At 36.8% G+C, this 144,179-nt stretch overlaps 4 protein-coding genes, 1 long non-coding RNA gene and 1 pseudogene across 5 annotated transcripts; all 6 read left to right on the forward strand.

The window, feature by feature from the left end:
* The first annotated feature begins 3,935 nt into the window (after positions 1-3,935).
* On the forward strand, positions 3,936-68,651 carry LOC147504267 (uncharacterized). Its single transcript, XM_086605121.1, has 5 exons — positions 3,936-4,014; positions 4,212-4,426; positions 67,915-68,014; positions 68,098-68,273; positions 68,359-68,651. The coding sequence occupies exons 1-5, from the start codon at positions 3,936-3,938 to the stop codon at positions 68,635-68,637; spliced, it is 849 nt and encodes a 282-aa protein (XP_086461247.1). The 3' UTR covers positions 68,638-68,651.
* On the forward strand, positions 43,960-44,053 carry LOC147504268 (small nucleolar RNA R71; annotated as a pseudogene).
* A 4,364-nt stretch (positions 68,652-73,015) lies between the features above and the next one.
* On the forward strand, positions 73,016-79,807 carry LOC147504269 (uncharacterized; the record flags this gene model as incomplete). The annotated part of the gene is made up of 8 exons (XM_086605122.1): positions 73,016-73,063; positions 78,075-78,111; positions 78,209-78,296; positions 78,402-78,865; positions 78,955-79,158; positions 79,237-79,329; positions 79,422-79,529; positions 79,643-79,807. Coding segments are annotated over exons 2-8 (1,155 nt in total), but the record flags the coding sequence as incomplete, so codon positions are not given.
* LOC147504270 (uncharacterized) lies at positions 73,758-75,540 on the forward strand. Its single transcript, XM_086603700.1, has 2 exons — positions 73,758-73,872; positions 73,968-75,540. Exons 1-2 carry the CDS (start codon positions 73,844-73,846, stop codon positions 75,538-75,540), a joined length of 1,602 nt encoding a protein of 533 aa, XP_086459826.1. The 5' UTR covers positions 73,758-73,843.
* Positions 76,448-77,471, forward strand: LOC147504271 (uncharacterized). Its single transcript, XM_086603701.1, has 3 exons — positions 76,448-76,629; positions 76,711-76,816; positions 76,911-77,471. Exons 1-3 carry the CDS (start codon positions 76,448-76,450, stop codon positions 77,469-77,471), a joined length of 849 nt encoding a protein of 282 aa, XP_086459827.1.
* Positions 79,808-79,809: 2 nt separating the features above from the next.
* LOC147504272 (uncharacterized) lies at positions 79,810-80,465 on the forward strand. Its single transcript, XR_015220373.1, has 3 exons — positions 79,810-79,890; positions 79,983-80,324; positions 80,414-80,465. It is a non-coding gene; the product is annotated as an uncharacterized LOC147504272 (long non-coding RNA).
* Positions 80,466-144,179: the final 63,714 nt, after the last annotated feature.

The raw sequence follows: 144,179 nt of genomic DNA on the forward strand, positions 1-144,179 counted from the left end.
AATCGATGAGAGTAATGAAATGAAATTATGCTAAGACGATGATTTAACTAATTTAGATGTTATGATTTAAACTACAACAATTCAATACTACGATGCGAATATGGGTTGGAATTAAGGGGATTTGATTTCACTTTGAATTCAACTTAATAAACTAGCATATATTTGTTGTAATCCTAATCTTTATGTTTTCACATAAAGATTGGGTCTTTCTAATTCATAATTATTCATGGCAATCTCTACCAACTAATAATTAGCATCTGAGGCAAATTAAACTCATTCTCATAGCGAATTAACTACCTTCTAAAGTGGAATAGATTAATACAACTATTTCTACGCTAACACAATCAAGTTTTCATCGAAGCTCCCTCAAACACCTCTAATAGAGGTTTTATTTTCGATTCATCAAACTATCATAAATAAATGAATAAGAAGAAGACATCATGAAGAAATATAAAATTACTTTATTTAATCTAATGAAAAAGAGTAATGATTCAAAACTGTATTAAAAACTAAGGTACTGACTAATTAATTAAGTCTAATCTAAATTTATGGATAACTAACTATATATTTAAGAGTGATGCCTTAGTCCTCTTTATATAGAAGAGGTCTAGGTCTACAAATTCGTGAATGGGATTTGGAGCCATGTTTTGGGCCATGAAATCAAGCCCAAAACTTGATTACTTCGGTCAAAAAAGGGTTTCTCTGCTAGAAATTACTGCAACAGCCTTTTCGTCCACTTTTTCTCCTTTGATTAGGTCAAGACTTGAACCATTAAAAGCTATTTCCGATCCGATTGTTTTGACATATGGTAGGCCCAATTATGAGGTCTGAGTTTAAAGATACAACTTTCGGAAGTTCTGCTGACTTTTATGCGCTATTTCTGCCCACGTTGACATTGACTTTTCAGCTTTGACCGAGCTTTAAAAAGGTTTTTTCTCCTTGAATCTTGGAATTTTATCATAGAACTTCTTAGCAACCAACATTTTCTCCTTTATCTCGCATAAGAGACACATTTCTACACATAATTGACTCCAATGCCTGAAATACATAAAAGCACGTAAGCAACACTAATTCTTATTTATTAATCACAGAATTGGTCTAAAAGTAATATTGTTAAGGGGTTAAGACTATAGTTTTGGGCTCTTATCAGTTATTCCCCAACATTACTCATCTCACTCATTCACGTTTTCAAGTTCATCAGAAAGACAAGTTTTCTTTCGGCTTTTCATCATATTCAGTTTACTGTTGATTAGTGTTTCTTGAGTCCAATTCTTAAGAGAACTTTGGTTGTTTATGAGTGGAATTTGCATTAGTTGTTCATCAGTGAATCTTGGTTTGTTTGTTCCTTAGCTTCATTTGTTCATTGATAGGAATTTAACCGACCTAAATAAATAGGCTAATTAAATCCTACTTTACTTATACTAATACTCGCAAGCTCACGAGGTCTATCATAATAGGTGCGTAAGAACGAGGTCGATCCCACATGGATTGTTGTTTAGGGACAATTGAATACTAAAATATTACTTATCCTAATTCGACAATTTTGTTTTATAGAAATTTGGAATTACTATTAACTAAAGTTAATTAATTTAACTACGTTTACGAAATGAATCAATTAAACAATTGGGATTTTCTAAGTGGAGAGAATTCTAGGACTATCGAATCCACCTTATATCTCTGTAGACACTATCGACTTAACCTATGGTATTCCAGTTATATATTTCTAAGTAGCAATCGATGATATTATCGTTAAAATTCTTTTTGTACTTTCTTCGCAAAAAAATCTTCTTACTCATCTAAAGATTAAACCCAAATCATTATTTGTCTTCTTACGACACAAACAATCAAATGATTTAATACTAACAGTTATATCAAGCTTGATTAATAACCACCTATTCAAACTACCGAAAATGCATCACAGAAACGGTGAAAGAAATAATTGTAATATTAATCACGAGTTCAAAGAAGAATTAAATCATTAATAACAATTCAGGAATACCAAATATCAAATCTCTAACATCCACATCGATCTGAGGTTTCATCTATGCCCTAGAAATAGTTTAGTTACACATGGAAAATAAAGCAGCAGAAGCAGAAGAAAATAAAGCCATTAACAAAACCGATATCAATTGTCGCGAGCCTGGCTTCGGTGTTCTGTTCTCTGTTCTCGATCCCGATTCTCATGAGCACTTTTTCTCTCCGTTTCTCTCCTTTTTCTAGAGGTTTTGTAGCCGTGTTTTATTAGAATTGGAATATTCTAATTCGGTGCAGGTGTGTTGGTCTTTTGTTTCTCTTTTTATTTCTCTTTTGTTTCTATTCGTGAGTGAAGGAGAATAGAAGGTGGTGATCCCCTGCTTTAGGATGGACAGTGAATGGTATATAATAATTCGGTACTGTTTAGAAGTCTAATTGGAAGGAAATAAAGCGCATTGGGTTACTGTTTCGGTCATGAGAAAGAAATGGGAAGGAAATCTAAAGTGATGATGTGGTGGTTAAAGGACTATAATGGGATGAGGTTTAAATGTTTGGTTCAGTGGGCTTTGGTGTATATGGCCTGGTCTATAGCTCATGGGATTTTATAGTTCGATACACTAATTCCTTCAAACTGACTTTAGCCCGCATGGTTCGAACTCAAAAATTCCAAACCACCAGTAACAACACAAGCTCCAAAGCTAGTAAGACCCATAGCCATACCCCAATATGAACAACATATATATTTTTCACCTCCACTGAACTAGACCAACGTACACACATTGATATCTTAGAATCTCGACAATTTTGACACTTTTAATCAAGTTAATTCCGATCCTGCAAAATCACTAAAAACACACTAACTAAATCAAACAAATTAATTAAACGAACTAACTAATATAAAATTGGGCATAAATACTATAATATTTATGCGCTTATCATTCATCAATATGACTTCGTCAGTGGAACAAGTTTTACCTCCATCTATCTTCAACACCATCGTCAACTCCGATATCAAATCTATTTTAATCCAAAATATTACAAATTTCGTTCATGTCAAACTCAGCAAAGATAATTACATGGTTTGGAAACAGTTATTCTTACCCGTACTCTATAGTCACAATCTAATGAGATTTGTTGATGGAAGTAATCTTTGTCCATCTAAATATTTGGGAAACTCCTTTAGTATGAATCCGGCATATATTGAGTGGATGAAAATTGATCAAATGCTACTCATTTGGATCAATGCTACAATCTCTAAAGCTGTGTTACCGTATATTGTTGGTCTTTCGACTGCAAAGGATTTATGGTGTACTCTAGAACAAAGGTTTTCTACTATCACTATTGCGCATGCTCATCAGTTGAAAGACAAGTTACAAGCACTAAAGAAAGGAAATAAGTCTATGTCTGAATATTTGCAAGAAGCCAAACAAATTTTCAATTATTTAGCTATTGGTGGAACTCTAGTATCTGACAGTGATATGGTGTATTACATATTGAGAGGTCTTTCAAGTGAGTATAAGGCATTCACTACATCAATCAGAGTGAGCAGGTCTAATCATATCACAGCTGATGAGTTAAATAGGTTATTTTTAACTGAAGAAATAACAGTGGAAGAAATAGATAAAGCCATGGCAGCTGAACCTACTACTCATAAATTCTCATCAGTCAAATCATAAAGCTCAAACTGGAAGAATCCAAATCTTTACCCTGGATAGAGTAGTGGAACTACACATTCAAATGGAAATACTCAATTTAATGGTTCCAACAGAGGCAGAGGTAGAGCATCCTTCAGGGGAGGTTTTAATCAACAACAAGGATTCAATTTGAATCAACATGATTTTAACTCTTCCACAATACCTGTGTGTCAAATCTGTGGGAAGTTTTGTCATATTGCCATAGATTGCTATAATAGGATGAATTACACCTACATTGGTAGGATTCCACTTTTTAAACCTTTTACAATGGTTGCTGGTACCTCCAATGATTCAGACTATGCTGCATTTTCTTCTACAAAGGATTCTAATGCTAAAGATAGTCACTGTATAGCTGACTCAGGAGCTACGAATCACATCACTGCAGAAACTACAAAATATGACTACTTATTCTCCATATCATGGTGCTGATAGAGTGCAAGTTGGCAATGGGGAAGGTTTGCCTATTCTAAACACTGGTTCTTACTTCTTCATTTAATACACATGATTCAAACTTTACTCTTAAAGATGTACTTCATGTCCCAGATATTTCAACTAACTTATTATCAATTAATAAGATTGCTATTGATAATAACTGCTCCATTGAATTTACTCCATATAAATTTCTTGTGAAGGATCTTAATTCTGGGAAGATCCTTTTCCAAGGTCCAACTAAAGTTGGCCTTTACCCTATCAGTCTTAGCTCCTATTCAAAGACCAATATTCAACCTACTGCTTTTTTAAGTGCTAAAGCTGATGCGGTATGTTGGCATGAGAGACTTGGTCATCCTACTCAACAGACTCTTTCTAAAGTACATTCTATCAACAAGCTAATCTTACAAGGTTCTGCCAATCTCCACAGCTTTTGTCAAGCATATCAACTGGAAAAAAGTCACAAGTTACCTTTTATTTCATCTTCATCTAGATCAAATGTACCATCACAATTACTTCATTTAGACCTATAGGGTCCAACTCCTTTTGCATCTGTCACTGGTTGTAAACATTGTCACCAAATTCGGCGTTTTTTTTTAAAAAAAAAACGAGTTTAAAACCAGAGATATTGGCAAGGCGTCTTGTTCCAGTTTAAAACCCGAGTTTTAAAAAAAAACGCGTTTTAAACTTAAAAACCGTTTAAAACCCTAGATTTTGAAAATCTCCCGTTTAAAACCTTTTTTTTTTTTTTTTTTTTTTTTTAATAATAATCTAAAAGAAAACGCGAGAAGAAAAATAGGTTTTGGATTTTACCTTTTTGAAGAGTGGGCTAACGATTGACTTATTGAGATAGTTCTATTTTGCTTTGGACTATTAATAATTGAAAATTTTAAAGTTATTAACTTATTTGTAATACTTGATTATGCCATTAAGATTGGTAATTAGTAGTATCTTATTTAGAGTCGTGTTTTCGTACCGAATCTAAAACTTCTAGTATTTGGATGAGTAATTATAATTTGATATTTTTATGTATTTGAATTTTCTTTCATTTGTATTATTATTATTTTTATTTTATTTGCCTATTTTTTTTTTCACTCTTATAAAAAATCAAACTCCTTATCTATTATATTCTTTATCATCGTTTTTTACCGTTTCTTTTTCGTATTATACGTTTTAAACCCGTTTTACCGTTTTAAACCCGTTTTTTATGCCCTACGTTTTTTTTTTTTTTTTTTTTTAATGTTTTTTTCCCGATACGTTCCGTTTAAAACACGAACTAAGTTTTTATCAAGTACACCGTTTTAAACCCGTACCGTACTTGGTGACAATGGTTGTAAATACTATGTTAGTATTGTGGATGATTGGTTTAGGTACTAGTGGATTTATCCCTTGGTCAATAAATCTGATTTTGCAAAACTGTTTGTTGATTTTAAATTGTTTGTTGAGAAGCAATTGTCTTATTTTATTAGAGTTGTTAGAACAGATGGTGGTGGAGAGTTTACCAGTAAGATTTTTGAAAATTTTCTAAAAGAAAATGGTATTGGCCATTATTTTTCATAGACTCTTGAACAGTTCTACTCTTGAACAAGACGGAGTTATAGAAAGAAATCATAGACACATTGTTGAAGTAGGTGGAACTCTATTTGCCCATTCTCAAGTTCCTTTTCAATTTTGGGTTGAAGCCTTTAACACAACAATTTATGTAATAAATAGACTCCCTTCTATAAAGCTACATAACAAATCACCTTTTCAACTCATTTTTCATGGAATTCCACAATATTCATTCCTTAAAGTCATTGGTTGCACCTGTTACCCTTGGCTCAAGCTATATAACATTAATAAGCTCCAATAAAAAACCACTCCATGTGTCTTTATGGGTTATAGTCTTCAGTACAAAGGGTATAGGTGTATGGATATTGTTACAAACATGTTATATATATCCAGACATGTGGTGTTTAATGAAAGAGAATTTATGTTCATAAAACAAAATGTCAGAACTCATAGACCTTCAAACTCCAGCTACACTCCTATACCATTAAATCCTCCTTTCTTCTTAAATAAATCATTTAATCACTTTTCTTATCCCTCTACATCATTTCAACCACTTAGTTAATCTCATTTTAATCCAATTCAGTCTACCCCTTCTAATCAAATGTCATAACACCAACCTCAAACATTTGAGCCATTCTCAGTTAGTTAGTATAGAACCATCATGATAAGAACCCAACACTATAGTTTAAACCCCCTAACAATAATACTTTTAGACCAATTATGCGAGTAATAAATAAGAGTTAATGCTGATTATGTATTTTTATGTATTTCAGGCATTGGAGTCAATTATGTGAAAAAATGTGTCACTTTGGTGAGATACAGGAGCAACGGTTGGTTGCTAAGAAGTTCTGTGATTAAAGGCCAAGATTCAAAGAGAAAAAGCCTTTTTAAAGCCCAGTCAAAGCTGAAAAGTCAAAGTCAACGTGGGCAGAAACAGTTAACAAAAATCAGCAGAACTTCCGAAGGCCGTATCTTTGGACTCATACATCAGAATTGAGCCTACCTTATGTCAAAACGACCGGCTCGGAACGAGCTTTCTAATGGTCCAAGTATTGACCCAATCGGAGGAGCAAAAGTAGATGAAAAGGCTATTGAAGTCAAATCCAGCTGAAAAGGCCTATGTGGACTAAAGAAATTGGGTTTTGGGCTCAATTTTCCGGCCCAAAACATGGCTCCTCAGCCCATGCACGAAAAAGTAGATCTTGTCTCCTCCATTTTAAGACAAAAGACTTAGCTCTTAAGCATCTAGTTTTTTTTTTAACAATTATCCTATAACTTGTTTTTAAATCTAGTTTTACATTCAATTAATTAGTTTTAGAACAAAGTAAATTATTATTTAGAATCAGATTTAGTTTTATAATAAAGTATTAGTTTTTCATTTCAATTTAGTTTATTGATTCAATTCTTATTTAGATTTAGTTGTCTTAAATTCATAATTAGTTTGTTTTAATTTGATAATTAGTATTCATAATCTTAGTTTTAAATTAGTTTTAAATTCAATTTAATCCATTTTGAATCTTAGACTATTGTTAAATTAGATTATAAAGTTTAATCATTTATTCAATAATGAGTCGTTATATTTGTTCTTGTTTAAGAAATGATAGTATAATGATTCAAGGCTAAAACCTCCATTAGAGGGGTTTGAATAAGCCTTGATGAAAACTTGATTGTTGTTAGCGTAGAATAGTTCGTAATATTCTATTCCATTCTTGAAAGTAATTAGTTCACCATGAGAATGAGTTTGATTACTTCACATGCTAGTTGTTAGCTGGTAGAGATTACCATGAACAATTAAGGATTAGAAACACCCAATTGTTATGCAGAAGCATTACAATTAGGATTAAGACAATTCCTCACTAGTTGATTAAGTCAAATTAAGGTAGAATCAAATCCCCCTAATTCATTATCATATAGTCAATTTAGTATTTCCGTAGTTGATTAGTTGAATTACCATCGCAGCATAATTACATAATTCGTACTCTCATTGACTTTGATAGAACTGATAATCTTAGTTAATGTGAATTCTAAAGAACTAGGAGTTGAACGAATTCTCTACTTCAAATATATTGCAATAGCATCGAGAGTAGAAAACTTTGATAATTAAGCTTAAATCAATTTTAGTTTTACTTGCGTTTGAGTTTCGTTACTTATTCGTAGATAAAACTATCATTTTACCATTTATAAAATGGTGCCACTACCATCTTAGTTCTGTTTAGAATTGTTTACATTAGTATTGTTAGTCTTTCCAAAGTCCCATTAAACCCACCCACTTTTGTTTGATTCTAATTGTGATTGTTTGGTTCAGAAACTAAAAAAATTTCACAAGAATAGCCTAAGCGCGACCCGCGCCCATACAAGGCAAATTTTGAGCACCGCCTGCGCTGAAGCGCCTGGAACTCGAAATAGACCTGAGCGCGACCCGCCTACCAAGGCCATTTCTGAGCGCGACCCACGCCCTCTTCTTGCACGGCCCAATTTTCACCGGTTAGTACAAACTTCCATTACTTCAAGTTATTTTGTGTTTCTAACTTGTTACACACACTAAGCTCGCGTATACAAGACGTTATTCATAAGCGAAGCAAGGAGGCATTCAGGTACTTCTTTTTTGCACTCCTCGCATCTCCTGTTAGAGGTTTATACTAGCATATCAAAATTGTTTTGAGTGTTATCATGTTTAGTTAAGATTTGTCTTAGCCTTGCATGAGATTAAGGTCAGGTAAAAGAAAAATGTCTAATGTAATCAAGCATCAACGTCAACAAACACGCCTATCTAGTATACAACTCGCTACACCTGTAGCTAGTATATCACACACTACACCTGATATCATGGCTGAAGAAAGAGAGTTCCCTCTCTCTGACTTTTACAAAGCCTTGAACGATAGCCCAAAATCTTGTATCGTTCTTCCAGACCTAGTAGGGGATTTCCAAATCCCCCCAAATATATTTAATTTGTTACCCGTTTTTCATGGGTTAGACCATGAAAAACCTCATCAGCACATGCGTAGGATTGAAGAAGTCCTTACCACATTCCATCATCCTATGGTTGGTGCTGAACAAATTAAACTAAGGGTGTTTCCTGTCACCCTAGCCAACAAGGCAGCATCTTGGTTAACTGCCCAAGCGCCTAATTCTGTGAACTCATGGGCCAAACTTGTTCAACTATTTATGGAACATTTTTACCCACCACTGGAGACAGATGAAATGCTTTCCAAGATTCATTTTTTTCGATAGAATCCTCATGAATCCTTTTCAGAGGCTTGGAATCATTTCATTGACCATCTTAAAGACTATCCACATCATAACCTTGCAAAAGACATCTTAGTTCGTGCCTTTCTCAAAGGACTGTTACACCACCATAAAGAGGTCCTTGACATAACGAATGGGGGTAGTTTCCTCAGTAAAGGAGCCTCAAAGGTTTATAAATTTATAGAAGATCAAACAAACCATAGTAATAATAATTGGGGGGGGGGGGGGGTAGTGACGATATCTCCCGCTCCGCTAGTTCTTCTTCAACAGTTAAGGCCACTGGTATGTTTGAGATTAAACCCTATCCTGAGCTTAAAACTTTAATCGAATCTCTAACTAAAAAGGTATAAGCTATTTCTATTCAATAAAAGCCTATTCCCATCATGAATGTCAACTCTAATCCATGTAATTTCTGTTTGAGTCCTGAGCATCCCGACTCCTATTGTCCTCTCGCTTATGAACAACAAACAACACAACAAGATAATGTTTGCTCAATTAATAGCTATCCTATTCTTAATGCCCCTTAGAGACAACATCCCAACTTCAGTTGGAGAAATAATCAACAAATTACACCTCCAGGGTATAATAATCAAAATGAAAGGCCAGCAAACAATTACAACCAAGCTCCACCATGACAAGGACAAAAACAAGGACAAGGACAAGGTCAGGGGAATTATAATAATTATAACAATAATAATTATAATGCTAATAGCGGTACCATTCCAGATAATCATAACTATCACAACCCACCTGTTAATAATCAACGTGACATAGTTCCTGTCACACAACCTGTAACAAACACTCCTCGACAACCAGATCATTTTGGCACCTTTATGCAATCCCAACAACAAATTTTACAAGCCATCCAACTTTCTTTACAACAGTTAGTACAAGAGAAAGTACAATAAAAAAGGTGTGTTTCTAGGTGATAAAACGCTAAATGTACTTTTATTGGTTTTCCTTACTTAAGTTTGAAGTCCACAGTCCGAAGTCCGAAGACCAAAGTCCAAAGTCCAAAGTCCATATAGTCGTTCGTTTAGTCAAGTTACCTTACTCACGTGGGTTTGGTAAGATAGATCGAGCAAGGGATCGTCCAAACCTTAGGGCTCGGCAAGGTTCACAACTGGAATTACAACTTTTAGTGAGTAGGATTTTAGGTTTTTTAGTTGGTTTATTTAATTTAACGGAAATGTAAATAATGTAAATTACTAACGGTGATTTCGATGTAAATAAACAAAGATAGAGAAACAGGGAGAGAGTTAATCATACTCATGCAAGAATCATTTTTTAACAGTTTATATTACCACATCACTACAGCTCTAAGTTGTCTCGAGTTCATAGACAAACCCGAGACGACGTGGAGTATTGATCCCTAGCAAAATGCCCACATCTCTAAGCCGCATCGCACTAGTATAAGAAGTTGAACTAATATTTCATCTCTGGAATATCATTTCAGCTCCTGGTTCAATTCTACATCAGCTGGACAAATTAGAGAGCTGTCTGCCACTAGAGAGTCACGCGTGAGACATTTTGGGTCTCTCGCGAGACTGTTCTGGAGCATCAGCACTCCAAATTTGTACAGTCTCAGTAATTTTGGGACCGGATGTCTAATCTACACCTAATTCCTAAGCAGTGATTCTAGAATATTAAAGAGTCAATCCGGATTCTCACATGAGTAGCATAACCCTCCCCCTGAAGGGGGGGGATTAGCTCATGGTCATTGAAGGAATAATTAAACTTGTTGTATACATTAAATAAATAAAATGCAGGACAAGAATTAAACATGAGAAGAAATGACTTTTATTAAGAAGAAAATGACTTGCAATATTTAAGCTGCTGGAATAAAAAGGACAGAATGTAAGTGCTGGAATGAAAACTAACTAATGCATAAGCTAAAGCATAATTGCTGAAGGAGAATATCTGAAGACCCCCCTTACATATATATAGGCTGATCTCTCGTGAAGCCTTTAATTTGGTTTCGTCCGTTTCTCAATTGAGAGATTCAAAACTTTGAAATACAAAGTTTTGTTTGCATGTGAATTCATTTTATCCAAAGTTTTGTTTACGAAACAAAATTTTCATTTAATGTTTTGTCATTTTGTGTTTTGCTTTTGTCCCTTTGCTTAATTCAATTCAAACATTGAATTGATACGTGTCTTTTCCTTCTGCAAGGTGGCATAAAATTGTGACCATCACTTGCCACCTGCTTATGATGACTCGTCATGCCTTTGGGCCCGTAGAGTGGGTCCACTTAGTGTGTCCAGTGGCGGCGCTGATATTTGCATTTTTACAACTTTCTGTCTTTACGTAGAGTTGGTCGCCCTGGTTGCTCTAGCAATTCACTAGCCAACGTCGGCATCTAGATTTATTAGATGTGAGCTTCGGAAGTTTGCTGCTTCTTTATATGTGGACCCGTTCTGCACTAGTTTTGTTCTTTTGGAAACTTCGGCTCTAGTCATGCTTTGTTGGGCTTCACTGGGGTTGAGTGGGAAACTTCAAATATTCTAGTATTCCCATACTTCGATGTATGTTTTATCATTATATTCATGTTAACTGCGGGAACCTATAAAAGTACGAAATTATAATTATTACATGATTATTAAACACATAATTGATCAAAATGTTATGTCTCTCGGGGTTTAATATTACAGTTTTGGGTGCTTATCACACCACCCCCAAACAACACTTTGCTTGTCCTCAAGCAAAGAAGAAACATTAAAATGATAAGTGGTCAAAAATGTGTTGTCCTAAGCTAAATCTCATTTCCTAGAGTGCGGTTGCATTGACTGTATGCAACAAGGCCTTTAACCACTAGGACTTCTCTAGTGGACGAGTTATAGCCTCGTGAGAGTTTTCCAGAGAAGACACTCACAAATTTCATTTATACAACAACGACTCAGTAACAAAGGCCTGTTTCCTTAATCAATCTCAGGTATCTAGACATCTCACTAGCGGGGAAAACAAGGATTTAATTCTTTCGAAATTCAAGTTAATATACATACAATAATCAAAAAATCTACGTATGGGCATGCATGCAGTGATCTTATAATGAAATGTACGAGTAGGGCCGTTTCTGGATCCTTTGGATAACGTCCTTAAGTAGGTTCTCACAGGTATATGTCGAAACACAATTTCTCTTTTAGTTTTCCACTCAAGGTTTTCTATCTCTAGTGTCCAGTGGGCACACGTTTCCTTACATACTCAATGAAAATCAGAGGAGTCGAGGTCGAGTAGTCACAACTACTACTTATTATCACAATATCCTACTCCTAATTAAGCTAGAGGTCTTTACTAGGTGTTATGGGGCTTAGGAGGTAGTGTAGAAGAAAATGAAATAGAAAATTCAAAAAAATTGATAAGTATGAGAGAATAAGGTCTTCGAGATATTTATACTAGAGAAATCCTTTTTCTTTCCTGCTTCTAACATTGGTTTCCATACTTGGCTTTTTCAAGCTTTGGTATTCCCTTTTGATTTGATTTTGAGGGGGATTCTAACTTTGATATTTTTTTTTATTTTTGGAAACATATTTCTATTTTTCTTTTTCTTTTCTTCTAAAATAGGTAACTGATTTTGGTTTGTGACAAGGTTTTTCTCTTCATTTTTTCTGCACTTCATCCTATTTCTCATACTCATCATCTAGGTAGGCTTATTTATTTATGGTCAATAGATGGGTAATTAATTTTTGGTGAAATAGAAAGGGTTAATGAAAGGTTCAGTGGGGTGACTAGCGGTAAATTTTTTTTTACAGGTGTGAACTTTTGGCTATATCGATCCAAGAAGGCCTAAATTCTCGCCTAGGATTTGGGTAGTGATCAAGTAAGTAGACGTGTGAACTTCTCTATTCGGAAAAACTACTCATCTGTGTCATTACTCACATATCACACATTTTGAGGCTTTCTGGTTAGATTCTTACAGGATATGAAAACTAAGTTGTCTAACCGTGGGTCCTAGAAACTTATTGTTGTGTATATTTAATGATAGTCAGTGCATGAATGCTCATGAAAAGATGTAAAAACTATTGCATACGTAGTAAATTAAATTTCTAAGAACAAGTCGTAATTCTGATGCTAGAGTGAGATTTCTAAATATTTTTCCTCACAGAAAAGGAAATGAGAATTTGTCACTAAATACGTTTATTTAGACATAAAGTAAACTATATACAACTATGCATGCTTAATTTTTGCTAAAGGTTCTCACCACCCCCAAACAGTCAGACACTGTGTCCTCAAAGTGTTAAGAGGAAGAGTATACCTAAGAGGCTTTGAGAAAAAAATATAGCTGACATCTTCCACAGAAATTTATTGTAACACACTATATATTATACATCATAAAAGTGAAAGCACACTGTTAGGTTATTTATTTATCTCACATCAAAACATAAAACAAATATGTACATGCATCAAGTCACATTGCCCCAACCAAGAACTGGGGGATAGTCCATCCTTGCTTCGTCCCTGTAGAAATGTCATTCCTTTGCATCACGCCAATCTATCATAGGTTTCCAGACTTCGCTCCACTTCCTCTTCTTTGCAGTGTCCAGATGAGCTATCATTTTATCATCATTAGGGAAAGAACGCACTTTCTTTAGATACCTTGTAGGGCGTCACCATGTTCGAAATTGCAAGGAATGAATGATCTTGTTGGTTGGACACATAGAGTCAACCTTAACCCAGTCATGAAAGGTGGCCGCAAACTGTGGAAAGTACGTCCTCACTATCCTGCATGCTGTAACTGGCAAGGTGATATAGTGCTGCCGAATAGACCGAGCCCTCTTTAGGTTCTCAATTACTAGGTCTGTGATGTCAAAGGCGGTATGTTGCTAGGCTAGTGCATGGAATGTCTTATAAGCTAACTTTAATGCAGTGGAAAAATGTCAATCCCCCATGATGTTTAGAAGAATAAATAACATGGAAGTTCTAACATTCATGGTCAAACTGGCAAGTGGAATAGTAAAGTCTGGCCATCGGCCAACTACGGCACGTTCATTGACTTGGGCAAGGCCATCGCCATAACGGGCGGCAGATTTTTCCCAAGAATAGTCGTTAAAGTTGTTTTCTACCATGTATTGGATGGGGATGTCTGGCTGAAAAGGAGGAAGGTCTAGAGCCATAGCAATTGTTGGCTCGTAAAAAGAGTGTCGGGTGTTACCAATATGGATTGTAAATCCGTTCAAAGGGAAACCCTATACAGCAGATAGATCTTCCATATGATTGTAAAAATAAGTTGCCAAACCTGGGGAGTATATCTGCTCCGGGTGTAGAATAAGGGAGTTCCAACCGACTCGAGTGATGTAGTCCCTGAAAAGATGTCCATATGCAGGAGAATTCAGCAACGAATGGAAAGATTGTTCTGGAATCATCTTTGGAGCTTCCATTGTAGAAGATGTGTGAAGAAAGATGCGACCTGTTTAGACAAGATTAAACAAATATTAAAATATGATGAGAATAATTAAGTAAAAACAAATTACCATAGGGAAATTGCACTATATTTAAAAAAGAAAATGACAAAGAACATAAAATTACAAAATTTAAATTGTGTCATGGGCCCAAGTAACGGCGAGGATCCTTTTGTGAAAGGAATCCATCTATAAGATCTTCGATGTCGTCAATTCTAGCAACAACTCGTTGCTTAATTTCACTCTGTATCTTGTAAATCTCGACGTGGTTCTCCATTATGAGAGTGTGATTTGCCGAGAACAGGTTGTGACTGTGCAAGAATTGTGCTTGTTCCTCTTCCTGTATTGTCCGCAGGTCGTGAAATTCAAGGAGACTGGTGATGATAATGTTTTGACGTTTGTATAATGTCATCAGTCCTTGTTGAATTAAACAAAGGCCTTCCATAGGATTAAATACATTGCTTAATGCATTTTCAGTGAAGATGTTGTCAACGGAACAAGCTTCTTCGGTTTTTGTACTGACATGGTTCTTTGCAACGTCGGGATTCCAGAAACCGTTCCTGCAAACTGAGTGAATGGTAAGAATGTTAGCTGTTCTAAGAGGTGTATTACGAGAAGTACTAGAAAAACCCCAACGTATCATGATAAGTGTCACAATGGTAGGCAAAGGAGTTGCCTTTTTCCTGGCACGTGCGATAGCGTTCCAGATAAATTTAATAATGCAAAAATCATTGCAGTTAGTCTGCTAGACCCATAGTAGATGGAGGAGGTGTTTTGTTATTTCGGAAGTCTTTGACGTGCCGAGCACATTATGAGCCAGCCATTAGATCACAGATAATTGGTTCTTTTGCAAGGATCGCTGATAAACACCACGGTTTTTCTGGTTGTATTCACCGTGAAGGATAGTTGCAAACATCAGATGCCTGATATTGTCGAATGGTGAATCCTGAAGGTGTATTCCTAGGTTTGTAATGGGAATTTGAAGTACCTTGGAGATAATTTTCATAGTCAATTCACGCTCGCATCCGTTTGAACGGACAAAGAATTGCCCGTTTTAGAAATAACCATGTTTATAGAACAACGGAAACGGAAAAAAAAAAAAATGGATGTCAAAAATGGATGAAAAAGACCGTTTTGGAAATTTTCCATAAAATTTTGCTCGGGCACGAAAATTCAAGTGAGGGCCATTAAAGATAGAGTGGTAAAAAAAAATTTAATGGAAAAAGGGAAGTTGGTATTTAGGGTGTCTATCCTTGTTATAAATAGGCACCAATCCGAAGATGTAGAAAATATGGATCGAGGTGTCATAGGGTAGTTAGACCACATGTATTTTCTAAAATATGGCACAAAAGATGTATTGTGGATGAGAAGAATAGGGCATGTGACTACAAGGAGTGCCCATTTTTTTTTCGAAAAGAAATAGCGTAAGTAGAAGGCAAAGGAAGATGTAAATATATTATTACAATAAGATGTAAGAACGTTCAGAGGATTGGAAACACATCATAATGATACGTGAAATAAAATACAAACCTAAATATTAGATAGAACTATATGCCACATTAACAACATTACTATAATAAAACAACCGAGTATGAAGACTTGAGTAGCATATTCAATCTGCTGCTGCTCAAACTTTTCTAGTGCATCCATGAATCTTGAAACTTGGAGCGAACAAAAAATGATTTTTAGAATAAGAAGTGGAGAGGGGAGAAGGTGAAAGGAGTGAAATGTGAAGAATGTGTTGCACTTATTTATAGAATAAAATTGAGCTGTTTTCTGACCGTTTTTAGATGCGATTTCATGACCGTTTTCTGATAAGAGCCCAAAACTGTAGTTTTAACCCTGTAACAGTCATACTTTTAGACCAATTATGTGAGTAATAATTAAGAGTTAACACTGATTACGTGTTTTTATGCATTTCAGGTTTCAAAGTCCATTATGTGCAGAAATGTGCCACTTTAGCGAGATAAAAGAGCAAAGATCAGTTACTAAGGAGTTTTGTGATTAAAGGCCTAGATTCAAGAAGACAAAGCCTTCCTAAAGCCCGGTCAAAAGCTGAAAAGTCGACGCGGGCTGAAACAAAAGACACAAGTCGAGAGAACTTAGAAAGCCGTATCTTTGGACTCAGACTTCGGAATTGGGCCTACCATATGTCAAAACGACCGGCTCGGAAAGAGCTTTCCAAAAGTCTAAGCCTTGACCCAATCAGAGGAGCAAAAGTGGACAAAATGTCTGTTGAATCTAACTGTAGCTGAAGAGGCCTTTTTAGACTGAAAGAATTGGGTTTTGGGCCTGATTCTCTGGCCCAAAACATGGTTCCATGCCCATGCCCGATTTTTGGATCTGGACATATAAAAACCAAAGCTTAGCTCTTTGTTAATGGTAGCTAGTTAGACCTAAAACAATATAGATAATTCTAGATCTAGTTTAATTAATTAAATTAAGTTTTAGTTCCATTTTCAATTCTTGTTTTAGATTAAGTCTTTGAATCATTGTTCTTGATTGATTAGATAAATAAAATAGTTATTTTATCAATTTCGAATTGTGTTATTTCAATCTATTAGATCTAGTTTTAATTATTGTTGGTTACCATTTCTTAGTTGTTAATTAGAATTTAATTATCGTTTCGTTTAGATTAGTAAATTTCGAATCTTGATAATATGTTTAGTTTAGATTCATATGGGAATAATTGCGGAATGATTCCAGGCTAAAACCTCCATTAGAGGGGTTGATGAAGCCTTGATGAAAACTTAGTGGTATAGTGTAGAAGCATTGTAGAATCTATTCCAATCTAGAAGGTCGTGATTCGCCATGAGAATGGGTGGACGACCTCACATGCTAGTTAGTACTCGGTAGAAATGCCATGAACACTAGGGATTAGAACTCGAATTTCTTGCCGTAAGAACGTAAGAATCGAGATACAAGAATCTATGCTAGAATATTAAGTTGGATTCGAGGTGGATTCAATTCCCCTCTAATCCTTTATCTAGATTCAAAACAATCATATTTCCATAGCATTCATAGTTAGATTCAACATAATCAATTTCATATATGTATCGTAGTATAACACACCTTCGTAAAGCTCTCATTAGACTTAAAAACGACTAATTAGATTAGAAAACAATTCCATGCTAGAGCACTAGGAGTGGAACGAACTTCCTACTCCACTATATCTCATAGGATTGAGAGTAGAGAAATCTTTGATAAGTCTAAGGATCATAAATAGTTTTAGTTTACTTACGTTTTGAGTTTCATCGTTCATTTCGTAGGTAAGCTATTCAATTTCATCATTATCAAATGGCGCCGCTGCCATCTTAGTTGCACTTTAGCATTGTTTTCATAATAGAATTAGTCATTTTTAAGTCCCATTAAACCCACCCACCCTTGTTTGATTCATACTGTGGTTATCCGTTTTGTTAAAAAATTCGACAAAATTACACCGAAGCGCCGACCCTGCCAATAAGGAGCGCACTGCTACTCTATAGGTCGGAACACGAAGCGACCGCCTCGGACCGAAAAGCGACCCCTAAGTTATTGGACCACGAAGCGACCGCCCTCATACCGAAGCGACCCACGCTTAAGTCATGGAACAAGGAGCGATCCGCTTCTATCGCGAAAGCACACTGCGCCTAAGCCAAAAATCCCGGATTTCAACAGGTTTGTTTCAAACTTCGATTTTGAAGTTTTTCAGTGTTCTAACTTGTTATTTACACTGAACACGCGTAAACAAGACGTTATTCATAAGCGAAGCAAGGATGCTATCAGGTATTCCTTTCTTCCATACCTCGCATCTCCAGTTAGAGGTTCATACTAATATATCAAGATTGATTGGATTGTTGTCGTGTTTAGACTTAGACTTGCATGAGATTAAGGTCTGGTCGGAGAAAAACACCGAACGTAATTAACCGTCAACGTCAACAAACAAATCTATCGAGTATACCAATCACTACACCTCTAAGTAATATTCCACCAACCACACCTGACACAATGGCTGAAGAAAGAGAGACTCCTCTCTCCGACTTTTACAAAGCCTTGAGCGATAGCCCTAAATCTTGCATCGTTCTAGCGGACCAGGTGGGATGGGGATTTTGAAAACATATTTAATTTGTTACCCGTTTTCCATGGTTTAGGCCATGAAAAACCTTACCAACACATGCGTAGGATTGAACAAGTCCTTACAACATTCCATCATCCTACGGTTGGTGCGGAACAAATTAAACTGAGGGTATTTCCTTTCACCTTAGCCGGTAAGGCAGTGTCTTGGTTAACTGCCCAAGCGCCTAACTCTGTGGACTCGTGGGCTAAACATGTTCAGCTATTTATGGAACATTTTTACCCACCCCTAAATACGGATGAGATGCTTTCCAAGTTTCATTTTCTGAGGCTTGGAATCGTTTCACCGATCTGCTTATAGAGTGTCCACACCATAATCTAGCAAAAGACACGTTAGTTCGTGCCTTTTTCAAAGGACTTCAACATCACCATAAAGAAGTCCTTGACATAATGAATGGGGGTAGTTTCCTAAGTAAAGGAGCCTCGGAGGCTTACAAATTTTTAGAAGAACAAACTAAACGCAATAACAATTGGGGAGTGATGATATCCCCGCCTCGCTAGTTCTTCTTCAACAGTTTAAGCCGCCGGTATGTTTGAATGATGAAACCCGATCCGAACTTAAAAATTTAATCGAATCTCTAACTAAAAAGGTAGAGGCTATTTCTATTCAACAAAAGCCTATCCCCGTCATGAATGTAAACTCCAACCCATGTAATTTCTGTTTGAGTCCTGAGCACCCTGACTCCTATTGTCCTCTCGCCTATGAACAACAACAATTAGAGCAAGATAATGTTTGCTCTATTAATAACTATCCTATTCCTAATGCCCCATGGAGACAACATCCCAACTTTAGTTGGCTTAAACAATCAACAAGTTACACCTCCGGGGTTTAATAACCAAAATGTTAGGCAAGCAAACAACTATAATCAAGCTCCACCTAGGCAAGGGCGGGGACAAGGTCAAGGAAATTATAATAATTATAAAAATCAAAGCTTAACCACGACAAGGTGTAGCACAAGGTCGAGAATAATTATAATAGTTATAATACCAATAGAGGTATCGTTCCGGTTAACAATAGTAACTATCACAACCTACCCATTAATAATCAACGTGAGATAATTCCAGTCGCACCACCTGTGACTACTACACCTACACAACCGGATCGTATCGACGCCTTTATACAGGTTACCCAACAACTTTTCCAATCAATGACTCAATCAAACCAACAGATCTTACAATCCATAAATCAGGGCATACAACAGTTAGCCCAAGAGAAAGCCCAACCAAAAGGCGTGTTTCCAAGACAAGCCATACCCAACCCTAAAACAACAAACACAGCCTTTGAGGTAAACGGTAATACTAGTACGGAAACGACAATAGTAGGTGACCTAAATGCCATCACCACTCTCCGCTCTGGAAGAGTGGTTGATAACAAAGTAACTATGCCTATAGTTACCCCATCAAGATTACCCTACACCGGATATCGAACTAGATACCGAAGTAGAAATGAAGACCCTACCACCGTAGAGGTACCAGTTAAACAACAAACTAAAGAAACAGAAAGCCAAGGTAACACATCAAGTCGAGCCATACGCTAAATATAGAGCAAAACCACCATTCCCTCGGTTAGCCATGCTAACCGGGGATACAAACTTTGAGGAGATTACTTAACGTTTTCAAGAATCTAACGATAAACCTTCCTTTTCTCGAAGCTATTAAAAGCTCCCTAACCACGCTTAAGTTTCTTAAAGAGTTGTGCACTACTAGGCGTAAGACCAACATACCTAAAGACGCCTTTTTAACTGAACAATTCCCAACTTTATCCTAAAAATAATGGAATCGTTAAGTACAAGGACCCTGGTCGTCCTACTGTAAAATGCACCTTAGGAGATTCCCACACGGCGCACCACTTTATTAGACACGGGGGCAAGTGTTAACTTACTCCCGTATTATTTGTATAAACAAATAGGGTACAGGAAATGCAACCTACAAAAATAACGTTGCAATTAGCGATGTGTCAATTAAGTATCCTAAGGGTGTAGTGGAAAACGCGCTTGTTAAGGTTCATGATTTTTACTATCCTACTGATTTTGTTATCCTCGATACAGAAGTCGCCAACGACTGCAGACCGATCATCTTAGGCTTTTCTTCTTAGCAACTGCCAACGCACTTATAACTTGCCGCGATGGTAAGATGTCCTTATCTTTTGGCCATCTTACAGTTGAGGTAAATGTTTTTAAAATGATGAAACAATTACCAGATTCGTCTATAGATGGGGAGGTTAGCATGATCGAGAACTTAGCTCAAGATTATTTTAACAACACGTTTCCTGAAAACAATATATACAAATTCGTTTCTTTTGGAACTTCAGATTTTGTAAATGACTCCTACTTAGAGGAAGTCAACACCATTCTTGAGTCCACACCAATTGTAGACACTTCGGTTGCTCCACATATTGAGTATGAAGACTTGCTACCTAAGCAAGTATTCATTATGCAAAATGAGGACCCCGACGAAACATCTATTAATTTTCCTTCCACCCCAGTGCTTAAACCCCTTCCACTAGAGTTAAAATATATTCAACTTGATCCGGATGGTAGTCATCCGGTAATTATATCTTCTCTGTTATCTAAGAATGAAGAGACAAGTTTAATCCGGGTGATTAAGGAACATTGGTCTGTGATTGGTTGGTCCCTAGCTGACATTAAGGGAATTGACCCTAATGTTTGCACTCATCGTATCCATTTGGAGGATAACGCGAAGACTTCTCGCGAACCTCAGCGTCACTTGAACCCTTCCATGAAAGAGGTGGTTAGGGAAGAAGTCTTACAATTACTCGATGCGGGTATCATATACCCAATCTCTGATAGCGAATGGGTAAGCCCCATTCATGTAGTTCCTAAGAAATCGGGAGTTACCATGGTACGTAATGGGAAGGGTGACTATATTGTCACACAAGGTCCTATGAAATGGAGGATCTGTATTGATTACAGACGGTTAAATGCTATGACACGAAAGGATCACTTTCCCTTACCTTTTATAGATCAAATGCTCGAACGCCTAGCTGGTCATGCTTTTTATTGTTTTCTGGATGGCTACTCATGCTATTTTTAGATTATTATTGATATTGATGACCAAGAAAAGACTACCTGCACATGTCCCTTTGGAACGTATGCCTATAAACGAATGCCTTTGGGCCTTTGTAATGCTTCTAGAACCTTCCAGCGGTGTATGCTTCATATATTTAGTGACATGGTAGAGCGCTTTATGGAAGTTTTCATAGATGATCTTTCTATCTATGGAGACTCCTTCACAGACTGTTTGTCTAACCTGTCTAAGGTTTTGACACGGTGTGAAGAAAAGAGCCTAGTTTTAAACTGGGAAAAGTGTCATTTCATGGTGCAAAAGGGCATAGTACTAGGTCACATTGTATCTAGTGATGGCATCAAAGTAGATAAGGCCAAACTAGATAAGATAGTGACTCTACCTAAACCACGGACTGTCCATGATATTAGAGCCTTTCTAGGCCATGCAGATTTTTATAGGCGATTTATTAAAGACTTCTCGAAAATAGCTAGGCCTTTAACTAATCTGCTTTTGAAAGATGTAATCTTTGATTTTAATTTTAACTGTAAGCAGGCTTTTGAAACTTTAAAAGCCGCCCTAACCTCTGCACCCATTATACAGCCTCCCGATTGGTCTAAACCTTTCGAACTCATGTGTGATACTAGTGACTATGCAGTTGGTGCAGTCTTGGGACAAAAACTAGATAATAAGTCCACTGTTATTTATTATGCTAGTAAAACATTAAACGATGCTCAACGGAATTATTCAACTACCGAAAAAGAATTCTTAGCCGTCATTTATGCTTTAGATAAGTTTTGTCCTTATTTGGTTGGTTCTAAAACCTTAGTTTTTACTGCACCATGCAGCCCCTTAAGTACCTTCTTGCGAAGAAGGATGCTAAGCAGAGATTAATCCGATGGATCCTTCTCCCGCAAGAGTTCACATTAGAAATAAAGGACAAAAAGAGGGTCGAAAACGAAGTTGCCGACCACCTATCTAGACTCACAAACGACGATTAGATCGATTCGAGTCCATACGGACTCTTTTCCCCGATGAGCATCCAGATGCCATTTTTCAGCACCATGGTATGCTAACATTGTAAATTATTTAGCGGCTGATGTTATGCCTTATAATTGGTCAAGAAATGAACGTAAGAAGTTTTTGGCCGAGTTAAGTTATACCTTTGGGATGTGCCCTATCTTTTTAAGTATTGTGCGGATCAGTTATTGCGTCGTTGTATTCCCGGTGGGAATACAATGAAGTTCTATCGTTTCGCCATGGCAGAGAGAGTGTGGTGGCCATTTTAGTGGGATGAAAACAGCCGCTAAAGTTCTTCAATGTGGATTTTATTGGCCTACCATTTTTAAGGATGCCCAAGTGCATTGCAAGGCGTGTATTCGATTTGCCAACAACTTGGCTTAATCCACGGCGTAATATGATGCAATTAAATCCAATCTTGATAGTAGAAATTTTGACGCGTTTGGGGCATTGATTTCATGGGTCCTTTCCCGGTTTCCCACGGTTTCATTTATATTCTAGTTGCCGTGGACTACGTGTCTAAATGGATAGAGGCCCTAGCTTGCCATAGCAATGACCATAAGACCATTGTATTTTTTATTAAAGAATATATTTTCTATCGTTTTGGCATTCCGAAAGCCATCATTAGTGATGGTGGAACACATTTTTGCAACAGAGTTGTTGCATCCCTAGTGAAAAAGTATGGAGTTACACACAAAGTAGCAACTCCTTATCATCCACAAACTAGCGGACAAGTAGAAGTTTCTAATAGGGAAATCAAAAAGATTTTAGAAACAACTGTAAACCCTGATAGGAAAGACTAGTCAAAACGTCTATCGGATGCCTTATGGGCGTATAGAACTGCTTTCAAAACTCCTATAGGTTATGTCTCCCTTTAGACTTGTATTTGGGAAACCATGTCATTTGCCCGTTGAATTAGAGCACCGCGGCTATGTGGGCTATAAAAGCCTTAACTTCAATATTGATGAGGCAGGTGTCAAACGCAAGTTGCAATTGAATGAGCTTGAAGAAATCCGTAGCGATTCGTACGATCTCGCGAAGGATTATAAAGCTAACATGAAACATGTTCATGATAAGCATATCTTGCGCAAAGAGTTTGTGGTCGGTCAAAAGGTCTTGCTTTACAACTCCCATCTACATATTTTCCCAGGAAAACTAAAACCCATTGGTCCGCCCCTCAGTTCGTTATCAAGTCACCCCTTACGGGCAATCACCTTGGTACATCCAAATGACAACAGTACCTTTCAAGTTAATGGTCAACGTTTAAAACATTTTACTTAACTTCGTCCCCTATGTAGAGGAAGTCCTTTTACGGGACCGCTGTCTATGAGGACTGACCTTATCATTTGGTGTACTTCCTTTCACTCCCATATAGTGGTAAGTGCACCATTCAGGTAACCGGGCCCTCCCTATGGAGTGTGTGGCTGTAAGTACCGGATCCTAAGTCCACGGTTAACATAATTCACGTTTTCCACTTTTGCATGTTTTCTCGGTTTTTGAGTCATGTTCCTCTATGGGGTGAATTATGTATTTATTGTTTTTCGTGTTTCTTATAATAAACTAATAAAATAAAATAAAATAAAAAAAAAAAAAATTCTAAAATCATAGAAATAGCAATCCAACAAGTCTTGGGAATCTGACTTTAAACGACCCACATTTTAAACAAATTTTGTGTTTAAAAATTTGTCTGGGGGTGGGCAGTCGATCTTTCCATCGGGATTGCTCGAACTTTCCATTGGTGTTGCTTAGGCCCAATACTTGTAGTTCAATTGGGTTGACGTAATCTAAACCTAGAATTCCTTCGTTCGCATAACTTACGTCACACACGCACTTCGAGGCATTCTTTCACCCTCTTATACGTCACCCATGGTTAGAATTGAGTGTTTTATGGATCATTGGATTGGAAATTCTCTACTAATCATTTCCATAACTCATTCGCCAAAATCGGGCGAGCAACGAAGCGGCAAATTGAATTTGAAATTGCGCGAAAAATCGGAAAATTTCGGAATTCAAATTGGGCTTGGGCCCAAACCGCACGCACGACTGTGCGTCTCCTTACTTCCCAAACCGCACGCATAGTGTTTCCCTTTCAATCTCACTGGTTACAAGTTAAATCAAACTTTGAAAACCAAAATAAAAAAAAAATAGAGAGAGAGAAAGAAACCTAACTACACCCACACCAAGATAATCAAAGCCAACTTAAATCTTCTCTAAACCATTACCACCACCACCCCAACTCGAAAAAACCGCCACCAGTTCAAGTAACCACCGCCACCACCGTGTTTTTAGTAGTTTTTCTTCACACTCGCCTCCCCCACAGTCTACAAAACCATTACTTGTCTAAGAAACTTCAATGGCGCTACGACGTAGAATTTTTTTGAACCGAGCACGTTTGCTTGCGAGCCCGGTTTAGCCATTTTACGACGCGGAGATGATTAAGAGGCATTGGAATGGACTATGTTACTCGACTGAGGAGTTCTATCACTATGATTTGGTAGAACAGTTTTATAAAAAGCGAGAATTGGAAGGGGATATGATTTTCATAAAGTTAGGAGGAACGAGGAGGGAAGTAACGAGACGGTTGTTGGCGAACTATTAGGAATTACGCTTTGAAAGCAACACGGTAGCGACAATTCAGGAATCGATTATCTTTGGAGTTCCTGCTTTGATGAAAGGATCTTGTCTGGAGGGTGAATATAATCCGACATCTCATTCGTCCCCGCTAGTCACTCGAGAACCAATCAATTGGTCAGAGCTCGGTGGATTGGTAGGAACGTCCTCGGGAAAGACAAAGTCAGTGACATCGGCCTGCAATGTCTGCACGTTCTCTGGATTTTGCAAACAAATAAATATAACTTCTGCATCCTTGATTTAATGTTTAATGTGATTCGAGGAGTGGGGAAGAGCTTGGCGCCTCTTCCCGTATTGATCACTAAGATCATGCTCTCCTTTAGAGCTGTCGCAAGATCTGCTCCTATTAAGATTAAATTGCATTCTAATGCAAGTTTCTATACGGATTGCATCCAAGAGACTTGGCCGTTGTCTGGAGAAAAAATGGTTGAGTCAGAGGATGAAAGGGAAGATATGACATGTCTGGATGAAGATGCATTAGATAATTCTAATTCTAATTTAGAACGCATGCAAGTGTTGCAAACTGCCTTGCGGTGTGTTTATGGTATTTGTGGAAATATCCGAGATAGACAGATTGTAGTTCAAAAGAAGAAAGGGAACCTTCAGAGGAGATTTGAAATGCTCGAAGGGGTTCTGGACGATATCTTGTCTAACATGGAGACTATCCACCAGCATCAACAAACCCAGTATGCAGTACTCGATACTGAGATGGAAGCCCAGCGCTTGTTCCGAATAGAGATGCTATGACGCATGCCACCCGTGGAGGACTCTGTTTCAGCCGAGTCCAACAGGCATGAGCGTCGTCGCCAAAGGACAGATGGTTCAAGACAATCTCCATCCCAGGGCCCATCATCATCACAGAACTAGGTGTTCACCATCAGTTGTGTTCGCTGTTATTTCATAATTTTGTTTTTTTAGTTGGATTTTAATTCAGTAGTTAAATTTAAATAGTAATGTGTTTATTTAATGTTGTTTAGATTTAAATTTTATTTTTAATATAATTGGTTATTTTCGAGTACTGCTTGTTTTATCATTAATCCCACCTTCCCGACTTGTTTGGGGGTGGAAATATTTATACCGAGCATAAGTCGTTATATGATCATCTGCTGTAAAGTTGTATTGGAGGAAAGGTTGATAATTTGGCCGATACCGGCATATCTATGATTTGTGTGGTGGTAGCATGAAATCTAGGAGAGTTTAGAAGTTACTATTCTAAATCAAGTATGAAAGATACCAGGATTTATAGAAAATCATGGAAATGGTTTGTTTCCGTTTTCGGGTTTGGAATTTTTCTATTTCCGGAAATTGCCTTCAAACAATTGGGGAACTTCCCGATTCGTTTTGGTAGCTCAGAACCTATTTAAACTCCTTTCTTTCTACACTAACAAACCACACTACACCCCACCATCATCCCGCACCTTCCACTCCAACTTTTTCTTTCTTTTTGCTCTAAACCCGGTTTCAAAGATTTTACGAGCGCTCGCGAGAGCCTACTACATTTTCACAAAATTTTGTCAGAGTGCGACCCGCGCCCTCCTTGAGCGCGACTCGCGCCCAAAACACTGTAAAAGCATTAACACACGAGCGACCGCTCTATGTGAGCACCGCGCCGCCGCCGCTAACGCGGGAAATTCCAATTTTCAGAGGGTCAGTCTAGGATTTTTTGGAACTGTTCAAAGAGTAGTTAAGATGACATCTCCTATAGTCATCATACGAACAATCTTTTCGAAGATGTGTTGGGCACCGAGACCTATGGACATTGGTTCCGACCACGGGATCCCCGCAGATTAGGATGGCGCCATCTATCGGGTAAGTGATGACGATTCATATTCACCACAGCTTACTGCTTATTTCTACGACTATGTTAAATTCTATTGTAATCAGGATGGAGAACAAGAATTCTCTGTTGTAGTCGAAGACAGGGCACATCAATTCGATAAAAATGTGGTCGCTTTAGTTTCAGGATTACCAATACCTGATCCTGTTCACACATGGGCATATATGACCGATAATGCATATCTTTATGATTATACATATTTCCATGAGTATTATGGGGGAAGGGTATTTCGAGTAATGGACCAGGGGCGATATAGCATTGCCCTTGGTAGCCTTTCCCTAAACGTAGGCACCACCATGTTATTCATCCTGATGAATATTTTGGGGGAATGGCAGTTCATTTATGCAAACAGTACTGCTGGTGACATTTTCCTCGCTTTAGCTGAGGGACGTCGCCGATATGATATTCCCCGAGTATTAGTCGCTAGTCTTAAGAGAGCCCAAACCATGAGGCGTAAGTATCTTCTTATGCCTGTGTTAGTAAGCCGCATCATGCATAGTTGTTTACCTATATTCTGTGCACAATTCACAGATTGGAAAAGGGTTGAAGTCATGAGACCCACCAATCGGGTGGTTCGCTCGTTGCGAATAATGACTTGGCCGGGATGGCAGGTGCAGCCTCATTTGGTTGCCCCGTACATCCCATCGGACATGATAACACTTAACAGGTTAGCATTAGTAGATGATAACCTGGCGGCAAGCTTGGCAAATTACAATGGATGGCGGGGATCGCGAAGGAACCTCGCCTCACTAACGAGGAAGAGTGATGCTTAAAGCGGGGAGATAAGGTAAGTTTTAGTTTTGTTAGTGTCTGCTTATGTCCCAAGCAATTTAATTCGGTTAACCCCATAATGGGTGGAACTCTTATATAGTTGCGTCAATTTTTATTTCCTATATTAGTATGTTCTAACTTTGTTTTGCAGATGTTCCTGAATTTCACACGTTTCAATGGTATTTTTCCTACCCTCTTTATTTACAATACTTTGAGGACAAAGCATGATTCTTGTTTGGGGGGGGGGGGCACATAGAAACACGTGTAATTAAGGCATTTGTTAGGATATAGATATGTATAATATGCATTTGTTTTCTAGTTAAAGTTTCAAAAATTTCCAAAAAATATAAATAAATAAGTTTATGCTATACACTTAGGAATATTGGTATTGTTTTCTTTCTCTATGCTCTTAACAATCTAGAAGTCTCACGTAGCTTTTGCATCAGAATAATTGTTAGAAACTTAGGTTAATATGTAGGTAATAATCTTTGCAGTTATCTATAAATATATTACATGAGTATCTATGATTGTTAGCAGTAAGTTTCTGAAATCTAGGCTAGAGTACTTATTCTACAAATCCTGTGAGAATATAGCCTAAAGCCTTATATGAGCGAAACATTTGAGAAATGACACAAGGGAGAAGTAAAATCCGGATAGAGAAATCACACGCCCACTTGCTTGATCACTATGCCATATCCTAAAGCGAGAATTTAGGCCCTCTTTGGATCGATATAGCCGTAAATTCAAATCTATGAATTATTTTCCGCTAGTCGCCCCTCTGAGCCTTTCTTTAGCCTTTCATAACCCACAAATCCTTACCCTGTTACAAAACAAAACAAAATAAAAAATTCAACTTACCCAATATAGAATAAGTCTGAGAATAGAATGAGTGAAGAAAGAAGAAGAGAAAAACCTGTGTAAACAGAAATTAGTAGTTGCTTCAGAAAAAGAAAAGAAGTTTCCATCCAAGGAAAAGAAAAAAAAAATAGAAATAAATCAAAACTCCAAAAAATAGAATAAAAGGGAGTCAAAAGCCAAAGAAAAGAAAAAGAAAAATATGGCTAAGGATGGAAACAAAGTATAGAAGAAAAAGAAAATAACAAGGTTTTCTCTAAGTTACATAATATGAAGACTCTATTATCTCAGACTTGTCATTTTGAATATCCATTTCCTTCCTTCTTAAACCATCTCCTAATCCCCGCAACACCTAATAAAGAACTCTAGCTCAATTAGGATTAGGTTAGTGTGATAGTAAGTGGCAGATGTGTTTGATCGACTCCGGCTTCCTTGTTTGTCATTTAGATTGTAAGGTAAAGTGTGCCCACTGCACAATGGAGTAGCGAAACTTGAGCGGAAAAATCAGAGTGGTTTTTGTCTTGACATTTATGTGAGGACCTATTTAAGGACGCTATTCCGAGTTTCAAAAACGAACCTATTAGGCATTTCATAGTATTACTCGTAGTATTTATATTTGTATCATAGATGATTGATTATTATGCATGTATTAACTTAGGGTTTTGACTTAGTTATTCTTATTCAATTGCTAGTGAGATGTATAGATAGTTGGGACATAAATGAGGAAACAATAGTTTTATTTCTTAGTCATTGTAGTATAGTTGAAGTTTGTGAGTACCTTCACTGGAAAACTCTCACGAGGCTATAACTCGTCCACTAGGGAATTCCTAGTGGTTTAAGGCCTTGTTGCATATGGTCAATGCAATCCCACTCAGTGAAACGAGAATAGATAGAACTCCATTTTTGGTCACTTATTCTAAATTCTCATCTTTGCTTGAGGACAAGCAAAATGCTGTTTGGGGGTGGTTTGATAAGAGCCCAAAACTGTAGTTTTAACCCCCAGAATCATACTTTTAGACCAATTATGTGAGTAATAATTAAGAGTTAACACTGATTACGTGTTTTTATGCATTTCAGGTTTCAAAGTCCATTATGTGCAGAAATGTACCACTTTAGCGAGATAAAAGAGCAAAGGTCGGTTACTAAGGAGTTCGTGATTAAAGGCCTAGATTCAATAAGACAAAGCCTTCCTAAAGCCCGGTCAAAAGCTGAAAAGTCGACGCGGGCTGAAACAACACACAAGTCAGCAGAACTTCCAAAAGCCGTATCTTTAAACTCAGACCTCGGAATTGGACCTACCTTATGTCAAAACGACCGGCTCGGAAAGAGCTTTCCAATGGTCTAAGCCTTGGCCCAATCAGAGGAGCAAAAGTGGACGAAAAGTCTGTTGAAGCCAAGCTGAAGAGGCCTTTTTGGACTAAAAGAATTGGGTTTTGGGCCTGATTCTCTAGCCCAAAACATGGCTCCAAGCCCATGCACGATTTTTGGATCTGGACATATAAAAACCAAAGCTTAGCTCTTTGTTAATGGTAGCTAGTTAGACCTAAAACAATATAGATAATTCTAGATCTAGTTTAATTAATTAAATCAAGTTTTAGTTCCATTTTCAATTCTTGTTTTAGATTAAGTCTTTGAATCATTGTTCTTGATTGATTAGATAAATAAAATAGTTATTTTATCAATTTCGAATTGTGTTATTTCAATCTATTAGATCTAGTTTTAATTATTGTTGGTTACCATTTCTTAGTTGTTAATTAGAATTTAATTATCGTTTATTTTAGATTAGTAAATTTCGAATCTTGATAATATGTTTAGTTTAGATTCATATGGGAATGATTGCGGAATGATTCAAGGCTAAAACCTCCATTAGAGGGGTTGATGAAGCCTTGATGAAAACTTAGTGGTATAGTGTAGAAGCATTATAGAATCTATTCCAATCTAGAAGGTCGTGATTCGCCATGAGAATGGGTGGACGGCCTCACATGCTAGTTAGTACTCGGTAGAAATGCCATGAACACTAGGGATTAGAACTCGAATTTCTTGTCGAAAGAACGTAAGAATCGAGATACAAGAATCTATGCTAGGCTATTAAGTTGGATTCGAGGTGGATTCAATTCCCCTCTAATCTTTTATCTAGATTCAAAACAATCATATTTCCATAGCATTCGTAGTTAGATTCAACATAATCAATTTTATATAGGTATCGTAGTATAACACACCTTCGTAAAGCTCTCATTAGACTTAAAAACGACTAATTAGATTAGAAAACAATTCCATGCTAGAGCACTAGGAGTGGAACGAACTTCCTACTCCACTATATCTCATAGGATTGAGAGTAGAGAAATCTTTGATAAGTCTAAGGATCATAAATAGTTTTAGTTTACTTACGTTTTAAGTTTCATCGTTCATTTCGTAGGTAAGCTATTCAATTTCATCATTATCATTTTCTGACTGTTTTTTGTGCATTTTCATGACCGTTTTTTGACCATTTTTTGACCGTTTAGTAAAACGTTAGTTTACGGTAAAATTTGCCTGTTAAGTGTGGCGTCTAAAATATATAAAATATATAGGTATATATGTATATATGTATATATATTATTATTACTAATATAATTATATATGTTTCTATCTATATAATACAATAGCTAATATACTATTTGACAAGGCAGAAATTTTGGAGAATATAAGAATTAACAGACGTCCCAGGTTCGAAAATAAAATACAACCACGAAAATAAAATATCCGACATAATTAATATACAAGAACGGTGAAAATAAACTATCTACTGAGAATCCTCGGGGGCTGCAGGAGAATCCTCAGGGGCTGCAGAAGAAGAACCAGGAGTCCTGCGATGTCGTGCAGGACAAGCTCCTGTGGAGGCTAATTGCTCCTGGATATCTCCCAGAGTATCCATCACCTGGGCCTGAACATTTCGCTGGAACTTGTTCTGGCGAGTAGTCATTTGGTCCTGAAATGCATTCATGGAAGCTCACATTTCCTGCTGAAATTAAGCCCCATCTTTGTCGTCAAGACCCGTGGAAAGTGGTCATATCCGTCCTTAACTCGCCCAAGGCATGTTTCATCGATACCTGGCGAGTGTACATGTCTCTCATGCCACTGTTCATAGTACGTAAGGCATCCATAGGGTGACTCATCTTACTCATAGCAGTCTCATCAAAGTAAGGTGGGTGAGATGGGCCTACGTTAGCGTGCTCAACAGCCATTGGTCTTTGTGGGTTCTAAGGGGTCGCAAGATGCATTTCTTGAAGACAAGCATATTCTCATATAGTGGTATAGGGAGTAGCGGGGTGGCGGACAGAAAACCCAAATTAATCATAACTTGCGTAACAAGAATGGCAAGAGGGGCTGACCTAAGAGTGACATGCGTAATAATATCAAAAAGAAAGGTAACTATGCAGAAGTTACCCTTTCGCTCCTGGAGGATCCAGAGAAGGTGGGGGAAGGTCTTGTTGATGTCCGAGGGCTTCGAGGTGCCACTGACATTCAGTCCCAGCATTGAGTCACAGCCAGCTGGTTCCGTCGCACCGAGCGCTGATACGAGCATTTCCCATCTATGTTGTACTCTCCCTCGATTAGCATGTTGAGCATTAGGTCGTAAGTCCATGGGTACGTGGACTACTGCTGAGTCAGCACGTGGTCGACCAGAGGAATGCCTGGGATCCCGGAGATCAAAACGGGTGTGACTTCGTGGCGCACACCCTCGACGGTAACCCAAAAATGGTCGCCATTAAAGCTCCCATTGTCGTAAAATTTCATCACCAAATCCTTAGAATAAATCCCGCCATTAGCATGTAACAAGTACTCCCATTCTCTAGAGTGAATTTCATTATCAAAGAATGGAGCAAACATCCCATTTTCGAATAAATTTCCAAAAAATTTCTCCACACAAATCGCCTGTTTCTAGCCATTACTGCTCTTAGGGAGAGGCTAGCTATTGATTTATGATGAGGGGGAGAAATGGGACTTGCTGACAGAAGGGAATTAGAATTGGAGTTGTAAGAGTCGTGCTCGAGACCTCGATATAATCGTGGGCCTGTCTCGTGCGAGACTGAATCGAGAGGGGGCAAGATCTAGATATTGGGGAAGACGAAGTGTGTGATGGTGACGCGTGTGGTCGGGATTGAATGGCCCGAGATTTCGAGATTTGGTTGGGCCAAAAAATTTTCCCAAGCCCAAATCAAGCTTAAAGCCCGATTTAAGCCTTAAAAATCTAAACACTCACCCACGACTCGTTTGGACTCCGAATTGCATGAACGAGATATCAAAATGATCGGCTCGAAAAATGCTATCTAATTATATGAGCCATTCTCAAAGGTCACAAGAGTTTTGAAAAGAAAGGATGGTGTTTTATTTATAAACAAATGATTTATTTATATACAAGGGAGATTACGTGAAACACACTGGATGTCCAAAAGAGTCAACATCTAAATTCATAGGCAAATGTCATGTCATCTCTGGAGTGAACCTAATCCAGCCAGACTGTGGCTTTACCTTTATGTATTATGGGGTTAAGGGCAGGACGGTACCATCTTGGACCATGCGCGCTACGGTCTAATAATATTGCCCTTATTACATAAGGCTATCCTCAAACCGCCCCAAAAAGAAATCAAAGTAACCAATTCTAGGGGTTGGTCTGGTGGAATCCATTGCCCATTTGTGTTCCAAGTATGCAACATCCGAGGTTGAACACAAATCTCTATAGGTACAACTTAAAGCACGGGGAATTTGTTTATAAAGGGCAACAATATATACATATCTACAAGGTGACTCTTTTAACGTCAGATCCTCAAGACGAATCGAGTCTTTTATTGACAGATTCTCAAGATGAATCGAGTATTTTATTGTCAGATTCTCAAGACGTTTGTGAGTCTTTTATCGTCAGATTCTCAAGACGATTCCCAACCCGTGGGAGAAACGGCGCGGCGGTGAAGATTATCCTGCGCAACTGGGTTCAAACAAAAGTATACCTTAAACTGGCTAGTATCAGATAGGAAATCAAGACCTGGACAAAAGGGTGTTTGGGAATGTATACACCATCCCATCTTTCGCGCATGTCGTTTACGAGCAAAAGTACTATGACCATTCCCTATTCGTGATGAGTGAGACTTACACCAAATGATTAGCTAAAGTTTGCGAGGCAAAGAATAGAAAAAGGAAGAGAAGGAAGGAAGTGAAATTTTAGGTACCCATCATTTACCAACATGCACGTTTGCTCGTGTTGCAGAAGACATTTATACTCAGTTCTGAAATAGAGTTTCCGTGGACTAAGGTTTCGGCACTTGAAACCACACACTTCAAAGAACTTTTGAGATCATAAAATAGAAGATGGCCCGGCTACCAAAATGGCGTACCCTCTATACAAACAATATTGAGTACAGAAAACGAAACATCTAGTCTATGTAGACCGGATCCTGAAGAAGAGTATGTTCAACATCTGGGGAGTGATAAAACATAAAATGAAATAGTTTACCTATGAAATGAACGATGAACTCAAAATGTAAGTAAACTAAAACTATCTTATGATCCTATATGTTTATCAAAGATTCTACTCTCAATCCTATGAGATATAGTGGAGTAGGAAGTTCTTTCCACTCCTAGTCCTTCCACATGTTCATGTTCTCTACGTATAAGTACTCTTAACTCTTAAGTCTAATGAGAGATTTACGAAGTGGCAACTAGACTACGATGCAACTACCCACAAGATGCAACTAGTGGATTATCAAAATAACTATGGGAATGCTACGTTGATTCTATGATAAGGAGTTAGAGGGGGATTGATTCCACCTTAACTCGACTTAATCCTACTAACGACAAATTGTCGTAATCCGAATTGAACTGCTTCGCAGAACAATATGGTTATTCCTAATCCCTAATTACACATGGCATTCCTACCAATTCATAACTAGCATATGAACGATTAAACCTACTCTCATGGTGAACTAATCGCTTCTAGAGTGGAAAGGAAATTGCGACGACTCTACGATAATCAGAATCAAGCTTTCATCAAGGCTTCTCAACCCCCTCTAATGGAGGTTTAGCCGAGAATCATTACGCAATCATTTCCGATTAAATTAGAACTAAACATAATATAAAGAATTGAAATTTACTAATCTAAATTAAACAATAATTAAATTCTAATTAATAACTAAGAATTGAATAACAAGTAATAAATGAAATCAGATCTAACACAAATGTAAATGACAAGAATCGAAATTAACAAACCAGCTATTTTATTAATCAATCTAATTAAGAATAATGATTCTAGAGTTTAATCTAAAACAAGAATTAGATTGGAAACTAAAATTAACATAAATAATTAAATCTAGATCTAGAAGCTATTCTAATGGCTACTTTCTATTCTAAGCTACTTTTATTTTCTAACCTCTTATCTACCATTAACTATCTACCATTAACAAAGAGCTGAAGCTTTGGTTTTTATACATTCAGATCCAAAAATCGTGCATGGGCTTGGAGCCATGTTTTGGGCCAGAGAATCAGGCCCAAAACCCAATTCTTTCAGTCCAAAAAGGCCTCTTCAGCTGCAGTTGGCTTCAACAGACTTTTCTTCTGGTTCTGTTCCTCTGATTGGATCAAGGCTTAGACCATTGGAAAGCTCTTTCCGAGACGGTCGTTTTGACATAAGGTAGGCCCCATTCCGAGGTCTGAGTCCAAAGATATGGCCTTTGGAAGTTCTGCTGACTTTGTGTGTTGTTTCTGCCCGTGTCGACTTTTCAGCATTTGACCGGGCTTTAGAAAGGCTTTGTCTTCTTGAATCTTGGCCTTTAATCACAGAACTCCTTAGTAACCGACCTTTGCTCCTTTATCTCGCTAGAGTGGCACATTTATGCACATAATGGACTTTGAAACCTGAAATGCATAAAAACACGTAATCGGTGTTAACTCTTAATTATTACTCACATAATTGGTCTAATAGTATGACTCTTACAGGGTTAAAACTATAGTTTTGGGCTCTTATCAAACCACCCCCAAACAGCATTTTGCTTGTCCTCAAGCAAAGATGAGAAATTAGAATAAGTGACCAAAAATGGAGTTCTATCTACTCGCTTTATTTGAGTGCGATTGCATTGACCATATGCAACAAGGCCTTAAACCACTAGGAATTCCCTAGTGGACGAGTTATAGCCTCGTGAGAGTTTTCCAGTGAAGGTACTCACAAACTTCACCTATACTACAACGACTAAGAAATAAAGCTATTGTTTCCTTATTCATGCTCTAAATTAACTATACCTCTCACTAGCAATGTATATAGAGTAATCAAGTCGAAACCTAAGCTAATATATGCATAATAATCAATCATCTACAATAAACATATATACAATGAATAATACTATGAAATGCCTAGCAGGTTCATTTCTGAAACTCGGAATAGCGTCCTTAAATAGGTTCTCACAATAATAGTCAAGATACAACACTCTGATTTTTCCACTCAAGTTCCACATCTACTCCGATGTGGGCACACTTTACTTTTACAATCTCAATGACAACAAGGAAGCCGGAGTCGATCAAACACATCTGCCACTTACTATCACACTAACCTATTCCTAATTTAGCTAGAGGTCTTTATTAGGTGTTGCGGGGATTAGGAGATGGTTTAAGAAGGAAAGAAATGGATATTCAAAAATGACAAGTCTGAGATAATAGAGTTTTCATATTATGTAACTTAGAGAAAACCTTGTTATTTTCTTTTGCTTCTATACTTTGTTTCCATCCTTAGCCATATTTTTTTCTTTTTCTTTGGCTTTTGACTCCTTTTATTCTATTTTTTTTTTTGAGTTTTTATTTTATTTCTATTTTTATTTTTTTTTTTTCTTAGGATGGAAATTCTTTTTCTTTATTTTCTCAAGCAATTAACTAACTTTTGTTTACACAGGTTTTTCTCTTCTTCTTTCTTCCTCATTCTATTCTCAGACTTATTCTAGATTGGGTAGGTTGAATTTTTTATTTTTTTTTTTTTTTTGTAACAGGGTAAAGGATTTGTGGTTTATGAAAGGCTAAAGAAAGGCTCAGAGGGTCGACTAGCGGAAAATAATTCACAGGTTTGAATTTCTGGCTATATCGATCCAAAGAGGGCCTAAATTCTCGCTTAGGATATGGTTTTAGTGATCAAACAAGTGGGGACGGTGATTTTCTATCCGGATTTTATTTTCTCTCCTTGTGTCATTTCTCAAATGTTTTGCTCATATAAGGCTTTAGGCTATATTCTCACAGGATTTGTAGAATAAGTATTCTAGCCTAGATTTCAGAAACTTACTGCTAACAATCATAGATACTCATGTAATATATTTATAGATAGATGCAAAGATTATTACATATATATTAACCTAAGTTTCTAACAATTATTCTGATGCAAAAGCTACGTGAGACTTCTAGATTGTTAAGAGCATAGAGAAGGAAAACAATACCAATATTCCTAAGTGTATAGCATGAACTTATTTATTTATATTTTTGAATTTTTGAAATTTTAACTAGAAAACAAATGCATATTATACATATCTATATCCTAACAGATGCCTTAATTACACGTGTTTCTATGCCCCCAAACAAGAAGCATGCTTTGTCCTCAAAGTATTGTAAATAACGAGGGTAGGAAAAATACCATTGAAACGTGTGAAATTCAGGAACATCTGCAAAATAAAGTTAGAACATACTAACATTGGAAATAAAAACTGACGCAACTCTATACGAGTTCTACCCATTATGGGGTTAACAAGAATGAAATTGCTTGGGACATAAGCAGACACTAACTAGAATGAAAACTTACCTTATCTCCCGCATTACTCATCATCTTCCTCATCCTCTTCTTCTATAAAGAAGTGAGGTTCCTTTGCGTCCTGCCATGCCATGATAATTTGCCAGGCTTCCCACCATTTATCATCTATTATTGCTAACCTATTAAGAGCCACTTGGTCTGACGGGGTGTAGGGTGCAACCTGATGAGGTTGTATCCTCCACCCGTGCCAAGTCATTGCACGGAAAGATCGAATAATACTATTGGTGGGTTATGCGATTAATCGCACCGTAATCCAATCCGTGAAACGTGTACAAAAAACAGGAAAGAAACATAGCATAATACGGGAAACTAGAACAGGCATAAGAAGGAACTTATGCCTCATGCTATGGGATCGAGCTAAACTAGACATCAAGGTTCGGGGAAGGTCATGACACATACGTCCCGTTGCTAAAGCAAGGAAGACGCTACAAGTGGCATCATTCACAGAAGAAAAACGCCATTCCCCTCAAATGTTTAGCATGATCCAAAATATAACAGTTCCTATGTCCCCTTGGTCCTCGATACGGAAAATGCTTACCCCATAGAACTCATGCAAAAACTCATAAGTGTAGACATACATATTATCTACCCAATAGCACCATGGGTCTTGTATTTCAGCGGGCATAGCAAGTCCAAGAACAAATGCTAGCAAGAACCTGGTAATTTCCATTGGTTCATTATCAATGTTGATGGAGAACACTTGTTCTCCATCTGGTCTTTCAAAGAAAATGCAGTTATCGTAAAAATAAGATGCTAGTGTTGGAGAATAAAGTGCATCGTCTTACCATAAGCGGCTCCCCTGCATTAACGATGTGATCGCCTCACAAAACCAAGCACCATAAGTAGTGCTTTGGAACAAATCCTCGAAAGACTGTTCGGTATCAATGTTGGAGATGTCATCTCAAAATTACGCCTGGAATAGCCGCGAATGAACCGAAACTACCCGCAGAAAAACTGGAATTTTTCTGGTCCACGGAAGTCGGCGCCGATCAAGGCTCACGAAGAGTTGGAATTCCAGTGTTTGAGTGCGGGTCGCTACCACCTTGGGCGCAAGTGTGCTCGACAAAAAACTAAAAATTGCAGAGCTTGAAAAGCGCCTCTGTAGGGCGCGAAGTGCTTCGGAGTTCTTGAAACTTCGAAAATGAGGCGAAAACGTGGGAATCGTGGGAGTGAAAGGTGAGTGATGGAGGTTAGGTGTAGTGTGAGTTGTGAGTGTAGAATGTATGAAGTTTATATAGGTTTTAAGTTGCTAAAACGAATCGGAAAGTTGCCAAAAAGTTTTTACGGCAATTTCCGGAAATACCAAGATTTCCAAACTCGAAACGGAAACAACTCATTTTCTTGATTCTAAAACAAACCTAGTATCTTTTAGGTTGAATTTATGATAGAATCTACCTATTTAATCGAGATTTCATCCTACAATGATACTTATTCATAGATATGCCTAAACGGCTATATTTTCACCTTGACTCCGCAATAAATTCTAAGACGAGGGTCATATAAAAATCATGCTGGAATAGATAAAACCACCCCCAAACAATTTGGGAAGGTGGGACCAATATTAAACAACCACGCATAATGAAAATAACCGCATTATATTAAAATTTTCATTCGAAGTACATTTCACTACAAAATTCAAATTACGGAAATAAAACTTACATGAAAATAAGTGACAATAATGAAACTACAAATAAAAATAGAACATCAAACGATACTATCCCTAATCACTCCTGTACTGGTAGCGGAGGGCACACGGTCAGGAGATAGCTCCTGAGCTCCCGATGAGCCAGCACCATTCGTCCTTCGGCGACGACGCTCGTGCCTCGATGGTGTGTCCTCAGAAGGAGAATCCCCGTGAGGTGGGAATTGTGTAAGCATGTCGGTCCGGAACTGGCGCTGAGCTTCTAGCTCGGCCCTCATCTGTTCCCATCTCTCATCCTCTCTCTGGGTACGGATCTCGAAGTTATGATGGATAGTTGCCTGTCGAAGTCGGAGGTCTCGCAGCAGAGATAGTGTTGTTTAACGCGATGCCACGATGAATCACAGCCATGCGTTCTGCATCTGACCAACACCACTCCAGGGCATCCGCATCAAAACAAGTCAAGTCCTCCTCATCCTCCGAGGCATTCTGATTTTCCCCATCCTCCTCGGCATTCTCGTTTCCACCATCCTCCTCGTCTTCTTCTCTATCCTCAGGCAGCCTCCAAACTCGTTGGACACACTCCTTATAGATGCGAGGGTTTTGGTGTAGGGTGATGTAAGACCTATCAGACGCCTGAGCTGCTTTCAAATTCAGCATGATCTTGGTCATCAACACAGGGAGAGGTGCAACAGACTTCCCTACTCCCCTAATCATGCTAAGCAAAAACTCCAAGATACAGAACTCGTACTTCTGCTCCTGGAGTATCCATAAGATGTGGAGGCAGTTCAAGCCGATGTCGCTGACCTTCTCCTTCCCTAGGATGTTCTGACCAATCCACTGAGCTGCAGCCAGCTGGTTGGTTCTAAGGGATGCCTGACGAACACAATGCGATCTTGCATTGTAGTTCCCTTCGGTAACTGTCACGTTCATCAATGGCTCTACCCCATTATATTGGGACTCCTGCAACGTGACAGTTAGATGGATTCTAGGCGGAATGCCTAGAATCTCCGCCAACAACCCAAGAGTCACTTCCTTCCTCCTCTTCGCCACCGTAACAAAATCCTAGTCCCTCCAACTCCCTCATATTTTAGAACCATCTGACTAAGTCTTCGTGGTAATAGACTTCGGTCGAGTACCACAAGCTATTCCAGATCTCATCGATCATTTCGTCACCGTGAAAAACGGCGAAGTGGTCGCCGAGAAAAGCTTGTTCGGTAAAATTCGGCGTTGTTGAGCCATTGGAAGTTTGAATACGGTTTGAGGTTTTGTAGAAGGTAGGGGAAGCAATGAGGATACCTCACTAAAAAGAACGATGGTGGTGGTGGTGGTGTGGTGGCGCGGCAGCACCAATTTTTTTTTATTTTGATTTTCCGGTGGTTTTTGTTGATGGAAATTGGTGGAGGTTGTGGGCGTCGCGGTTCGAGTCGATTTGGGTTGGGTCTTGGATTGTGGGCGTGGTAATTTGGTTTTGTTTTTATTTGTTTTTATTTTTTTTTTAGGTTTTTGGAAGCTTTGGTGAAGTTAATGGCGGTTTCGAGAAGATGATTTGATCGTTGGCCAAAGGTAGGGTGCGAAGTCTTGTTGTCGGTGCTGCTGGTTGGGCCCAAGCCCAAATCGAAATTTGTGAATTTTTCGATTTTTTCGCAAAACTTCAAATCAAAATTGCCGCTTCGTTACTGGTCCGATTTTTGCGAATGAGATATGGAAATGATCAGGAGAGAATTTGCAATCCAATGATCCATAAAACACTCTATTCCGACCGTGGATGACATATACGATAGTGGAAAATGCCTCGAAGTGCATGCATGACATACGTTATGCGAACGACTGAACTCTAAATTCAAGATTATGTCAACCCGGATGATAATACAATTAAACGGCCTAAGCAACTGTAATGGGACATAAACATTCTAGTACAGAAACACGAACACCCCACCCCCAAACAAATTTTTTTTACAACAAAGCTTAGAAAATTTGTTTTTAGGAGTGGGTCTTTTAAAGTCAGATTCCCGAGACTTTCTAGATTACTATGTTTATTCTTTAATATATATATATATATACTTTTAGAAAAGAAAAACAATAAACAAGAAAGACATAATTCACCCCATAGAGAAACATGACTCAAAAATCCGAGAAAAGCATGCAAGAGTGGAAAACGTGAATTATGTTAAATGTGGACTTAGGATCCGGTACTTACAGCCACACACTCCGTAGGGAGGGCCCGGTTACCTTAATGGTGCACTCACCAATATATGGAAATGAAAGGAAATCCACCAAACACAAAAGTTGAGTCGTTTATAGTCAGATACTCGAGACTTTATCTAAACATATGTATGAACATGTAGTTTATCATATATCAACAACCGAAATAGTTGTGGATCATTCCATAAATAAATATCACAGAAAACATATCCAAACATAATCAAGCACCAAGATTTCCTATGACTTAACCTAGTGAAATGAAAGCTTAAGTCGGATCACCCTATTACGTAACCTAGCATGCACCTTTTTTTCATTTTGAACGAGTGGGTGTTCTAGTAAATAAGTGTGGAAAAGTGAATGGTTGTGGAGAATATGGTCGATATGGATAAGTTGTAGAAGGATAGCATGTAAAAAATGAGGATGTGGGTTTAGCACAAAACTCATTCATGGTGTGTGTAGGGACTGTCTCAAGTCTAAAAATGAAGGTGTCAAACGCTTTTGTCTTCTAAAGTATTTGTTTACTAGGTGGATTTAAAAAATTATGAAGCACAGAAGAAACAAAAGGATCGAGTGCAAACTCGAGATTCCATTGAAAGGGTGGAAGGAGGGAAGTCGAGGTGGATGTTGTGGAAAGTAGTTCTTGATAGGATGAATTATCACATGCTCTAAGAAACTCATCAAATTGCTCATCTAGATTGGTCATATCCTCGTTACTATGATAGTCCTCTACATCTTTGAGAAAGTCATCTATCTCATCCTCATCCGTAATATGTGTATCGACTAGAGTAGGGATGGAAATGTTGGAGTCTGAACTTCTAAAGGAAAGAAATTTGGGCATATGATTATCAGGGAACGTGTTGTTAAAATAATCTCTAGCAAAGCTTTCGATCATGCTAACCTCTCCATTCATAGACGAATCGGGTAATTGTGTCTTTGTTTTAGAAACATTGACTTCAACAGCAAGATGGCCAAAAGACATGCACATTGAACCATCGCGGCAATTAATGAGCGCATTGGCAGTTGCCAGGAAAGGACGCCCTAAGATGATCAGGACAGAGTCGTTAACGACTTCTGTATCGAGGATGACAAAATCAGCCGGATAGTAAAAATCATGAACTTTTACCAGAACATTTTCGACCACACCCTTAGGATACTTAATAGACCGATCAGCTAATTGCAACATTATTTTAGTGGGTTGCATCTCGTCTAGACCTATTTGTCTATACAAATAAAACGGGAGTAAGTTAGCACTAGCCCCCAGGTCTAATAACGCGGTCGTCGTATAGGAATCTCCTAAGGTGCATTTTGATAGGGATCGACAGTGGTCCTTGTACTTAACAATTCCATTATGTTCAGATAGAGTTGGGAATTGTTCTGTTAAAAAGGCGTCTTTTGGTATATTTGTCTTACGCCTAGTAGTACACAATTCCTTAAAAAACTTAGCATGGTGTGGTAGCATTTTAATAGCTTCGAGGAAGGGAAGGTTTATAGTTAGATTCTTGAAAACATCCCTAATCTCCTCATAATTTGTATCCCTAGTTAACATGGCTAATTTTTATGGAAACGGTGGTTTCTGTCTATATTTAGCAATAGTATCACCTAGATGTTTAACCGTGGCTTTCTGTTTCTTAGGTTGTGTTGTAACTGGTACCTCTATAGTGGTAGGGTCTTCAGTTTCTATTTCGTATCTAGTAAAATAGCGGTGTAGGGCTATCTTGGTGGGGTAACTATAGGCATAGTTACTTTGTTATCAACCACTCTTCCAGAACGGAGAGTGGTGATGGCCTTTAGCGCACCTACATTTTCATATTCATTACTAGTATTATCGGTTACCTCAAAGGCTGTATTTGTTTTTTTAGGATTAGGTATTTCATGACTTGGAAACACACCTTTGGGTTGGGCTTTATCTTGAGCCAACTGTTGGGTTAAATTATTAACGGATTGTAGAAGCTGTTGGTTAGATTGAGCCAGGGTTTGGAAAAGTTTTTGGCTTACTTGTATGAAGGTGTCAAGACGATCCGGTTGTGTGGGTGTAGTAGTCACGGGTGGTGTGACTGGAACTATTTCGCGTGAATTATTTATGGGTGGATTTTGATAATTATTATTTACCGAAACAATACCTCTATTAGCATTATAATTATTATAACTACCTTGACCTTGTGCTTGTCCTTGTCGAGGTTGCACTTGGTTGTTATAATTATTAAAATTACCCTGACCCTCGTCCTTGTCGTGGTGGAGCTTGGTTAAACCGCGGTTGGCCTAACATATTGATTATTGTACCCTGGAGGTGTGACGTGTTGGTTATTTCTCCAACCAAAGTTGGGATTTTGTCTCCAAGGGGCGTTAGGTTCACTATTAATGGAACAAGCCTATTCATAGGCTATAGGACAGTGGGAGTCGGGATGCTCGAGGGGCTCCAAATGTGAAACTACATGGATTTGAATTTACGTTCATGACGGGATAGGCTTTTGTTGAACAGAAATGGCCTCTACCTTTTTAGTGAGTGATTCGATTAGAGTTTTAAGCTCGGGATCGTGTTTAATTTCAAACATACCGGCGGCCTTAACTGTATTTGATGAACTAGCGGGCGGTAGATATCATCACTACCCCAGTTGTTATTTCGCTTTAGTTTGATCCTCTAAAAATTTATAAGCCTCGAGGCTCCTTTGCTTTAGAAACTACCCCCATTCATTATGTCTAGGACTTCTTTATGGTGGTGTAGAAGTCCTTTGAAAAAGGCACGAACTAACGTGTCTTTCGCTAAGTTATGATGTGGACACTCTATAAGGAGATCGGTGAAACGATTCCAAGCCTCTGAAAATGTTTCATGAGGATTTTGTCGAAAGAAATGAATCTTGGAAAGCATCTCATCCGTCTTTAGGGGTGGGTAAAAATGTTCCATAAACAGCTGAACAAGTTTAGCCCACGAGTCCACAGAATTAGGAGTTTGGGCAGTTAACCAAGACGCCGCCTTATCGGCTAAGGTGAAAGGAAATACCCTGAGTTTAATTTGTTCCGCACCAACCGTAGGATGGTGGAATGTTGTTAGGACTTGTTCAATCCTACGATAAATTTGAGAAGGTTTTTCATGGTCTAATCCATGAAAAATGGGTAACAAATTAAAATATTTGGGGATTCGGAAATCCCCCACTGGGTCTGCTAGAACGATGCAAGATTTGGGGCTATCGCTCAAGGCTTTGTAGAAGTCAGAGAGAGGAGTCTCTTCTTCGTCGGGCATTGTGTCAGGTGATGTGTGTGAAATAGTAGCTAGAGGTGTAGTGGGTGGTATACTAGATAGACTTGTTTGTTGACGTTGTTGTGTAATTACGTAGGTGTTTTTGTTCGGCCAGACCTTAATCTCATACAAGGCTAAAACCAAATTTAGCTAAACACATCAACACTCCAAACAATTCTGATATACTAGTATAAACCTCTAACAGGAGATGCGAGGTGCGGAAGAAAGGAATACGACAAGGTCCTTGCTTCGCTTATGAATAGTGTCTTGTTTACGCGTGTTCAGTGTATATAACAAGTTAGAACACTGAAAAACTTGAAAAATCAAAGTTCGAGTCAAAACTGTAGAATTTCGGAAAAATGAGCAAAGGGCGCGGGTGCGCTCTCATAGGGCGCGGTCGCGCTCCGTGTAATTTTCAAATTACAGTGTTTTTATGGCGGGTCGCGCTCCACACGGGGGCGGGTCATGCTCAATGTTCCGTGCTATAGCTATAAAAGCTCTCCCTTATAAAGCTGGGTCACACTCAGTGTATTTTTGTCCGGAACTTTTCAACGCTGAATCGGAAAACCACAGTATGAATCAAACAAGGGTGGGTGGGTGAAATGGGACTTTAAGAAAAGTACTTACTCTACGAAAACAATGTGAAAGTGAAACTAAGATGGCAGCAGCGCCATTTGATAAAACATTAAATGAAATAGTTTACGTACGAAATGAACGATGAACTCAAAACGTAAGTAAACTAAAACTATCTTATGATCCTATATGTTTATCAAAGATTCTACTCTCAATCCTATGAGATATAGTGGAGTAGGAAGTTCGTTCCACTCCTAGTCCTTCCACATGTTCATGTTCTCTACGTATAAGTACTCTTAACTCTTAAGTCTAATGAGAGATTTATGAAGTGGGAACTAGACTACGATGCAACTACCCACAAGATGCAACTAGTCGATTATCAAAATAACTATGGGAATGCTACGTTGATTCTATGATAAGGAGTTAGAGGGGGATTGATTCCACATTAACTCGACTTAATCCTACTAACGATTAATCGTCAGAATCCGAATTGACTCGCTCGCAGTAACAATAGGGTTATTCCTAATCCCTAATTACACATGGCATTCCTACCAATTCATAACTAGCATGTGAACGATTAAACCCATTCTTATGGTGAACTAATCGCTTCTAGAGTGGAAAGGAAAATGCGACGACTCTACGATAATCGGAATCAAGCTTTCATCAAGGCTTCTCAACCCCCTCTAATGGAGGTTTAGCCGAGAATCATTACGCAATCATTTCCGATTAAATTAGAACTAAACATAATATAAAGAATTGAAATTTACTAATCTAAATTAAACAATAATTAAATTCTAATTAATAACTAAGAATTGAATAACAAGTAATAAATGAAATCAGATCTAACACAAATGTAAATGACAAGAATCGAAATTAACAAACTAGCTATTTTATTAATCAATCTAATTAAGAATAATGATTCTAGAGTTTAATCTAAAACAAGAATTGGATTGGAAACTAAACTTAACATAAAGAATTAAATCTAGATCTAGAAGCTATTCTAATGGCTACTTTCTATTCTAAGCTACTTTTATTTTCTAACCTCTTATCTACCATTAACTATCTACCATTAACAAAGAGCTGAAGCTTTGGTTTTTATACATTCAGATCCAAAAATCGTGCATGGGCTTGGAGCCATGTTTTGGGCTAGAGAATCAAGCCCAAAACCCAATTCTTTCAGTCCAAAAAGGCCTCTTCAGCTGCAGTTGGTTTCAACAGAGTTTTCGTCTACTTCTGCTCCTCTGATTGGATCAAGGCTTAGACCATTGGAAAGCTCTTTCCGAGATGGTCGTTTTGACATAAGGTAGGCCCCATTCCGAGGTCTGAGTCCAAAGATATAGCCTTCGAAAGTTCTGCTGACTTTGTGTGCTGTTTCTGCCCGCATCGACTTTTCAGCTTTTGACCGGGCTTTAGAAAGCCTTTGTCTTCTTGAATCTTGGCCTTTAATGACGGAACTCCTTAGTAACCGACCTTTGCTCCTTTATCTCGCTAAAGTGGCACATTTCTACACATAATGGACTTTGAAACCTGAAGTGCATAAAAACACGTAATCAGTGTTAACTCTTAATTATTACTCACATAATTGGTCTAATAGTATGACTATTACAGGGTTAAAACTACAGTTTTGGGCTCTTATCAGGGAGCATAATTTGTGGCAATGTTTTAGGAGTTGTCCACTGACTTGAAATTCGCTGATATCTTGTGGATTAAGCAAAGAGATTTCCCCATAATGTGTCACAGCTGACACAGTGAAAGGACCAAATTATCGTGTTTTCAATTTATCAGGGAAAATGTGTAATCTGGAGTTGTATAGTAAAACCTTTTGGCCAATTTTAAAATCCTTACGCAAAATGTGTTTGTCGTGCACTCTTTTCATATTAGCTTTGTAGGATTTTGAGAGATCATAAGCATCACTCCGAATCTCCTCAAGCTCATTTAATTGCAGTTTTCGCTTCTCACCTACCTCGTTGATATTGTAATTGAGGCTTTTGATGTCCCAAAGGGCACGATGCTCAAGTTCAACTGGCAGATGACAAGGTTTTCCAAAAACAATGTGGTAAGGGGACATCCCTATAGGTGTTTTAAATGCTATTCGGTATGCCCACAAGGCATCCGATAAGCAGAGAGACCAGTCTTTTCTTGATGGATTGATAGTTTTCTCCATAATGGACTTAATCTCTCTGTTGGAGACTTCCACTTGGCCACTCGTTTGTGGGTGATATGGAGTTGCAACTTTGTGAGTAACTCCATATTTTTTCATTAAAACCCAAAATTTTATTACAAAAGTGTGTACCCCCCATCACTGATGATAGCTTTGGGGACACCAAAACGAGAGAAAATGTTTTCTTTTACAAATTTCACGATAGTCTTATGGTCATTTGAGCAACATGCAAGTGCCTTAATCCATTTGGACACATAGTCTACAACAACTAGAATGTAGAGAAAACCTTGAGAAATAGGGAAGGGTCCCATAAAATCAATGCCCCAAACATTAAAAATTTTCACAATCAAGATAGGATTTAGGGGCATCATATGGCATTTTGTAATTCGACCTAAGTGTTGACAATGAATGTAGGCTATGCAATATTCGTGTGCATCGCGAAAAAGGGTATGCCAGTAAAAACCACATTGTAACACCTTCGCCGTAGTTTTCTTTCCACTGAAATGATCTCCACAAGATTGTTCATGGCAAAAGGATAATACGTCGATGTGCTCCCAGTCGGGAATGCAGCGACGAATGAGTTAGTCTGAACAATACTTAAAGAGGTAAGGGTCATCCCAGAAATAATATTTTATAGTGGATAAGAACTTTTTACGACCAGGACGTGACCAAGAGGAAGGAACTTCCTCAGTAACTAGGTAGTTAACGATATGACCTAGAACAAGTCCTTTGGTAACCATGAAATGACACTTCTCCCAATTAAGTACCATATTTTTCTCTTCACAACGCGTTAACACTTTAGAAAGGTTGGATATGCAGTTGTTAAAGGAATTTTCATAAATGGGAAAGTCGTCCATGAAGACTTCCATATAACGTTCCACCATGTCACTAAAAATGTGAAACATGCAGCGTTGGAAGGTGCCTGGGGCATTGCAAAGACCAAAAGGCATTCGTCTGTATGCAAAGGTTCCAAAGGGACATGTGAAAGTTGTCTTTTCTTGATCGCCGAGGTCAATGACAATTTGGAAGTAAACCGGAATAGTCATCAAGAAAACAGTAGTAAGCATGACCGGCTAAACGTTCTAGCATTTGGTCAATGAATGGGAGAGGGAAGTGATCTTTATGTGTTCTGGCATTAAGTTTGCGATAGTCAATGCAAATTCTCCATTTTAATGGAATGCGAGTGGAAATGCATTCACCATTTTCATTTTGTATAACTTGAATGCCGGACTTTTTAGGAACAACGTGGACAGGACTAACCCAGTCACTATCAGAGATAGGGTATATGATACCCGCATCAAGTAAACGTAGAACTTCCTCTCTTACCACCTCTGTCATGGCGTGGTTAAGGCGACATTGCAGTTCTCGCGATGCCTTTGAGCCGTCATCGAGATGTATACGATGTGTGCATACGCTAGGGTCTATTCCCTTGATATCATCTAAGGACTAACCGATAGCAGAGCGGTGTTTACGAATGACACGAATCAAACATGCTTCTTTGTCGGTAGTTAAGTAAGCATAAATTATTATAGGGTGACTACCATTGGGATCGAGATGGACGTACTTTAAATTAGAGGGTAGAGGTTTTAAATCCGGAGTTAGAGAATTGGGAATCAAGGACTCGTGAGGGGTCATCTCTTCAATGGAAAAGAGCGAGTCCGATTCTTCTGAATCAGTTAGCAACGTAACAGTAGGGTTAAATAGTGGTACCGACTCTAATAAGCGTGGACATCCTTAATGTACGAGTCATCGTCAAACTCAGGATTATCAAAAGAAAGAAATTGGTGTACCTCATCTTCGGGAAAAGAGTTTGTGAAATAATCATGTGCTAGGCTATCAACCAAGCTAATCTCACCCTCCATTATAGGATCGGAAAATTGTTTCATTAATTTGAACACGTTGAGTTCGACAGAAAGGTTCCCGAAAGACAACGTCATTGAACCATCCCGACAATTTATGAGAGCGTTAGCAGTTACAAGAAATGGACGTCCCAAGATGATAGGAATGGAGTCATAGGCCACTTCGGTATCTAGAATGACAAAATCAACGGGGTAGTAAAAATCTTGGACCTTGACTATGACGTTTTCTACTATGCCATTTGGGTACTTGATGGAGTGATCCGCGAGTTGCAGAGTCATATTGGTAGGTTTTAATTCATGAAGACCTAACTGCTTAAATAAGTATTAGGGAAGTAGGTTAGCACTGGCGCCTAGGTCTAAAAGTGCTGTAGCGGTATACTTGTCGCCCAACATGCATGGTACAGTTGGTTAACCTAGGTCTTTGTATTTAACCACACTATTGGTAGTAGTGATTGAGGGAAACTGCTCAGTGGGAAATGCTTGTTGAGGAACATTCGTACGTCGTTTGGTGGTGCACATGTCCTTCAAAAACTTGGCATGCTTGGGCAAATGCTTAAGCGCATCTAGAAAAGGTAAATTTATGGTCAAATTTTTGAAGGTTTCACAGATCTCATTGAAATGTTTGTCACGTTTGTTCTTTGCCAAACCGGCAGGGAACGGAGCTTTTGGGCAGAATCACGTATAAGGATCAGTGGTGTCTTTCCCTAGGGACGTGGGTGTAGATTTGGAAGGAACAACTTCGTCTGTTATAGGTTGCGAGTTAGGAGTTGGAAGGACGTCAGCCGTGGCTTTCGCCGATTCTTCGTCTGGCATACGTATGTTACTATCGATGGTTCGGCCAGAACTAAGAGTGGTAATGACATTTACCTCACCTTGGCTTGGATTACTAGATCCTGGTGCATTGTTGAGTTCAAAGGCAGTGTTTGTAGGCATAGGGTTTGGAACTGCTTGGCCAGGGAACACGCCCTTTTGACTTTGATCTTGTGCTAACAGCTGAAGAGACTGTTGGATAGATGCTAAGATTTGATTCTGTTGATTCATGTAAGTCAGAAAAATTTCAGCTATTTTATTGGCAGTGGATTGTACCAGTGGAGTAGTAGGAACAAGTTCACGGTTATTGTTTACAGGTTGATTTTGGTAGCCATATCCTTGATTAGCGGGAACAAGGTTGCGGTTGTTTTGGTACCCTATATTTGCGTTGTTGGGAAACTTATTTTGCCCTTGCTGAAATTATGGAGGATTTTCTTGACGATAGGAATTGTAGTTCGCTGGTGGTCGTGCAGAAGTGTTGTTAACACCCGGAAGAGCTTGTTGTTGGGCAGGGGGTGCCCAAGCCAAATTTGGATGTTGTCGCCAAGGTGCATTAGGGATGTTAAAAGCACAAGCCTCTTCAGAAGATTGGGGAGGGCACTCGTATACCAAGGGACAGTAAGAATCGGTGTGCTCTGGACTTAAACAAAGAGGAAATGGGGAAGCGTTGGCAGCCATGACCTATTTGGGTTTTTAATCATTTACTTGAATCGAAAGAGCATCAACCTTTTTGTTTAGGGACTCGATCAGAGTTTTTAATTCCGGATCGGGTTTGACCTCGAACATAGATGTAACCTTGGTAGGAGTGTCTTTAGAAGATCTGGAAGAATTAGTGTTTCCCCAATGGGTGCTTCGTGAAGCCTATTTCTCAAGGAAAGTGTATTCTTCAGTAGCGCCTTTGTCCATGAAACAACCGCCGTTCATGATATCTAATGTTTCCTTTTGATGGTCAGAGAGACCATTAAAGAATGAATGAACTAATACAACGGTGTCGAGTTGATGATGGGGACATTCGAGAAGCAGATTAGTAAATCTGCTCCATGCTTTCGAAAAAGATTCCTGGGGATGTTGGTGAAAGAATTGAATCTTCTGAAGCATTTCTGTAGTTTTTTTCTGAGTATAGAATTTTATCATGAATGCTTGTACGAGCTTGGCTCATGTGTCAATGGATTGCGGTGCTTGTCTTGCGAGCCAAACTGAAGCTTTATCAGCTAAGGTGAAGGGAAACAACCTAAGCAAGACTTGTTCGTTGGTAACGGTCGGATGGCGGAAAGTGGTGACTACTTGTTGCATCTGACGAAGATGATTGTACAGTTTTTCATGGTCTAAACCATGGTAAATAGGTAACAAACCGAAAATGTTTGGCGGAATGCGAAAATCACCTACAATCGCATCGAGTTTAATGTAGGAAGCAGGTCCTTCCTGTAAGGCCGTATAGAAATCCGAAAGGGGTTTCTCAACTATGAGATTTTCCTGAGCCATAACTAAAGGAGATAATGGCAACGGAGATGTTTGACGAGGTTGGTTTACGGAGGAGGAACTATGTCTAGGAGATAGCATAAGCAGTTGTTTATTGTATATCCGACGACGATATGTAAGTTCTAATTCATTATGTTTACCAGACCGTAATCTCATACAAATACAAATTTTAATTCAATGCTCATAAAGAACGAATTATGACTAGAGATTTTATAATTAAGGGAGGAGGGAGGTGAAACACGTCTTCCTGAGCTGTTGCTAACTTGAGAAGGTAAGTTAAGACAACGTGTGAATGTTCCAGCAGCCAGGTCACCTGATAGAATTGTGGGAGGTTGTTCGTGCTAGCACATTCCTTAATTAGGCAACCTCAATTTTTTTCAAGTTTCCTAGGCACTGATGGAATAGGATGATGATTTATGATGGTGTATTATGCGGGGTGTTATTAAGATGATTAAGATGAAATTTTAATTATTAGGATTTTTTTATTTTAATATTTTTTTAATTTTTTACTTTTTAGTTTACGTAATTAATGTATTATGGAGACGTGATTACAAAACATGCAATTAAAAATGATAGATGTCAAAATAGAAACTAAACATACAATTAACACATGCTAGTTTTACACAGGAAGTCTACATATGCAAATCTATGTGAATAGAAATATGTCCTACGCATGCAATAATCTATAGGTATCGATACGTGCAACTTAAATGTGAGCTAGGGGAATGTCGAGAACGAACTCATACAAATGAATACCGCATATGTGAATTGATGTAACATACACATACAAAAATATTCTAAGCAGGTGGTTTGAAACTACACATACATCCAAATATATTCGAATCATATTAATCGTGTTATCGTGAAGATGTAATGACGAACCACATTTATATGCAAAGAGTTCTCATGCCAACACACAAACATGCAAGGTAAAACAGGTTATAGCAACAACCAAATAATATCCTCGACAAAGTTTGAAGAGTTTAAGAATTTGAAACCTGGCGTCCCACGATTCCTCGTACAACGATGGAACTAACTCCTGAGCTCGTGAAATTACTGGATAAACTGAACTAGAGAGTCCAAAAGAGTACTGAAAGGGAAAGTGGCATGTACCTGAAAATTGGAGTGTTGATACTCCATGTTAGTCTCGCGCGCTACTAATTTAGTCTCGTCCAAGACTCTTTTGTCAGTTCAGTACTTCAAGTTCCTACGGAATACTTAGACTGTGTTAATAAAAATAAACAAGATCTGGTTCACAGGTATCTGTTAGTAAAAAAAGTTAGGGAAAATAGGTAGGTAATACGTTAGTATTGCAAAGGAAATGGAAATAAAAAAGATGAGGGGGTAGGGGAGGGGGTTTATGTTTGATGTATTCCAGTTATTTCGTTAAATGTCTAGAGTCCTTCGGCGTGCAGCGGTGCCATTTGATAAAATGCTTAATGTACATTTATTGGTTTTAGTTACTTAAGTCTGAAGTCCACAGTCCGAAGTCCGAAGTCCGAAGACCAAAGTCCAAAGTCCAAAGTCCGTATAGTCATTCGTTTAGTCAAGTTACCTTACTCACGTGGGTTTGGTTGGATAGGTCGAGTAAGGGATCGTCCAAACCTTAGGGCTCGGCAAGGTTCACAACTGGAATTACAACTTTTAGTGAGTAGGATTTTAGGTTTTTTAGTTGGTTTAATTAATTTAACGGAAATGTAAATAATGTAAATTACTAATGGTGATTTCGATGTAAATAAACAAAGATAGAGAAACAGGGAGAGGGTTAATCATACTCATGGAAGAATTATTTTTTAACAGTTTATATTACCATATCACTATAGCTCTAAGTCGTCTCGAGTTCATAGACAAACCCGAGACGATGTCGAGTATTGATCCCTAGCGAAATGCCCACATCTCTGAGCCGCATCACACTAGCATAAGAAGTTGAACTAATATTTCATCTCTGGAATATCATTTCAGCTCCTGGTTCGATTCTATATTAGCTAGACAAATTGGAGAGCTGTCTGACACCAGAGAGTCGCGCGCGAGACATTTTGGGTCTCTCGCGAGACTGTTATGGAGCATCAACACTCCAAATTTGTACAGTCTCAGTCATTTTGGGACCGGATGTCTAATCTATACCTAATTCCTAAGTAGTGATTCTAGAATATTGAAGAGTCAATCCGAATTCTCACACGAGCAGCATAACCCTCTCCCTGAGGGGGGGGGGATTAGCTCATGGTCATTGAAGGAATAATTAAACTTGCTGCATACATTAAATAAATAAATACAGGACAGGAATTAAACTTGAAAAGAAATGACTTTTATTAAGAAGAAAATGACTTAATGTATTTAAGTTGCTGGATTAAAATGGACGGAATGTAAGTGTTGGAATGAAAACTAACTAATTCATAAGCTAAAGAATAATTGTTGAAGGAGAATATATGAAGACCCCCCTTACATATATATAGGTTGATCTCTCGTGAAGCTTTTAATTTGGTTTCGTCCGTTTCTCAATTGAGAGATTCAAAACTTTGAAATACAAAGTTTTGTCTGCATGTGAATTCATTTTAACCAAAGTTTTGTTTACAAAACAAAACTTTCATTTAATGTTTTGTCCTTTTGTGTTTTGCTTTTGTCCCTTTGCTCAATTCAATTCAAACATTGAATTGATACGTGTCTTTTCCTTCTGCAAGGTGGCACAAAATTGTGACCATCACTTGCCACCTGCCTATGCTGACTCGTCATGCCTTTGGGCCCGCAGAGTGGGTCTAGTGGCGGCACTGATATTGGTGTTTTTACAATTTTTTGTCTTTGCGTAGAGTTGGTCACCCTAGTCACTTTGGCAGTTCACTAGCCAACATCGGCATCTAGACTTATCAGATGTGAGCTTCGGAAGTTTGTTGCTTCTTTATATGTGGACCCGTTCTGCACTGGTTTTGCTCTTTTGGAAACTTCGGCTCTAGTCAGGCTTTGTTGGGATTCACTGGGGTTGAGTGGGAAATTTCAAATATTCCAGTATTCTCGTACTTCGATGCATGTTTTATCATTATATTTATGTTAACTGCGGAAACCTGCAAAAGTACGAAATTATAATTATTACATGATTATTAGACACATAATTGATCAAAATGATATGTCTTTCGGGGTTTAATATTACAGTTTTGGGTGCTTATCACCAGGTCAAGTGATACCTAATCCTAAAACAGCAAACACAGCCTTTGAGGTAAACGGTAATACTAGTAAGGACAATGCAAACGTAGGTGAGCTAAATGCCATCACCACTCTCCGTTCTGGCAAGTGGTTGATAACGCCGTAACTATGCCTATAGTTACCCCACCAATAGTACCTACACCGGATATTGAACTAGATACAGAAATAGAAACTAAAGATCCTACCCCTGTACGGGTACCAGTTAAACCACAACCTAAGAAATAGAAAGCCAAGGTTAGACATCCTGTTGATCCATACGCTAAATATAGAGAGAAACCACCGTTTCCCCAGAGATTAGCAATGTTAAACAAGGATACAAATTTCGATGAGATTAGGGAAGTTTTCAAAAATCTAATGATAAACCTACCCTTTCTTGAAGTAAATAAAAAGTTACCTCACCATGCTAAGTTTCTTAAAGAGTTGTGCACTACTAGGCGTAAGACAAATATTCCTAAAGACGCCTTTTTAACTAAACAGTTTCCAACTTTATCAGAACATAATGGAATTGTTAAGTACAAGGACCCGGTCGTCCTACTGTACAATGCACCTTGGTTGATTCCCACACGACGACCACGCTATTAGACCTAGGGGCGAGTGTTAACTTACTCCTGTATTATTTATATAAACAAATGGGTCTACAAGAGATTCAACCTACTAAAATGACATTAGAATTAGCGGATTGGTCTATTAAGTATCCTAAGGGTATGGTTGAAAACGTGCTTGTTAAGATTCAGGATTTCTACTATCCTGCTGATTTTGTTATCCTCGATACGGAAGTCGTAACAACTCTGTTCCGATCATCTTAGGGCATCCCTTCTTGGCAACTGCCAAAGCGCTTATAAATTGCCGCGATGGTTCGATATCCTTGTCTTTTGGCCATCTTTCTGTTGAGGTAAATGTTTTTAAAATGATGAAATAGTTACCGGATTCGTCTGTAGATGGGGAGGTTAGCATGATCAAGAGCTTAGCTCAAGACTATTTTAATAACACGTTTCCAGAAAACCAGATGCATAAATTCCTTTCTTTTGGAAGTTCAGATTTTGCCGATGACTCCTACTTAGAAGAAGTCAACACCATCTTCGAGTCTACACCTACCTTATACCCTTCTGTTGCTCCATCTACTGAGTTTGAGGACCTGCTACCTAAACAAGTCTTCATTACTCAAGATGAGGACCCTCCAGAAGTATTTATCGACATTCCTTCCACCCCGGTGCTTAAACCTCTTTCTTCTAAGTTAAAGTATATTCAACTTGATCTAGATGGTAGTCATCTGGTAATTATATCTTCTTTGTTATCTAAGGATGAAGAGGCACATTTGATTAGGGTGATTAGGGAACATCGTTCGGCGATTGGTTGGTCCCTAGAGGACATTAAGGGAATTGGCCCTAATGTTTGCACTCATCGTATCTATTTGGAGGATAACACAAAGACTTCTCACAAACCTCAGCGTCGCTTGAACCCTACCATGAAAGAGGTGGTCAGGGAATAAGTCTTACGGTTACTCGATGTAGGTATCATATACCCAATCTCTGATAGCGAATGGGTAAGTCCCATTCATGTAGTTCTTAAGAAATCAGGGATTACCATGGTACGTAATGTCAAGGGTGAATATGTTTCCATGCATGGTCCTATAAAATGGAGGATCTGTATTGATTACAAACGTTTAAATGCCATGACACGAAAGGATCATTTTCCTTTACCCTTTATAGATCAGATGCTCGAACGTCTAGCTGGTCATGCTTTTTATTGTTTTTTGGATGGCTACTCTGGCTATTTTCAGATTATTATTGATATTGATGACCAAAAAAAGACTACTTTCACATGTCCGTTTGGAACATATACCTATAAACGAATGCCTTTTGGCCTTTGTAACGCTTCTGGTACCTTCCAGCGGTGTATGCTTCATATATTTAGTGACATGGTAGAGCGCTTCATGGAAGTTTTCATGGATGATTTTTCTATCTATGGAGACTCTTTCACTGACTGTCTGTCTAACCTGTCTAAGGTTTTGACACGGTGTGAATAAAAGAGTCTGGTTTTAAATTGGGAAAAATGTCATTTCATGGTGAAAAAGGGAATTGTCTTAGGTCACATTGTATCTAGTGATGACATCGAAGTAGATAAGGCCAAACTAGATAAGATAGTATCTATACCCATACCATGGACTGTCCATGATATTAGAGCATTTCTCGGCCATATAGGTTTTTGTAGGCATTTTATCAAAGATTTTTCAAAAATAGCTAGGCCTTTAACTAATCTGCTTTTAAAGGATGCCATATTTGATTTTTATTTTATCTGTAAATAGGCTTTTGAAACTTTAAAAGCCGCCTTAACCTCTGCACCCATTATACAGCCTCCGGATTGGTCTAAACCTTTCGAACTCATGTGTGATGCTAGTGATTATGTCGTTGGTGTTGTGTTAGGTCAGAAACTAGATAATAAGTCCACTATCATTTATTATTCTAGTAAAACTTTAAACGATGCTCAAAGGAATTATACAACTACTAAAAAAGAATTATTAGCTGACGTTTATGCTTTAGATAAGTTTTGTCCTTATTTGGTTGGTTCTAAGACTTTAGTTTACACGGACCATGCAGCCTTTAGGTACCTTCTCGCAAAGAAGGATGCTAAGCAGAGATTAATCTGATAGATTCTTCTCCTACAAGAGTTCACATTAGGAATAAAGGACAAAAGAGGGGTCGAAAATGTAGTTGTCGACCACTTATCTAGACTAACAAATGACGATGATAGTAATTCAGAGTCCATATCTGTCTCTTTTCCTGATGAGCATCTGTATGCTATTTTTTCTATACCAGGGTATGCTGACATTGTGAATTATTTAGCGTCTGATATTTTTCCTGATGATTGGTCAAAAAATGAACGTAAGAAGTTCTTGGACAGAGTTAAGATATACTACTGGGATAAGCCATACCTTTTTAAGTATTGTGCGGATCAGATTATTCGTTGTTGTATTCCCCAGTGGGAATATAATGAGGTTCTCTCATTCTGCCATGACAAAGAGTGTGGTGGCCATTTTAGTGGTATGAAAATAGCTGCTAAAATTCTTCAATGTGGGTTTTATTGGCCTACTCTTTTTAAAGATGTCCAAGTGCATTGCAAGACGTGTGTTCGTTGCCAACAACTTAGGCAAATCACTAAGCGTAATATAATGCCATTAAACCCAATCAAGGTGGTAGAAATTTTTGATGTATGTGGTATTGATTTCATGGGTCCTTTTCTTATTTCCTACGGTTTTATATATATTCTAGTTGTCGTGGACTACGTGTCTAAATGGATAGAAGCCATGGTTTGCCGTAGCAATGACCATAAGATAGTTGTGTTTTTTGTTAAGGAATACATTTTCTGTCAGTTCGGCATTCCTAAAACCATCATTAGTGATGGTGGAACACATTTTTGCAACAGAGTTGTTGCGTTTCTAGTAAAAATGTATGGAGTTACACATAAGGTAGCAACTCCTTATCATCCACAAACTAGTGGGCAAGTAAAAGTTTCTAATAGGGAAATAAAAAAAATCTTAGAAACAACTGTAAATCCTGATAGGAAAGATTGGTCTAAGCGTCTAACTGATGTCTTATTGGCATATAAGACTACTTTCAAAACTCCTATAGAGAGTCTCCCTTTAGATTTGTATTTGGGAAACCTTGTCATTTGCCCGTTGAATTGGAGCACCATGCTATGTGGGCTATAGAAAGCCATAACTTCAATTTTGATAAAGCGGGTGTCAAGCGCAAGTTGCAATTAAATGAGCTTGAAGAAATCCGTAGCGATTCTTATGATCTCGCGAAATATTATAAAGCTAACATGAAACGTGTTCATGATTAGCAAATCTTGCACAAAGAGTTTGTGGTAGGTCAAAAGGTCTTGCTTTACAACTCCCATCTACATATTTTTCCAGGGAAATTTAAAACTTGTTGGTCTGGTCCCTTTCTGGTTACTGAAGTTACCCCTTACGGGGCAATCACCTTGGTAAATCCCAAGGACAACAGTACCTTTCAAGTCAATGGCCAACGGTTAAAACATTTTTACGAGTTAATGTTCCCTGCTGTAGAAGAAGTCTTTTTACAAGACCCCGTCTATGAGGACAAACCTTTGTTGTTGGTGTACTTCCATCACTTCCATATATTGGTTAGTGCACCATTTAGGTAACCGGGCCCTCTCTATGGATTGTGTGGCTATAAGTACCTGATCCTAAGACCACGTTTAACGTAATTTACGCATTCTATTCTTGCATGTTTTCTCGGTTTTTTAGTCATGTTCCTCTATGGTGTGAATTATGTCCTTATTGCTTTATTGTTTTTATTATATTAAATCTTATTCATAAAAAGTAAAAAAATTAAAATCATAAAAATAGTAATCTAGTAAGTCTCGGGAATCTGACTTTAAAAGACCTACGTTTAAAACAAATTTTCTAAACTCGATTATATCAAATTTGTTTGGGGGTGGGGTGTTGGTTTTTCTATCCATGATTGTTCAACTTTCCATTTTTTTTGTTGTGTATGCCATTTAATCGTATTTTGATTCGGGTTGACATTATCTATAAATTTAGATTTCATTTGTTCGCATAACTTACGTCATTCACGCACTTTGAGGCTTTTTCCATCATTTTTTATGGCACCCACGGTTAGAGTGTTTTATGGATCATTGGATTGGCAATTCTCTCCAGATCGTTTCCATATCTCATTCACAAAAATCGGACAGTTAACGAATCGACAATTTTAGTTTGAAGTTGCGCGCATAAAATCAGAAATTTTCAAAAATTGAATTAGGCTTAGGCCCAAATATCGCACGCATGTGCTGTGCACGTGCGTCTCCTCCCTCAACCAAAAACAGATCGCAAGTTCATCTTCTCACTTCCGCCATTAGCACCCACAAAACCCTAACCAAAATATATATAAAAAAGAAAAAAGAAAAACCAAATCCCACCATGCCAATTAGGATTCCCGCACTCCAAAACTTCTCCACAACATTTCCACAACCATTTCCAACAGTTTGCACCACCAAAACATAAAAAAAAAAAAAACAAACAAAACAAAAAAATCGAACCACCACCACCACCACCGCGCCACCTCCCAAATTTTAAGTGAGTTTGATTCAAACTCCATCCCCACAATGCATTTAACCCCACAAACCGACTACAACCTTCAATGGCGCAAAGACGAAGAATTTTGCCAGAACAAGCTTTTACTGCAGACCACTTTGCACCGTTTTACAATGACGAGATGATTCGTAGGGATTGGACGCATTTGTAGTATTCGACGAATGACTTTTATCACGACGATTTGGTCCAAAAATTCTATAAGACGAGGGAGTTGGATGGTAATAAATTTTTTGTTAAGGTGAATAAAATAAGGAGAGAAATTGATAGAAATTTGTTGGCTAGTATTTTCGGCATGGAGGAAGGACGCAATCTAGTAGCCACATTGCAGGAATCCCAAATTGGTGGGATCAAGCCTTTGATGAAAGAGACGGTTTTGGAGGGAAACTACAATATGAGTTCGCATTGTGTTCGCCAGTCATCTCTGCGAACCAACCAGCTGGCTGTAGCTCACTGGATTGGTAGGAATGCCATTGGAAAAGAGAAAGTCAGTGACATCAGTATGAATTGTCTTCATGTTCTATGGATACTCCAGGAGAGGAAGTATAAATTTTGTATCCTCGAGTTTTTGATAAATATGATTACAGGAGTTGGGAAGAGTATTGCACCTCTCCCTGTGTTGATAACAAAGATCATGATGATTTTGAGAGCTACACTAAAATCTGATCGGATTATGCTGGACTCGAATTCAAATGCAAGTATTTACATGCAATGTATCCAGAAGACTTGGAGGTTGCTGGCTGATAGGGTTGTTAGTTCGGATGATGACACGGGATGTTTTGATGTTGATGCCTTGGAGAAGTATACTTCTGATGTAGAATGCATGTCAGTGCTTCATCGTGGCATGCGTTTTCTTAATACTATTTGTGAAGATCTCCGAACTCGGCAGACTACCATATATCAGAATTATGAGACTCGTGCCCAGTGCGAGGATGAGCGTTGGAAAGAGATGAAAGCATTTATGGAGGTACAGTGCAAGTTCCAACTACAAATGCTAGAACGCTTGCCACCCTAGGGGGCTTCTTTTTCTTAGGAGGCGTCTGTGAGGCATGAACGTCGTCGAAGAAGGACAACTAACTCTAGCCCTTCTTCGTCTCAGGGTCCATCTTCATCTCGTGGCTAGCTGTTTAGAAAAATTTGTTGTTTTGATGTTATTTTTTATTGTTTTTATCAGTTTAGATGTTAAGTTGTTGAATTCAGTAGCTAAATTTGAATTCGGTTGTTAATTGTTATTTGAATTTTGATTTTAATTTAATTTGGTTCTTTTCAACGCATGTGATAATTTTTGCGTTAATCCCACCTTCCCTAATTGTTTGGGGGTGATATTATTTCTTTTGGCATTGTTTTGATATGATCCACCATTTTAGAAGTAATATTTCGATGATTGTTGGGAATGTTGCCAATATTGGCATGGCTATGATTAGATATTGTGGTAGAATGAAATTTCAATGAGTTAGGAAGTTGCTATTCTAAATTCAATCTAAAAGATATTAGGTTTGTTTTAGAATAATGAATATGGGTTGTTTTTGTTATAAGTTTTGGAAATATTTTGTTTCCGGCAATTGCCTTAAAATATTTTGGCAACTTGTCGATTCGTTTTAGAAACTAAAACCCTATATATACTTCCTTCATTCTACACTCAAAACCCACACATCTCACTTTCATCTCTCACCTTAAACCTCCAATTTTTCCTCTTGATTTTCACTGCACCCTATTTTTCACACACGCAGTGCGACCCGAGCCCTAGCAAGACCAATTCTGAGCACGCCTAGTGCTTAAGCGCCTGTAGCTCGATTTCCATCTAAGCGCGACCAGCGCCCTGACCTTCGTAGCCAAGAAAAATTTCCAGGGTTGTTTGCAGCTTTTCTAGAGAGTAGTTTTGTGATGACATGTTCTACAGTCATACCTGAGTAGTCTTTCAAAGACTTGTTGGGAAGCGAGACCTATGGAGGTTGGTTCCGCGACAGGATCTTGTAGTTAGGATGGCGTCATCTACTGGTAAGTGACGACGACTCGTATTCAGCTCAGCTTACTGCTTATTTCTACAATAATGTTAAATTCTATTGTAACCATGATGGAGAACAAAAATTCTCCATCGTAGTTAACGACATGACAATGGTATTCAGTAAGAATTTGGTAGCTTTGGTTTTGGGATTGCCTTTGCTTAATCTTACACACACGTGGCGATATATGACTGATAATGTGTTCCTCTATGACTATACATATTTCGGCCAGTATTGTGGGGGAGGGGTGTTTCGTATAATGGACCAAGGGCGATATAACATAACCCTTGGTAGCCTATCCCTGAATGTAGGCACCACCATGCTATTCATCCTGATGAATATTTTAGGGGAGTGGCAGTTTACTACTGCAAATAGTGCCACTGCTGACGTTTTCCTTGCTTTATCTGAGGGACATCGCCTATATGACATTCCCAGAGTTTTAGTGGCTAGTCTAAATAGAGCCCATAGCATGAGGCATAAGTATTTTCTTATCCCTGTTTTGGTCTGCCGCATCATGCGCGGTTGTTTACCTGTATTCTATACCCAGTTCACGGATTGGGTTAGGGTTGAAACCATGAGACCCACCAATTGCGTGGTTCGTTCATTTCGCATTATGACTTGGCCGGAATGGCAGGTGCAACCTCATTTGGTTGCTCCTTACACCCCATCAGACCGAGTAACACTGGATAGGTTAGCACAGGTGGACGACACAAGGCGAAGGGCTTGGCAAGTCATCATGGCATGGTAAGATGCGAAGGAACCTCATTTCTTTATATAAAAGGAGGAGGATGACGCTTAAACGATGGAGTTAAGGTAAGTTTTTAGTTTCAGTTCGTGTCTGCTTACGTCCCAAACACTTTACTTCTTGTAACCCCATAAGGGTGGAACTCATATATAGTTTCATCTGTTTTTCTTTATCTATATTAGTATGTTTTAACCTTGTTTTGCAGATGTTCCCAAATTTCACGCATTTCCATGGTATTTTTCTATCCTTTTTATTTCAATACTTTGAGGACAAAGCATGCTTCTTGTTTGGGGGTGGCATAGAAACACGTGTAATTTAAGGCATCTGTTAGGATATAGATATGTACAATATGCACTTGTTTTCTAGCAAATATTTTAGAAATAAAAAAATACAAAAATACAAAGTGATGTTATACACTTAGGAATATTGGTATTGTTTTCTTTCTCTCTGCTCTTAATAATCTAGAAGTTTCACGTTAGTTTTTGCATTAGAATATATTTTAGAAACTTAATTAGGTTAATATATAGATAATAATCTTTACATCTTTCTATAAATATATTGCATAAGTATCTATGATTGTTTGGCAGTAAGTTTCTGAAATCTAGACTAAAGTACTTATTTTACAAATCCTGTGAGAATATAGCCTAAAGCCTTATATGAGTGAAATATTTGAGAAATGACACAAGGGAGAATTAAATTCCGGATAGAGATATTACACGTCCACTTGGTTGATCATTATACCATATCCTTAGCGAGAATTTAGGCCCGGCCTCTTTGGATCGATATAGCCAAAAATTCAAACCTATGAATTATTTTCCGCTAGTTGCCCCTCTGAGCCTTTCTTTAGCCTTTCATAAACTGCAAATCCTTTACCTTTTTACAAAAACAAAACAAAATAAAAAATCAACCTACCCATTTTAGAACGAGTTTGAGAATAGAGATGAAGAATAGAAAAGGGAAAGACCTTTGAAATCAAGAATTTGTTAGTCGCTTCAAATAAGAAAAGAAAGTTTCCATCCAAATAAAAATAAATAAATTAAGGGATAGAACTCCGAAAATATAATCAAAGGAGTCAAAAGCCAAAGAAAAAGAAAAAAAATGGCTAAGGATGGAAACAAAGTGTAGAAGCAAAAGTAAAGAACAAGGTTTTCTCTAGTTACATAATATGAAGACTCTATTATCTCAGACTGGTTCTTTTTGAATAGTCATTTCCTTCATTCTTAAACCATCACCTAATCCCCACAAAACCTAAATAAGACATTTAGCTCAATTAGGAATATGTTAGTGTGATAGTAAGTGGCAGATGTATTTGATCGACTTCGGCTTCCGGGTGTGTCATTGAGATTGTAAGGTAAAGTGTGCCCATTGCACACTGGAGTAGCGGAACTTGAGCTGAAAAATCAGAGTGTTTTTGTCTTGACATTTATGTGAGGACCTACTTAAGGACGCTATTCCAAAGTTTCAGAAACGGACCTGTTAGTGTATGTCATAGTATTACTCATTGTATATATGTTTATTCGTAGATGATTGATTATTATGCATATATTAGCTTAGGTTTCAACTTGATTATTCTATATTCATTGCTAGTGAGATGTATAGATAATTGAGACAATAAATAAGGAAACAATAATTTTATTTGTTAGTCGTTGTAGTATAGATGAAGTTTGTGAGTACCTTCACTGGAAAACTCTCACGAGGCTAAAACTCGTCCACTAGGGAATTCCTAGTGGTGTAAGGCCTTGTTACATATAGTCAATATAATCGCACTCGGCGAAACGAGATTAGTTAGAACTCCATTTTTGGTCACTTATTCTAATTTCTCATATTTGCTTGAGGACAAGCAAAATGTTGTTTTGGGGTGGTTTGATAAAAGCCCAAAACTATAGTTTTAACCCTTTAACAGTATTGCTTTTTGACCAATTATGTGATTAATAAGTAAGAGTTAGTACTGTTATCGTGTTCTAATGTATTTCAAGCATTGGAGTCGAATATGTGCAAAAATGCGCCCTTTTTGTGAGATAATGGAGCAAGGGTTAGTTGTTAAGAAGTTTAATGATTAAAGACCAAGATCCAAGGAGAAAAATCCCATTTAAAGCCCGGTCAAAGCTAAAAAGTCAAAGTCAACGCGGGCATAAATAGCGCACAAAAATCAACAGAACTTCCGGAACCTGTATCTTTGGACTCAGCCCTCGAAATTGGGCCTACCTTAAGTCAAAACGACCGTCTCGGAACGAGCTTTCTAATGGCTTAAGCCTTAACCCAATCAGAGGAGAAGAAGTAGATGAAAAGGATGTTAAAGTCAAATCTAGCTGAAAAGGCCTCTGTGGACTGAAGAAATTGTGTTTTGGGCTCGATTTTCCGGCCCAAAACATGGCTCCTCAGCCCATGCACGAAAAAGTGGATCTTGTCTCCTCCATTTGAAAACACAAGACTTAGCTCTTAAGCATCTAGTTTTTTTTGTTAGCAATTATCCTATAATTTGTTTTTAGATCTAGTTTTACATTCAATTAATTAGTTTTAGAACAAAGTAGATTATTATTTAGAATCAGATTTAATTTTATAATAAAGTATTAGTTTTTCATTTCAATTTAGTTTATTGATTCAATTCTTATTTAGATTTTGTTGTCTTAAATTCATAATTAGTTTGTTTTAATTTGATAATTAGTATTCATAATCTTATTTCTAAATTAGTTTTAAATTCAGTTTAATCCATTTTGAATCTTAGACTATTGTTAAATTAGATTATAAAGTTTAATCATTTATTCAATAATGAGTTGTTATATTTGTTCTTGTTTAAGAAATGATAGTATAATGATTCAAGGCTAAGACCTCCATTAGAGGGGTTTGAAGAAGCCTTGATGAAAACTTGATTGTTGTTAGCGTAGAATAGTTCGTAATATTCTATTCCATTCTAGAAAGTAATTAGTTCACCATGAGAATAGGTTTGATTGCTTTACATGCTAGTTGTTAGTTGGTAGAGATTACTATGAACAATTAGGGATTAGAAACACCCAATTGTTATGCGGAAGCATTATAATTAGGATTACGACAATTCTTCGCTAGTTGATTAAGTCGAATTAAGGTGGAATCAAATCCCCCTAATTCATTATCATATAGTTAATTTAGTATTTCCGTAGTTGATTAGTTGAATTACCATCGTAGCATAATTACATAATCCGTACTCTCATTGACTTTGGTAGAACTGATAATCTTAGTTAACGTGAATTCTAAAGAACTAGGAGTGGAATGAATTCTCTACTCCAACTATATTGCAATAGCATCGAGAATAGAAAACTTTGATAATTAAGCATAAATCAGTTTTAGTTTTACTTGCGTTTGAGTTTTGTTACTTATTCGTAGATAAAACTATCATTTTACCATTTAACACATCATCTCAAGCTCAATAACTAGAACCTATTCGTGTCTTAACATCATCCCAAGCTCAAGTTCAAACCTCACAACCAACTTCAGTCTCAATGCCAACAACAGTTCATGGTTCATATTCAATACCAATTCATCATCCAACACTATCTCAACAAGTTCAAAATCTAACTCAACAAGTACATCATCCATCTCAACAAGTTCAGAAATCATCAAAACGAATTCATAATCCATCTCAACAAGTTCAGAATCCAGCTCAACATTTATCAGTTCACACTAGATCAAAGAGTGGTATTATTAAGCATAATCCAAGATATGCACATAATACCATTGTAACTAAGCATCCCTTACCTCAAGCATTGTTGTCAAAGGTTCAAGATCTCCCTATAACACCAACATGCTATTCCAAAGCAATGAAAGATGCAGGGTGGAGAGCAGCAATGGCATTAGAAATTAATGCATTACATTATACTGGTACATGGGAGTTAGGTCCTTATGATTCATCAATGAATATAATCTAGCTGAAAATAAGTGTGTATTCAAGATTAAGTACAAGCCAACTGGATTGATCACTACACCAGAATTCAAGAAATAGGACACACTCTTATGACTATATACCCCGTCTTAATTTAAGAACAATAATTGTCGTCTTAAATTGTCTTCACACTGCCGTTGTTTTTTAGGTTTACTTAGGTTGACTCTAGGACATTAGTTTTTGTCCCAAATACTAGACGAGACAAGTTGTCTTTCCTGGGTTTGGTGACCGTCGTAGATGATTTTGCACAGAGAGGGTTTAATTATCCTGCCCAATATTTCACTACCCCCACCCAATATTTCTTTATTTCAGTAACCCTCTTGTAAAAATGAAAGTGAGGCTTCGGTGCATCTCTCTCAAAATTGGCAAGAGTTGTATCTCTCTCTCAAGTTTGGTAACCCCCTCATCTCTCTCTCAACTTTTTGTATCCCTTTCTCTCACTTTCATCAATTTTCATTTTTTTCAGTACCTCAATTTTGTTTTGTTTTGTTTCGATAATCATTTATGAAACCCAATTTCTAGGGTTGTACATTATTGTAAACATACAAAGTGGAGAGGAGGTGTCAATTAAATTGTTATGTTCTACTATTTGTGTTTTTTTGTTTGAAAATTTTAAAGCAATTTGTATACAGCCTTTGTGTCTTTGTTATAGTATTTTGATGTGATTGTTCACATGATAATTTTATCGGACCTAATTAAATCGTCATGGGTTTTGTAAGAATAATAATTGAATGTTAAAGGTATCTTTTTTCCTTAGATATCGAAACTGATGATACAAGCTTGCGAGCTGATAGTTTTTCTCTGTTGATAACTATGAAGTTTGAATCGTTGTTGAAGCCTATTTAGTAAGTTGGTTTGCTTAATGGTAATATGTGCTAGGTTTACATCTAGAGTTAGAAATACAAGTGATTTAAATTATTAGTTCCCTTTTTAATTTATTTAGAGAACTCCCTTTGTCTAGATCCTAAAGTCCTTACACTTATTTAAATGCAAGGTTAGTGTTATTCATAAGATTTGACCAAACACCCTTCTCTAACGTGCATTACAACATCATGTCACCTTCCCACCCTTATTTCCCCCTATCTACCCAACAAACATTCATTTCAATTATTTTTTCAGCTAAGCTAAAAAAATGACTCTGCTTCATGTATTTCAGACCAGAACATGATTCAACTAATTACGTAGCTACTTTATGGTTGTGACTACTTTGTACCTCCCCTTGAAGCACTCCTTGAAGAATTCACTGGACTCTGCTTCATGTATTTCAGACCAGAACATGATTCAACTAATTACGTAGCAACTTTATGGTTATGATTACTTTGTACCTCCCCTTGAAGCACTCCTTGAAGCCATTGTGGGTAAGGACAAAGCAGGTCATATGTACTTAAGAGTTAAGACGTTAATTCATTCTACTTTGTAACTGTTAATGTTTGTATGTACTAGTTCAACATGGGAATTCTTCTTGCAATTGATTTTCTTTCTTTGGTTGTGTGCATTTTATAATTGTTGGCTACTGAATTGTAATGGATTATGAAATATATGAAAATGACTTGTTTTATTATGAAAATAAGTTGTTTTGCATATTATTATTAGTTTTCAGCATAATGACTTCTGGACAATCTTAGGGTGGGAATGTATCTCGACAATCTGAAGGTGGGAATGGATCCGGACAATCTGAGAGTGGTAATGGATCTAGACAATCTGAAACTGAAGCTGTGAATGCTGGTATATTATTAGTTTTTGAAGTGAGTTATTTTTCTATGTGAGATGTATTGAAGTATTCCTAACTAATGTTTAGGTCATTTTAGCCCCTCGACAGAAGATCTTTGTACTATTTGATGATGATGGCAAACCAGTTGGAGACAAAGCTGCTGAATATTTTAGTCATCTTGGTGAATATAGTCGGGCACATGCTTCAATAACCCATCATAGATGGAAGGATGTGTCAGACGATGACAAAAAACTTATATGGAAGCGAATCTCGGTAAGCTTCTTTAAAATTATATTATAGTTCTATTTTATTGTTTAACTATGCTAACTAATATTTTATCACTTTTTCGTAATTGTAGGATGAATATGATCTATCTGGAACAACGAAAGAAAAAGTCATGGCTAAAGCAATTGAATATTGGAGGATGTACAAGAGCAGCACCCTTAGGAAGGTTTATGACAAGTATAGAACAGATGAAGAAAGGGAAAGACATTGCCCAAATTTTGTTAGAAAAGAAGATTGGGAAAAGTTTGTAGACAATGAATCCACTGAAGAAGCAAAAGCTCGACGAGTAAATGGAAAACGTTCTAGAGAGGCAGCGGTAGCACAACAGAGATCTGGAAGAAGGTTCAGCTAGAATTGCTCATGAATTGGTAATATCATGCAATTGTTGTGTCATTTTTCTTTGGTGTCATTCTCAGGTTGCACATTTGGCATGTTTTGGTGGTTTGGTTCTATGCATGAACATGTCTAGTTGTGCATTGTTCTCTAGGTTCCCTGCCATTTATGTCTGCTGCTATTTTGTTTTATTTTAGATTAAGTTATGAACATCCAAAGATGTGATTAAACATGCATTTAAGTGAATCACTTGACCTGCAAGAAGTTTTATAATGTCATCACTACATAAGGACCTGAACTGTATACCAATTTAAGTACATAAGGATTTTTATCCCTTTGAATATCTTTGTATGATTTTTCAAAAAGAAAAGAACCCTAACACACCTGTCACGAGAACGATACTTGCCCCACACAAGAGCATAGTGACAAAATGGTGAGGCTTTTACTAGATACAATTTATTTGATAATTGTTTTGATGTTGTTGTTGAATGTACACGTTCTTATTCGTTATATAGGTACGTATAAAGGAAATTGCAGCCAATACTCCCTCAAGCACTATGTTGGATATGGATCATGATCCTGTTGCACATGTAATGGGGCGTGATACCAAGGGTCATTATCGTGGCTTGGGTAGTGGAGTTAGTAGAAGAGGACTTGAGGCTTCAGCTCCAACAAAAAATCAACTTAAAATACAAAAGGGGATAACATCAGCTCTTACGGGGGAGGTCCATGATTTGAAGTTGGTAGTTGGAGAACTGCAATAGGACGTCGCAATGATGAAATCTAGTCAAAGTTCAAATGCAGCATTCTCCCCTGGTTCTAGTTCTTCTCAGGTATGGTCGAGCGCACCTTGCATACAAGTGTTCCAACTTATTAGTTAGAAACCTTATACATTCCATTTGTTTTAGTGAATGGGTACTTTCTAATTGTATTTGTATGCCAATATTATGGCCATTATATGGTTTAGCCATACAGGTTTCTCTACCATCTATAAATGTTTGGACTATTGTATGTGGGGGTTTTAAGTGATTGATTATTATGTAGGTACGACTAAATGATATATTTGGAGATGGTAGTCCTGATTTTAGTAGTTGGATGTGGATAGAAGATTTTTAATGTTCCATATGTAAAGAAGCCTTATTGATTATTGCTAGCAATATGTTAGAGGATTGTTAATGGCTTACAGTGGCCTGGGGGATGGCCTATAACAGCCTAGGATTTAAGTTACATGTATTGGAATTCTCCAGACCACAATTAGTTTAGGAATATAAATGAACAAAGTGATTCCATATGTACATTTGTTTGTTATTTGTAGTTGAATTGAATGGGACCAGCACCCTAGGGATTTCCATCTGAGTTATTGATAGGGTTATATACTAAAAGCATTACTTTTGTATTAACTCTAATTCTTTATATTTTGAATGAGAATCATATGGGCAAATGTTATGCATATTATATATGTTATTAGTTATATGCATGTGTCTAATACTTTATGTTGTAGATGATATGGTGTGAACACACAGAAGATCATATCATCAGTACCTTATAAAATATAAGTAATCGTTCACAACCTAGATGGATTTGGACAAACCATTGGTACGGTTGTAGTATAATCTGGTATTAGTCTATCTTGACTATAAGATTACACTAGTACACTTTGTGTGTATTGAACAGGACCAAGTGAGGTTGTTTATCCTTATACTGACTATATAAGAGAACAAACGCCTATGTTATTATGGATGTTTGTCCTCCTAATCCGTATATAATAACGGGTACTTACATGCATTGTACATTGCTTTAAATCATCAATGAGTGAGATTCATTTGTGAATCAACAAACTCGATGGATTGGGTAATGACATTGTATGTAAGGTGTGTTGTTGATTATAGAAGGAATTCGTGACCCGTAAGAAGTCGGGTTGCAAATGATGTCCCCTTGAGGAGCTTAAAAAGATTGTCATGTAAACCCTGCAGGTCGATTTATTCTAACATGAGTTAATCAACGGATATTCGATATCTTAAACACGGACATAAGAAGTTAATTAATGTAGTTGTCAGTAACTTGACTTAATTAGCGGACATTCGATATCTTAAACACGGGGAGATCAATGAGCATATAATATGGAGCCCATAAATGCTGACACGTAATTTGGTATTAGGGCGGTAGTGCAACAATGGCCTTTAGTGGAATAAGCCATTTGTTGACGGACTTGGGTGGGTGTGTTCGGGCTAACATGGGAAGCCCAAGCCCGTCAGAAGGCCCAACCCTAATTTCTCCTCATGGTCCCTGTTGTAGCCTATAAAAAGAATAATCTCTCTCTGGCCGAAATTCACTATTCATCTAAACAGAAAAAGAGGCAAGGAAAGTTAGATCCAAAATTGGATCTAGCTTTGTGAGAAAGAAGGGGATTGGTAGATCGTTGTCCACACAATGTCCAATTTATTCTAAATGAATACAACAGAAGATCAAGGGGTTGATTGTTGATTCGGATTCATAAAGCTTGGATTCTCAGAGTTATCAAAACCGAATTTAAAAGGTATGTTCTCTATCCAAATCGTGAGAACCCATTGATTCCGCTGCGCGTAGTTCTCGCAGTTTATAGAAATATTTACATTCTGAATAACGGTTCCTACAGTTACGCTCAACGAGATGTAAGTTATACTCAATGCGCCGTGAACATGTGGCTAATGGAAGGGCTATTATAGGAGAAGAGGTGGTGGAGATCTTATTGAAAGTTATGATGTTATCCTGGATAGTGTGATTGTGCCTCATGCTCAAATTACAAACCGCACAACTCTTGGGGAAGAGGATATAGGAGGTGTTATCGATTGGCCCAAAGCTCTAACTGTATTTGATCATTAAGGGTATGATTATCTAAACATGTAAAATCTTTTTGTGAAGCATCTCCTACTCAAAAGAGTTAAACTAACAGAAGATACTCTCATTTTGCAGGATGTGGATGTTTTGCATGATGCTTCTCTTTTTGTACATCGGTATTAAACTATTAATAGAGGTCATCAAAGATGCTCGTTTTAAGTTCAAATTGAATCTCAGTATTTCTTTATGTTTAACGATGTGTGTGATTGTTTGTTTCTATTTCCATGTATAATTATGTTTCAAAAGTTGAAGCTGGCGATGGTTGATGTAGCTCAATGGTTGGAATATATGTTTCTATATTGGTTAATAGTATATGGATTGTGAACAAGCTTTGGCAGCTTGTTGTAAGTCAATGGAGGGAACGAGACCAATGATGTTGGGGAAATCAAGCAGGTATTGGATTTCTATGGTTTACGTGTTAAGATGAAATATGTCCCTAAAATCCCTCCCTTTTTTTTATTATCATTATTTATATTTGTTGTTTGTTTAGGAAGTGGCGTTGGATGGGGTGATGGAGTTTGTGAAGTTGGGAAAAGGAGGGAAGTTTCAGTCTATGATTTATCAGAGGTTTCTTTAGGCCATTGTAAGTTGTTTCTATTATAACTTTTTTATGTTTATTATTGCTTTTTTAATGGGTCATTTCGTAATTGTAGGTTTATTCACCATCAGGCATTGATGTTGTAGTAGAGACACTTGTTTCAAACATTTTCAACTACATAGATGTTCGGTATGACCAGTTTAATTCTTTGTTTACATGTTATAGTTCTTTAAACTTATTTGCTTACCTCTTAAATCATTTTTCTTAGTGTGGTTAATTTACCTACATTAGTTTGGAAAAGCTTGCTAGGATATTAGATTCAAGAGATATAAAACACTACAACAATTTTATGATATGACATCACTTGATCAACGTCACTTCTAAAAATATGATGTCGTACATAACATTAGAAATCACTTTTCTCAAAGGTGATGTTAGTAGTTGGTGGTAATATTGTTTTAACGTCACTTTCTACAAAAGTGACTTAGAAAAGGTCTACAACATCACTTTTAGAAGTGATGTAAACGCTGTGATGTCGTTTAATCTTTTAAATCACTTTTTGCATCACTTTATAAATGATGTGAAAATTTGAAATATTAAATCACTTTACAAGTGACGTCTTGATTGGAATAGCAAATCACTTTCAAAAGTGATGTCTAGTGGTAGCTATTCGATGGACACATTGCTTTGCTCTAGGCCCATTAGGCCCATTAGACAGGCGGGGCTTTTTAGTAGTAGCTTAATTAAACAAAAAACTCTAAGTTTTCGAAGAAACTAAAAAACTTTGAAAATAAAATCTTTAACCGCGAATAAAATTTTGTTTTCCCGCTGTGATTAGAATTCATTAACCTAGGGCGGCTAGGTCAGTTATGAAAAATACAACTCATCCCGTCAATTCAGGTACTTATTAACTATTTACTTCTTTCTCTTCAAAGCCCTCTCGTAGAAAACTAATATTATCTATTTTTGTGACAAAAGCACAATCTTTTTCGGTGGATTTTTCTGGAAATCAAAAGAACAAAGTAACCAGGTTTGTCTCTTTCATTAAAGCCCAATTTTTCTGCCTTCAAAACTTTACGGTTCCATTGGTCTCTTTCATTATAGCGTTAACAATACGTGATATCCTATATTGTATATGAAGTCGGCAAGTCTTACAAAGTAATGCTTCGTCCTTAATATCATAGAATGTGTTGTTGTACTGTTTTTATAATTACAGATTAGAATTATATATATCTTATAATTCTAGTTCTTTAGTTTTATTTATCTTTTTTGGGTTTTTGGCCTGCTAAGTGGGCATTGTGTGTAGATGTACCCTCGACTTGTGCATCCATAGTTGTGGTCTGGACTAGTTCAACATTTAAAATTACTGATTTGAGTGGCTAACTTGGCCATATATTCAAGATGTGTTTTTATATTGCTAGGTGTTTGTAAGTATGTTTATGAGATTGTCTTGATTGGTGACTGCCTAGTTGTTACATTTTTTTTGCGAGGGTTTTAATGATGAATGCTTCATTCCTTATTTTCTTCTTTTTCTTGTTGTGAAATAACTGATTTTCCTTGCATGGTTTTTTGGTGTATCTCTTCTTAGTATTTAATGTGTGATTTGAGCTGTAAGATGTTAAGTCTTGTGGTGAATATTCCAAGTACAAATTAAAAAGTTTAAATCTATGATCTAATTTTTTAAGTTATAATTGTATGTGGTGTGGTTTTAACCTTTAAAATTTCCAGATTTACCTATTTTAGTCTATAGAAGGAAAGTAGGCCGTGACATTCAGTTCCTCGTTCGTAGGCAGAATATATAAATAACGTTATGGACAAGTCGTGGAGATCTCTAAACAGGTTCAGTACGTTACATTATTTCTATTACTTTAGTTAAAAAACATATATATATAATACTTAAATGTTATATTGATGATTGGTTTTATAATTACCAGAGCTGGGGACGAGTATGGATTTGCTGTTGATGAATTCATTAGAATCGCTTTAGCTCCCTTCGAAGACAAAACAATCCTTAGATGTCCATGCAATGAGTGCTTAAACTTTGAACTTTTGAGTCCAGATGTCGTAAAAGATCATTTGATAGAGTGGGGTATTGATATGACTTATGATCCGTTCATTTTGCACGGAGAGGAAGTGCAAGTGCCTCTAGAAAATGAAGGATTTGCACATACAAACGTTGACCAGACAGAGACATATGAAATGTTTAAAGCGACGTATGCAAGTAATGCGAAGGACTTTCCTGGTGATGCAAAAGACACAGTCAAAGTCCGAAAGTCAGTTGAGGAGTCTGAGAAGCCCCTGTATGAAGGCTGTAAGTACAACAAGTTGGAGACGATTGTTAGATTGTATAGTCTAAAAGCAAAGCGTGGTTGGTCCAATAGAGGATTTACTGAATTGCTGGATATTTTTAGTGATATTCTTCCGGAGGATAATGTTATTCCTACATCAAATTATTCTGCAAGGTCGATGTTAAGGAAGTTTGATTTGGATTTTGTAGAAATTCATGCATGTGTAAACGATTGCATTTTATATAGGGGTGATGATTATAAAAATCTTGTGAGTTGTCCAAAGTGCCATGCTAGTCGATGGAAAATTGATCCGCATACAAAGCAAATAAGGGAGAAGGTTCCAGCAAAGGTTCTTAGGTATTTTCCTATTATACCAAGGTTCAAGAGGATGTTTATGTCTGTCGACAAAGCGAAGCAACTGACATGGCATGCATCGAACAGAAGTAGTGATGGAAACATGCGTCATCCAGTTGGTAGTCCTGCGTGGAAGCATATTGATAGAAGTTGGCCATCTTTTGGTGAAGAAGCACGCAACCTTCGTTTGGCGTTGTCGGCTGATGGTGTCAATCCCCACCGAACTCTAAGTTCAAGGCATAGTTGTTGGCCAGTCATTTTAGCGATATATAACTTACCTCCGTGGTTGTGCATGCGAAAGAGTTATATGATGTTGACTTTGATAATTCCCGGTCCTAACCAGCCAGGCAATGACATAGATGTTTACTTGAAGCCATTGATTGATGACCTGCTGCTTTTATGGAGAGAAGGTGTGGAAACTTATGATGTATATGAGAAAAAAACTTTCACGTTAAAAGCTATTTTAATGTGGACCATTAATGAGTTTCCAGCGTTTGGTAACCTAGCTGGATGTGCAACGAAGGGTAGATTTGCATGTCCTAAGTGTGGCGTTAATACATGTGCGGTGTGGCTAAAACATAGCAAGAAATTCTCTTACATGGGAAGTCGAAGGTTCCTTCCAGTTGATCATCCATTTCGTTTGAAGAAAAGTTGGTTTAATGGGAAACAAGAACTTGGAGAGAAGCCGGTGCCTTTGAAAGGAACAATGATTTTTGATGAGGTAAAAGGTATTGAAGATGATTGGGGAAAATCTGTAGTAAGAGATTTGAGAGATGATTGGGGAAAATCTATATCACTAAAGAAAAGAAAACGTGGAAAGGGAGTGCCATTGAAAAAGGTCGTGGAAAAGCAACACAACGGATAAAAAAAAAAAGGCCATATGTGGAAGAAAGAGATCTATCTTTTTGACTTGCCTTATTGGAGATTTCTCTTGTTACGTCATAATTTAGATGTTATGCATATAGAGAAAAACATTTGTGAAAGCTTGCTTGGGACACTGTTGAATATGAAAATAAAATCGAAGGATAACATTAAATCTAGGAAAGACTTGCAGGAAATGGGAATAAGAAATGACTTGCATCCTAAGCAAAATGGGGATAGAACATTGCTTCCTGCAGCACCATGCAACTTGTCAAAGAGTGAGAAGCAAATATTTTGTGAAAGGTTGAAGGCAGTGAAGTTGCCTGATGGGTATTGTTCTAACATATCATGCCGCGTTTCCTTAACTGACTATGCTATTTATGACTTGAAGTCTCATGATTACCATGTCTTAATGCAACAACTATTGCCTATGGCTTTGCGGAATCTCTTACCCAAAGGGCCAAGAAATGCAATTTTCAGACTTTGCTCCTTTTACAATGAACTTTGTCAAAGGACTATTGATCTGGAAAAGATGGAGACTATAGAGGATGAAGTGGTTGTGACAATGTGTTTACTAGAAAGATATTTCCCTCCATCATTTTTTGACATCATGGTACACTTAACACTTCATCTTGTGCGAGAGGTGTGCCTTGGAGGACCGGTACAATTTCGTTGGATGTACGCCTTTGAAAGGCATTAAATTTATTTAAGTCATTATTAATAGGTTTTAATTTAGCTAAAATCTATAAAGTATGTTTTTAGTATATTGGGTTCTAAAAGTTCAATTATTCACCAAATATAGGTACATGAGGGATTTGAAAGCAAGTGTTAGAAATCACGCAAGGCCTGAGGGATGCATGGTCGAAGTCTAACTTGGTTTGAAGAGGCGTGGCATTTTTTCATCTGAGCATATGAAACGAGTTGAAGTGAATAACGACCCAGAAAGTAGAAATGAAAACTATGATGATGAATCCATTATTCAAGGAGGAAAACCACTGTTAAAAGGGAAAGTTGTAACATTAGAAAGAGATATGGTCAAAGTTGCACATCGTTGCATTTTACTCAATTTTGAGGAAGTTCAGCCGTACATTGAGTAAGTAACTTTGTTAAATGTAGCACTTAAAAATAGACATGGGAAGTCGAAATACTTAACACTTACCTTGTAATTAAGCAGAGAACACAAGAAAGAGCTTGTCCGTAGAGAACCTCGCTTACGGAGAAACGAAGGTGCTTTAGTAGCAAAGCATGTCGAATGTTTCAATGAGTGGTTTAAGCAAGAGGTGAGGATCTGTTTTACATTTACATTTTATAAACTTTTAGGGTATTTACTCTTTGCGAGTACTTGACTATGTTTTTTTTTTAATGTGCCTTTAGATTGAAAATGAGAAGAAAGTGAAACATGTATCTAGCTTGTTAGATTCACTTTCTGATGGTCCAGATCCCGATGTTGTGAGCTATAAAGGTTACTTGATAAATGGTCACCGCTTCCACACTAAGGATGGTGAGAAAGGAACTCAAAACTCCGGAGTATCACTGCCCGCTAGTAGCTTATGTAGGGCAAGTGCTAAGGACAACAGGCAAATCGAGCAAGTTGTGACCTATTATGGTGTGATCAAGGAAATAATTTTGCTAGATTATGGTACATTTCAATATCCGCTGTTCAAATGTGATTGGGCAAACGTAGGAAGTGGGGTCAAAGTTGAAGAGGGATTGACATTAGTCAATCTGCATCAGGGTTTAACACACAAGCATGACCCTTTTATTCTTGCATCCCAAGCTGAACCTATTTTTTATGCTCGAGAATCAAGTGACAGCAACTGGTATGTGGTTTTGAGAGCACCTCCTCGTGGATTTCGTGACTCCGAGTGTAATGGTGAGGAAGATCTTAGCAATGTGACCACTCCACCACCTTTTGCAAGTCTTGGGGTTAGTTGATGAAGTGGAAGGTGATGAGGGTGATGAAGTGTATGAGCGTCGGGATTGTGAGGGAACTTGGGTACTCAACAAAAGGAAAATAAATTAATAAAACTTAACCAGGTATGCTTGTGTGTTTTCTCCCTAGTTAGAGTGTTTTTTGTTATTTTTTGCTTATCTTTTATAATTATTATCAAGTGTACTATTATTTCTGTGTATTCACTTTTTCAGTATCGTTGAAAGGTGGAGTCACGGTGGTGGACAATGTTGCTTATTTGAATTGGTTTTACGGGTTGATTAGGACTTTAATCCCACACTTGGGTGTTGGTGGATTATTAAGACTATTTTGTAGTTTTCTTTTTAATTTGTTGATTCAGTGTGTTTAGACAATGTTACTATAGTTTACTTGATTTATTATGTTATGCTAGATGCATTTTTTCTTGAATGGCGATCGATTTCTTGATACATATTGTTGAGCATTGTGCGTCGTTATATGTATATAATAATGGAGTTAGCATTTTGCCACTAGCAATAATTATAATTTTGTTAGAACTGTGTAAGCCCCATAATATTCTTAATTCTTTGAGGATGATTATTTTCTAATCTTTCATTGTACATGTGAAGAAAAATGACGAAGAAGAAAGCAATAGAATTAACTCCAGTAAGTTGTTTCATATTAATATATAGTTATCTCAATTTAATTGTTCTAATTTGTTTTCTTTAGTATTCTAATTTTATTTTTTTCATTAAAAATATAGTATCAGAAGAGTGCAAGAGCTAAGGTTCAAAAGTTTAAGAGAGCATTTGACTTGGCAACAACTAACAAGAATGAACGCGTACATGCAGGTATGATTATGTCATTGTGTATATTTAACTCCTTCCTATGTCTCCCATGTAATGTTCTTAATTATACTTATTAGTGTATAATGATTTATGTACAAACTACTTGAGGTTCAACCAAATCGCGCGGGAAGAAAATTCATGAAATTGAAAAGATGCCAAGCCAACAACAAATTGTTAACCAAGAGGTGGAAAGGGACAACTTGAGAAAGGTTAGGGATCTACCAGAAATGGAAAGGGAACAACTAGGATTGAATGAACCAGAAACTGACTGGGAAGAAGACGACTTTGAAGGAGAGGGTGATACATCGGAAGGATTAAACCATCCTAAGAAAAAAAAACATAGGGGACCAACAAAACTAAACTTCTTGAAAACTATTCCACGTGGTCAGAAATTGTCTGTCGGCTTCAATATAAAAGGTCAACCTGTTGGTCCTAATTCAGAATTCTTCAGCAGCTACTTGGGTAAGCTTGCAAGGAATCGTGTTCCTATTAGCTTTCGTACTTGGCATAAAGTACCCGAAAGTAAAGGCAGTTTTAGAGGCATTAAAGACAAAATGTGGGATTGTATAAAGGTAATAATTTTAATTTGTTTGTTTCAATTCCATATATCTTTTGTTATGATTGAAAAAGTGTAATGATTTTCTTTATTTAATTTTTACAGCAAAGATTTGTAGTCCCAGAGTATGCTAAAAAACAAACTCTTAAAATGATTGGGAAAGATTGGCGTAAATACAAAACAAAATTGAGGAGTGCATTTTATGACGCCTATGATAATGATGAGGATAGAGTTGCACACTGCCCACCTGATGTAATGCTAGTTGATTGGAGAGCGTTTGTCGCATATACCTCGACCGATGAATACAAGGTATCAATTTTTATTGAACCATTGTATAATATATTTTGAGACTTATATAATATCATTTTATTTTATTTTGTTGTGTAGAAATTAAGGGAAATTGGAAAGAAGGCAGCGGCTAACCACAAGATGCCCCACACTACTAGTCGTAAAGGCTTTGGTAGATTGGAAGATGAGTTGGTAAATAATTTACATTTATTGAATAGTACATCTTTTGTCTGAAATTTGATTAAGTTTTACTTATGTTCTATTTAATTATGATATATATGTAGAATCATAAAAGCGATGGTGCTGTGCCTGTTACAAGATCCATTGTATGGGTTGTAGGCCATAGAAGGAAAAATGGAGAACCGGTTAATGAATTGGCGAAAGGAAAGATAGTATGTCATTCGTTATTCAGAACAAAAATTAAATATAGATTGCATTGTCCTCTCATAGTTGTGGCTAAGTTTTCCTATTATTATTTGTCTCTATTTTTCTACTTATTTTATAGGACCAGCTGAATGAAATGATCCCTAGTATGGACTGTGGAAAAGATGATGCACTCTCACAAGTTTTAGGTCCTGATCCTAATGGGCGTCTAAGAGGAGTAGGATATGGAGTTACTGCTTCAACTTTATATGCTACTCAACAAGATGCAGATGGGAGGATGTGTGAACTAGAGCACCAATATTTTGATGTCTTTGAAAAGAATTGTCAACTGTTAAAGAAACTCTTGCTAAAGTGTTGAATAATCAAGAGGTAAATATTTTATTGTAATATATTATAAGATTCTAAGATGAGTACGTGTATGTATTAATCTTTGTGTTTACTTATACCTAAATTCTTTTCAGTCAGACCAGTCTTCTTTTCAACCTTGTCTCGACTTGCCAAAAAAACATCAAGTTTCTCTCGATGGTCGATCTTTCCCTATGCGAACACCCCTTGTGGCTCAACATGAACATCGAAGTCTATCAGTGCAAAGTAATCAAAATCTGCAAACACCTCCTACGGCTCAACATGAACAACGAAGTCTATCAGCGCAAAGCAATCAAAATCTGCAAACACTTCCTACGGCGCAATGTGACTATCGAAGTCTATCAGCGCAAAGCAATCAAAATCTGCAAACACCTCCTACGGCGCAACGTGACCATCGAAGTTTATCAGCGCAAAGCAAACAAAATATGAATTCAGTTGTATGTATACAATGCTGAAAGCTATTTTACTTGATTTGCATACTCGCATACACTTAGTATTAATATTATTTTGTGTCTTCTTTGTATAGGGAGGCACTCAATCCAAAGTAGGGAAGTGCAAATTGTTTAGGCTTGTTTCAGGGATGATGTTGTCGAGAAGGTTCATGGTACAATCGATAATCCAACAGTTAAAGTGCATCATGTGCCACTAGGCCCCTGGTTTTTCAAAGGTTTCTATTGATGTTGCAATTCAGAAAGATGTGTTGCTTGTCGAGGGGGAATCTGAGAATTAAAGACAATAGAAGATCTTTGAAGTCTTGTTTTGTGGCTTGGCCAACAAGTTCTATTCTTAAGTTGTGATGTACACAAATCTCAAGAGCTTGACTTTTGATGCTTCAAAACACTACCTAAGCCTTGGAGATTTATGTTTAGGGAATTAATTTATTATGTAAATGACTTGATGATCTATGGTGAATGATGTAGATAACTACTATTTCCTTAGTTATATTTTGTGGTTGTTGTGTATAATTGCTTACTTAACCGATTATTCTGAATTGTTTCTAGCAGGTGAAACCGTTTTTAACTCCGCCTGTGTGAAAGCTTAGCTTGTCTAGCTTTTACATTGCCGGTCTCAAGCCCGGATAAAGGAGGAGAGAAAATGGAATTCAAGGACAGCATAAACATGTAAGTGAATCAAGTACATTTTTATATTCCTTTGTTAGTATATTCACTGGTTTACTGTAATATTAACTTAATCTATATATGTACATATCATGTCAGGTGAAGACTACTACATAGTTTATTAACCAGTGGTCTAGTTGAAATATCTTGTTATTTAATATCCTGATTTAAGACATGTCTTGTATCTCATTTCTTCTTCAACCATAATGCGGGGAGGGTCTTCCCGAGGTGAATTCAGTTCTAAGTCATTTCAAGGAGGCTTTTGATTGGATGGAAGCCGATCGAATCGGGCGATAATACCTCATGAAGGAGTTGACAGATTATGATTCAGCTGTGAAATACTCAAGGAGGTTGAGCTTAGTTTGGCAAGTCATCTTAAGAAACAAGTAAAGTACTTGGAGATGCATCGGTAAGTGTCTAGGTCTCCTTTTTTGGGAAGTTCCTTTCCAAACATATTCTAATGAGCTCAGATTCAAGTAAAGTTGCGTCTTGAATATCTTTTGCGGTGTTTTTCCACATATTTTTCTTGATTGTTGGTCAAGTGTTTATTAATAAAATAAATGGAAAGAATAAAAAAACAAAATTAATATTGAGGATACAGAGAGTATGACCGCTTCACTAACAAATATTTCGACCGTGGGCTCCTTACATTACATGTCATTTTTTATACTCTATGAAGATCACTTGTCATCATGTTATAACCGAATTCTTTTTGAGTGTCAACCAATTAAGCCCTCGATCTGTGATTGAAGGCTGGTTAACCACTAAAAAGGCTGATTTGTTTAATAAGAAGAGGGAAAACAGGATTTTTAGTTTGGGAGTCATTATCATGTATATAGCTTTCTGGTTTGATTAAGAGAAGAAAGTTGATTTTGGCTTTTGGTGCTTTTCCCACAGATCAATTATGTTTACGGTTGGAAAGGAGTCCTACCTTTTAGAGGTCCCAGAGAGTTTGAGGGAGCATTCCACGGGACTATGAACTGCGGTCATCAAAGAAGGTTAGAAATAGATTTCTGTTATTCTTTTGTTGTTTGTCCGCTAAGATATGTTATTTATCAATTTGTATCTTCTTTTTTGTAAAAAAACCGAACTTCATTAGTTGAATCTTTTCTTTTGCATTGTTATTCTTTTAATTTGGATATGCCTACTCGGTGCAATTTTGAGGCTTCATGTGCGAAAATAATCGAGAGAGGAAGTAGCTTTTGAGCATGGATTGTGGGGGTTCTTTATTTCCTTTGAGCATAGCATACATATTTTTTATATTCAAGTATGAAGAAACTACTATTTGGCGGTGAGGGAGTAATGTCAATGTTAAGATATTTAATCTCGGGAATTTGGATTATGTTGGTGGTTGGGACATTTTGATGTTGTAGCCAATTTGGCAAGATGATGGTGTTCAATTTCCCTTCCATAGTACCTTGCTAAGGAAGGGGCCTTATGCCTCTTATTATGAGTTGGGAGGCAAATGATAAATGGGTAGCGGTGCAAACCTAGTTGGGCTGTGTTAGCTTCATGTGGACATATATACACCTCTCTTTTCTTTTTCATGTATCACATGCTATTTGGTGATAGCGATGTAAATGTTTTAGTCATCAAATCTGAAGAGAGTTACCTTTAAGTCCTTTACTTGTGGGACTTATAAGAAGCAAAACACTACCTCTTTCGGGACTATGTTTGTTGTTTGGCTCATCAATTAAAACAATCAAAGTTGAACCTACTTGCTATTTTTCTGCTCCTGGGGAGGGGATTCTTAGTCTTGGACTCCATAAATTAAAAGTTAGTTGGGGAGCATACTCAAGCTGAAGTCGAGAAAGAATCTAAACTTAAGAGTATACTACAAAGATTGATTGCACGTTTCAGTGATTGATGATTATTGGGGTGAACTTGATAGGGACTCTCAGGTACTTCGTCAGTTTGTCTAACTATGTTTATTGCACATTGCACGTGTAAAACTTAACAGAGTAAGATCTAAATTTATGTTTGGCTGTAGGGAAATTTAGTTCCTAAAGCTTCAGCCTTCCCTTGGGCATTAAGGCGTTTGCAGATTATGTCCATATATATCAAGGGACTGAAGCTAGGAATCTACTCAGATGCCGGGTACTAATTTTCAATATCTTTCCTAGAATTTCTATTTGTCTTTTGTCAGTTTTTTACAAGTATATTTCCATTCTAATTAATTTCATGGAGAGTTGTCGGATCATTCTTTAAATGACTAGGATTTCCTCTAATAAATAGAACGCATGAAAGACTGCATTACTTAGTCACCTATGTAGGGTCCTCGGGTAATAAGCTTTCTTGAAATCACTCTTGAATACTATACTTTTTTTTTTTCGGGACCCAAACCACAAACAAGGCTTCTCGGTGCATATGTTCCTCTTTGATGTCGACTTTTTGGTAATGAATGTTGGATTTACTTGTTGAGGGTTACCTTATTTCTTCCCGTTGGGAACCTGGGATGTCAAACATCATTTCTTTTGAGTTTATTATCAGAAAATACTTGCTATCATATACTATTTGTCTCGATTGTTTTCTTGAATAGTAAGCCGGCGGTAGCTTGATGTGGTTGTGTTAGTATGATGACCCAAGTACCCAACCCAACTAGGAACCTTAGTTGTAAATATTTACATGTGTTGAGAGGCTCTTTGGGGTTCCTTAATGTGAAAAACATAATGCTCCCATCTCTTTGAAGAATCAAAATCGGTATGGGTGACAAGCTAGTTTGGTTTCAAAAAGATATCCCCGGATCAGGTGATTAGTGAATACAATGAGGAAAAACACGGAAATATTTATAGATAACTTTTTCTTGTTTTAGGTGTTCTTTATACTAAAAATAATGAATTTCATCTTGTGTTTTCTTCTGCAGGCATGCCTGTTTGTATAATACTGGTGTAAGAATCCCTTAGCGCCGTTGAATACAAAAAACTTGTTATATATGTTTCATAGTACTGGATGTTCTGCATGCATTGTGCATTATTTGATAGTTTTTTGCATGATACTAATATCTAGGAAAATATGTAGCCACAGTTAATTATAAGTGTAAAATAAACTTACTGGGATGACTGGCTAAGATTAAAAGAGAACCACAAAGGTCGACAGTTTGTACGTCCAAAAGTGTGCAGGACTTACAATTTTGGTGAACATGTATGTGTCTTTACTTGATATGCAAATCTAAAGAACTGTCATTTTATAAGCTAATCAGAAAAGGACTATCCCATGTTGATGCTTTTCCTTTTCTGTTTTCGACTAGTTAGTGATATTTCACTTTACATAATTATCTGCATTAATACATTATATGTTCATTTGAGACTGACATATGTTGGTCTCTGTAATCATTGGAACACAAGGTTCTTTCAAATAGATGCTTCTTGATTCAGATTAGCATGTGACCCAACACTTGATCTCTTGAGGTTCTCGAAATAGTAAAGTCCAAAATGTTTAATCTCCCATTTTCTCAAGGAAATTTCTAATATGCAAACCTCTTTTGACCAGAAGACTCTAGAAAGATAAAGCTTGTCTAATCAATATTCAACTAGCATCGTACTACTAATCTTGTCTCGATTATAGAAATACAAATTGTGTTGATCAACTCCGGTTTATTACGTTAGACTACTTGAGTAGTGTGAATCTTGTTGGTTTTCATTATGCCTATATTTGGCTTTTGTTCCTTTGTGTTGTACTTTATAGAAAGTCTTTTGAGTTGAGAATCGGTCAATTACTTTATTTTGGGTTCGGGGTTCTAGTATGGGGCAGTTCTTCAAGCAATACACGGAGCCTATTAAGATGAATGACGGTCATGTGAGCAATTTTGTTTTGCTATCTTATTATTTTCACTAGTCTTATATATACTTGTTTGATTCTATTTTTTGTTCTTTCCAAAGGTTGATTGGAAATCAATGGATCTGAGCTATTTGATGGAGGTAAATTATTTCACAAATGGCACGCAGATGAAAGTGTTACTCTTATTTTCTTGTAATCCATAAATACCTTTTTGGCGGAAAATTACGAAAGGCACTTTGGCAACATTGTGTCAAATGCAACACCTGTTCATGGAAGTGATGTCATCCTCAAGGCATATAATATTGATGGTGATGTGCGCATCCAGTACAAAGACCAGGCAAATTTTGAGCACATAGCTCGTCAGTTTGGAATATTTGAAGAATGGAAGGTAATCCACTCTCCTATTTTGCATTCTCGATATATTTTTTCTTACGTCTAGCTTTCTTCTTCTCGATAAAGTTCCTCTTTGAGATTGACACTATTTATACAAGTCACTGATTGACGAAGTGGAAATATTTGGCCTAAATTGGGCAATTAAATTGTTGAGTACTTTCGCCGAGTAACTTCATTTGCTTAGCCAACCCGACTAACAATTTAATCCCCGATAAGAGACAAGTCCTTGTCTACACTTATTTAATCATATTTATTTTAGGTGATTGAGTGTTTTGATTATTTATAGATTGATTGGGTTCTTAATTGGCTCCATTATGTTGGTATTTCAATGTTAAATATATTAACAAGTATTTGTAAAAAAAACAGTGTAATGAAAAATTGCCCAATTAATGCCGATTAATCCCCCGGCCCGATTACACTGCTTTCGCTCTTCAAAGCGAGTAGCAATTTAACTGCACAGCCCTAGAGTCATATGAATATTTATATGATAGCCTCAAAGTGTCCTTAAAACATGACTTCGTGATTTGTTGAGTGAAACGGTGATCCACGAGTCTCGATTATCTGAGAACTTCTAATCAAGTATAACTACAATGGCGATCACATCCACACACACAAAAATGATTTCTCGTATGTTTTCGATACCTTTAAAGCGTGATAAGTGCTTGATGCTATTAAACTTATATATCAACTTTTATAAGCCATTATAACTTCTCTTAAATTTTACTTGCTATTATCCTATATAATACATCCTGTGGAACTGCTATCTAACTTGGCTTTTTTGCTTATTCATTATGTTTTCTTCCCTATGTTCAGTTCTTGCATCATTTTGCTACATAAGAAATTAAATTTTTATGACGTTTTGAAGTGTTCGAGGAAAGGGACTATTATGACTATTAATTAATCTATTCGTTTTGAAGTGTTTGAGGAAAGGGACTATTATGAGGATCCTATGCTGTGGTCATCCGCTGATGCTTGCAACTACCCATGGCAGGATTTCTGCACCATTTATGGTGTTCGCTCTGAGGGCACTGGAACCAATGCATTTTTATTTGGACATGGATGGCGAAAGCTGAATCCGTAAGCTTTTTGTTTGCCATTAATTTTAGTGTTACTTTCACTTGAATTGCCCCATCACCCATTTGCTTGTTTTGAGTAGATGAAGTGATCATTTCTTGAATTTTTGTCTACCCTTACTATCAGATCGATTATCATTGTCTAGGCAACATGGACACTTACATCTAAAGCTCTTGACTTGTCAAAGGCGTTTTGCAGTATATCCATCTCTGCGGGCTAGGCTTGATTGCTTAAACAAATTTGGGATCTGATCTGAGTTGGTGCCTTTGTGATATTAGTATTTCTGGATTCAGACATCTTTTATGGTTTTGTTAAGTTTATGACCTATATACATAGTTACTTGCTGATATGTTAGACCACGTACTGGTGGTTTTTGCCTTGTGACCACTTATAATTCAGTGAATATATTTGTTCTTTTCTTGGCGCACTGGAGAGCCAATGCTTGATATATACAAGTATATTGCTTGAATATACTTTGTTTGGAAACACAATCTAGCTCTGAGCATAAGAGAAATCACTTGGTACCATGGGCATTGTATATATGAGCATGCAAGTATTAGATTTACTTACAATGTTGAATTGGAACATTGTGTGTCATGAACTAGTCCCTAGGGTTGAACTGAAACCAATTGAATTGGACAGTAAACTTGATATTAATAGTTGTTGCAGGTATTAGATTTACTTGAAGGTGCTTGTGAATCGTTACTGGACATCATCGTAGTTGGGAAGAATCATATGACATGTCATGGTTGCTCGAGCTTAGAAGCATATTTCCTAGAGACGTGGTGCAGCTAAAGATTTAACTCCTTCCAAAGAATTTGAGTCGCAGCATCAGCAATGGAGGACCATATTAGTGTGTCATATGTATTTGTAATTGGGGATGAGTTGAGGTGATATATGTAGATGTACAGTGGTGTATACATTTCATTTTTATTTGATGATTAATGAGCAGGAAAATGGTATACTAGGCTAAATATATAAAAATTTTTTTTAAATTTTTGAGCAATACGACATCACTTTTAAAGTGATTCGAAAAGTGTTTCACATCACTTTTCAAGTGATGTGCTTTTTTAAATGATGCGTCGCTTTTTAAGCGATGTCAATAGTTCTTTTCTAACGTCACTTTTTTTTGTAATGTCAATAGTCATTCTTTAACGTCACTTTTTAAAAGTGATGTCAAATTGATAAATATTACGTCACTATAAAAGTGACTTGTATACTTACAACATCACTTTTTGAAATCACTTTAAGAAGTAATGTCTTATGTTTTCCCCTACGACATCTTTTCAAAAGTGATTTAAATTGTTACAACATCACTTCTAGACATCAATTTAAAAGTGATGTTAAAACACACAAACTTTTAACGTCACCGCTATTAACATCACTTTTGAAAGTAATGTGAAATAGTTATAACATCACTTTTCCGGTGATGTAAAAACATAAAATTGTTGTAGTGAAAGGTATTCCTATCTCAGACTTGTAGCTCTGTCCTTTTTATATCCTTTCGCTGACTTATTGGTTTATTGTTGATTTTGTAGATACCAACAGTACACATCAAGATAGTGAGAATAAATCAAAACCGAGGTCAGTATCTTGTAAGCTCTGTATCTCGTGTTATTTTTTACCTGTAATTACTTTCAGTTTGTAAGAATTATATAAAGTCAGCACTGTCTTTGTACTAGCGTAACCATAATATTGCTTTGCGGATGAGAACATTATGGTTTTGTCTTCCATGGATAATGTCGAACAATTTAACAAGCTCAGTGATGCAAGTGTTAGTGATGCGAGTGAAAATGATGAAGAGTTGAATGTGATATCTACATTGCCGTCTTCAGTTTCTTCATATGAAAATCCTGCAAACGAGGAAAAGAGTAATGAGGAAGATTCATTGTTAGTGAGATCAGAAGTGTCTGACTTAGACCATAATAAGGGAGGTGATACTGAAAATGGAGAAGTCAGTCTTGTAGTAGATGACACTAGTTCAAAAAGTGAGATTATGGAAGTTGTTGAGGATAAAGTAGGTCAATTGGATAGTAAGAAGGGAGGTAAAAAGTCAAGCAGGAAATCACACTCATCTTTGAAGCCGTTAGAGTTAGCTGAAGAACTTAAGAAAAAACACACTTATTTCGGTTTGCATTGGGAGGAAGGTGCTGCAGCTCAACCAATGAGGCTTGAGGGTATCCGAAGGAGGGGGCACCTGCAGTTGGGTGCTTACATATTGATGCCAATAATGCGATTACAAGAACCATATCCTCTAAAGCTTTCAGGCGTGATCATGGTTCTCCTAAAGTCTTGGCTGTTCATGATAGGGTTATATACTAAAACATTACTTTTGTATTAACTCTAATTCTTTATATTTTGAATAAGAATTATATGGGCAAATGTTATGCATATTATATATGTTATTAGTTATATGCATGCGTCTAATACTTTATGTTGTAGATGATATGGTGTGTGGTGACACACAGAAGATCATATCATCAGTACCTTATAAAGTATAAGTAAACGTTCACAACCTAGATGGATTTGGACAAACCATTGGTACAGTTGTAATATAATATGGTATTAGTCTATCTTAACTACAGTATTACACTAGTATATTTTGTGTGTATTGAACAGGACCAAATGAGGTTATTTCTCTTTATACTGACTATATAAGAGAACAAACACCTCTGTTATTATGGATGTTTGTCCTCTTAATCTAGATATAATAACGGGCACTTACGTGCATTGTACATTGCTTTAAATTATCAATGAGTGAGATTAATTTGTGAATCAACAAACGCGATGGATTGGGTAATGACATTGTATGTAAGGTGTATTGTTGATTATAGAAGGAATCAGTGACCCGCAGGAAGTCGGGCTGATGATGTCCCCTTGAGGAGCTCATAAGGATTGTCATGTAAACCTTGCAGGTGGATTTGATCCGACATGACAATGAGGTTGAGTGGTACTACTCAAGGACATAAGAAGTTGATTAATATAGTTGTCAGTAACTTGACTTAATCAACAGGAATTTGATATCTTAAACACAGGGAGATCAACAAGCATATAATATGGAGCCCATAAACGTAATACACGATTTGGGATTAGGGCGGTAGTGCAACAATGACCTTTAGTGGAATAAGCCATTTGTTGACGGACTTAGGCATGTGTTCTGGGCAAACATGGGAAGCCCAAGCCCGTCAAGAGGCCCAACCCTAATTTCTCCTCATGGTCCCTGTGGTAGCCTATAAATAGAAAACCCTCTTTCTCTGGCCGAAATACTCAAGGATTGCTCAAGAAAAGTGAGATCCAAATCGGTTCTAACTTTGTGAGTGAGAGAGGCCAATTGAGAAAGAAAGGGCTGGAAGATCGTTGCCCACACAACGTCCATTCTAAGGATAGGAATACAACAGAAGATCAAGAGGTTGCTGATTTGTAGAATTTGGATTCTACGAGTTATCACAGCTGATAAAAAATGTATGATTTATAAACCAAACCGTGATAACCTTTATTCCGCTGCGCATGGTTTTCACAGTTTGTAAACTGCGACCATAACGATTCCTACAATTCATGCCAACTTCATTGCTGTGGGCATGTCAAAAGGGCTCATTCTTGTTGTGCCATGTAAATACTCTGCTCAGAATGCTGATAAAATGGATGCTAAGGTTACTCTCTGCTTATGTTGTATTAACTATGGGTTAATACTCATCCTTCCAGTTATTTTGAGGACTCTGTCTTCATTTTTATGTTATAGATGCCTTCTTATGAGTTCTGATTGTAGTAACTTTCTTCTTCTAATTTCCATTGGTTACTGTTATTATTATCTAATATAATGTAAGCATTTAGCTAATGCATCTATAAACTTTGATCTCATGATTGACAATAAATGATAGTTGGTAATTGATATCATCTATCCCGAGTGTATGATTCTCACTTAGTAAATGTTGTGTGTGTGCTTTGAAAATGAAATTTGATTTTGTTGCTCATATAAGGAACTAAGAGAACAAGTAAAACGAAAAGAGAAAAGAGATTCATTTTGAGACGGATATCCATAATGGTGGCATTTCCGGGAACATAATTTAGGTGCCGATTTTACAGAAGTCGGGTGCATCTCACACCTTTACAGTACTAGAACTTCAGTTAAATAAAAGCCCTTACGAGTTGGTAATGAGTTAATGAGTCTATGCATCATGTATATGTTATGCCTGTTTAGTTGCTTTATTTACTTCCACAACTTATTACATAAAGATACGCTTGGGTTCGTGATGGTTTTATACCTTATACGGCATGGAAATGCCCACAATTTTCACAAAATTCTTCACCTGGTAAGAACAAAATCAAATTAGTGAGTTTCAGATGACATGTTAGTATGTTGTTTAACTTTTGATTCGGGGACAGACTATATGGCTGGAGAGACATCAGAGAGAGCTTCATTGCTTGCTATATCATGGGATAAAAAAGTTCAAGTTGCAAAGTTAGTGAAGTCGGAGTTGAAAGTATACAGGGAATGGACTCTTGATAGTGCAACAATTGGTGTGGCATGGTTAGATGACCAGGTTAGTGTGATTGTTTCTCTTAGTCTCTTCCATAAATGGTTTCTGCTACCAATACCATAATGTTCTCTTGTCAAGTAGTGTCTTCTTGATGGAAAAAAAACTGGAATTGTACTATCTACTTCTCCTCTAATCATTGAAGACTCCGGCAGTTTGACAGTTGCTCCAGGGAATGTTTCAGCTTCTGATAGTGGTATTGGTAGCATGATGGGAGGTGTTGTTGGAGGTTCACTTTTCAAGGAAGGATCTTCTTTGGTTGAAGAAGTGTGGTCATATTAGCCATTTGATCAAACTGCTCTGGTGGTATGGAATCATTAGTTATGCAAAATAAAATTGCCAATTTTAGTATCTGTTGAAGCTTTGTAGAAACTAGAATGCCCTTAATCTGTCTACGCTACTTGTGTTTACTATAGGTACGGTTCAGTCCCAAGTTGGAAGTATATGCCCAACTTTCTAGACCAGATGGGGTTCGTGGTGCTTTTATACCTTATACGGCATGGAAATGCCCACAGTTTTCACAAAATTCTTCACCTGGTAAGAACAAAATCAGATTAGTGAGTTTCAGATGACATGTTAGTGTGTTGTTTAACCATAATATTGCTTTGACACAAGTGTTGTTTTATTCATTTGTAATCCACCATGCTAATAGCACAATTTAAATTTTTAATGTAAATTTTGTTTTCATAATTTTTAGTTGTACCATCTCCTGCATCATTATGAAAATCTACCAACTTACCTGATTTATTTTTATTTGTTTCGAAGCAACTTGGAGTTTGTCATTCACAAGATACATTATATCCTCTCGCACATCCCTCCTTTGGAGACTAAAGAAGGACAATCTGACTATAAAATGTGGAGTGAGTTAGGTGAGCATACTTCTCTCGTCTTTTTATCTTGGCCCTTCTATCTTATCTTTTGGACTCTTGAATAATCTTCTGGTATAATAAGTACTCCATGTCCGTTTTGGATACTTTACATTGTGCACTATTTATGTCTATTGCATTTCTATATTATTCCAGCCAACCTATGACGTTGTAGTTTACAGCCTAAAAGTAGGTTTTCAGAATTCCTCTGTAGTTCGATACTCGGGCTGGGTTTTGTCTGGGATGCGTGCATATACTTTTCCTTTTTACTGTAGGACTTTCATCTTTTATAACTTAAAAAGAGTTATTCCATTTTGTTAATTCCTTAAATCCCTACAGATTCCTGAGTATGCTCCTTCTTTAGATGAGGAGGGCATTGTTGAATCAGCTTTTGAGCTGATTTTTGCAGCTGATGAAGTCATCTCCCTTGGCCACAAAGAAAGTGTAACTGATGAAGTCATCTCTCAGTATTGTGAGATGGAGAGTCATGAAGAAAAATTGCATAAACTGGTAATGCAAAGCAAGATCAATGAAACCAAGGATGTTATGAAGTGTAAAGGTAATGAGATTGACAAAAGCAAGGTACTTTTGGGATATACAACTTTCACCTCTAGCCTCAGAAACCGGTTTCTCTTATCAAATTATAGACATATCATATTTGCATATTATTTCGATAAAATTGTACCAAAACTATATATCTATTCAGGTAGCATTTTAAAACGTAATTTTTTTATGTATATCCACTATTCTCATAGTCTTTTTTATTGTTAGTCAACCAATCCTTTTATGTTGGTTTCTTGAATGGTTTGCAGATCGATAAGAGTAGAAGCGATAAGGGAGGATTTTTGTCTCTGCAGCTATGGGTTCAAGTAGAATAGCTTCAGCGATATGAGTATATCTAGTAGTGGAGGTGGTTTTCCATTATGTTCTTATTATGCCTTGTGTACTTTAAAAGTCTAGTTATTTATTGGCAATCAACCACTCGAAAACATTGTAAATTTTGGAAAACCAATGTATAATATATCAATTTTTGAAATGTGTTGTTTTAGTATGTTGTTTGTGTAATTGATTTTATGATCTGAGAATGAGAATTAGGTAGTATTTAGTAGCGATGTCAAGGAAAAATAGGTTCTACCAAAAAAAATTTAATTATTAAAAAATATTAATTTAAACAAATACGACGGGTAATAGTGTCGTTAAATGACTTCCCAACAACAATATATCACGGAAATGTGTGTCCAAAATTTAGGATGCAAATTTATGACGGGTGGGTACGTTCTAGATTTGAAAATATGTAGTTCCCGTAGAAAGGATATTTGCAACGGTTTTGAATGTCCTATAATTAATGACGGCATTAAATGTCTCGCACCCGTCGCATTTCTAATTCACGTTACCACGTGGTTTCCCGTCGTTAATATTAACAACAGAGCTATTCATGATGAACTCTGGGACACCATTTCCCGTCGTAAATCTCAATTTAGGACGACAATTACCATCGTTTTTTGCCTTTTCTGGTGTAGTGGATAGATAAGCTCAAAGCTAGGCTAGTGGCAAAATGATACCACTAACAAAAGGGCATTGACTACACAGAAACTTTTAGTCCAGTTGCCAAGCCACATACAATCAGAGTTATTATATGTCTTGCCTTACAATATGATTGGAAAATTACCCAGTTGGATGTAAACAATGTTTTTCTTCATGGAGATCTCAAAGAAGTTGTGTATATGTTGCAAGCCCCAAGATTTGAAGATCCTATAAAGCCTCATCATGTTTGTAAACTAAAGAAGCCACTCTATGGTCTGAAGCAGTCACCTAGGTCTTGGTATGAAAAACTGTATCAAGCTCTCCTTGCTCTTGGCTTCACAAATACCCATGCTGACTTTTCTCTATTTGTCAGATATTATAACAATACTATTACTATAGTACTTGTTTATATGGATGACATCTTAGTCACTGGAAATTCAGCAGCAGTGTGTGCTTCAATCATCAAGCAACTCAGTCAGACATTCTCTATGAATGATTTAGGTGAGTTGAGCTATTTTTTGGGTCTTGAGATTCATAGAAGTAAAGCTACTATATTCATGTGTCAGACAAAGTACATTTATGATCTTCTAAAGAAAGCCAAGATGGAGAATGTCAAGCCTTGTACTACACCTATCTCTACAACAAAAGATGATTCCTCTACATCTGACTTACTTTCGGATGCAATAGAGTTCAGGTTAATTGTGGGAGCCTTGTAGTATTTAGTATGGACAAGGTTTAACATTGCATTTTATGCCAGTCAAGACTGTCAACACATGCATCAACCAAAAGTAGCTCATTTAACATCCATGAAAAGAACCTTAAGGTATTTAAAAGGTACGATTACTGAAGGTATCAAGTTTTCAAAAGGACCAACTCTAGTTACAACTTATAGTGACTCTGACTAGGCTGGGTGCTAATCAGTCCCCAAATGTATCTTTTATTACCTTTATAATGCTTCAAATATGCCCTTCTTATGATTAATGAACACGACAATTTATAGCTTTTGCTACTGTTTGCAGGATATAGGTCATTTAGGACGCATATTCCTAATACGTGCATTTTAGCACAAAAAAAATAGTTATTTACACTACTTGGAAGATTCTAGCTTAGGAGCAAAAGTGCCAGAAAGTCAAAGTCAAAAGTCAAGTCAACTATCAAAGTCAAAGACTCAAGGACTCAAGGCTTAAAAGTACGGACTCAGGGACCTAAAACCAAAATCAAGGCTTATATTATATGGGCTTAGGTCAAAAGCCCACAAAATTGTTTTTAGAAGGAAGGGAATAATTGTAAATGGTGTCCCATATAAACTGTAGGGGAATTTATGAGTATCCCCTGATCTTCCTCTGTACCTTGTGATCTGGAATCCTTTGCTAAATAGAGAAAGGATGAGATGATGGTGAGTTCAGGGTTGAACCGTCTGACGGTTGCCTACGTATCTCCTTTGTTTTATGATAATAGTAAAACGATAGTTTTACCTACGAATAAGTAATTAAATTCAAATGTAACTAAAACTATAACTGAATCTTATTGCTAATTTATCAAAGTTATCTACTCTCGTTATCAATACAATATGTTTAGAGTAGAGAATTCGTTCCACTCCTAGTTCGTTTAGATGTGAAGTTTCCTAGTTCGTGTAAGCTAACAAAATTGTGAGAGTAATGGAATTGAATTTAACTACGATGGTGAATTAACTAATCAAGATGTGATAAATGAAATGACGACAATTCAATACTAAATTGGCAATATGAGAATGAATTAGGGGAATTTGATTCCACCTTGATTCGACTTAATAAACTAGCATAGAATATGTTGTAATCCTAATCTTTACATTTTCACGTAAAGGTTGGGTATTTCTAATCCCTAATTATTCATGGTAGTCTCTACCAACTAATAACTAGCATGTAAAGCAATCAAACCTATTTTCATGGTGAACTAATTACTTTCTAGAGTAGAATAGAACATTACAACTATATCTATGCTAACAAAAATCAAGTCATCATCAAGGCTTCCTCAAACCCCTCTAATGGAAGTTTTAGCCTTGATTTATTAAACTATCATTTCAAGAATAAGAACAATAAGAACAAATCATTATTGAATGAATAACAATTACTTCATTAATCAAATTTGAACAATAGTCTAATGATTCGAAATAAATTAAAATGGGATTAAAACTAATTTAGAACTAAGATTATGAATAACTAATTACGAATTTCAAACAAACTAAAGCTAACTAAGTATTGAATTAGCGACTAAGTAACTTGAAATATAACTAAGTATCTGATTCTAAAAACTAATTCTATGAATATCTCTCAGTAGCTTAAAAGTTAAGTCTTAGCCTCTTTATATAAAAGAGGCTAGATCCACAATTTCATACATAGGCTTAGGAGTCATATTTTGGGCCGGAAAATCGAGCCCAAAACCTCATTACTTCAGTCCACAAAGGTGGTTTTCAGCTGAAAATGACTTCAGCAGCCTTTTTCGTCCACTTTTGCTCCTTTGATCAGGTAAAGTCTTGGACCATTAGAAAGCTCTTTCCGAGCCGGTGGTTTTGACATATGGTAGGCCAAATTCCGAGGTCTGAGTCCAAAGATACGGCCTTCAGAAGTTATGCTGCCTTTTATGCGCTATTCCTGCCCGCGTTGACTTTGACTTTTCAGCTTTGACCGGGATTTAAAAAGGCTTTTTCTCCTTGAATCTTAGTGGGTGTTTGGTTATCATTTTTTCTTAAAAAACATTTTTATGAAAAAATATTTATTCTAAAAATAATTTTTCAATAAACATGTTTGGTTGTGATTTTTCTTAAAAGCAATTTTATCAAATCAGATTTCACACTATGTTTCTCGATATATTTTGTCATATCGTAACAGAAATCACTAAAGTCTAAAACATTCGGGGAGTTCATTTGCCTTGAGCACCAAAGTGTTTCCTTTACAGAAAAACAATTTTTTAACTTGAAAAACAAGTTTTACCTAATTATCATAAAACAAGTTTTTGGGACCAAAAAGTGTTTTTTGGATGAAAAACTATTCTTTTTTCAAATAGGGACCAAACACATTTATTTTTTCAAAAAATGTTTTTTCACTAATAAACACTTTTTGCCAATAAATAAATAGGATCCAAACACCCCTTTAGCCTTTAATCATAGAACTTCTTAGCAACCAACCTTTGCTCTTTTATCTCGCAAAAGGGACGCCTTTCTTCACATATTTGACCCCAATGTCTGAAATACACAAAAGCACGATAACAGTACTAACTCTTACTTATTAATCACATAATTGGTCTAAAAACAATATTATTAAGGGGTTAAAACTACAGTTTTGGGATCTTATCAAACCACCCCCAAACAGCATTTTGCTTGTCCTCAAGCAAATATGAGAAATTAGAATAAGTGACCAAAAATGGAGTTCTAACTAATCTCATTTCGCCGAGTGCGATTGCATTGACCATATTCAACAAGGTCTTAAACCACTAGGAATTCCCTAGTAGACGAGTTATAACCTCGTGAGAGTTTTCCAGTGAAGGTACTCACAAACTTCATCTATACTACAATGACTAAGAAATAAAACTATTGTTTCCTTACTTAGTCTTAGATATATATACATCTTACTAGAAATGAATACAGAATAATCAAGTCGAGACCTAAGCTAATATATGTATAATAATCAATCATCAACGAATAAATATATATACAATGAGTAATGCTATGTAATGTACTAACATGTCCGTTTCTGAAACTTTAGAATAACGTCCTTAAGTAGGTCCTCGCATAAATGTCAAGACAAAAATACTCTGATTTTTCCGCTCAAGTTTCTTTACTCCAGTGTGTAGTGGGCACACTTTACCTTACAATCTCAATGACACACAAGGAAGCCGAAGTCGATCAAGCACATTTGCCACTTACTATCACACTAACCTATTCTTAATTGAGCTAGAGGTCTTTATTAGGTATTGCGGGGATTAGATGATGGTCTAAGAATGAAGGAAATGGATATTAAAAAAGAACCAATCTGAGATAATAGAGTCTTCATATTATGTAACTAGAGAAAACCTTATTCTTACTTTGCTTCTACACTTTGTTTCCATCCTTAGACATTTTTTCTTTTTCTTTGGCTTTTGACTCCCTTGATTCTGTTCTTGGAGTTCTAACTCTTTATTTTATTTTATTTATTTATTTATTTTTCTTTGGATGGAAACTTTTCTTTCTTATTTGAAGCAACTAACAAATTCTTGATTTCAAAGGTCTTTCTCTTTTCTATTCTTCATCTTTATTCTCAGACTCATTCAAAGAATGGGTAGGCTGATTTTTTTTTTTTTTTTTATTTTGTTTTATGAAAGGGTAAAGGATTTACGGTTTATGAAAGGCTAAAGAAAGGTTTAGAGGGGCAACTAGCGGAAAATAATTTCATAAGGTTTGAATTTCTTGCTATGTCGATCCAAAGAGGGCCTAAATTATCGCTTAGGATATGGTATAGTGATGAAGAAAGTGAACGTGTGATTTCTTTATTTGGAATTTACTTCTCCCTTGTGTCATTTCCCAAATATTTCACTCATATAAGGTTTTAGGCTATATTCTCACAGGATTTGTAGAATAAGTATACTAGCCTAGATTTCAAAAACTTACTGTCAATACAAACATAGATACTCATGCAATATATTTATAGAAAGATGGAAAGATTATTACCTACATATTAACCTAAGTTTCTAAAAATTATTCTAATGCAAAAGCTAACGTGAAACTTCTAGATTATTAAGAGCATAGAGAAAGAAAATAATACCAATATTCCTAAGTGTATAGCATAACTTTTTTTTTAAAATTTTTAAAATTTTTTACTAGAAAACAAGTGCATATTGTACATATCTATATTCTAACAGATGCCTTAAAGTACGTGTGTTTCTATGCCACCCCCAAACAAAAACATGCTTTGTCCTCAAAGTATTGAAATAAAAAGGGTAGAAAAATAGTATAGAAATGCGTGAAATTTTGGAACATCTACAAAACAAAGTTAAAACATACTAATATAGATAAATAAAAACAGACGCAACTCTATATGAGTTCCACCCATTATGGGGTTACAAAAAATAAATTGCTTGGGACATAAGCAGACACGAACAAAAATAAAAACTTACCCCTTATCCAGCATTTAGGCGTCATCATCCTCGTCTACATAGAAGCAAAGTTATTTTGCGTCCTGCCACGCCATGATAACTTGCCAAGCCTCTCTCCATGTATCATCAACCCGTGCTAACCTGTTAAGTGTTACTCGGTCCGATGGGGTGTAAGGAGCAACCCATTGAGGTTGTACCCTCCATCCCGGCCAAGTCATAAAACAAAATTAACGAATAACGCAATTGCTGGGTCTCATAATTTTAACCCCAACCCAATCCGTGTAGCGGGTACAGAAATCAGGGAAAGAACACCACATGATACGACAAACCAAAATAGTCATAAGAAGGTACTTATGCCTCATATTATGGTCTCTAGTTAGACTTGCCACTAAAACCTTGGGAATGTCGTATAGGAAACGTCCCTTAGCTAAATCAAGGAAAACGTCACCAGCGGTACTATGCACAGAAGTAAATTGTCAATCCCCTAAAATATTCATTGATAAGAGCCCAAAACTATAGTTTTAATCCTTTAACAATATTACTGTTAGACCAATTATGTGATTAATAATATAGGTTTATTACTAATTACATGCTTTTGAGTATTTCAGGATTTGGAGTTTAATAAATGTGAATTCGTTACTAATTAGGTGCTAAAAAGAGCTAAAGGGATTGTTGCTATGAAAGTTTTATGAAAAAGCCCAAGTCTCATGGAGAAAAAGCCCTTAAAAAGCCCAAGTCAAAGTTGTTAAGTGAAAGTCAAACCGGATTAGAAAGCTAAAGAATAGTCAACATAACTTCAAAAGACCATATTTTTGGACTCAGACCTCGGATTTGGGCCCATGTTATATCAAAATGACTGACTCAGAAAACTCTTTCCAATGGTCTAGACCTTGACTCGATCAGAGTAGTATAAATTGGTTAAAACTTGCGCTATAGTAACATGACCAGAATGGAAAGTCTTAGATTCAACAAATTGGGTTTTGGGCACGATTTTTTGGCCCAAAACATGACTCCTCAGCCCATGCACGAATATGGGGATCTAGCTCTTCTATAACAAGAGACAAAAGCTTAGCTCTTAAGCAATCTAAATCTAAACCTAGTTCTAGTTCATAAAATTTAGTTTGGTAATATAGAATTAGTTTTAATTGATTAAATTAGTTTTTATAGATTAATCTAGTTAGTTATCAATTTTATTAAATGTGAGAACACGTTTTGAATTTTTGAATAAATTACTTAGTTATATTTCAATATTTAAATTCGAATTCAATCTTTCATTCATAGATTTAGTTATTTTAAATTGATAATTAGTATTCATAGTCTTAGTCCTAAATTAGCTTAAATTTCAATTGTAATCCATGTTTGAATCTTAGACTATTGTTAATTTAGATTAAGAAAGTTTAATTAGTTATTCAATAATGACTTGTTTTTACTGTTCTTGTGTTAGAAATGATAGTCTAATGAATTCTAGCTAAACCTCAATTAGAGGGGTTTGATGAAGTTTGGATGAAAACTTGATGTGTTAGTTAGAATTATTACATTTAAGAGTTCACTCTAGTAGGTTAGTTGATTCGCCATGAGAATGGGTTGAACTTCCTCATATGCTAATTATTAGTTGGTAGAGATTGTCATAAATAATTAGGGATCATAATTAATCTTAATTGGTTATGATTGCAATAATCTACACTAACATATTAGGAATTTATTTAAGTGAAATCAAATCTCCCTAATCTCTTATCTATATTTTATTCAATTCATATTAAATTGCTTAGTTAAATTAGTATAAGTTAAATTCATATATTTAATTTCATAGTATAAATTCACCTCTATAAATATTACTCTCACCATTGTTCCCTTGTGTTGATTAATTGATTTCTTTATGTCTTGATAGTTTAGGAGTGGAACGATTCCGTATTCTATATATTGCATAAATCTATATGTGAGAGTAGGAAATAAATAATTGATACCGTAAGAATAAGATTAGAGTAAATCTAATTGAGTTTTTACGGGTTATCAAATGACGCCACTGCCATCTTAAACTCTTTCAGGACAAGAATTCAATTGCTTGAATTCAAGGGGCAATCCCTCAATCTCTACCCACCCACCATTTTAATTTTTCTTTCTTGTTTCTCATATTTTTGTTACTGTTCATGCTTGAAATTCACTGTTTTAATCCGCCCTCCCTTTTGCCTTGCACAAAGCGCGCCCGCGCTCCCTCAAGATTGCGGAATCACTGTGACGAATACTGCGGTAAAGGTATTTCTAAATTTTTGAAAATTCTAAATATTTTCAGACATAATATCTAAGGTGTTATTGATTTACTGGAATATTTTCAGAATTTTCCTAATTGTTTTACCTTGTGAACAAATACGATCTTTACAGTACTGCATTTCAGTATTCAAACCGTAAGTTCTTGAAAAACAGACGAGTAAGGTTACTTAGGCAGTTCCAAAAAATTTAAAATTTTTACAGGAGTATCTATCCTAAGTCAGGAGTTTGCAGTAACAAATTGACGAGTTTTTGATTTGTTTTGACCTCCTAACTAGTGGAGTGTTTCCAGTGTGTTTCTGCAGTTTTGCAACACTTAATTTCTGGAACAATAGCCGATAAAGAGGATTTATAGAACTTCAATTTCTCTAATAGTTTTATAGAAACACGTATGATCTGTCAGAAGTCTCCAGTAAAAGTTTGGCTATTTTTGGCTCTGTTTTGATTGGTTAACCATTCGGTTGTTTGTATTGTGTCGGAAAACTATTTCGGAAACTTTGCAGGGCAGTAGAAGGACTTTCATAGCTCCGATTGTTCTGAAATTTTACATACTACTTACTGGATGTCTTAGCAACCTACTGTAAAAATTTCAAATTTTTTGGAGAGCCTGACCCGCGCCCATACAAGGCAAAGTTTGAGCGCGACCTGCGCTCAAAATACTGTAACTCGAGTTCCACCTGAGCGCGACCCGCGCCCTTCACAAGCAAATTCTGAGCGCCCCTCACGCTCAACTCACTGAAAATTGCCTCAGGAATGAGTGCGACCTGCGCCCTTCACAAGCAAATTCTGAGCGCACCCCGCGCCCTCTTCTGGAGCATCCCGATTTTCACAGGTCAGTCCAAACTTCCATTTCTTCAAGTTATTCGGTGTTTCTAACTTCTTCAATATACTGCAATTGCATATACAAGATGCTATTCATACGAGTAGCAAGGAGGCATTCAGGTACTCCTTCTTCCACTCCTCACCTCTTCTGTCAGAGGAGTTTCAATTCTAGTATAATCAGGCTTGTTTATCGTAAACATCAACGTACATGCCTATCTAGAAATTTATAGTTAGAGTTTTGGTTGCATATTAATTGTCTTATAATATATTTGTAAAACCAATATGGCATATCAATATATAGACCAACAATCATATGATTATTATGCAAACCCTTCACCATGTTCATGCTGTGGTAATCCTTACCATTGAGCTTCTCATTGCCTATCATATCAAAAGTTTGAGCCTACTATAGAATATAATAATAATTATGAACCTCAATTTTCAAATTTTTATAGTGACCCATGCAATCAAGAGTTTACTAGTTATCCAAACTATACGGGGAGTCAACCAGTACCATATAATTCTAGTTCCGTAATGAGTGTGTATAACGAACCAAACACTTTTTCATGCACAATTTGTTCAAATCTAGACCACACTGCCCATTCATGTCCCATATTTATTCAACCTCAACCTATCCCATCACAATACAAGATCAACCAGAGCCACTCAAACGCCAATAACTATGACTATCAAACACCATACCACCAAGACATTTCCATAATGCCAGAAATCAGCCACCCATCTAGTTCGCCACCCTTCCCAGACCAAATTTCTCAAACTATACTTCAGAATCTAACTATGCTTCAGAACATAGCCCAGATGATTCCCATGATCTCCTCGCCTAACAAAGAACTTTCAACCTTGCTAGAGATCGACACACAACTAGAACAACCTATTCCCATAACCACACCATTCGACCTAGTTAAGACCTACCCTAAATTTCATGAATCATTACCTTCCCATGACCCTCCCATTAACCATTATGTTGACTCCACACCCCACCTGGATGAGGAAATTCTTGAAGAGGACTCTTTAGGACATGTTTTGGATGACCACTCAAATTCGATAGATGCCTCCGAGGAACCTCCCACTGATCCATCTGAAGATGAATATAATAATGACACATTTGAAGATATTTATAAAGATGTGACGGAGGAAGAATTTGATAACTATTGGCATTTTCTTAATATGGACCCTCCGATTGAGCATGTCCAGGCGTTTGTGTTTGCTAACCATACTCGACTGGATAATTCCTTGACACATTCAAATGATGTCATTGAAGATACTTATAGTGTTTTAGAGGAAGAGGGTGAGGAAATAGAGATTCACAATTCTAATATAAGGCATGAACAAGGTCACGTGCATGAATTAAAGGAAGTAACTTCTTTATCGCAATGTGAATCTCAATTTAGTTTGGCAGCTGAGGAAATAACAATGGAAGAAATAGATGAATTTCTTAAAGATAAAGCCACGAACCACAACTTTATGGATTCAACTAAGCTAGATGAAGACTTCTATGATTTCTGAAGAGCGTGTGAGGATCCACCAACTGATGAATCACCAACCAACCACCATCCACCTGAGTTACTAATAAGAGCCCAAAACTGTAATTTTAACCCCTCAACAATAATACTTTTAGACCAATTATGTGAGTAATAAATAAGAGTTAATGCTAATTACGTGCTTTTATATATTTTAGGCATTGAAGTCAATTATGTACAGAAATGTGCCACTTTGGCGATATAAAGGAGCAAGGGTTGGTTGCTAAGAAGTTCTGGGATTAAAGGCCAAGATGGGCAGAAATAGCACACAAAAGTCAGCAGAACTTCTGAAGATCGTATCTTTGGACTCAGGCCTCAGAATTGGACGTACCTAATGTCAAAACGACCGGCTCAGAAATGGATTTCCATTGGTCCAAACCTTGACCCAATCAGAGGAGCATAAGTAGACGAAAAACCTATTAAAGTAAAAGCTAGCTGAAAAGGCCCCTGTGAACTAAAGAAATTGGGCTTTGGGCTCGATTTTCCAGCCCAAAACATGGACCCTCAGCCCATGCACAAAAATATGGGTCTGGTCTCCTCCATTTCCACACAGAAGACTTAGCTCTTAAGAAAATTAGCTTAGGATAGAAGTAGCCATTAAAGCTTAGTTCTAGTTTTTCAATTAATTAATTAGTTGTTATTCTTGTTTTAATTTCAGTATTGAATCATTGTTTATCATTCATTAGATAAATAAATTAGTTAGTTCTTGATAATTTCGATTTTGTTATTTAAAATTGCTTAAATCTAATTTCAATTCTTAGTCGTTAAGGATTTCTTAGTTGTTAATTTAGATTTCAATTATTGTTTAGTTGAATTTAATAAAGTTCGAACCTTTATATTATGTCTTATTCAATTTGATATGGAAATGATAGTTTGATGAATCAAGGCTAAACCTCCATTAGAGGGGTTTGATGAAGCCTTGATGAAAACTTAATTGTGTAGTATAGAATCATTGTAAGAGTCTATTCCACTCTAAAAGGTCGTTGATTCGCCATAAGAATGGGTGGACGTCCTCACATGCTAGTTATGAATTGGTAGAGATGCCATGTATAATTAGGGATTAGAACGACCAATTCTTACCGTAAGAACGTAAGAATTGGATTACAACAATCTATGCTAGTTTCTTAAGTTGGATTCAAGGTGGATTTAATTCCCCCCTAATTCTTATTCTAGATTCAAACTTTAGTATTCCGTAACATTTCGTAGTATAATTCGTAAAACTCTCATTGACTTTGGTAGGATTGATAGTCGTAGAAAACTTGAATGCTAAAGAACTAGGAGTGGAACGAATCTTCCAACTCTACTTCAATAGTATCGAGAGTAGAAATCTTTGATAATCACGAGTATAGTTTAGTTTTAGTTTTACTTGTATTTAGAGTTTCATCTCTTTATTCATTAGTAAAACTATCAATTTTACTATTATCAAATGGCGCCGCTGCCATCTTAGTTGCCTTTAGCATTATTTTCTTTAGAATTGTTAATTTTCCAAAGTCCCATAACCCACCCACCCTTATTTGATTCTCACTGTGGCTGTCCGTTTTAGCACTGAAAATTTTCCTCGAAGAATTACATGGAGCGCGACCCGCGCCTAAGCGCCTGGAACTCCACTTTTTGGCTGAGCGCGACCCGTTCCTTGCCAAGGCAAAACACGAGCGCCCCCTGCGCTGAAGCGCCTGGACCTCGAGGTTTTCCCTGAGCGCTACCCACGCCCTACCAAGGCTAAACCGAGGACTCCACACCGAAGCACCGGAAGTCCATTTCGAACCCCGAAAGCGCTACTTGCACCCTACTTAGGCTATTCGTGAGCTGACACGCTGCTACATTGAAACCGCCTCGATTTTCACAGGTTTGTTTCAAATTTCCATTTCTTTATAGTTTTCAGTGTTTTAACTTATTATACATACTGAGTACGCGTAAACAAGACGCTATTCATAAGCGAAACAAGGAGGCATTCAGGTACTCTTTTCTTCCACACCTCGCATCTCCTGTTAGAGGTTCATATTAGCATATCAGGATTGTTTGGAGTGTTGTTGTGTTTCGTTAAGATTGGCTTATCTTTGTATAAGATTAAGGTCAGGCTGAAGAAAAACGGCTAACGTAATCAACCGACAACGTCAACAAACACGCCTTTCTAGTATACCATTCACTACATGTCTAGCTAATATACCACACACACCACCTGAAGTAATGGCTGAAGAAAAAGAGTCTCCTCTCTCTGCCTTTTACAAAGCCTTGAACGATAGCCCTAAATCTTGCATCGTTCTATCAGACCCAGTGAGGGATTTCCGAATCCCCCCATATTTAATTTGTTACCCGTTTTTTATGGGTTAGACCATGAAAAACCTTATAAGCATATGCGTAGGATTGACCAAGTCCTTACTACATTCCACCATCCATAACCGGATCGTTTCGATACCTTTATGCAATCTTAACAACAGATTTTACAAGCCATCAAACTTTCCTTAAAACAGTTAGCTCAAGAGAAAGTGCAACCCAAAGGTGTGTTTCCAGGTCAAGCGATAGCTAATCCTAAAACAACAAACACAGCCTTTGAGGTAAATGGTAATACTAGTACGGAAAATGAAAATGTAGGTGAGCTAAATGCCATCTCCACTCTCCGTTCTGGGAGAGTGGTTGATAGCAAAGTAACTAAGCCTATAGTTACCCCACCAGTTGTCCCTATACCAAAGATTGTACTAGATACCGTAATAGAAACTGAAGAGCCTACCACTATAGAGGCACCAATTAAACCACAACCTAAGAAACATAAAGCAAATGTTAGACATCCAGTTAATCCATTCGCTAAATATAGAGAGAAACCACCGTTTCCCCAAAAATTAGCTATGTTAAACAAGGATACAAATTTTGACGAGATTAGAGAAGTTTTTAAAAATCTAACGATAAACTTATATTTTCTTGAAGCGATTAAAAAATTACCACATGACGACCGATTTACTAGACCTGGGGACGAGTGTTAACTTACTCCTGTATTATCTATACAAACAAATAGGTCTACAAGAGATGCAACCTACTAAAATGACGTTGCAATTAGTGGATCGATCTATTAAGTATCCTAAGGGTGTGGTTGAAAACGTGCTTGTTAAGCTCCAAGATTTCTACTATCCTGCTAATTTTGTTATCCTCGATACAGATGTCGCTAACGACTCAGTTCCGATCATCTTAGGGCGTTCCTTCTTGGCGACTGCCAACGCGCTTATAAACTACCGTGATGATTTGATGTCCTTGTCTTTTGGCCATCTTTCGGTTGAGATAAATGTTTTTAAAATAATGAAATGGTTACCAGATTCGTCTATAAATGGAGAGGTTATCATGATCGAGAGCTTAGCTAAATATTACTTTAATAACACGTTTCCAGAAAACCATATGCATAAATTCCTTTCTTTTGGAAGTTCAAATTTTGTCGATGACTCCTACGTAGAGGAAGTCAACACCATCTTCAAGTCTACACAAATTGTAGACCCTTCAGTTGCTCCATATATAGAGTTTGAAGACCTGTTGCCTAAGCAAGTATTCAATACTCAAGATGAGGACCCTCTAGAAGCATTTATCGATATTCTTTCCACCCCGGTGCTTAAACCTCTTCCTCCCGAGTTAAAGTATATTCAACTTGATCCGGATGGTAGTCATCCGGTAATTATATTTTCTTTGCTATCTAGGGAGAAAGAGACACAGTTGATCAGGGTGATTAGGGAACATCTTTCTGCGATTGGTTAGTCCCTAGTCGACATTAAGGGAATTGGCCTTAATGTGTGCACTCATTGTATCCATTTAGAGGATAACGCAAAGACTTCCTGTGAACCTCAGTGTTGTTTAAACCCTACCATGAAAGAAGTGGTCAGGGAAGAGGTCTTACGGTTACTCAATGCAGGTATCATATACCCAATCTCTGATAGTGAATGGGTAAGTCCCATTCATGTAGTTCCAAGGAAATCAGGGATTACCATGGTACGTAACGCCAATGGTGAATATGTTGCCATGCATGGTCCTATGAAATGGAGGATCTGTATTGATTATAGACGTTTAAATGCCATGACACGAAAGGATCATTTTCCTTTACCCTTTATAGATCAAATGCTGGAACGTCTAGTTGGTCATGCTTTTTATTATTTTTTTGATGGCTACTTTGGCTATTTCCAAATTATTATTGATATTGATGACCAAGAAAAGACTACCTTCACATGTCCTTTTGGAACATACACCTATAAACGAATGCCTTTTGGCCTTTGTAATGCTCCTGGAACCTTCCAGCGGTGTATGCTTCATATATTTAGTGACATGGTAGAGCGTTTCATGGAAGTGTTCATGGATGATTTTTCTATATATGGAAACTCTTTCACTGAATGCCTGTCTAACCTATCTAAAGTTTTAACACGATGTGAAGAGAAGAGTCTCGTTTTAAATTGGGAAAAATGTCACTTCATGGTGAAAAAAGGTATAGTACTAGGTCACATCAGATCTAGTGATGGCATCAAGTAGATAAGGCCAAACTAGATAAGATAGCGACTCTACCTATACCACGGACTGTCCGCGATAATAGAGCCTTTATAGGCCATGCAAGTTTTTATAGACGCTTTATCAAAGATTTTTCAAAAATAGTTAGGACCTTAACTAATCTGCTTTTAAAGGAGGCCATCTTTGATTTTAATTTTAACTGTAAACAGGTTTTTGAAACTTTTTTAACTTCGCACCCATTATACAGCCTCCCGATTGGTTTAAACCTTTCGAATTCATGTGTGATGCTAGTGATTATGCAGTTGGCGCTGTCTTGGGACATAAACTAGATAATAAATCCACTGTTATTTATTATGGTAGTAAAACTCTAAACGATGCTCAAAGGAATTATACAACTACTGAAAAGAATTCTTAGCTGTCGTTTATGCTTTAGATAAGTTTCGTCCTTATTTGGTTGGTTCTAAGATTCTAGTTTACACGGACCATACAGCCCTTAGGTACCTTCTCGCAAATAAGGATGCTAAGCACAGATTAATCCGATGGATTTTTCTCCTGCAAGAATTCACATTAGAAATAAAGGACAAACGACCACTTATCTAGACTTACAAACGACGAAGATAGTGGTTCTGACTCCATACCAGACTCTTTTCCGGATGAACATCTCTATGCTATTTTTTCTGCACCATGGTATGCTGACATTGTGAATTATTTAGCGTCTGATGTTATTCCTTATGATTGGTCAAGAAATGAACGTAAGAAGTTCTTGGCCAGAGTTAAGCTATACTACTGGGATAAGCCCTACCTTTTCAAGTATTGTGCGGATTAGATTATTCGTCGTTGTATTCCCCAATGGGAATATAATGAGGTTCTCTCATTCTGCTATTGCAAAGAGTGTGGTGGCCATTTTAGTGGTATAAAAATAGCTGCTAAAATTCTTCAATGTGGGTTTTATTGGCCTGCTCTCTTTAAAGATGCCCAAGTGCATTGCAAGTCGTGCATTCGTTGCCAACAACTTGGGCGAATCACGAAGCGTAATATGATGCCATTGAATCCAATCATGGCGGTAGAAATTTTTGACGTATGGGGCATTGATTTTATGGGTCCCTTTCCAGTTTCCCACGGTTTTATTTATATTCTAGTCGCCATGGACTACGTGTCTAAATGAATAGAGGCCATGGCTTGCCGTAGCAATAACCATAAGACAGTTGTGTTTTTTGTTAAAGAATATATTTTTTGTCGATTAGGCATTCCCAAATCCATCATTAGTGATGGTGGAACACATTTTTGCAATAGAGTCGTTGCATCTCTAGTGAAAAAATATGGAGTTACACATAAAGTAGCAACTCTATATCATCCACAACTAGCGGACAAGTAGAAGTTTCTAATAGGGAAATCAAAAAGATATTAGAAACAACTGTAAATCCTGATAGGAAAGACTGGTCAAAGCGTCTATCTGATGCCTTATGGGCATATAGGACGGCTTTCAAAACTCCTATAGGCATGTCTCCCTTTAGACTTGTATTTGGAAAACCTTGTCATTTGCCCATTGAATTGGAGCACCGTGATATGTGGGCTATAAAAAACCTTAACTTCAATGTCGATGAGGCGGGTGTCAAGCGCAAGTTGCAATTGAATGAGCTTGAAAAAATCCGTAATGATTCTTATGATCTCGCGAAGGATTATAAAGCTAACATGAAACGTGTTCATGATAAGCAAATCTTGCGCAAAGAGTTTGTGATAGGTCAAAAAGTCTTGCTTTACAACTCCTGTCTACATATTTTTCCAGGGAAATTAAAAACCCGTTGGTCTGGTCCTTTTCTGGTTACTGAAGTCACCCCTTATGGGGCAATCACCTTGGTAAATCTCAAGGACAACAGTACCTTTCAAGTCAATGGCCAACGGTTGAAACATTTTCACGAGCTATTGTCCCCTAATGTAGAGGAAGTCCTTTTACAGGACCCTGTCTATGAGGACTAACCTTTTTCATCGGTGTACTTTCATTTCCATATATTGGTAAGTGCACCATTCAGGTAACCGGGCCTTCCTTATGGAGTGTGTGGCTGTAAGTACCAGATCCTAAGTCCACGTTAAACATAATTCACGTTTTCCACTCTTGTATGTTTTCTCGGATTTTGAGTCATGTTCTCCTATGGTGTGAATTATGCATTTATTGCTTTATTATTTTTCTTATATTAAATCTTATTCATAAAATATAAAAATTGTTAAAATCATAAAAATAGTAATTTAGGAAGTCTCAGGAATCTGACTTTAAAAGACCCGCTTTTAAAACAAATTTTCTAAACTTTGTTGCCAAAAATTTGTTTGGGGGTAGGGTGTTCATTTCTGTACTAGATTGTTCAACTTTCCATTTTTGTTGCGTAGGCCATTTAATTGTATTACGATTCGGGTCAACATTATCTATGAAATTAGAGTTCATTCGTTCGCATAACTTATGGGCACGCACTTTGAGGCATTTTCCATTTTCTTATATGTCATCTACGGTCAGAATAGAGTGTTTTATGGATCATCGGATTGGAAATTCTCTCATGATCATTTCCATAGCTCATTCGCAAAAATCGGACTGGTAACGAAGCAGCAAATTTAGTTTGAAGTTGCGTAAAAAATCGAAAAATCAAATTAGGCTTGGGCCTAATCTCGCGCACACGTGCAACGCACGTGCATCTCCATCTTCAACATAACAGTCGCAATTTCACCTTCCAAAACCACCATTACCAAATTCAAAACCTAACCTAAAAAAAAAAAAAAAAAAAAAAAAAAAAAAAACCTAACTACACCCATGCCAAACATTTAAATCCATCCCAATTCCTCTCCAAATCATTCCCCCACCAATTCCCACCACCAAAACAATAGAAGAAACAAAAAAATTTGTGGAATTTGAACTACCGCGCCACCACCACTGTTTGGTTAGTGAGGTTGTCTCAAACTCCATCCCCACATTCCATTTAAACCCCCAAATCGTTCCAAAGTCTCAATGGCTCAAAGACGTTGGATTTTGCCTGAGAACGCATTTACTGCCGACCACTTCGTGCCGTTTTATGGTGATGAGATGGTTATGAGAGATTGGAGTGGTTTTTGGTACTCGACAGACAATTTTTACCATGAAGATTTGGTCCAACAGTTTTATAGGACGAGGGAGTTGGATGGAAATAGGATTTTTGTTAAGGTGGTTGGGAGGAGGAGAGAAGTATCTACTGGGTTATTAGCTGAGATTTTAGGCATTCCGCCTAGACGCCATCTCGATGCCACATTACAGGATTTCCAATTTACTGGGGTCAAGCCTTTGATGAACGTGATTGTTTCGGAAGGGAACTACAATGCGAGCTCGCATTGTGTTCGCCAGTCGTCTCTTAGAACCAACCAGCTGGCTGTAGCTTAGTGGATTGGTAGGAATGTCATAGGGAAGGAGAAAGTCAGTGACATTGGTCTGAATTGCCTTCACATTTTATGGATACTCCAGGAGCAGAAGTACGAGTTCTGTATTTTGGAGTTTTTGAGTAACATAATTAGGGGAGTTGGGAAGAGTATTGCACCTCTCCCTGCTTTTATAAGAAAGATCATGATGACCTTGAAAGCGACTCCGACTTCTGATAGGATTTGTCTGAAAGAGCACTGAAATCCTCATATTTATACGGAGTGTATCCAAAGAGTTTGGAGGTTGCCTGAAGAGAGGGTAGTCGAAGAGGATGACTCGGAGGATGAGGAGGACACGACATGTTTTGATGTCGATGCCTTCGAGAGGTGTAGGTCGAATGCAGAACGCATGGCTGTGATTCATCATGGCATGCGTTCTCTCAATACTATTTGCGAAGAGCTCCGAACTCGACAGGCTACCATGTATTATAACTTTGAGACTCGTGCCCAGCATGAGGATGAGCGGTGGGAATAGACGAGGGCGAAGATGGAAGCTCAGCGCAAGTTCCGAGACGATATGCTTGCACACTTTCCACCCCAGGGGGGTGCTTTTTCTGAGGAGCAGTCTGTGAGGCACGAGCGTTGTCGCCGCAGGACGGATGGCTCTGGCCAATCAGGAGCTTAGGAGACATCACCTTCCCATGTCCCTTCCACTACCAGCAGCAAGTGGTTTAGGAATATTATGAGTTGATGTTGTTTTGTATTTGCTTTTTATTTTAGTTCGGATGTTAATTTATGAATTCCGTATTTAATTTTGAATTTGGTTGTTAAATGTTGTTTGAATTTCAGTTTTAATATAATATGATTCTTTTCAAATTGTGCATTGTTTTTATCGTTAATCCTACCTTCCCGAATTATTTGGGGGTGGTATTATGTACTCTAGCATGACTTTTGATATGATCCTCCAGTTTAGAATTTGTGTTGGAGTAAGGGTTGAGAATATTATGAATAGATATTGTGGTAGGATGAAATCTCGATGAGTTAGGCAGTTTCTATCCTAAATTCAACCTAAAAGATATTTGGTTTGTTTTGGAATAGAGAATATGGGTTGTTTCCGTTTTCAGTTTTGGAAATTTTTTTGTTTCTGGCAATTGCCTTTAAACTTTTTGGCAACTTCCCTATTTGTTTTAGCAACTTAAAACCTATAAAAACTTCATTCTTTCTACACTCACAACCCACACTACACCTCACTTTCATCTCTCACCTTTCACTCCAATGATTCCCATCTTTCTTATCCATTTTAGCACTATTAGCAGCTCGGAGCGCGCATGCGCCCTAGTGGAGCGCGACCTGCGCCCTAGGCACCGTCTGACAGAATTTCATCCGAGCGCGACTCGCACCCTACTAAGCCCTGAGCTGAGAGCGACCTACGCCCACAACACTGGAATTCCAGTTTTCATCCTGAGCGCGACCCGCGCCCATCCCATGCACAAAGTGAGCGCGCCCTGCGCCCAAGTGCCTGGAACTCGAAAATCACAAAGCGCACCCCGCGCCTTTCCTAGGCATAGGTGAAGTGCACCTCGCGCCCAAAACCCCGTGGCCAAGAAAAATTCCAATTTTTTGTGGGTTGTTCCAAGATCCTTCGCAGCTATTCCAGCGAGTTTATTGGGGATGACATTCCCTGGTATCATACCGGAACAGTCTTCTAAAGACTTGTTTCAAAGTGACACCTATGGTGTGTGGTTTCGCGAAGTGATCATTCTGGCAGGATGGGAGCCACTATTGCTAAGTCCTAATGAACTTTATTCTCCCACACTTACACCTTATTTTTATGATAATTGTAAGTTCTTTGATAGACCAGATGGAGAACAAGTGTTCTCCATCACCATCGGGGATGAACTAATGGAAATTTCCAGGTTCTTGATAGCCTTTGTGCTTAGACTTGTGATAAACGTAAAATTGAATAATTTACCTACGAAATGAACGATGAAACTCAAAACGCAAATGAAACTAAACTTAATTACACGTTGCTATCAAAGATTTCTATACTTTCAATTCTATCGAAATAGAGTGGAGTAAAAAGTTCGTTCCACTCTTAGTTTTTTAGCATTCAAGTTTCCTAGATTGACTAATCTATTAAAAGTCTAATGAGAGCAATGGTGGGAATTATACTACTATGTGAATTAAAACTAGACGTAATATAAAGATTATAACTTTATTAAATTTAACTAAACAAAAATTGAATTCTAAATTAATAACTAAGAATTGAATAACAACAATTGAAATTAGATCTAACAATTTTAAATGACAAAATCGAAATGAACAAGAAATAACTATTTTATTTATCTAATCAATGAAGAACTATGATTCAAAGAATTAATCTATCTAAAACAATGTATGAAACTAATTAATTTAACTAATTGAATTTAAAAACTAGATCTACAAGCTATTTTAATGGCTACTTCCTATTCAAGATTCTCTAACTATCTTTCTTAAGAGCTAAGTCATGTTTTATGTAAAGGAGGAGACCAGATCCACAATTTCGTGCATATGAGGAGCCATGTTTTGGGCCGGAAAATCGAGCCCAAAGCCCAATTTCTTCAATCCACAGAGCCTATTTCAACTGCCTTTGACTTCAGCAAAATTTTCGTCCACTTCTGCTCTTCTGATTGGGTGAAAGCATGGACCATTGGAATGCTCTTTCCAAGCCGGTCGTTTTGACTTAAGGTAGGCCCAAATCCGAGGCCTTAGTCAAAAGATATGGTCTTCAGAAGTTCTGCTGAGTTGTGCACTATTTCTGCCCGTGTTGACTTTTCAGCTTTTGACCGGGCTTCATAAAGGCTTGTCTCCTTGAATCTTGGCCTTTATCACAGAACTTCTTAGCAACCAACCCTTTGCTCCTTTATATCGCCAAATTGGCATATATCTGCACATAATTGAGTTCCATGCCTGAAATACATAAAAGCATGTAATTAGCATTAACTCTTATTTATTACTCGCATAATTGGTCTAAAAGTAGTATTATTAAGGGGTTAAAACTACAGTTTTAGGCCCTTATCAAACCACCCCCAAACAACATTTTGCTTGTCCTCAAGCAAATATGAGAAATTAGCATAAGTGACCAAAAATGGAGTTCTAACTAATCTCGTTTCGCCGAGTGCAATTGCATTGACCATATGCAACAAGGCCTTAAACCACTAGGAATTCCCTAGTGGATGAGTTATAGCCTCGTGAGAGTTTTCCAGTGAAGGTACTCACAAACTTCATCTATACTACAATGACTCAGAAATAAAACTATTGTTTCCTTATCTATGTCTCAATTATCTATACATCTCACTAGCAATGAATACAAAATAATCAAGTCAAAAACTAAACTAATATATGCATAATAATCTATCATCTACGAATAAACATATTTACAATGAGTAATACTATGATATGAACTAGCAGGTCCGTTTCTGAAAACTCGGAATAGCGTCCTTAAGTAGGTCCTCACATAAATGTCAAGACAAAAACCACTTTGATTTTTTCACTCAAGTTTCGCTACTCCAGTATGCAGTGGCCACACTTTACCTTACAAACTCAATGACATACAAGGAAGCCGGAGTCGATCAAGCACATCTACCACTTACTATCATACTAACATATTCCTAATTGAGCTAGAGGTCTTTATTAGGTGTTACGGGGATTAGGAGATGGTTTAAGAAGGAAGGAAATGGATATTCAAAGAGAACAAGTCTGAGATAATAGAGTCTTCATATTATGTAACTAAAGAAAACCTTATTCTTTACTTTTGCTTCTACACTTTGTTTCCATCCTTAGCCATATTTTTTTTTTCTTTTTCTTTGGCTTTTTACTCCTTGATTCTATTTTTGGAGTTCTAACTCTTTATTATTATTATTATTATTATTTTATTTGGATGGAAACTTACTTTTCTCTTCTGTAGCGACTAATGAGTTCTTGATTTCAAAGGTTATTCTCTTTTCTATTCTTCATCTCTATTCTCAAACTTATTCAAAGAATTGGGTAGGTTGATTTTTTATTTTGTTTTGTTTTGTAGCAGGGTAAATGATTTGTGGTTTATGAAAGGCTAAAGAAAGGATTAGAGGGGCGACTAGCTGAAAATAATTCATAGGTTGGAATTTCTGGCTATATCTATCCAAAGAGGGCCTAAATTCTCGCTTAGGATATGGTATAGTGATCTAGCAAGTGGACGTGTGATTTCTCTATCCGGATTTTACTTCTCCCTTGTGTCATTTCTCAAATGTGTCACTTATATAAGGCTTTAGGCTATATTCTCACAGGATTTGTAGAATAAGTACTCTAGCCTAGATTCCAGAAACTTACTGCCAACAATCATAGATACTCATGTAACATATTTATAGATAGATGCAAGGATTATTACCTACATATTAGCCTAAGTTTCTAAAACTATTCTAATGCAAAAGCTACGTGAGACTTCTAGATTATTGAGAGCATAGAGAAAGAAAACAATACCAATATTCCTTAGTGTATAACATACTTTTTATTTATATTTTTTAATTTTTTTGAATTTTCTAGCTAGAAAACAAGTGCATATTATACATATCTATATCCTAACAAATGTCTTAATTACACGTGTTTCTATGGCCCCCCCAAACAAGAATCATGTTTTGTCCTCAAAGTATTTTAAATAAAGAGGGTAGGAAATACCATTGAAACGCGTGAAATTCTGGAACATCTGCAAAACAAGGTTATAACATAATAATATAGAAAACAAAACTGGCGCAACTCTATAAGAGTTCCACTCGTAATGGGGTTAATGAGAAACAAATTTGCTTGGGACATAAGCAGACACTTACTGAAACTAACACTTACCTGCACTCCCTTTTAAACATTTTCCTCCTCATTTCCCTCTTCATCCTTAATAAAGAAATGAGGTTCCTTTGCATCCTGCCATGCCATGGTAATTTGCCAGGCTTCACGCCACTTATCGTATACTATAACTAACCTGTCAAGCGCCACTTAGTCGGATGGGGTGTAAGGCGCAAGGCGCAACCTGATGAGGTTGTATCCTCCACCCTTGCCAAGTCATTGCACGGAATGATCGAATAATACAATTGGTGGGTCTCACAATGTCGAACCCAACCCAACCCGTGAAACGGGCACAAAAAACAGGGAAGAAACATAGCATTATACGACAAATTAAAACAGGCATAAGAAGGTACTCATGCCTCTTGCCATGGGCTCGGGCTAAACTAGACATTAAGGTTTGGGGAATATCATAGAGTGTACGTCCCCCAGCTAAAACAAGGAAAATATCACAAGTTTTGTCATTCAGAGAAGAATACCGCCATTCCCCTCTAATGTTGAGCATAATCCAAAACATAACAGTGCTCACGTTCATAGACAGGCTACCAAGGGCGACGTTATAATCCCCTTGGTCCTTTATCTTAAAGATTCCTGCCCGTAATACTCATGCAAATCATCATAGTTATACATGTACATATTATCTACCAAATAGGCCCATGAGTCTTGTATTTCGGCCGGCATAGCAAGTCCAAGCACAAAGGCTATCAAGAACCTGGAAATTTCCATTGGTTCATCCCCGATGGTGATGGAGAACACTTGTTCTCCATCTAGTCTATCAAAGAACTTACATTTATCATAAAAATAAGATGTAAGTGCGGGAGAATAAAGTTCATCAGGACTTACCAATAGTGGCTCCCATCCTGCTAGAATGATCACTTCGCGAAACCACGCACCATAGGTGTCACTTTGGAATAAATCTTCGAATGATTGTTCCGGTATGATACGAGGGAATGTCATCCCCAATAAACTTGCTGAAATAGATGTGAAGGATCCTAGAGCCACCCTCAGAAAACTGGAAATTTTTGGTGCCCACAGGGGTCAGGGCGCAGGGTGCGCTCAAGCTATGTCTGGGATGGGTTCGGGTGGCGTTCCGGATGAGAATTGGAATTCCAGTGTTTTGGGGACAGATAACACTCTGGTTTGGGCTGGAGAGGGCGCAGGTCGCGCTCAGGGTAGAATTTCTCTGACAGGGCTTAAGGCGTAGCTGGTGCTCCTCTGGGGCGCAGATGCGCTCGGGGAGCTGTGAGGCCGAAGTGCGAAGGAAAAATAAGATAAAGTGGGGGTGAAACGTGAGAGATGAATGTGAGATGTAGTTGGGGTTGTGAGTGTAGAATGAATGAAGTTTTTATAGGATTTAAGTTGCTAAAACGAATCGAGAAGTTACCAAAAAGTTTTAAGGCAATTGCTGGAAATAATAAAATTTCCAAAACCGAACGGAAACAACCCATATTCTATATTCCAAAACAACCCTAATATCTTTTAGGTTGAATTTAGGTTAGATACTACTTAATTTATTGAGATTTCATCCTACCACAATATCTATTCATAGCGATGCCCATATCGGTCATATTTTCAACCCTCACTCCAAAACAAATTCTAAAATAGACGAACATATAAACGAATTATGCTAAGCTATTTAATGGCACCCCCAAACAATTCGGGAAGGTGGGATTAATGATAACAACCATGCACAATTCGAAAATAACCAATTTATATTAAATTTTAATTCAAACAACATAAAACAACCAAATTCAAATTTAATTACTTAACTAATATCCCACTAATAAAACAATAAAAACAACTAAATAACAACAAAACACAAAATTATTCGAAACACCTAGCCATGTGATGAAGAAGGGCCCTGAGATGGAGATTGGTCATAGGATGAAGAAGTGCCCGATCCATTCGTTCTTTGGCTACGACACTCATGCCTCTCAGACTCATCTGAAACAGAACCCTCCAAGGGTGGCATGCATCGTAGAATCTCTACTCGGAACAAGCGCTATGCTTCCATCTCAACCTTTATTTCGTATCAGATAATTGGGCCGGTGATCTTTGGTGGATATTCTCCATGTTAATCAAGATATCTTCCTGACCCTTTCTGAGTATTCCAAAACTCGTGTTAAGGTTTGTTTGTTTATTTCGAACTATAATCTGTCTATCTCGTATATCTTCACAAATAGCGTAAATGCAACGCACACTAGTATGCAACACTGACATGCGTTCTGAATCAGACGTACACCTCTCCAAGGCATCTTCATCCAACCATGTCATGTCCTCCCCTTGCTCATCCGAATCCACCGCCCTATCCTCCGGAAACATCCAAGTCTTTTGGATACACTCCTTATAACTACTTTCATTTGCATGCAATTTCAACATTATCCGCTCAGTTCTTGGTTTATTCCCCCAAGACCACATTATCTTCGTAATTAAAATAGGAAATGGTGCGATACTCTTCCGAACTCCTCTAATCATATTTAGCAAAAACTCGATGATACATAATTCATACCTCTTTTCTTGCAGTATCCAGAGAATGTGCAGACATGTGAACCCGATGTCGCTCACTTTCTCCTTCCCAATGACGTTCTTACCAATCCACTGAGCTACAGCCAGTTGGTTGGTTCGCAAAGATGACTGTCAAGCACAATGAGAAGTCGTATTATATTGACCCTCCATAAGGGTGTCGTTTATCAATGCAGGAACTCCAGTATACTAGGATTCCTGCATGGTGGCTTCTATGTGGAGTCCAGGCGTAATGCCTAAAATTTCAGCCAAGTTCTCTTTCAATAATTCTCTCCGAGTCCCATCCACTTTCATGAAAATTTTGTGACCGGCCAACTCTCTCTTCTTATAGAACTGTTCGACCAAATCGGAGTGGTAGAAATCATCTGTCGAGTACCACAACCGATTCCAACCCCTGCTAATCATCTCATCACCGTAAAACGGTGCAAAGTGGTCGGCCGTAAACACTTGTTCCGGCAACAACCTTCGTTTTTGAACCATTGGTATCTTAGAACGATTTAGGGTTTAAAAGGGCTATGGGAATGGAGTTTGAGACTCCTTTACTAACAAAATAGTAGTGGTAGCGCGATAGTTCGAATTTCGTTTGGTTTGGGTGTTTTTCGGTGGTGGGAATTTTTGGGATTGGTAGAGGAGTGTTTTGGAGAAGAATTGAATGTGGAATTGTATTGTGGGCGTGGGTGTATTAAGGTTTCTTTTTATTTTTATTTTTGGTTAGGTTTTTGAATTTGGTAATGGCGGAAATGGAAAGAATCATGATTCTGATTGATTCGGAGGAAGGAGACGCACATGCGTGCGTTGGGCCCAAGCCCAAATTGATTTTCCGATTTTTGTCGATTTTTTGCGCAACTTTAAACTAAAATTCACGCCTCGTTACCTGTCCGATTTATGCGAATGAGATATGGAAATAATCAGGAGAGAATTTCCAATCTAATGATCCATAAAACACTCTATTCCAACCGTGGGTGACATATAAAAAGATGAAAAATACCTCAAAGTGCGTGCATGACATAAGTTATGCGAACGAATGAAATCTAACTTAATAGAAAATGTTAACCCAAATCGTAATACAATTAAACGGTCTAACCAACGCAACTGGAGAGTTAAACAATCCAGGATGGAACGAACACCCCACCCCCAAACAAATTTTAGACACATAGTTTAGAAAATTTGTTTTTTAAAAGTGGGTCTTTTAAAGTCAGATTCCTGACACTTCTCAACTTACTATGGTTGTGATTTTAACAATTTTTAATTTTTTTTTATGAATAAAAGTTAATATAAGAAAAACCAGAAAGCAATAAATGCATAATTCACACCATAGAAGAATATGACTCAAAAAGCGAGAAAACATGCAAGAGTGGAGAATGTGAATTATGTTGACCATGGACTTAGGATCCTGTACTTACAGCCACACACTCCATAGGGAGGGCCCGGTTACCTGAATGGTGCACTTATCAGTATACGGAAGTGATAGGAAGTACACTAGACAACCAAATGAGTCGTTTACAGTCAGATACGCGAGACTTTAACAAATAACTGGATATATATATTAATACCATGCAGTTTCCATATATCAACAACCTGAAGAGTTGTGGGTCTTTCCAGAAATAAATAACATGGAATGCAGCCCCATACATAATTAGGCACCAATATTTCCTACGGCTCAACCTAGTGGAATGAAAACGAAGTCTAATAGACCTAGAACGTAACCGAGCATGCACCTTCTTATTCATCTTTGAATGAGGGGTTGTCCAAGTGAATGAGTGTGAAAAAATGGATGGTTGTGGAAGAGATGGTGGATAAGGATAAGTATTAGAAGGAAAGAATGAGAATGTGGGTTTAGCACAAAACTCATTCATGGTATAGGTAGGAACTGTTTCAATTCTGAAAATATAGGTGTCATGTGCCTTTTCTTCGGGAATTATATCTGTATTAGGCAGATTTAGAAAATCATTAAGCACAGAAGAAATAAGAGGGTCAAGTGCAAACTCCAGGTTCCTTTGAAAAGGTGTAGGATGGGGTACATTAATGGAAGGGGAATGATGTGAGGTGGTTCTATGGTTATCAATAGGAGGGGACTTTCGAGGTGGCGAAGAAGAGTTACAAAAGAGTTGAAGGAAATCTTCCTCAATTCCCTCCATGTCCAAGGAGTCCTTATTAAAGTTGGAACGTCCAAAGGAAAGGAATTTGTGTATCTGATTATTTGGAAACGTGGTTTTGTCATAATCATGAGCTAAACTCTCGATCATACTAACCTCTCTATCGATATTGGTATCAGGAACCTGTGTGATCGGTTTGAACACATTGACCTCAGCAGAAAGATGGCCAAAATATAAGGATATCGAACCATCGCAGCATTTTTTAAGCGAGTTGGCAGTTGCCAAGAAGGGGCGCCCTAAGATGATCGGGACAGCGTCGTTAGCGACTTTTGTATCGAGGATAACAAAATCCGTAGGATAGTGAAATCTTGAACCTTAACCAGTGCATTTTCCACTACACCCTTAGGATACTTAATAAACCTATCAGCTAATGGCAACGTCATTGTTGTAGGTTGCATTTCTTGTATACCTATTTGTTTATATAAATAATAAGGGAGTAAGTTAACACTCGCCCCCAAGTGATAAGTGCTCAAAAGTAATGATTTATAATCCCAATTATGTGTATGTTAGTCTCCATTTTATATTTAGATATTCTAATATGATGCAATTTGAGTTTTTGCAGGTTAAAGAACCTAAATATGAAATATGGAGGGAAAAGAAGTCAAACAAGTCAAAAAGGAGTCATTGGGAATTACAGCTAAAGGCCTAGGGCAAATATGTCATATTTGTCTCCATAAGTGCCAAGCCTAATGGGACTCTAAAAGAGGATAATAATTGAGTTAGAAGAGTCTTCAATCTGATCTCAAAGCCTTAATTTTGACTTCATAGGAAGATGAGATCAACATGGAAAAGAAGTCAGAGTTTCACAAGAATTAGGAGGAAACCGAAGCTACTGACTTGGGAAATAGGGAAATAGCCTGCAGAGCAAAGTAGGCCACGTCCAACTTTGGTCCAACCGAATTTAACTTTTCTAGGATTTCTTCTAGAAAGATTACAGAGAGTTTGACACCAAATAAACATAGGATTCGGATCTCTATCCAGACGAGCATGTAAGCTTGATATATATATGAGAGAAAAACCTCAGTTTATATGATCTAGGAAATTTAGTTTTTGCATCTTAGATCTAGAATTAAGAAAGAAGAAAGTTAAGACATTTTCACCATTAATAGCTATAAAGATTATTCCTTTTCATATTGTGTTCATAGCATAGTATGAGGGGCTAATCTCCCTTCTCTTGGGAGGGGAGATGAAGCCTTTTTCGTATGTTTTAGTTTAGTTATTCTTCTATCATGTTTTAGTTTAAATCCCTCATTGAGTTTCTTCTTATTCGTCTATTGATCTAACGCTCCTATGGAGGTTAGGAGGTCTTAGGGTAATTCAAGATTGTGTAGAGCCAAATACCACAAACCCTAGATTCTTTTCTTCTAGTTTTTAGTGTTCTAGTGTGATGACTGGATTCTTTATGGCACCTCAATTAGTTGTATGGTTAATGCCACATGTGGATTTTCCATGGCACCTAGAGTTGTATATTGAATGCCACTTAAAGCATAATTTGGTTAGATAGAAGATATCATTGGAGATTGAAGAAGTATTTGATGGGAAGATAGAAAGCACGTTGAAAGCCACATATTATCATCATGGTTATGAGCATAAGGTTTGTAGGTATGGTGAGTCTCTATTGGTGATTTATATTAAGCATGATAGATAGATCTATTAGACTAATTCTATGATTTTGATGGATTCATCTCTCCCAAGATATTCTCTCTCTTGATTCATATTTATATATTTAATTTAGTTTATTTTTTGCATAGCTTAAATCTCAAATCAAATCAACTATATATTAATTATTACTTAGCCACATCTTTTACTTGCATCCATTAGAGTAATTTAGATTAGGAATTTCTATTATCATCACTTAGTTATTTAGAGTAGGATTGATACCTTGCTAGCCACTATACTAATCAATATATATTAGGCTAAGTAAGATTTGCAAAAGATACGTAACACAAACAACGACATAAATAATAACGTGTTGTATGCTTTTTCAATGGTGCCGCTGCCCACTCTAAATTGATTAGATGATAGAATACTTAATTTAGAAATTCATATAGTATAAATTGCATATTTAGCATAATTAAATTAATTTAGCATAATTCAATTAGATTTGCATAGTAAAAAGTATTTCCATAAAGTTTAGTGTTTGTTTAAACAGAAAAGAACAGTACAGAAAACATATTTATAAATTTCAAAAAATTCTGAAATTTTACAGAGTTGATCTGTACAGTATCAGTAATTTATTGCAATTTTTTTCAAATTTTTAGTACTTGTCTTACTTGGGTAACTAACATCATCTTTGCAGTACCCCGTTTTCAGTTTTCAGGACGCAAGCATCTGTAAAAACAGTCGAGCAGAGCTAATTTCACATTATCAAAAATTCTAAATTTTTTACAGGAGGAACCTCGATTAGTCAGGAGCTTCCAGTAAAAATTTGAGTATTGTTTGACCTGTTTTGACCACTTAACTAGTTGCTTGTTTTCAGTGTGTTTCTGCAGCTTTTCAGGACCAAGGTCTCTTGAAGAACAGTCGAGAAGAAGGATCTATAAAATTCTAAATAATCCAAACTTTTTATAGAGTCTCCTGACAGTAAAAATTTCGTGATTTTTAGTGCTCTTTTACCTATTTATTCAATCGATTGTTTACAGTGTGTGCAGAAAATTTCTCACTGGACTCTGCAGGATTGAACAGTAAAGAAGAGAGACTTAACAAGCTCCGATTGATCTGAAATTTTACAGGATACTTTCTGAACGTATCAGGTAGCTTCTATAAAAATTTCAAAATTTTTGGACTTGTTTTGCTTGCTGTAACAGTAAGTGCTTCTCTTCCACCGTGAATCCCCTGTTAGCGGTTTCATAATTAGCATTAATAGTTAGCATCATATAGTTTGATAATATAATTTAGTTAATTAAGTGCATATTAGATTATTTTATATAGCTTTATTATCTAGTGCATGAAAACTTGGTTTCGTGATTCACCGCGTAAACGCTTAATCAGAAGAGCTAATTCTTGTAACAATCTTCCAATTCTGGTTTTGGAGGAGACCACACCATCAAACTCAGGATCTAATTCTGATTATGAAACACACACACCACTAGTAAACTTAGAGGATATACCAGAGAGAGTATCATTAGCCACCATGGCTGATCAAAGAAATCTTAGCACCTTGTTTCAACCTATTGCAGTTCAACCACCAAACTGCATAGTGATGCCCGACAATAACAATAATTATGAGATTAAGCCCACCATTCTTAATATGTTGCCAAGATATTATGGAAAAACAAATGAAGAACCGTATAATCATCTGAGTAAGTTCTTGAGCATATTAAGTACTTTTAAAGCACCTCATCTTTCCCCTGAAGAGACTAGATTAAGGTTGTTCCCCTTGACTTTTGAAGATGGCGCACTACGTTGGTATAGATCCCTACCCTCTAATTCTATAACTACTTGAGAGCAACTATACAAAAGTTTATGAAAAAATATTACCCTTTACGTAAAACTGAAGCCATGCAATTGGCTATTTCAACCTTCAAAGGAAAACCTAATGAAGAGTTTCATACAACATGGGATAGATTTAATGATTTACTTGTCCGTTGCCCACATCATGGTTTTGACATACTTAATATAGTACATTACTTTATAAAAGGTCTTTCACCTATGAACCGTCAGTTAATTGAATCAATGAATGGAGGAAGATTTACTAGTCTTACTCCTCGATGAAGCCTACACTTTTTGCAAAACTTTTCTCGAGAGTTCTAAGGATTGGGCGATAGTAGTGACCATGAGGACATGGCATGGGTAGATGGGGGATAAGTTTTAGTAAACCAGGTATGTATGAGGTTAAAATGAACTTAATGAGAAACTTGAAGGTGCCATTGCTAGTTTAACCACAGGAATCGAAAACTTAAACAAGAAATTTGATTCATTCACTTTAAACCCTTCAAAGAATAATCAACCTCAACAAGCAATGAGTGTCAATCAATTTTGTGAAAATTGCCTTACTACAGATCATGACACTTCAGTTTGCTCTATGTTTGTTGCTCAAGGTACTGATGATGTTTGTGCTTTTAATACATTCAAAAGACCGGGTTATCAAAATAATTTTAACAACAACAACAACTATAACCCAGATCTTAGGAATAACTCAAACAATTCATGGAGACAGAATATGCCTCCACAACAAAACCAATATGGTTTTCAGGGTTATCAAGGGAACAATAAGCAACAATACATGAATAATAGAGGTGCAGTAGTACCTTTTCCACAGTATTACCCACAACAACAACAACAACAACAAACAAACAAACATGAACAGAGAATTAGCCATAGATCCTATGGCTAATTACCAAACCCAACCCAACACCGCAGATGAAACCATGAAAGCTTTAGCCACCAAAACCGAGAATGAATTCAAAAGAATTGACAAAAAAATTGATATTATGGCTCAACAAATAACTCAACAGATAAGCCAACAATTCAATCAAATACTAGCTAGTCTAGCGCATTGCGGACCAAGGAACTCTACCAAGCCAACCTGAACAAAACCCAAAAGGTAGAAATGTTTATCAAGTTGAAACCACCCCCTCATCTGCACCCACAGAGGCAGTTAACTCGATATCTACCCTTAGGTCAAAAAAGAAAGTAGCTAACAAAGTTGACATACTTGATTCGATGAAGCCTGTTATAACAAAAGATAAGGAAAAACCGGTTGAAAAAAAAAACAAAAGAGCAGGTAACCGAAAAATTCCACCCGCACCATTCCCCTCTAGGTTAAAAGATAACAAAAAGGAAGCACAATATAATGAGATCATGAATATTTTAAAAATCTACATATCAATATTCTTTTCTAAGTGCAATTAAACAAATACCTTCATATGCAAAATTTATAAAAGACCTAGTAAAGAAGAAAACAAATATTCCTAAGGGCGGCTTTTATTGCACAAAGTTGTTCATCCTTTCTACGAACAAAGCCGTAGTAAAACATAAGGACCCCGGTAGTCCTACGATTCACGTGTAGAATAGGAGATGACTACAATCGATCAAGCATTATTGGATTTAGGTGCTAGTGTGAATTTATTACCTTACTCGGTTTATAAACAAACTAGGGTTAAAAGACTTGAAACCAACAAATGTTAGACTACAGTTAGCTGATAGATCTATTAAGATTCCACGAGGAGTAATAGAGGATGTGATTATCAAGGTCTTTGATTTTTATTACCCCGTTGATTTTATAGTTCTTGACACTTTACCTACAAATGGAAACCAAATTCCTATCATCTTGGGTAGACTATTCTTAGCTACAGCAGAAGCTTTAATTAATTGTAGGAATGGGAACATGTCTATCACTTTCGGGAATATGAGAGTAGATGTAAACATATTTACACTATTTAGAAACCCCGGCGATGATAATGGAAAAGATGGATGATCTATGTGTAGTACACACAATAGCTAATAAAAGTTTTAGGAACACTCACTACAAAGATCCATTTTTATCATGTGTATCACAATTAGGCATGAATTATAACAAGGATAGTGTTATACATCATATTAATACATTGCTAGACACTGGTCAACCTCATACAAAAATAGAAGACATTCGAGCATCTTTATGTCAAGCTACTTTTAATCGTAGATTTATCAAAGATTTAATTAAGATGACTCGCCCTCTACTAAAATGTATAGGCCCGATGGAAAAGAAGAAAGATAAAAAGAGCAAAAATTGGATTACAAACAAGTTTTAAGTCTAGGGAATCGACTATAAAAGACACAAAATTTAAAAAAAAAAAAAAAAAAATCAATTACCTAAGCTAGTTAGGGGGGTAACCTTAAGTTTCCCCCCTCTATGTCGGCTGGCGACATTAAACTTAGCGCTTATGGGAGGCAACCCAAGTAGTTTAAATAGATAGTAAATTATTCCTTATAAAATATATATATATATATATAGTACCTGACCCTGTGCTGAAAATTCACAGTAAAATCCCATGTTTACAAGGTTAAATTGGACATCAAATACGGAAGAGAGTTGTTGTCGAGGTGTTATTGGAGTAATGAAGATATTTACAAAAATTGTACCGACAAGGAAGTTTGGAAGATAATTTTTGAGAACATTGAGAGCAATGACAAGGTTCGGGAAGGAGCTTGAAGTATCGAGAGTACGGAGAATTAATCTATTTTTACTCGTTAGGGTATAGTATTTGGAAGAATTTACATAGAAGTTAATTTTATTTTCTACTGTCATGGGATTAGTTGTTTTCTTAAAATATCAATAGTTTATGGAGTGGGTGATTAGTTTTTATGAATAAGAATGAAATTGATATGAGCTTTGAAGTGTATGCGTGACACATATATATATGTTAAGTTGTGCTTTAGTAAGGTGGAATTCTTCTCCATTACGGACTAGATCTCTATTCCTGACCAGTAAGTTAAAATCCCACTTTGTTTTAAATCCCAATCCTAGTAAAACTCTCTAAAATCGATTTTGGGCCTTAAAACTCAAAAAAGCCCAACAACCAAAAAAAAAAAAAAAAAAAAAAGAAAAAACGACTTCATCTTCTTCCAGCCGCACCCTTCCACACTTTTTCTTCTTTTTCCAGACACACTTCCAACCGCACCCACCACAAGTTGCACACTTCCAGACACACTTCCAGCCGCCCCCACCACAACTCGCAACTTCCAGCCGATCAGACGCACTTATCGTCGTGTTCAACACTTGCTCACCGGCAAGATCGACCGCCGGTCAAGCATAATGGGACGTCCTGATTCCCATATTAACCACGATGAATGTATCACCGCTCAACTTCGATTCTGGGTGGCTGAAATTCGTGATTTGAATTAATTTTTCAGTTTGTTTTCTTTTTTTTTTTTTGTTGGCTGTTGATTGAGGAGAATGGGAAAAACATGAAGGTAGTAATGGGTGTTGAATTGTGAAGAAGGAAGGGTGCTGTAGTTAGGCTTGAAAAATTCCAGAGAAACAAGTTTTTTTTTGGTGTACAGGACAATTTTTTTGGTTTACTGAGCAACTGTTTGCAGTATTGTTCTAGTAGTGTTGTTGTGTTAGTTTACCTTCTGTATGGCCATCTACATTACGACAGCTCGAGGATAAGTTCGCACACGGTTGAACATGATGACCGAACGAAAAATTCACGCCGAACTCTGTTATAGGGAGTTGTTTGATAACAATGCCATGAACGGATTTTTTTAAACAAGAATGCGAAAATTGGGGTTGGGACTGTAATTCTAAGGGTGACAAATGTCCTGAAGATATATTGTTTGATGTTTTTATGATTGTCGAATCGATTATGAGAAGGCGAGCGGCCTTGGAAAATGGAGTTGTATTGGGATAATCCGAGCTTATTATCATAACTGATTTTCTGGTAGAAAAATTTGGACTCAGCTCACAGTTTTGCATTTTCTTAAAAAACTATTTTTGATCACTCATGTATTTGATTGTCTATTATGGTTTTATCACTTTTATTTGTAGGCAGAGACAAATCTTGTATTCCATGCAAAAAAATGAAACTATTGATTTAAATCATTATTATTATTATTATTATTATTCATTGTTTAATTTTTATTTTTTATTTTTCAGTCGTGTCATTTGTACATGTGACTCTTACATTCCACTCTAGCACATTTTCTCTGTCTTTTTAGAGACGTATCACTCTACGGATTGAGCACATGACAAATATTTAGTCGTTGTAGTAATTATTGATCCTTATAAAACATCACTCTTATTTGTTTTGTTAAGGATATAAATTCTACAGATTTTAGCTGATGTAATTTTGCACGCATTTAAGGTAATATCCCTCCTTTTCTCTGATTATTTCAATTATGGTAACCTTTCAGTTATTTTATTTAGTCATTGAGGACAATGCCTAATTTAGTTAGGGGGGTGAGAATTAAAATTTTGCAATATTTTAATTACAATATTTGGAAAGTTTATATGTGAATTATGGTGATTCTAGGTGAAAAGTATATTTTTATCGTTTAAACTGGCTAATGAAATAGGAAATTATAAGTCATGACCAGGATTAGTAAGACTTTTAGACTAAGTTTCTATTACTAGAAATAGATCTCACTGATAAAAGTCTTAGTCTAGAGTAAGTTCATATAATACACCACTAGAGGAATTTCAAATGAAAAAGCAACTTAAACTTCTACCAAACTAGAGGATTAGTACAGAGACTTGACCTGTGAGACTTGAGCCTTTCAATTTTAATTTCTTGGAGAGTCTTTATGTAAATATGAGTCCAAGTTGACTCAACCATTTTTCAGTGCTTAAATTCGTTGTGTAGTCTCATTTATTCTTGATTTGGTCAATCACAAGGTGGCATCAACTGGAGAGATAGCCATTAGGTCTTGTAGTCTATTCAAAGCGGAATATCATACTGATAAGTCAAGTAGTGAACCAATCAGCCTTTATCCCACCTAGTAGGATTATCATATTAACCACTTTTGAGCCTTATATATTAAACCTTTTATTCTTAAACCAATCATCTTAAACCCAACTCCAGATAAGGAGTATATCCCATATTATTAGCCTTATCCATATTTCTGAGGATTTCTAAAGACTAAAGAGAAAGCTAGAACGAAGAAGATTTTTGAAGGAAATTTTACTAAAGTCAAATGAAGAAAATCATTCCTTTTGCTCAAAAAAAAAAAAAAAAAAAAAAAAAAAAAAAAAAAAAAAAAAGAAAATAAATAATCGAGCCAAAGTAGTGATAGAGGTCAAGTGTTGCAGTAGTCTACAAGTGAAGAAAATTTCCAAGAAGGTCAAAAGCACAAAGTCTTTAGTATATTCTCAGAAATTTTTGAATCCTTTTTACCCTTTTCTTGTTAACCTGTCCTAAGCCCCGTTTTAATACCCAGACTTATCACTAAAGTATGATATGAAGTGTAGAATAGGTGAGAGGATGCTAAAGTGAAAGGACCGACACTTCAAATGTGATTGACATTCTTTCCATGAGACTTTATTTATATATTTGCAAATTTCCATCTTTCGGACTAAATATGTGGGATGCTCTACTTTTACTCATTTCCCTACATATGGAGGCAAAATATAAAACTTATCTGAGAGAGATTTTCTTGTGAGTGTATGAAATGGTGAGATTTGAAGTCCGAAATACTAATCCAAAGGTGAGGTAGAAATTCCGTTGCTTGGAAAAGAGAAAGGAATCAAAATGGTTAAAATGAATAAGCTCTAGTTAGGATGATTAGTCAGTCTTTTCTATCTTTAAGAATAGAACCTTAGCCTAATGTTTTATGATCATGGGTATGATAAGTAATAACTTTTGATTTAGACATTTTAACTGAAAAAAGTTGTTTTCTCTAGATTTCACCATAGTTCATATGTAAAATTGATTTTGTGGGTATATCAACTGAAAACCCTCACGAGGCTATAACTCGTCCTTTAAGGGTAACTTAAAGGTTTAAGGCCTTGTTGCATATGGTAAATGCAACCGCGATGCCTGCAAGTGAGTTACTTTATTATTTAATTAGTATTGTTAGCTTTGAACACTTCTCTAGTATACCACATATTTGCTAAGAGACTAGCAAAATGCTAGTGGGGGTTGTGATAAGTGCTCAAAAGTAATGATTTATAATCCCAATTATGTGTATGTTAGTCTCCATTTTATATTTAGATATTCTAATATGATGCAATTTGAGTTTTTGCAGGTTAAAGAACCTAAATATGAAATATGGAGGGAAAAGAAGTCAAACAAGTCAAAAAGGAGTCACTGGGAATTACAGCTAAAGGCTTAGGGCAAATATGTCATATTTGTCTCCATAAGTGCCAAGCCTAATGGGACTCTAAAAGAGGATAATAATTGAGTTAGAAGAGTCTTCAATCTGATCTCAAAGCCTTAATTTCGACTTCATAGGAAGATGAGATCAACATGGAAAAGAAGTCAGAGTTTCACAAGAATTAGGAAACTGAAAGCTGTCAGAAGCTACAGCTTGGGAAATAACCTGCAGGGCAAAGTAGGCCACGTCCAACCTTGGTCCAACCGAATTTAACTTTTCCAGGATTGCTTCTAGAAAGATTACAGAGAGTTTGACACCAAATAAACATAGGATTTGGATCTCTATCCAGACGAGCATGTAAGCCAATATATAAGGCACAAAAACCTCAGTTTATATGATCTAGGAAATTTAGTTTTTGCATCTTAGATCTAGAATTAAGAGAGAAGAAAGTTCAGACATTTTCACCATTAATAGCTATAAAGATTATTCCTTTTCATATTGTGTTCATAGCATAGTATGAGGGGCTAATCTCCCTTCTCTTGGGAGGGGAGATGAAGCCTTTTTCGTATGTTTTAGTTTAGTTATTCTTCTATCATGTTTTAGTTTAAATCCCTCATTGAGTTTCTTCTTATTCGTCTATTGATCTAACGCTCCTGTGGAGGTTAGGAGGTCTTAGGGTAATTCAAGATTGTGTAGAGCCAAATACCACAAACCCTAGATTCTTTTCTTCTAGTTTTTAGTGTTCTAGTGTGATGACTAGATTCTTTATGGCACCTCAATTAGTTGTATGGTTAATGCCACATGTGGATTTTCCATGGCACCTAGAGTTGTATATTGAATGTCACTTAAAGCATAATTTGGTTAGATAGAAGATATCATTGGAGATTGAAGAAGTATTTGATGGGAAGATAGAAAGCACGTTGAAAGCCACATATTATCATCATGGTTATGAGCATAAGGTTTGTAGGTATGGTGAGTTTCTATTGAATCAAGAGTTTCTATTAGACTAATTCTATGATTTTGGTGGATTCATCTCTCCCAAGATATTCTCTCTCTTGATTCATATTTATATATTTAATTTAGTTTATTTTATGCATAGCTTAAATCTCAAATCAAATCAACTATATATTAATTATTACTTAGCCACATTTTTTACTTGCATCTATTAGAGTAATTTAGATTAGGAATTTCTATTATCATCACTTAGTTATTTAGAGTAGGATTGATACCTTGCTAGCCACTATACTAATCAATATATATTAGGCTAAGTAAGATTTGCAAAAGATACGTAACACAAACAACGACATAAATAATAACGTGTTGCATGCTTTTTCACCAAGTCTAATAAAGCAATGGTCGTGTGAGTATCTCCTAAGGTGCCTTGTACAGTAGGACGACCAGGGTCCTTGTACTTAACTATTCCATTATGTTCTGATAAAGTTGGAACCTGTTCAGTGAGAAAGGCGTCTTTTGGAATATTTGTCCTACTCCTAGTAATGCACAAGTCCTTAAGAAACTTAGCGTGGTGAGGTAATTTTTTAATTGCATCGAGGAAGGGTAGGTTAATCGTTAGATTTTTGAAAATGTCCCTAATCTCGTCAAAGTTTATATCTCTTTTTAACATAGCTAATTTCTGGGGAAATGGTGATTTCTTACTATGTTTAGCGTATGGTTCTACTGGATATATAACCTTTGCTTATTGCTTCTTAGGTTGTGGTTTAACTGGTACCTCTACAGGGGTAAGATCTTCATTTTCTGTTTCGGTATCTAGTATAATATCAGGTGTAGGAACTCCTTGTGGGGTAACTTTAGACATAGTTACTTTGTTATCCACCACTCTGCCTAAACGGAGAGTGGTGATGGAATTTATCTCTCCTACGTTTGCAATTTCGTTACTAGTATTACCGTTTACTTCAAAGGTTATGTTTAGTATTTTAGGATTAGGTATTGCTTGACCTGGAAACAGACCTTTGGGTTGTACTTTCTCTTGAGCTAACTGCTGTAAGAAAAGTTAGATGGCTTGTAAAATCTGTTGTTGAGATTGCATAAAGGTATCAAAACGATCCAGTTGTGGAGTAGTTTTTGGTACTGGTTGTGTGACAGGAACTATGTCACGTTGATTATTAATGGGTAGATTTTGGTAGTTATTATTTATCATAATGATACCTCTATTAGCATTATAATTATTATAATTACCCTGACCTTGTGCTTGATCTTGTCGTGGTTGAGCTTGGTTATAATTGTTTGTTTACGTAACATTTGGGTTAAACAACCTTGGACGTTGTTGATTATTCCGCTAACCGAAGTTGGGGTTTTGTCGCCAAGCTGCGTTAGGTTCGCTATTAATGGAACAGACATTATCTTATTATGATTGTTGTTGCTCATAAGCGAAAGGATAATAGGAGTCGGGATGCTCTGGACTCAAACAGAAATTACATGGATTGGAGTTGACATTCATAACGGGGATAGGCATTTGTTGAATAGAAATAGCCTCTACCTTTTTAGTTAGAGATTGGATTAAATTTTAAGTTTCAGATCGGGTTTCATCTTAAACATACCGGCGGCCTTTACTGTTGTAGAAGAACTAGCTTTGCGGGAGATATCGTCACTACCCCCCCAGTCATTATTACGCTTAGTCTGATCTTCTAAAAATTTATAAGCCTATGAGGCTCCTTTACTTAAGAAACTACCCCCATTCATTATGTCAAGGACTTCTTTATGGTGGTGTAGAAGTCCCTTGAAAAAGGCACGAACTAACATGTCTTTCGCGAGGTTATGATGTGGACACTCTATAAGTAGATTGGTGAAACGATTCCAAGGCTCTGAAAATGATTCATGAGGATTCTGTCGAAAGAAATGAATCTTGGAAAGCATTTCATCAGTTTCCAGTGGTGGGTAAAAATATTTCATGAATAGTTGAACAAGTTTAGCCCATGAGTCCACAGAATTAGGCGCTTGGGCAGTTAACCAAGACGCCGCCTTATCAGCTAAGGTGAAGGGAAATACCCTTAGTTTAATTTGTTCAGCACCAACCGTATGATGGGGGAATGTAGTAAGGACTTGGTCAATCTTACGCATGTGCTGATAGGACTTTTCATGGTCTAACCCATGAAAAATGGGTAACAAATTAAATATATTTGGGGGGATTCGGAAATCCTCCACTGGGTCTGATAGAACGATACAAGATTAAGGGCTATCGTTCAAGGCTTTGTAAAAGTCCGAGAGAGGAGACTCTCTTTCTTCAGCCATTACTTCAGGTGGTGTGTGTGACATGCTAGCTAGAGGTGTAGTGAGTGGTATATTAGAAAGACTTGTTTGTTGACGTTGTCGGTTAACTACGTTAGGTGTTTTTCTTTGGCCTGACCTTAATCTCATGCAAGGCTAAGACCAATCTTAATTAAACACAACAACACTCCAAATAATCCTGATATGCTAGTATAAACTTCTAACAGAAGATGCGAGGTGTTGAAGAAAAGAGTACCTGAAAGCATCATTACTTCGCTTATGAATAGCGTCTTGTTTACTCGTGCTCAGTGTATATAACAAGTTAGAACACTGAAAACTTTGAAGAAATGGAAGTTCGAAACAAACCTGTGGAAATCGGGCAATTTCAGCAGAGGGCGCGGGTGCGCTCAGAATATGCCTAGGCAGGGAGCAGGTCGCTGCTTAGGTAAAAGGTAGGATTCCAGGTGTGTGGGCGGAGGTCGCGCTCCAAGTTGGCCTTGGTAGGGCTCAGGTGGTGCTCAGGCAAAGGTTGGGATTCCAGGCGTGTGGGTGCAGGGTGCGCTCCACTTTGGCTTGCCTAGGGCGCAAGTGCGCTCCAAGTAATTTTTCATGGAAACTTGCAAAGCTGAAACAGACAACCACAGTGAGAATCCAAACAAGGGTGGGTGGGTTATGGGACTTTGAAAAACTATCAAGTCTATAGAAAACAATACTAAAGAGTACTAAGTTGGCAGCGACGCCATTTGATAAACGTAAAATTGAATAATTTACCTACAAAATGAACGATGAAACTCAAAACGCAAATGAAACTAAACTTAATTACGCGTTTCTATCAAAGATTTCTATACTCTCAATTCTATCGAAATAGAGTGGAGTAAAAAGTTTGTTCCACTCTTAGTCCTTTAGCATTCAAGTTTCCTAGATTGACTAATCTATTCAAAGTCTAATGAGAGCAATGGTGGGAATTATACTACGATGTGAATTAAAACTAGACGTAATATAAAGATTATAACTTTATTAAATTTAACTAAACAAAAATTAAATTCTAAATTAATAACTAAGAATTGAATAACAACAATTGAAATTAGATCTAACAATTTTAAATGACAAAATCGAAATGAATAAAAAATAACTATTTTATTTATCTAATCAATGAAGAACTATGATTCAAAGAATTAATCTAAAACAATGTATGAAACTAATTAATTTAACTAATTGAATTCAAAAACTAGATCTACAAGTTATTTTAATGGCTACTTCCTATTCTAGATTCTCTAACTATCTTTCTTAAGAGCTAAGTCTTGTTTTATATAAAGGAGGAGACCAGATCCACAATTTCGTGCATGGGCTGAGGAGCCATGTTTTGGGCAGGAAAATCGAGCCCAAAGCCCAAATTCTTCAGTCTACAGAGCCCGTTTCAGCTGCCTTTGACTTCAGCAGACTTTTCGTCCCCTTTTTCTCCTTTGATTGGGTCAAAGCTTGGACCATTAGAAAGCTCTATCCGAGCCGGTCGTTTTGACTTAAGGTAGGCCCAAATCCGAGGCCTGAGTCAAAAGATGTGGTCTTCAGAAGTTCTGCTGACTTGTGCACTGTTTCTGCCCGTGTTGACTTTTCATCTTTTGACCGGGCTTCATAAAGGCTTGTCTCCTTGAATCTTGGCCTTTATCACATAACTTCTTAGCAACCAACCCTTTGCTCCTTTATATCGCCAAAGTGGCACATTTCTGCACAGAATTGAGTTCCATGCTTGAAATACATAAAAGCACGTAATTTGCATTAACTCTTATTTATTATTCTCATAATTGGTGTAAAAGTAGTATTATTAAGGGGTTAAAACTACAGTTTTGGGCTCTTATCAACTTGCTATGCCGGCCGAAATACAAGACTCATGGGCCTATTTGGTAGATATATGTACATGTATAACTATAATGATTTGCATGAGCATTACATGGCCGGAATCTTTAGGATATAGGACCAAGGGGATTATAACGTTGCCTTTGGTAGCCTGTCTATGAACATGGGCACTGTTATGTTTTGGATCATGCTAAACATTAGAGGGGAATGGCGTTATTCTTCTGTGAATGATGAAACTTGTGATATTTTCCTTGCTTTAGCTGGGGGACGTGCACTCTATGATATTCCCCAGACCCTAATGTCTAGTTTAGCCCGAGCCTATAGCAAGAGGCATGCGTACCTTCTTATGCTTGTTTTAATTTGATGTATAATGTTATGTTTCTTCTCTATTTTTTGTGCCCGTTTCACCAATTGGGTTGGGGTCGACGTTGTGAGACCCACCAATTGTATTATTCGATTGTTCCGTGCAATGACTTGGCAAGGGTGGAGGATACAACCTTATCAGGTTGCGCCTTACCCCCCAACCTTATTTTGCAGATGTTCTAGAATTTCACGCGTTTCAATGGTATTTCTCTACCTTATTTATTTAAATACTTTGAGGACAAAGCATGCTTCTTGTTTGGAGGGGGGGGGGCATAGAAACACGTATAATTAAGGCATCTGTTAGGATATAGATATGTATAATATACACTTGTTCTCTAGTTAAAAAAATTCAAAGATTTTAAAAATATAAATAAAATGTATGCTATACACATAGGAATATTGGTATTGTTTTCTTTCTCTATGCTCTCAATAATCTAGAAGTCTCACGTAGCTTTTGCATTAGAATAGCTTTTAGAAACTTAGGCTAATATGTAGGTAATAATCCTTACATCTATGTATAAATATGTTACACGAGTATCTATGATTGTTGGCAGTAAGTTTATGAAACCTAGGCTAGAGTACTTATTTTACAAATCCTGTGAGAATATAGCCTAAAGCCTTATATGAGTGAACATTTGAGAAATGACACAAGGGACAAGTAAAATCCGGATAGAGAAATCACACGTTCACTTGCTTGATTACTATACCATATCCTACACGAGAATTTAGGCCCTCTTTGAATCGATATAGCCAGAAATTCAAACCTATGAATTATTTTCCGCTAGTCGACCCTCTGAGCCTTTCTTGAGCCTTTCATAAATCGCAAATCCTTTACCCTGTTACAAAACAAAACAAAATAAAAAATCAACCTACCCATTCATTAAATAGGTCTGAGAATAGAGATGAAGAATAGAAAAGAGAAGAACCTTTGAAATCAAGAATTTGTTAGTTGCTTCAGATGAGAAAAATAAGTTTCCATCCAAATAAAAATAAAATAAAAAATAAATAAAGATTTAGAAATCCAAAAATAGAATCAAGGAGTTAAAATCCAAAGAAAAAGAAAAATATGGCTAAGGATGGAAACAAAGTGTAGAAGCAAAAGTAAAGAACAAGGGTTTCTCTAGTTGCATAATATGAAGCCTCTATTATCTCAGACTTGTCCTCTTCGAATATCCATTTCCTTTCTTCTTAAACCATCTCCTAATCTCCAGAACACCTAATAAAGACCTCTAGCTCAATTAGGAATAGGTTAGTGTGATAGTAAGTGATAGATGTGTTTGATCGATTCGACTTCCTTGTGTGTCATTGAGATTGTAAGGTAAAGTGTGCCCACTGCATACTGGAGTAGCGAAACTTTAGCAGAAAAATCAGAGTGGTTTTTGTCTTGACATTTATGTGAGGACCTACTTAAGGAGGCTATTCCGAGTTTTCAGAAACGGACCTGCTGGTACATTTCATAGTATTACTCATTGTATATATGTTTATTCGTAGATGATTGATTATTATGCATATATTATCTTAGGTTTCAACTTGATTATTCTGTATTCATTGCTAGTGAGATGTATAGATAATTGAGACATAGATAAGGAAACCATAGTTTTATTTCTGAGTCATTGTAGTATAGAAGAAGTTTGTGAGTACCTTCACTGGAAAACTCTCACGAGGCTACAACTCGTCCACTAGGGAATTCCTAGTGGTTTAAGGCCTCGTTGCATATGGTCAATGCGATCGCACTCGACGAAACGAGATTAGTTAGGACTACATTTTTGGTCACTTATGCTAATTTCTCATATTTGCTTGAGGAGAAGCAAAATGCTATTTTGGGGTGGTTTGATAAGAGCCCAAAACTGTAGTTTTAACCCCTTAACAGTAATACTTTTAGACCAATTATGCGAATAATAAATAAGAGTTAATGCTAATTACGTGTTTTTATGTATTTCAGGCATTGAAGTCAATTATGTGCAGAAATGTGCCACTTTGGCGATATAAAGGAGCAAGAGTTAGTTACTAAGAAGTTCTTGGATTAAAGGCCAAGACGGGCAGAAACAGCCAAAAAAGTCAGCAGAACTTCCAAAAATCGTATCTCTGGACTCATGCCTCGGAATTAGGCGTACCTTATGTCAAAACGACCAGCTCGGAAAGAGCTTTTTAATGGTGTAAACCTTGACCCAATCAGAGAAGATGAAGTGGACAAAAAGCCTATTGAAGTCAAAGCCAGCTAAAAAAGGCCCTGTGGACTGAAGAAATTGGGCTTTGGGCTCGATTTTCCGGCCCAAAACATGGACCCTAAGCCCATGCACGAAAATATGGATCTGGTCTCCTCCATTTCCACACAGAAGACTTAGCTCTTAAGAAAATTAGCTTAGGATTGAAGTAGCCATTAGAGTAGCCATTAAAGCTTAGTTCTAGATCTAGTTTTTCAATTAATTAATTAGTTGTTATTCTTGTTTTAATTTTAGTATTAAATCATTATTTATCATTCATTAGATAAATAAAATAGTTAGTTCTTGATAATTTCGATTTTGTTATTTAAAATTGCTTAGATCTAATTTCAATTATTAGTTGTTAATAATTTCTTAGTTGTTAATTTAGATTTTAATTATTGTTTAGTTGAATTTAATAAAGTTAGAATCTTTATATTATGTCTTATTCAATTTGATATGGAAATGATAGTTTGATGAATCAAGGCTAAACCTCCATTAGAAGGGTTTGATGAAGCCTTGATGAAAACTTGATTGTGTAGTATAGAATCATTGTAAGAGTCTATTCCACTCTAGAAGGTCGTTGATTCTCCATGAGAATGGGTGGACGTCCTCACATGCTAGTTATAAATTGGTAGAGATGCCATGTATAATTAGGGATTAGAACGACCAATTCTTACCGTAAGAACGTAAGAATTGGAATACAACAATCCATGGTAGTTTCTTAAGTTGGATTCAAGGTGAATTCAATTCCCCTCTAATTCTTATTCTAGATTCAAACTTTAGTATTCCGTAGCATTTCGTAGTATAATTCGTAAAACTCTCATTGACTTTGGTAGGATTCATAGTCATAGGAAACTTGAATACTAAAGAACTAGGAGTGGAACGAATCTTCTATTCCAACTCTACTTCAATAGTATCGAGAGTAGAAATCTTTGATAATCATGAGTATAGTTCAATTTTAGTTTTACTTGCGTTTAGAGTTTCATCACTTTATTCATTAGTAAAACTATCAATTTTACTATTATTAGTTACCACCTCCTATAATCCAACCATCTACCACAACTAATCTATCCATTCACTCACCATTTCAAAGGAACCTCGATTTTGCCCTTAAGCCAATTGCCTCAGAGACCCTCTATAATTTTTTCAACCCTCACCGTCAAGAGTGTTTGCCTAGCACACAATTCCATGAGTACACCATTCTTGTAGTTGAGAACCAAGCTTTGACCGAGTGTAGTGAGACACCTAGTTTGTCTTATTTTTCCTCATCTGAGCCTCATGAAAGACATTAGGATCCATACTTCATTCCTTTCTCACCTAAAGTATTGCTAATTCATCTTTTGGGTCATTCCAACTTTTTAACGCAACTACAACATGATGGTTTGCATATGTTCTTTGATGGGTTGCATACGTTTTCTTTCATTCTTCTACATGATTGCTTCCAATTATACAACTTCATTCTATTTGGAGGTGCATTTAGTATCATATTTTTATGGCTAGACCCCCAACTCTTTCAACTATTAGTTTATAGTTGACCACGCATCATCTATTTTGTGCCACCCCAGTTTCTTGCTTGTTTAGGGGTGTGCACAGTCTAGGGGAATCTGACTTAAAATAACCCCATATTAAGTCTAGGGGAATCTGACTTTAAAAGACTCACGTTTAAAACAAATTTTATAAACTCTGTTCTATAAAATTTGTTTGGGGGTGGGGTGTTTGGTTTTTCCATTCTTGATCACTCAACTTCCTATTCTTATCCCTTCCTCATCTCGTAGCTAGATTTCTTGTTGTTTGTTGTTTTGATGTTGTTTTTATTGTTTTTAGTAGATTAGATGTTAAGTTATTAAATTCAGTACTTAAATTTGAATTCGGTAGTTAATTGTATTTGCATTTCGATTTTAATTTTAATTTGGCTCTTTTCAAATTATGCGTTGATTTTAGTGTTAATCCCACCTTCCCGAATTGTTTGGGGGTGGTATTATTTCTTTTAGCATGGTTTTTATATGATCCACAATTTATTATGTAATTTTGCGATGATTGTTGGGAATGTTGCTGATATTGGCATGGCTATGAGTAAATATTGTGGTAGGATGAAATATCAATGAGTTAGGCAGTTACTACCCTAAATTCAACTTAAAAGATATTAGGTTTGTTTTAGAATCAAGAATATAGGTTGTTTCCATTTTCGGTTTTGGAAATTTTTGTTTCCAGCAATTGCCTTAAAACTTTTTGGCAACTTCACGATTCGTTTTGGAAACGAAAAACCTATATAAACTTCATTCATTCTCCACACACAACTCACATCTCTCACCTTTCACTCCCAAGTTTTCCTTCTTTTTCCTTCTGACTTCAACATTTCATCACCTTGGAGCGCGCCTGCGCCTCAGTGGAGCGCCACCTGTGCCCATAACACTGCCAGTCTAGTTTACCCTGGGTGCGACCCGTGCCCTACCCAGGCATAGGTTGAGCACGACTCGCGCCCAAAACATTATGATTCCAAATTCTCCAGAGCGCGACCCGCGCCCATATAAGGCTTCAGTTGAGCGAACGCCACGCCCTGACCCCCATGGGCACGAAAAATTTGGATTTTTTGTGGGTAGTTCCAGGATCATTTGCAGCTATTCCAGAGGGTAGTTTTGAGATGACATCTCCTACAGTCATACCAGAACAGTCTTTCAAAGATTTGTTCCAAAGCACCACCTATGGTGCTTGGTTTCGCGAGGTGATCATACACATAGGCTGGGAACCGCTAATGGTAAGACCTGATGAACATTATTCTCCAGCACTTACATCTTATTTTTATGATAATTGCATGTTCTTTGATAGACCGGATGGAGAACTAGTGTTCTCCATCAACATTGACGATGAACCAATGGAAATTACCAAGTTCTTGGTAGCATTTGTTCTTGGACTTGCTATGTCCTCTAAAATACAAGACCCATGGGGCTATTGGGTAGATAATATGTATGTCTACACCTATGAGTTTTTGCATGAGGCTTATGGGGCAGGAATTTTCCGTATCGAGGACCAAGGGGAATACAACGTCGCCCTTGGTAGCCTGTCCATGAACGTGGGCACTATTATGTTTTGGATCATGCTAAACATATTAAGAGAATGGCATTTTTCGTCTGTGAATGACGCCACTTGCAGCGTCTTCCTTGCTTTAGCCACGGGACGTATGATTTATGACCTTCCCCGAACCTTAGTTTCTAGTTTAGTGCGAGCCCATAGCATGAGGCATAAGTACCTTCTTATGCCTGTTTTAGTTTGTCATATTATGCTATGTTTCTTCCCTATTTTTTATACCTGTTTCACGGATTGGGTTAGGGTCGACATTGTGAGACCCACCAATTGTATTATTCGATCTTTCCGTGTAATGACTTGGCAAGGGTAGAGGATACAAGCTCATCAGGTTGCACCTTACACCACATCCGACCAAGTGGCGCTTAATAGGTTAGCATCCGTAGATGATAAATGGCGTCAAGCCTGGCAAATTATCATGGCATGGCAGGACGCGAAGGAACCTTAATTCTTTATAGAAGGAGAGGATGAGGAGGATGATTAAACGGGAGATAAGGTTAGTTTTTAGTTTCAGTTAGTGTCTGCTTATGTCCCAAGCAATTTATTTCTTATTAACCCCATAACGGGTGGAACTCTTATAGAGTTGCGTCAGTTTTATTTGCTATATTAGTATGTTATAGCCTTGTTTTGCATATGTTCTAGAATTTCACGCATTTCCATGGTATTTTTCTACCCTTTTTATTTAAATACTTTAAGGACAAAGCATGCTTCTTGTTTGGGGGTGGGCATAGAAACACGTTTAATTAAGGCATCTGTTAAGATATAGATATGTATAATATGCACTTGTTTTCTAGTAAAAATTTGAAAAATTTGAAAAATATAAATAAAAAATTATGCTATTCACTTAGGAATATTGGTATTGTTTTATTTATCTATGTTTTTAATAATCTAGAAGTCTCACGTAGCTTTTGCAGTAGAATAGTTTTAGAAACTTAGGTTAATATATAGGTAATAATCTTTGCATCTATCTATAAATATATTACATGAGTATCTATGATTGTTTGGTAGTAAGTTTCTGAAATCTAGGCTAGAGTACTTATTCTACAAATCCTGTGAGAATATAGCCTAAAGCCTTATATGAGTGAAACATTTGAGAAATGACACAAGGGAGAAGTAAAATATGGATAGAGAAATCACACGTTCACTTGCTTGATCACTATACCATATCCTAAGTGAGAATTTAGGCCCTCTTTGGATTGATATAGCCAGAAATTCAAACCTTATGAAATTATTTTCCGCTAGTTGCCCCTCTGAGCCTTTCTTTAGCCTTTCATAAACCACAATTCCTTTACCCTTTTACAAAACAAAATAAAAATAAAAATCAGCGTACCCATTCTTTGAATGAGTCTGAGAATAGAGATGAAGAATAGAAAAGAGAAAGACCTTTGAAATCAAGAATTTGTTAGTCGCTACAAATAAGAAAAAAAAATTTCCATCCAAATAAAAAAAAAAAAAAAATAAAGAGTTAGAACTCCAAAAATAGAATCAAAGGAGTCAAAAGCCAAAGAAAAAGAAAAATATGGCTAAGGATGGAAACAAAGTGTAGAAGCAAAAGTAAAGAACAAGGTTTTCTCTAGTTAGATAATATGAAGACTCTATTATCTCAGACTTGTCCTTTTTAAATATCCATTTCCTTCCTTCTTAAACCATCTCCTAATCCCCGCAATACCTAATAAAGACATCTAGCTTAATTAGGAATAGGTTAGTATGATAGTAAGTGGCAGATGTGTTTGATCGACTTCGGCTTCCTTGTGTGTCATTGAGATTGTAAGGTAAAGTGTACCCACTGCACACTGGAGTAGTGAAACTTGAGCTGAAAAATCAGAGTAGTTTTTGTCTTGACATTTATGTGAGGACCTACTTAAGGATGCTATTCCTAGTTTTCAAAAACAGACCTGCTTGTGCATTTCATAGTATTACTCATTGTATATATGTTTATTCATAGATGATTGATTATTATGCATATATTAGCTTAGGTTTTGACTTGATTATTTTGTATCCATTGCTAGTGAGATGTATAGATAATTAAGACATAAATAAGGAAACAATAGTTTTATTTCTTAGTCGTCGTAGTATAGATTAAGTTTGTGAGTACCTTCACTGGAAAACTCTCACGAGGCTATAACTCGTCCACTAGGGAATTCCTAGTAGCTTAAGGCCTTGTTGCATATGGTTAATGCAATCGTACTCGGTGAAACGAGACTAGTTAGAACTCCATTTTTGGTCACTTATTCTAATTTCTCATATTTGCTTGAGGACAAGCAAAATGTTGTTTGGGGGTGGTTGTATAAGGGCACAAAACTGTAGTTTTAACCCCTTAATAATATTGTTTTAACAATATTGTTTTAAGAGCACAAAACTATAGTTTTAACTCTTTAACAATATTGTTGTTAGACCAATTATGTGATTAATAATATAGGTTTATCACTAATTACGTGCTTTTGAGTATTTCAGGCTTTAGAGTTGAATAAATGTAAATTCGTTACTAATTAGGTGCTAAAAGGAGCAAAAGGTATTGCTATGAAAGTTCCATGAAGAAAGCCCAAGTTTCATGGAGAAAAAGCCCTTAAAAAGCCCAAGTCAAAGCTGCTAAGTGAAAGTCAAACCGGATTAGAAAACTGAAGAAAAGTCAACATAATTTCAGAAGTCCATAGTTTTGGACTTAGACCTCGGATTTGGGCCCATTTTATATCAAAATGACATGCTCAGAATGTTCTTTCCATTGGTCTAGACCTTGACTCGATCAGAGTTGTATAAGTTGGTGAAAACTTGCGCTACAGTAACACGATCAGAATGGGTAGTCTTGGATTCAACAAATTGGGTTTTGGCTCGATTTTTTGGCCCAAAACATGACTCCTCAGCCCATGCACGAATTTGGGGATCTAGCTCTTCTATATCAAGAGACAAAAGCTTAGCTCTTAAGTGATCTAGATCTAAACCTAGTTCTAGTTCATAAAATTTAGTTTGGTAATATATAATTAGTTTTAATTGATTAAATTAGTTTATATAGATTAATCTAGTTAGTTGTCAATTTTATTAGTTGTGAGAACAAGTTTTGAATTTTAGAATAAATTAATTAGTTATATTTCAATATTTAAATTCGAACTCAATCTTTCATTCATAGATTTAGTTGTTTTAAATTGATAATTAGTATTCATAATCTTAGTTCTAAATTAGTTTAAATTTCAATTGTAATCCATGTTTGAATCTTAGACTAATGTTAATTTAGATTAATAAAGTTTAATTAGTTATTTAATAATGACTTGTTTTTATTGTTCTTGTGTTAGAAATGATAGTCTAATGAATTCTAGCTAAACCTCCATTAGAGGGGTTTGATGAAGCTTGGATGAAGACTTGATGTGTTAGTTAGAATTATTGCATTTAAGAGTTCACTCTAGTAGGTTAGTTGATTCGCCATGAGAATGGGTTGA

The sequence above is a fragment of the Coptis chinensis genome, chromosome 4 (assembly GCF_015680905.1).
Source record: "Coptis chinensis isolate HL-2020 chromosome 4, ASM1568090v1, whole genome shotgun sequence".
In the NCBI taxonomy this organism is placed as follows: domain Eukaryota; kingdom Viridiplantae; phylum Streptophyta; class Magnoliopsida; order Ranunculales; family Ranunculaceae; genus Coptis; species Coptis chinensis.

What these genes read in the sequence shown, in the direction of transcription:
- LOC147504267 (XM_086605121.1), top strand. Translation starts at nt 3,936, where the DNA reads ATGGTTGCTGGTACCTCCAATGATTCAGACTATGCTGCATTTTCTTCT. An exon ending in TAATGCTAAAGATAGTCACT is followed by an intron (nt 4,015 to 4,211) that starts GTATAGCTGACT and finishes TTCATGTCCCAG; the next exon opens with ATATTTCAACTAACTTATTA. An exon ending in AACTGAAGCTGTGAATGCTG is followed by an intron (nt 68,015 to 68,097) that starts GTATATTATTAG and finishes AGGTCATTTTAG; the next exon opens with CCCCTCGACAGAAGATCTTT.
- LOC147504270 (XM_086603700.1), top strand. Translation starts at nt 73,844, where the DNA reads ATGGACAAGTCGTGGAGATCTCTAAACAG. An exon ending in TCGTGGAGATCTCTAAACAG is followed by an intron (nt 73,873 to 73,967) that starts GTTCAGTACGTT and finishes TATAATTACCAG; the next exon opens with AGCTGGGGACGAGTATGGAT.
- LOC147504271 (XM_086603701.1), top strand. Translation starts at nt 76,448, where the DNA reads ATGAAACGAGTTGAAGTGAATAACGACCCAGAAAGTAGAAATGAAAAC. An exon ending in GAAGTTCAGCCGTACATTGA is followed by an intron (nt 76,630 to 76,710) that starts GTAAGTAACTTT and finishes GTAATTAAGCAG; the next exon opens with AGAACACAAGAAAGAGCTTG. An exon ending in ATGAGTGGTTTAAGCAAGAG is followed by an intron (nt 76,817 to 76,910) that starts GTGAGGATCTGT and finishes ATGTGCCTTTAG; the next exon opens with ATTGAAAATGAGAAGAAAGT.